At 42.2% G+C, this 129344-nt stretch overlaps 9 protein-coding genes across 13 annotated transcripts in view; 6 read left to right on the forward strand and 3 right to left on the reverse strand.

Moving 5' to 3' along the window:
• Window positions 1–11989: 11989 nt before the first annotated feature.
• On the forward strand, window positions 11990–21656 carry cfap77 (cilia and flagella associated protein 77). The gene is made up of 7 exons (XM_030791756.1): window positions 11990–12121; window positions 12503–12541; window positions 12759–12858; window positions 14289–14523; window positions 18005–18107; window positions 19134–19235; window positions 21534–21656. The coding sequence occupies exons 1-7, from the start codon at window positions 11990–11992 to the stop codon at window positions 21654–21656; spliced, it is 834 nt and encodes a 277-aa protein (XP_030647616.1).
• Window positions 21657–23629: 1973 nt separating this feature from the next.
• Window positions 23630–26620, forward strand: barhl1a (BarH-like homeobox 1a). The gene is made up of 3 exons (XM_030791910.1): window positions 23630–24041; window positions 25142–25358; window positions 26326–26620. The coding sequence occupies exons 1-3, from the start codon at window positions 23630–23632 to the stop codon at window positions 26618–26620; spliced, it is 924 nt and encodes a 307-aa protein (XP_030647770.1).
• Window positions 26621–29380: 2760 nt separating this feature from the next.
• On the reverse strand, window positions 29381–44142 carry ddx31 (DEAD (Asp-Glu-Ala-Asp) box polypeptide 31). Its single transcript, XM_030791757.1, has 20 exons — window positions 44035–44142; window positions 43566–43894; window positions 43371–43446; window positions 43139–43182; window positions 42966–43036; window positions 42729–42793; window positions 42481–42525; window positions 42201–42242; window positions 42006–42070; window positions 41627–41746; window positions 41340–41446; window positions 40479–40702; window positions 39915–40082; window positions 38331–38390; window positions 36707–36757; window positions 36082–36221; window positions 35818–35902; window positions 35392–35503; window positions 34763–34964; window positions 29381–29531 (listed from the first exon to the last, which is right to left on the reverse strand). Exons 1-20 carry the CDS (start codon window positions 44140–44142, stop codon window positions 29381–29383), a joined length of 2265 nt encoding a protein of 754 aa, XP_030647617.1.
• A 2956-nt stretch (window positions 44143–47098) lies between these two features.
• Window positions 47099–68556, reverse strand: ak8 (adenylate kinase 8). The gene is made up of 13 exons (XM_030791976.1): window positions 68473–68556; window positions 68174–68258; window positions 67681–67730; window positions 66916–67020; window positions 65960–66028; window positions 60543–60624; window positions 59843–59914; window positions 58973–59176; window positions 56077–56208; window positions 55512–55601; window positions 52014–52155; window positions 47546–47626; window positions 47099–47339 (listed from the first exon to the last, which is right to left on the reverse strand). The coding sequence occupies exons 1-13, from the start codon at window positions 68554–68556 to the stop codon at window positions 47099–47101; spliced, it is 1437 nt and encodes a 478-aa protein (XP_030647836.1).
• A 1454-nt stretch (window positions 68557–70010) lies between these two features.
• Window positions 70011–71640, forward strand: spaca9 (sperm acrosome associated 9). Its single transcript, XM_030791758.1, has 3 exons — window positions 70011–70154; window positions 70321–70523; window positions 71301–71640. Exons 1-3 carry the CDS (start codon window positions 70011–70013, stop codon window positions 71638–71640), a joined length of 687 nt encoding a protein of 228 aa, XP_030647618.1.
• A 1852-nt stretch (window positions 71641–73492) lies between these two features.
• Window positions 73493–86533, reverse strand: tsc1a (TSC complex subunit 1a). Of its 3 annotated transcripts, none has more exons than XM_030791540.1 (22): window positions 86302–86533; window positions 85560–85765; window positions 85169–85272; window positions 84552–84704; window positions 83940–84084; window positions 83204–83358; window positions 82894–82967; window positions 82587–82747; window positions 81235–81347; window positions 80755–80917; window positions 80211–80317; window positions 79936–80032; window positions 79544–79627; window positions 78696–79251; window positions 78447–78487; window positions 77679–77848; window positions 77265–77447; window positions 76941–77051; window positions 76397–76519; window positions 75809–75996; window positions 75299–75463; window positions 73493–75086 (listed from the first exon to the last, which is right to left on the reverse strand). In XM_030791540.1, exons 2-22 carry the CDS (start codon window positions 85666–85668, stop codon window positions 74549–74551), a joined length of 3540 nt encoding a protein of 1179 aa, XP_030647400.1. In that variant the 5' UTR covers window positions 85669–85765; window positions 86302–86533; the 3' UTR covers window positions 73493–74548. The 3 variants fall into 3 exon arrangements, with proteins under 3 accessions (XP_030647400.1, XP_030647399.1, XP_030647398.1); XM_030791539.1 differs by having other exon boundaries at window positions 73493–75077; window positions 78420–78487; XM_030791538.1 differs by having other exon boundaries at window positions 78420–78487.
• A 1593-nt stretch (window positions 86534–88126) lies between these two features.
• On the forward strand, window positions 88127–92786 carry LOC115827671 (bile salt-activated lipase-like). Its single transcript, XM_030791574.1, has 11 exons — window positions 88127–88189; window positions 88662–88809; window positions 89027–89146; window positions 89416–89613; window positions 89840–89970; window positions 90333–90440; window positions 90608–90722; window positions 91107–91293; window positions 91516–91719; window positions 91996–92193; window positions 92612–92786. Exons 1-11 carry the CDS (start codon window positions 88127–88129, stop codon window positions 92784–92786), a joined length of 1647 nt encoding a protein of 548 aa, XP_030647434.1.
• A 4686-nt stretch (window positions 92787–97472) lies between these two features.
• grin1b (glutamate receptor, ionotropic, N-methyl D-aspartate 1b) lies at window positions 97473–120155 on the forward strand. Of its 3 annotated transcripts, XM_030791458.1 has the most exons (21): window positions 97473–97721; window positions 99380–99514; window positions 100141–100317; window positions 102023–102085; window positions 102930–103027; window positions 103824–103945; window positions 104587–104761; window positions 105798–105942; window positions 106430–106516; window positions 106642–106777; window positions 107301–107428; window positions 107887–108051; window positions 108422–108540; window positions 108947–109059; window positions 109198–109346; window positions 110750–110907; window positions 111554–111715; window positions 112246–112355; window positions 112899–113044; window positions 116897–117007; window positions 120090–120155. In XM_030791458.1, the coding sequence occupies exons 1-21, from the start codon at window positions 97473–97475 to the stop codon at window positions 120153–120155; spliced, it is 2814 nt and encodes a 937-aa protein (XP_030647318.1). The 3 variants fall into 3 exon arrangements, with proteins under 3 accessions (XP_030647318.1, XP_030647319.1, XP_030647320.1); XM_030791459.1 differs by lacking the exon at window positions 116897–117007; XM_030791460.1 differs by lacking the exons at window positions 102023–102085; window positions 116897–117007.
• Window positions 120156–123750: 3595 nt separating this feature from the next.
• The window catches only part of LOC115827405 (ectonucleoside triphosphate diphosphohydrolase 2), a 13452-nt gene continuing 7858 nt past the window's right edge, over window positions 123751–129344 (forward strand). Inside the window, exons 1-2 of the mRNA XM_030791232.1 lie at window positions 123751–123836; window positions 124311–126123. Coding sequence (XP_030647092.1) covers window positions 126007–126123 — 117 coding nt within the window. The 5' untranslated portion in view covers window positions 123751–123836; window positions 124311–126006. The remainder of the gene's footprint in view (window positions 123837–124310; window positions 126124–129344) is intronic.

A 129344-nucleotide genomic window follows, 5' to 3' on the forward strand; every position in this document is an offset into this window, starting at 1 on the left:
ACTGCTTCTAAAACAATGGATGAACTCAACATATATTTTTCCCTAAAGGAAAAATTGCTGTCAGTGAATATGAGCCGGATTCGGAGCAGGTTCACAGCTGCACGCCCAAATATTTAAGTAAATCAATATCAAGTCAGTAGTCCTTTCCCAGTGAGTATCGTTAAAATGTCTCACTACACTGACAGTCCCAGGGGTGCATGTGGGTAAAAATCATCCCCTAAAATGGTAAAATACAAACTGTCAGTCGAAGAAGTGATTTCAGATTTCGACTCACGAGAATATGAAAGCATTATACTTTAGTACTTCAACTTAAATAATTCTAAAATGGACAACAGAGCGAACATGTTGGACTTACAACACAAACAACGGATAAATGACGAGGGTTATGATTTTATATGCATAACAGCAGGTCCTGACACACTTCTTTGGACTGTGGTTGAAAGACTGAATTAAACGTGAGCTCTGTAACTCAGCTGTCGCGCTGAAATGTGACGAATATTGAGTGATATGAATGTGACGAAGCTATTATTGCGAATCACCTAGTTTTGTTTAGCATCTCATCTCCAAGACAACGGTCAATAACAGCACAAGGAGAGGTTGGCAAGACGCTGTGCTTTGTAGAAAACTTCTATCCCAATTTATTTTCTGTAAAAACGTGACTGTTTAACACACTGAATTTGGAGGTCACAAGTGTCATAGCTAATTTTTGTGCCGGTTCTGTTATTTTTTTCTACTGAGTGAATTCGAGCTAGCTGCCCTTCAGGGAAGCCTCAGCAACTCCAGGTGGCTGCAGTAAAGACAAAGATCCGTTCCTTTATATGCGAAAGCAGGTAACTTTGGATACTAATACTAACACAGTTTCTATTATTTTAACCTCAGAAACGTTTGTTCCTTTATCATCACGTTCTCTTCTTATTCTACAGGTTGCTTTCGTCTTTGCAACAAGTCGGAAATGGAGAGGACTCGTGTTGGAGTGGTCAGAGAGTCCATGTTGGCTAATCCGCTTTTAATTAGGGTAAGGTTTCCTCACAATATGTTCTGTTTATTTTTAGTGACAAAACAGCAAGCCAGGACAAAAACTGTTTAAACCGCCGCCAGTTTTGTCACCAACATAACTGGCTTTGCGTATATGGTATGTTTCCTCAGGTAGACGCTTATCCATTAATGTTGCTCATAAGGGAAGATGCTGTAAAAATAATTAAGACACAAAATGATTTAAAAGTAATCGTTTCCTACTGTCAATTAAGTTAAAATAGACTGTTACTTAAATTGGGGCGTTAATATATAACTACCACCAGAGGGCAGCACCATCCTTTTTGTAGTCCCTCATGAAACTCAATACACAGTTTTTGAACAATGTTTGGTAGGGTAACCTGTATTATGAATTATGCTGTGTCTGGTTTTAAGTATATTGTAGCACTACAACAAAATTTGCCACTGCTCCAAACCATTCTACTGAAAACTTAAAGACGCGTCCACTCGCTGTGGTTATTGCTGTCAAACTAACATTATTCGATAAAACATTTTACATTTAACAGCAGTGTGTTGTAACAGGGTGATTCTTCAACTATGGTCATTTTTGTGTCCCTGGAAGGAATAAAAAAACAAGAAAAACATTTCTGCATTTTTATTTTTGTCACACTTACCTGACACCAAGAGGAACTTATAAAAAAATAAATAATAGCTCAGTCATTAATTTTATTATACAATAAGAGGCCTTTTATGTATGGTTTTTACTATATTGCCTTTCTCCCTAAACCGGACTTTGGACCTTCAGCCATGCTTTATTTTGATCTTAATATTTAAATAATGTTGAGTTCAAATGCAAATTAGACATTAATGCCTATTTTAATTAAATATATTGTGTGCTATAATATTTATTCACATTTTCTTGTATTTTTCATAAAAAAAAAAACCCTGCCCCTTGGGTTCACTGTCATTTCCACCACTCTGTACAAAATAGAATCCTGGGATCATTGTTTTAGGGTTTGTATACTTGGTAGCCATAGCAACAGCCACTCAACAGGGGAACGCATGGCTGGAGAAAAGAGTGACCTCCACAGGGGGTAATAAAAAAAGGAAAGATCAAGGTAAATATGAGTTAACTTGAGAGTATGTTTATTGGGTGTTATTTCCAAATAGCTCATATTTCAGATGAATGTAAAAACAGCTGGACCAATTTCCTTTAATGTTGTGTATTTTGTGCATATTTAATGCTAATTTTAAAACTGACATTAGCAGGCTAGCATATGAGATTTTAAAAGAAATGTCATTTCCACAACAGTCATTTCCACTGCTGTGTTCATTGTGATAGAAAAGACATCTTGCGGTGGACATGACATTGCCAACGCTTAAAAGCAATTTAGTTGGCTTATAGTACTGAAGATGTAGCATATAAAATTCATAATTTATATATCATATGGTAGGGAAGTACAAAAAAATTCCAATACTGTTGGTCAACAAGAGTTGGATAGACAACAAAGTTCGACATCATCTCTCTCTCTTTAAGATGGCACGCAAGACCCCAGCAGAGAGATCAAAATCATACAGAGAACAAATAAAATCAAATCCACTTCAATATCAGGAGTTCCTCAGAAAAGACAGAGAAAGATACCTGAAAAAAAAAAAAGCAACAAGGTGTTGTTAAGTCTGTGTCAGAAATGTCAAAAAGAGAGCAAAGAACAATTAGGAGACAGTGGCAAACTTCTCAACAAAACAGACGCAGGAAGAGGCATCATACGGGATGTCGACTCTGACAGCTACGCTTTGGTGAAAACCATGAGTCGTGTTGGCAAAAACAGGTTCCTCTGGCCAATGGGAGACGATGTCATCTGAGGTTCTATTGGCATGTTTAAGTTGGACTGTTAGGCTAAATGTTTTGCTCTGGTTCAGCGCATAGAGAGCAGTGGAGAAGCAGTTTTCTGACTTTGGATTTAATACAAATTTGTGCTTTATGTTTTGATTTTTTTTTTTTTTTTAAAGTAAAAGTTCCATTTCAAAATATGTGTAACTCAGTATCATTGTTCATTAATGCTGTCTGTCACAAATGTCATTTCCATCACATCCAGTCTTTTCCACCACACTGTGTCATCTCCATCACAACACAGGTAAAACATACAAAAATAACACATCCACACTGATAATATTGTGTAGTTTTGGTAATTGTGTAGTTATGGTTAAGATATTTGTACATAATAAGAAAACCTATGATTTGTGCAATGTAAAAATTGACTGAGAGGTTTCAGTGACCCAGTTTTAAGCTTTTTCCATGTTAAATGTTGTAAAAGCATTACCTTCAAAATCCTAAAATAATAATAATAATAATAATATTTATTTAGAGCCCAATATCACTATTTATAGTCTCAAAGGGCTTTACATGTCTATAACAAGGTCAAATCAAAATTATATCGAATTTATACATTTGGGCAGATAAGTGTGTGAAATACATTTGTAGCACAAGATATTTCGGTAGTTTTACTTAATAACACATTTTTTTGTGGTGTGATGGAAATGATGATTTTCTCTTAATGTTACGCTGAAACGCCAAAAAATATATATTATTTAACAAAAATCATCACAGACACTATCAGGACGTGTTTCTACACAGAATGGACAAATAAACCATAGCAATGCATTTTTACATATATTTATAAAAAAAAGTTTGGTTTTCTAAAATTTTCCAGACCAAAATGCACCATAGTTGAAGAATCACCCAACAGTTGTGTGTTGAGATGTTGCACGATACGGTTGTCTAGCCGGAGTCTTCTATCTGCGAAACTTTATTTAACAAATTTACAGGAAGTTGTTACAGCAAGGTGTGTTTGGATGCCACCGTGATCTCGGTGGCATTTTTGAGACCCGAATCTTCCACGGGTGCTCTGTTTTTGAGTTTTGTGTGGGAAAGCAGCAACTTAACACAGTGTCAAAGAAGTAGATGACTTTTAAATGAACCCTTCAGAATCAACTCCATTTCCACCTTACGGATTAATGAGAGTACTTCTATCTCTGTCGCTGTTCTCTTTGGAGTCCATCACGAAATAAACCTTTTCTTGATTGAGCGTTCGAGCGAAGTCAAGTTAGTGCGGTCCAACTTCACATTCGCAAGCCACCGTCTTAGTTTAGTTAGCATATAGATAAGTGAGAGTGCAAAGGCGTGTCATGACAACTTGGTTTAATGAACCAAAGTGAGAGGGATTAAAATACAAAACACAGGGATTGACAGAAAGAGGGAGAGGGAGAGAGAGAGGGAGAGAGAGAGAGAGAGAGAGAGGGAGAGAGAGAGAGAGAGAGAGAAAGAGAGAGCGAGAGAGAGAGAGAGGGAGAGAGAGAGAGAGAAAAAGAGAGAGAAAGAGAGCGAGAAAGAGAGAGAGAGAAAGAGAGTTCGCGCATTAGTTCGCGCATTAGCCCCAGACTTGTCAGGATTGCTACTTGATCGTCATGATTGCGGATCACACTTAGGCTCCTGCCTTTCATCCCTCTCTCCTCTCCTCTCCTCTCCTCTCCTCTCCTCTCCTCTCCTCTCCTCTCCTCTCCTCTCTCTCTTTCTCTCGCCGTTCCCCCAGTGGCTTGGCTCAGCTCCCTGGGCCCTCCACGCGTCTCCTGGCCTGTCCCAGGTTCTCCATCTTCATCTCATTCTGCTTCAATTCAGTTCCATCATCTCTTCCAGTGGAGCAGAAGGGAGCATGAAATGAGCCTGCTCACCTCTCTCTCTCTCTCTCTCTCTCTCTCTCTCTCTCTTTTTGTGTGTGTGTGTGTGTGTGCATTTGTTCTTCCTTTGTTACAGCTATTACTTAAATATTATGTTTTTTAGGCTGCCACCCCTCCCTTCACACTCAGTCATTCAATCTTTGTTCTGCCAACACTCACGTGAATCAAAGGGACATGTCAGAGCCCTCTCTCTCTCTCTCTCTCTCTCTCTCTCTCTCTCTCTCTCTCTCTCTCTCTCTCTCTCTCTCTGGGGTTATTTGCTATGCCCCCTTTGACTGAGGCAGAAAATGGGATTGCTGTATTTAAATAGCTATGATAATGAACTGTACTGTCTGTATATTCTTATAGTCCCATAAGGCCGAGGATTAGGGTGTTCCTTTATATTGTTAGCAGATTTGCTGCAGTCTGGAACAACGGCAGAGTCATCTGTGAGGATTTGGGCTTTTGTTAGGTTGGCGTTGCCTGATGTCCCTCTGTTTTGTTTTTGTTGTTTTTTTTTTTCTTTTCTTTTTCTCATGAAGTTTTTGAGTCTTTCTGGCTTGGATAATGGTTCAGCAAAGACTCGTCTGGATCCCGGGGCTGTGTTTGACCACAGCAGTTTAAGGCGCTCACATGTTTTTACAGAAACACTAAAATTTACACAACAAATTCTCCAAATCTGAGATTAACTCTAAAAGTGGCAGAGCAACTCTAACAATGTATGGATATAAAATAAAATAATCATAAACTACTCGAATAATAAGTAACTTTATGCAAATGAGTTATGTAAAGTGACCAGAGCCCATATGTAGTCTGTTAAAGCTCTGTACAATTCAAGGAAATTTACAGCAAAAAAAACCCAAAAACAAGACGTGGAAATTTGCTCTGCAGAGATTGGAAAAAAAAACCACACAGCCGCTCCTGTTCAGTCTAAAATAGATAAATGAATATGTAATGTGTAACCTCTTGCCTAACTAAGTGAACATTGTCGGAAAACATCTTATAAATTTCTCTGACTTTTTATCGGATGGTGTTGTTTTACGAGAACCAAACTGAGGCAGTGCCTCATATGCAGTGATACCTGTGATAATTAGTTTCATTAGACTCTGTGTCTGCTGCTACTTACATGTGTTTTATAATTAAATATTTAACTCTTGTCCAAGGTCCAGTTCTGCAGCGATGATTTTTGGTCTCCGGGTTGCCTCATTTTTAATCGTGTCCCAGATTTCACGTAGGACTCCTGGACATGAGATCCAGATGTGGGAGTTACATATATGAAGAGAAATAAATGGAGCATCTCTGCGTATGATCATAATTTTGTGGAATAATAACACGAGATAACCCGGAACGCTCAGTTATGACTCCTATACATTATGTCTGTTGGGTCTCCATGCGCAACCTGAGCGAGCACTTAATCATTGGTGGGTTTTTTTTTTTTTTTTTTCTTTCTTTCTCCGGATAGTAAGGAGTGATGTATGTGTGTCCCACTGGGGTGGAGGTCATATATCACAGTAAGACACACTGGTGCTAACGGCCCTCAGAGCATACACACACGTGTGTGTGTGTGTGTGTGTGTGTGTGTGTGTCTGTGTCTGTGTGTGTGTGTGTGTGTGCTTGTGTGTATGTGTGTGTGTCTGTGTCTGTGTCTGTGTGTGTGTGTGTGTGAGTGTGTGTGTGTGTCTGTGTGTGTGTGCGCGCGCGCATGTGTGTGTGCATGTGTGTCTGTGTGTGTGTGTGTGTCTGTGTGTGTGTGTGTGTGTGTCTGTGTGTGTGTGTGTGTGTGTGTCTGTGTGTGTGTGTGTGTGTGTGTGTGTGTGTGTGTGTGTGTCTGTGTGTGTGTGTGTGTGTGTGTGTGTGTGTGTGTGTGTGTGTGTGTGTGTGTGTGCGCGCGCGCATGTGTGTGTGTGTGTTTGTCAGTGGGCAGATTAGGGGCAGCATGTACCTTGTATAGAATTGCTAAAGGTAAGCACATATTGTGAGGCCTGTTTGTTTTGGCCACTGTATGTGTGTAATTCACTTTCCATAAGAATGGTAAGTGTTTAAGATGGCTTTTTATGTTTGTGTTCCACTGAACTTAATAGAACTAATTCAAACTGGACTTGGGAATTAATAAGGTGTTAATAGCAGGAGGTCTTTGGGAAAGAGATAGGATAATGGACTGATAATCTAACTCTTCTCTTCTCTTCTCTTCTCTTCTCTTCTCTTCTCTTCTCTTCTCTTCTTTTCTCTTCTCTTCTCTTCTCTTCTCTTCTATTCTCCTCTCTTCTCCTCTCTTCTCTCCTCTCCTCTCCTCTCCTCTCCTCTCCTCTCCTCTCCTCTCTTCTCTTCTCTCCTGTCCTGTCCTGTCCTGTCCTGTCCTGTCCTCTCTTCTCTTCTCTTCTCTTCTCTTCTCTTCTCTTCTCTTCTCTTCTGTCCCCTCCTCTCCTCTCCTCTCCTCTCCACCTCCCTGTTAATTCCCTTTTGATGAGGCTCAGCAAATAAATCCTATTTTCACGCCCTCATTCACTGGGCTTCAGTAAATGAGAGATCAGGGGGACAGATTCAGGGCTCTCTGTTGTTCTCTGTGCCCCCAGTGGACCATCCACACACCCCCTCCCCCCTCCGCTCCAACCACCCCCCCCCCCCCCGCTCCAACCACACACCCCCAGCCCCTGTCCCTTTATTTACGGAATCAAACTTTAGCTCCGGACGTGATCTGAGTCAATCTGAGCACGCAAGCCTGCGACGCTCTCTGAAAAACCAATACATTTTACACTTATGTAAACGTTTACAACTAACATACAGAACAGGAGGTTTCTATACAAGGGAAATGTTTGAACTGAAGATATGCTAGCATGCCAGAACGTTCCGTATTCACATTCTCACATAGCTGAGACTCTCTGTCTTATTTGTTGTCTGAGGCAAAGCCCAAAGCAGTGTTTCATTAAGGTCATCTGTGGTAGATATGAAAAAGATATATGTGTGTTGTAGTATGTATACATCTATACAGCACCTCAGAGATCCTGAGTACCACCATAACAAGCTTCTTTATCTTCTACGTGTTTGCCACGGCAACATGCCCCCCCCCCCCCCCCCCCCCCCACCACCGTTATTATTAATGAGCTCCAGCTGGGACACTCCAGGTACAAGCACAGAATGACGGCGTCCAATACATAATCATAAACTACTCGAATAATAAATAACTTTATGCAAATGAGTTATGTAAAGTGACCAGAGCCCATATGTAGTCTATTAAAGTAAAGGTGACATAAGGAACAGACACTGAAGATGTAATGCGTATCTTGCGATCGGATATCAGGACACGTTAATTAAAGTGCTATGAGAGCAGTGTAAGAGCTTTTTTTATTGCAGTCTGTCTGCCTATATCTTTAGTGTGCTGGGTTTACACAAACACACACACACACACACACACACGCAGACACATACAGGAAGAGAGAGAGAGAGAGAGAGAGAATCACTCTAAACAACAATATGCCAACAAATCAACCCAACTTCTTAAACGCCTCTATTTCCCATACAACCAATCAACAAATTATCCGTTTGATCGGAAGCTCAAAGATAATCGTGAGGTTGTTTATGTAAGAAAGGAGCGCAGAAATGCCCTTTCAGCTCGTCTGTGGTAAAGAGGAATCACTGAAGCTTACCCGGACACATGCTCCCAATTAGCCGTGCCTCTTTATGGAAATGCCTCATCAGTTATCCCCAGTGTCCCAGGATTACAATTCCATAAAGAGAGTTAGCATTGCAATGAACAGGCAAGTTGTGCAGAGAAAGCGAATTAGAGGCATGTTTAGGCGGGGGGTGGGGGTGTTGTTTTTGTTTTTTGTTTTTATTTTTCTTTTAACGATTTAAATTGGATGGACAGTGATGTAACTAAATTGTTAAATCCATAAAAGATAAACTGTGATGTAACTGGGATTATTTCTTGTGTAATTATTGTGTTTGTCTTCTCAGCACTTTGTCTTAATCCTTAATCTGCAAATAGGAGAATGTTTCATAGAGAGCTGGCCACAGCTGGTTGACTTTTTACCTTGTTCTTATTCTAGTGAAATTTGAAAAAAAAAAAAAAAGTGAACTTTTTTTTTCCCCACATACTCCATGAGTGTTGCTATGAAAGGGCCAGTGTTTGATGATATGCCTCGTTTGGCTGCAGATTTTCTGTAATGAGTTAACAGGTGGGTGGCGCGGTGGCGCAGTGGGTAGCGCTGTCGCCTCACAGCAAGAAGGTCTTGGGTTCGATTCCCTTTGTATGTTGTCCCAGTGTCTGTGTGGGTTTCCTCTGGGAGCTCCAGTTTCCTCCCACAGTCCAAAGACATGCAGGTTAGGTGAATTGGAGACATGAAATTGCCCCTAGGTATGAGTGTGTGTGTCTGCGATGGACTGGTGACCTGTCCAGCATCCTGACTAGGGTCCCCCCCTGACTAGGGTCCCCCCCCTAGTCAGGGTAAGTGGCTTAGATAATGAGTGAGTGAGTTAACAGGTTGAATCTGACCATTCTCTTTCTCTCTTTTTTTTGTATTTTAAATATTTTTGTAGGAAATATAACATAAACACACACAAAAAGAGAGAAAAATATGCTCTCTCTCTCTCTCTCTCTCTCTCTCTCTCACACACACACACACACTCTCTCTCTTACAGTCACAGATACTCACATTCACATTCATTCACACACAAATGTCATTTTCATTGAGAAGGGGAGATTAACTTTAAGCCTGAATGCCTGCTGTCCCCTCATCAGACACCAGATGGCGCTCAGCTGCGTGGCAATAGCCAGAGCAGTAATTAAGGGAGGCAGATTGGAGCACTCTGCTCCTCCTGATCTACAGCGACTCCTTTTCTCTCCCCCGTCTGACTATAGCGATGCATGGGGAGAGTGTAAGTCGGCAGAATGGAACGAGAAATCCTGGCTCAGGATTCACTCAGAGAAAGTGCATTAAGCCTCTTATCCAACTCTTGAAGGATTAAGAATGTTTGTACATGCTGGAGTTGCAATCTAGCACTCCAAATGCCTCTTATTTGGAAATGCAGATAATATAGCTTCTAATTGGCTGCTTGAGATGGTCTGCTAACTACCTCTGGATTATCTTATCTCTTGCTCACGTTTTATGTGTGACACGTTGGAAAATGAGTTTTGTATAGCACAACACGGGTCCGATCTCTCTGGCATCGAGCTGAGATATTTATTTTATTTCATTTGTTTGTTTTTTTTTGTTTAATGAAAGAAATAAAAGAAATTTTTGCATTGCAGGCAGATGGATCTCTGTTTAGCTCCAGACTGTGACAGAACCAGGCACTGTGACAGAATCTCAAATCTAACATTGTAAGATTACTCCTTAAGCATCTTATGAAGCGTGGTTCTGTTCCCACAATGACGTACTGTAGCCACCTGCTCTCCTGACACCCTGCAATCACCAGAGTCAAAGTTCTGTCATTTTTAAGGCAGGGAACTCTGCAATGGACGAGTAGGGTTTTTTAACCACCGATTAACTGACTAATTTGCAGTTCAAAGAAAGCAAAGTTGTGTGGACATTGGGAAATGTAGTCGCAGGCCTGTATGGAATATATACACGTCTGTCCTGAAGGTCAAACCGAAGGAATGATCTTTCAGCTGTAACAAATCAAAGCATGCTACAAAAACGTATGACAAAACGACACACAGAAGACCCTCTTGCAAGCCCTTCTGCCCTTTCAAGCTATCGCTAACCTTTTCTGTTTGAAGCAGTTTACGAGAATCACATCTCTCATGTACGAGAGAGAGAAGCTTTGATGGGTGTTGGGTGGGTGGTTGGGTGGTGGGGATGTCACTGCATTAGCGTGGTCTATGTGTGTGGGAGCGTTGGGGAGGAGAATGATGACACATATGTGTGTGTGTGGGGGGGGGGGGGTCGTTCAGTGATAGACTCCAAGAGGTCAGCGCTAAGCTAATCTGAGCAGCTCGGTCGAAATCCCAAAAGTACACATGACCAACGCAGGACAAAAGCGTGGCGAAATTAAAAGCCAGGCCCAGTGAATGGGGAGAGGACACACAGAGGGGGTTCCCGTCTATACGGGATAATTATTTCCCCCCTATTTAGAGTGTGTGAATGATACGCTCCCGTTGACCCTTCTTAGGCGACTCCAGAAACACCCTCATTCTTCCTCTATCTCTTCTGGGTTTTTTGTATGGGTCTGTGCCTGGTTAATCAAAACACAATAAAGAGACAGATCACCAGCAAATGAGAATATAAAAGAGAGATTTAAGATAAGATAATCCCACCCCACCTTATCTGGCCTTTCCCCCCCCCCCTCCCTGCTCCTCTCCTCTCCCTGCTGCTGTTTTTTTTCTCCACTCTTTTTTGATTGAGAGCGAAAAGAACAATGGTGTTTGGAGGGCTGAGATTAGCCATTTTTGCGCCAGCGGTCAAGACGCTTCTCCAAGCGTCTCTAAATGATGCCCAGAGTGACCAAAAAAAAAAAAGAAAAAAAAAAAAACAATCTAAAGATTAAAATTGCTAAGGGGATTAAACCACACAGTGGCACAGACCCCATAAGATTGTCTCTTTAAGAGAAGATTTGAGGTGTTTAGTGAAGATGTTAACCAGCGGTGCTGAATGGGTCGCGTTTTATTTGGCTCTGAGAGGAGCCCTATGAACATGTCTTCATATGTGGCCATGACAAAATCACTTTGTATCATGGTACTTTTCCATAGTGACCATAATTCAGTTGTGGGAAATCCACTTTTCATAGCATATTTAATCCGGGGTTTTTTTTGTTGTTGTTTGTTTTTTTTTGCCTTCACATAAATGGACAAGCTTTACGCCGTTTTCCTGACCATCAAAATGCGCTGGGAATGAAAAAATGTCAATGTCTAAAACCACACTTTCATTTTTTTTGATAGCAACTTGTGTGCGTATCCTCAAAGCTGACAGAAGAGAGACGTCGTCTCTGACAGGTGATCAACTCTTAGAGCCTCAGTTTCCCCTCCCCAAAAATTCTACTCGACAGCGTACGCGAGAGAGCCCCCCTGCCTCCCGTTGCTCACGGTGACTGCCGCACGAGCGAGGCGCCCTCGTGCTCCCTTTCGCCGTAAAGAGTAGGGCTGATCAAAGATCGGCGCCTGCACGTTCAGGTAACGTTCACCCCGGGTCTGTGGTTGGATGTCACCTTCGCTGTTGTTTTATTTTTCAATTTCCACGTTTTCCTGTGATGACTGGTTCTTCAAACAAAGCCAGGAGATGTTGAACTTTGAAACCGAGAGCGACTGGGGTATTACCATATGCTTGTTCGAGGGATTTTCCCCCTTGAGGTGCTCTTTGAGCAAACGATGGCAACGAGATTGAGCGCCCTCACACATACACGTAACGAACGTCGATACACCCTGCCCCTCGTCCTGTCAATCAAACACGACCCCGAAGACATAAATCAGCGCTCGCGTGAGCCACGCTACGCTGATCAGGTCTTACGATTGGCTCTCGATCGGAACTGATTAAAGGCCTTCTTCGTCAAGACAAATCACTTTTATCGAAAAGTTAAATGGAGATTATATTTACCATGTGGTAACGGTCGCTACCGTCATTTTCGTACTTCTTTTGCATATTTTATCATGATAATTACAGTCCTTTAAGGTTTTCTTTTGTTGTTGTTTTGCATAATTAGGCTGATATAAATAGACCGAATGAGTAAGACCCTTTTATGTGTTATAAAACTTGGTGATAGAGATGGTGGGGGTGGGGGGGTGAGGTCTCAAAGAAGCTGACAATCAGTCCTGTAATCACACTCCTGATGAGTAAAACCGTGACATCTCTATTCTCTTGTGTTTTTAAACTCTTCATCTTAGATGCGGCTGTACCGTTCACATCCCGTTGACATAATTGAAGTGGGCTCAGAGTATCTGCTGTTTGATTGACAGCTTTCAAAATTCCATGTAAATGGAAAAAGTTCAAGAGGCTTCTGCTAGGGGAAAAAAAAAAAAAAAAAAAAAAGCAGCCATATACGGAGGCCTGAGGGAAGAGCTTATATGAATATTAAATTATGTTATGTGTATGTAAAGACTACATGGGTCTCTCTCTGTCTCTGTTTCTGTTTCTGTACAGCCAGCGCTAGGGAAGACCAGGTCAAGAGGACTGTCCTGCCCTGGACCAGAATTCGTTTACGGAGCCGTCACGGCGGTCAGAGATGGAGGCGTTTCGGAGGGTAGATGCTTCATTTTCTAATGTAAAACTCTTTTTAAAGTGGTAAGGCAGACAGCAGACTGAAGGCCACAAGTCTGTCCATTAAGAGAGTCTAGACATCAGCCACCATTTACCCCAACATGCATTGCTCCCACTTCTCTGAGCACATCTTCAGAAGATAGTCAGAAAATCCTTCAGGGACCCACTGTGGTTCTTGGCCACTGCAAGATTTTCCATCTCCCATCATGTCACCAGATGATGTCACAATGCTATTGCCTGAGTAACCGTCGCCCCGGGCGACCGGGGCATGGTTGTCAGCTCTGTCTCAGATTGTAAACTGCAATTGGCTCCCAAGGCCTCTTTCTGTGACCTGGTTGTCTTCTGCTCCAATTATATGCTTCAAGACACCCCAACAGGCTCTACGGGTGTCAAGCTGTCCCCTCAGTGGTTCTGCGTGCCCCTGCCAACCACACCAGCCGTGCCTGCAGAGAGCACCTCCAGAGCTGTCTGTCAAGACGGGCTCTAACTGTTTTAAACACAGTTCTCTCAAGATAAAGTCTCAACTTTTGAGCTGTCACCACTTCCTCTACATACAGAGAGAGAGAGAGAGAGAAAGAGAGAGAGGGAGAGAGAGAGAGCGAGAGAGAGAGAGAGAGAGAGAGAGGGAGACAGGACACTTGAGATGATGGGGAAGAAAGCTAATGACAACACGCCCGTGTTTAAAGGGAACGAAAATGGGTTTGATTCCGGGTATTGTGACAAGAATAGTAAAAAGCCGTCCGCTGAAATCGCTGTAGTTCTCCAAGGAGATACACGCGGTTGAAAAAAAGGTGGAGAAATGCCTGCAGAATGGAAATGAACGTCGAGAATATCCTCACTGATCAAACACCCTCACGACTGAGTAACTTAAAGAACGCACGCTTACAAGTACCTTCTGTCCCTCAAAAAGGAATTGGACAAAGACTACACCCTTTTTTGGGAAAGTTAGTACAAGGTATAAAATCAAGTATTCTTAGATGCATAAATACTTACAGCTCTGTTAAAAAAATTCAACCTATACATTAGATTGCCCCACTGTTAAGTTTGTATGTGTGTGTGTGTGTGTGTGTGTATGTGTGTGAATGGATGTGCACATGTGTGTGTCTGTGTTTTCTTTCATTGTTTAGGCAACTGCCTGCTAGGAATTCGAGGACTCCAGTCAGGCTCCATATATATATATATATATATATATGTATATGTGTGTATATGTGTGTATCAAACATCTCAGTGTACTGATCTAGGACCAGCTACCCTTGCCCGCATAACTGTATCATTAGGATTATGAAAGCTGAAAATCCTAGACCAGCAATCACGCTCAGAGAAATTTGAGACGTACGACCAACTGTATTACATGAGTCCATGATTCTCTCTCTCTCTCTCTCTCTCTCTCTCTCTCTCTCTCTCTCCTGCCAGCCATCTCCAGTTGGCACACGCAGTCTCTGCCTGCCAGTCGACACGGTGCCCAACGCAGAGAGCTCGAGAGGGACTTTGTGGCTCTGAACCGTGAAAGCATGAAGTCAGGGCTGGTGACGGCCAAGGAGCTGCGACAGTACCGCGCCACGCACGATGTCCGTCGCCGTGCCAACGCCACACGCAGGCCCACCCCCGCCCGCATCCCACCCGACGCGACCTTCGGCGTCTCCACGCGGTGAGTGACCTTTCCTGGCCTGAGTGACTTCCTCTCCCTTCCCTGTCCTCCACCCCTGTCATTCTCACCAATACCACGACCACCAGGGGTGATAGCTGCAGTTGTACTTGCTGCAGTAGAATTAGCAGTAGTATAGTGGTATAGTGGCATAAGCCCAAACATATCACGGTAATGTGTAATTTGGGTCATGCTTGGCGAGGTTACTGTAAAACAAAAGAGAAATTGTCTGTCATATGCTTATTAGCATTATAATAAGTCATTAGTGCACACAGTCATTTGTCTCCACAGACTGCAGTCTCAGAGGCTTTACATGCCTCTCTCTCTCTCTCTCTCTCTCTCTCTCTCTGTCTGTCTGTCTCTCTCTCCCTCTCTCTCTCTTTTCTCTTTCTTTCTCTCTCTCTCTCTCTCTCTCTCTCTTATTCCCTCTCTCTGTCTTTCTCTCTCTCTCTCTCTCTCTCTCTCTCTCCCTCTTTCTCTCCCTCTCTCTCATTCCCTCTCTCTCTCTCTCTCTCTCTCGCTCTCTCTCTCTCTCTCTGTCTCAGGGGAGAAGATGTTTTAGTGTAGTAACCAGTGACAGGTCACTATTTACACATTTAAAAGAATTATACACGTTATTGAAATAGTTTCAGTCGCACGAGCCATAACTACCGTTTAGTCCTCGATGCTCCCTGAGGGTCAGTTCTCTGTCACACAGACAAAGGCAGGGAGCCCACACCACGCTAATCTTGAGGTGAGAATACCGTTAGTGCACAAACATGTCTGCTCTGAATAAATGTGGTTAAATAAGTGGTGTACATTTGCTTTTGATAAGGGCTTTTTTGATAAAGTCTCTCTCCCGGAGATTGTCGTGTTGGGTGTCGTTGGTTTAAGGAACGCTCGTGTGTCACTTCAGTTTTGGAAAACAGTTCGATCCATTAGCAGGGTGCACTGATAGCTTTAGTCAGCTTTTGTCTTCAAAAGAATCTTTAATGTGCAGAGCTACAGGAAAAAAACAGGGATCGTCTCTACAGAAAGCAGACGTACTCATTCACCAAACCTCTCTAAGTCTCTCTCGTGTTCTCTTTTTCTCTCTCTCTCTCTCTCTCTCCCTCTCTGTCCATCACTCTCTTACGTGTAAGTATCTTTCTGTATTGCTTTCTCCCTCAAGTGGCTTGACTTTCTCTCTCTCTCTCTCTCTCTCTCTCTCTCTCTCACTCTCTGTCTCTCTGTGTCTCTCTCCCTCCCTCTCTGTCCATCACTCCCTCATGTGTGAATATCTTTCTATATTGCTTTCTTCATCAAGTAGCTTGACTTTCTCTCTTTCTCTCTCTCTCTCTCTCTCTCTTTCTCTCTATCTCTCTATCTCTCTCTCTATCTATCTTTCACTCTCTCTCCAAATACAAGACATTCTTTTTTTGCACCACATCATGCACAGTGAGTGAAAGAAGACAAAGTCACTCAACACAGTACAGCACAAATCTTTTTATTCTCATTCAAACCTCAGTCCGAGACAAAAAAATGTCATTAAGAGGCTGCGTTAAGTTTAAGAGGCCAAAGATCAGAAATGCTTTGTAACCTCCAAACTGTCTGACTGACTACACGTGAAAAGAATTCCCTTCCTAGAGAATTATGTATAAAAATTTAGGAAAGTGGTTGTTTATATATGTTGCCAGAAAGTCCTCTATAATGGAGAATGTCACAGTGACTCAAAATGTGGGTATGTGAGTATAAAGTAAGTATAAAGAGAAAGAGGGGGAGAGAGAGAGTGAGAGAGAGAGAGAGAGAGAGAGAGAGAGAGAGTGAGAATTAAAGAGAGAGAGAAGGAGAGAGAGAGAGAAATGCTGGTCATGATTAAGAGTATTTCTGCATGTGTTGGGGTGTGATATGAGATCTTTGTTCTTTAAGATTATTACAGTGGAACACTAAGGCACTGTGTGTTCACTCTCATTCATTCCTTAATCCTTTTTTTCTCTCTTTTATTCTCTCCTTCCATGTGAGCATTGATGCTGTTGAAATGTCTCTGAATTATTTAGATAATATCACGCCTTTCTGTGCATTTGGTCTCTCTGAACTTCACAAGTCTCCCTCATTCTGCCCCTCCTTCTTTTTTCTCTTTCTCTCTCAGTCACTACCTCGTGCACACACACACACACACACACACACACACACACACACCTCATGTGTCAAGGAATGAATAAATCTTACATCTTGTGTGTGTATGTGTGTGTGTGTGTGTGTGTGTGTCTGTGTCTGTGTCTGTGTGTGTGCACAAGCTAATGGTCCTCTAGGATCTGTTTGGTCCTGCTTTCTATCAGTCAAATGTTGTCAGCCAATTCCAAGGTCAGCATTGATGAGGAGGTACCAGGACCTCATTATAAAACCATACTACCCCTTTCCCTAATGCCCAGAAACATGTTTAACACATAACCAAACAGCCATGCTCACAGTGCCAGCCCTTCCATTAGATATAGCAAAAAAGGTACATACACATATTTATGCATGCACACACACATGCACACACACGTCTTCAAGCAATATCAAAACAAACAGTCCAGGGTTTTTTTTAATTGTATTTTTGCCTGTGTGAATCGCTTTCTGAGATGTTTTATGACAAAAACTATAAGAACTTATGAGAACTATAAGAACTATAAGAATGTACAAGAGCTGTCGGCTGTATGGACAAATCATACACCATCCCTTAGGTCGAGGATTAGTGTTTCAAACTGTCATGTAAAAGTTTCACCCACTGAGTCCACTCTACCAGTTCTAGGGAGAAAAAAAAACAAACAAACCAAAAGACAGAATGCTACATGAAAGCAAAAGGGTATGAAACACGCCAACGTGCAAAATCGAAGGGTGTAAAAGTCAGGCCTGCGACGTACTGCAAATGCCTCTCTTATAGTCCTCTATTCATTTAGCATACACGCCGCTACTCACTCAGCAATCCTGTCCAAACTCATTAGCTCGCTATGCTAACAAACAGGGAGACATGTGGCGACTGCTAATGAGGCAATAAGGCGAACAGCGGGGAGTCCAGGCTTGGATCTGCTAAGCTAATGCAAATATTAATTGAGATGTTCCTCTGGTCCTTATTACCTACATATTGCACACGTTCTGAGGAGGTGAGCGGCTGTCTGAAAGCTGATGTTTAGGAACCGAGTTCAACGCGTAAGCTGCTAATGTTGAAAAAAGGCTGTCTGTCTATCTGTCTATCTGTCTGCCTATACCTGTCGATTAATCATAACCTCCAGTATCCTCTGTGATCGGTCAAAATGTGTTTCTCAACCACTGGCCAATGCTTTGTGGTAGTTTAGGACATGCAGGTGATGTTTACATATTTACAGTTCACTAATGATGTTTGAAAATTTGACACTATTTTAGGGATCCTGTCTTAGGCTTCATTTATATGGACGAAGAGTAAAAAGGAAAAATGTCCTGCCAATGTTTTTAGCTTTTGAATAGTCTTGTAAACTGAACTGGTTTTCTCTCGGGTTTCTCTCAGGCCTTCCACTCCCATCTCAGAGCTGATAGAACACAAATACGCCCAGCGCTGGCTGGAGGAACAACAGGCAAAAGACAGAGTGCTGATAGCACACCAGAAAAAGGTTATACACACACACACACACACTCACACACGCACACGCACACGCACACACACACACACGCTCCCACACACACACATGCACGCGCCCACGCATGTACGTACATACACACACACACACTCACATGCACACGCGCACGTGCACACAAACACACACCCATAGACACATACACTCATGTGCACATGGACATGAATTCATTTCCGGACATCTTGAATACAATTACTTGTTCGTTTCATTTGCAGTATATATCACTCTTCATTCACACTGTCTGGTATATGAAAATATGAAACTTTTTTAATTAGTGATAAGTGTTTACTGTGGCTACAGGTACAGTTATCATCCTCTATAACAGCTGGTGTTTATGACACAGTGTTTTAACTGTCATTTTCTCTCTCTGCTTTGAATGGTCACACATTGTGACAGCTCAGCGCTGCCTGTTTAAAATCTCCGTCTTTTGACAATCTGGTATCGAAAAAAAAAATTTATCCTTTGATCATTATTATTTATATATATTTACAGACAACTCATGTTAAGCTTGGAAGATATGATATATGTGGTCACTGGGTCATTATATGTACTGTTTGGGTGTTTTTTGGTGTGTAATTGTATGTGTGAGTGTGGTCACCGGGTCATTATATGTACTGTTTGGGTGTTTTTGTGTGTGATTGTATGTGTGAGTGTGGTCACTGGGTCATTATATGTACTGTTTGGGTGATTTTGTGTGTGATTGTATGTGTGAGTGTGGTCACTGGGTCATTATATGTACTGTTTGGGTGTTTTTTGGTGTGTGATTGTATGTGTGAGTGTGGTCACTGGGTCATTATATGTACTGTTTGGGTGTTTTGGTGTGTGATTGTACGTGTGAGTGTGGTCACTGGGTCATTATATGTACTGTTTGGGTGTTTTTTGGTGTGTGACTGTATGTGTGAGTGTGGTCACTGGGTCATTATATGTACTGTTTGGGTGTTTTTTGGTGTGTGATTGTATGTGTGAGTGTGTGCTGGTCTGAGTTCTATGCTTTCCTCACAGGCCCGTCTGGGACGCGTCCAGGACACGAGAACAACCCTCCTGCGCAAGACCCAACCTTTACCTGAGGCGCCGTCACTATGGAAACTTCCCCGCTTCCAACAGGTAAAGACTCCACCCCTGAAGCATGACCCCAAGGCATTACTCTGGTCTGAAACGCACACACGCACACACACACACACACACACGGACGACAATGCATCAATTGTCAGTAATTGTAGTTATTTAAGTCCATTTTGGGGGAGTGACTGAGTAATAACTTGTAGGTACGGAGGTTTTGACTTATGTGGATGATGTGCAGTTCAATCAGAGGTAGCTTGTGTTTTTGGGGTTTTTTTGGCATTTTTGTAGGCTGGTTTTCAGACAGCAAATCCCAGAGAATTCTCAGCTGACAGTTCCCACCACTTGCAATTATGGCAGGATCAGACTCCGTTAGACTCCTGTTGTCTGAACAGTCTCCCTGTCTCTGTCTTTTTCTGTCTTTCTGTCTTTCTGTCTCTCTCTCTCTTGCTCTGAACACAAACACACACACACACAAAAGTGTAGATATGGCTAAAGGCACCATACACACTCCCATCACTCACCCCCCCCCCCTCTCTTTCTCCTATACATCCTTCTGCATTTGTGGCCCATACCTGCACCTTTGTCTTTCCCTCTCGCCTTTTAAGTCTTTCCCCAACACACCCCCCCCTCCCCACATCCTCCCTTGATCCTCCAGACAACACCCACCCCCCCAAAAAAATCACCACCGCAATCCGTGGCAGTGCACCGTCCGCTGGCTGGTCCCTCTGTCCGCGCCTGTCAGCTTTAATGAGACCATGATGCTCTTCTCCTGCCTGCGCTCGCGCGCGTCCGCGCGCGCTCTCCCTTCTCTCTTGTCTGACAGCTGACGGCGAGCGGATAACCTTATAAAACATTTAGCGAGCGCTCATTATTTTCTGTCAAGTCGTACTTCTGTCAGCGCGGGCTCCGACACTCACGTCCCCAACTGCCGCCTTTCGTTTTTCCTCGTCGTTTGTTTGTTTGCGTTATCGTAACGCCGTTACTTCCCTTTCATCTCTCTTTCTTTTTTTTTTCTTTTGCTGGAAATGTATGTTTGTCCTCTTTTTTTAAGAAGGAAATGAAAGAAAGAAATGAAAGGGATGGAAATGTCAGATATGTTTGAAAGACGATAGGAATTCTCAAGAAAGTAAATAAATACCAAGGATCACAGCGGTAAAATGTGTAAAATAAAGCCATGACACCAAAGTGAAGTTTCAGCTTTGCCGCTGCCACTCCTATAACATCAACGGGAGAACGGAGACAGGACGTGACCATCTGAAGCTGCTTTTTACGCGTTACAAACGTAAGGTAGCGTTTACAGCCCGAGAGACATCAGAAAAGAAAGAACAAAGTAATCCAGTGGGCTTAAATTTTAGATGGATTTTAGTCGTGTTTTCACATTTAAATGTATAACACTGACGAACACTTTGGGGTCTGTTTCTTGTCAAAACATATTTTTCATATGACAGCCAAAGATAGTCAGGAGGAGCAAAGGAAAAAAAATCGGAGCGAGGTGCATTTGATGCCAGTGTGAAAACTCTGCCAAAACCCATCATGTGCTTTCACTGTAATTGTAACTTACTGAGATATTCATCCTGATCTTTTGCAAAGAGAAATACGTATGACTTATATATGAGTCCTAAACTTTTTTTTTTTTTTTTTTTTTTTAATTGCATGCTTCTTTGCCCAGTTTTGTAGCTTGTTACTGAAGCTTGCACAGTTGGCGTTGCACCCTAAACAATTAGGGTCAATCTGAATCCACGCATGGCCAGGACACACACGTACACACACACGCACACACACACACACACACACACACACACACAAAGGATTGTCTCCTCAGCTCATCACCACAACACGCTTCACATCTGGCTGCTTTGCCGAATCTCTCTCACCATCAGTTACGCCAAAGCCGCCCACCTTTCCCAAACCAAACACACAGCGTGGAAGACAGAATGGGTACAGTGTTCATATAGCCAGACGGTAAATGGGCCACTGTGAACAACAGTAACAGTGGGTTAAAATGAGGCCATTTCCAACGGTCAAAAGAGGAGAGAGAGAGAGAGAGAGAGAGAGATCGAGAGAGTGACATTAAACGCGACAGAGATCTCAGTTCAGATATGATTTTTTCCCATCTTTGACATTTAAATATGGGTTGTGTTCCCTAAAAAAAAAACACAGTCGCGTTGTTCTAAAAACAATGTAGGATCACTAGCAACATTCAACTCAAACCATCGCTATGCATCTGCTCTGCAGCCTCTCAGTACTTACTACTGATTAGTGATGCGAATGTAGACATACTCCGTCCACTCTTTAGTATCAGAATTTAATTCAACTCACTACATTTCACCTTCCCTGTAGGTGGGACCAGCGCTGGACACATTCCGTAATCCGGAGGCCCGGAAGAAGGCTATGAACGCACGCTACTCTGACTCCGTGGCCCGACAAGACGTTTCAAGCCCGGGTGTCAGAAATGCGGACTGACACTAACCTTAAACCTTGACATTCGGGTAATCCTCTGAACGTCGACAGTGATTCTCATCTGATCACCCTGGATTCTAGATTATCTTGCAGTTCCACGCTCGGGAGTGTGACAGTGAACGGAGAGAACATTCTGCTTCTCTGAAGGAAATCACTGGTACACTGGGAGTCAAAAGCTCTAGCTGGATTTCAGTGAAACTGAACGTTCTGTTGGTCGCTGTGCAATGTTCCATTCTTTCCTCTGTGATGTCACAGTTCGCTGTCCACTGTTCAGTGTGCTCTCCTTGTTTCACACATTTTTTCCCTCACCTCTTTATCAAAACACTGGATCTGAATGGTCAGCTAATCACTATAAGGCTTGTCAGTGAATTGTCAGGGTCCCCTGGTGGTGGAATGTACCAAATATATGTAACACAGTAGGTAGGAATTTGGAGACACTAAAATATTAGGTAAATTACATATATTTAAATGGTCTTACTGCTCACAGAAACTCTCTGAATGTATCTTTTGGACACTGTCTAATATGTATGTTTTACTGAAGAACATTAGTGGCAGAACACAGCTAATCATGCACGTTACAGTATCTGGATTCCATGTAGCTAAATTACTATTATTTTTTCTTAATGTTTATTGAGTTGACATCTGTATTGCACATTCCAAGTCGTCGTCCCCCCAAAAAAGGGCTCATGTCGGGAAGGGAAAGGAAAAGAGATTTAGGCCTACGTGCATTAGACTGAAATACAGCTCTTAAAACGATCTTACCCGCTTTACTGTGACGGTTTGTTTGTAATTCTCAGGCTTGTTGTAATGCTACTTGTATTTCGTTAACTTGGAATTTGAAAGGTCATTGCAAATCATAATAAAGTTTATGGTACGATTATCTATTTTTGCTTGTGTTTGCTTATTTTAATAATATTGACAAGCAAAACCTACATACCGGTAATCTATAAATAACAAATTGCCTGCTTCACGAACCAAATACAGTTTAAAATTTAGGGAGGAAAATGCCGCCGAAAATTTTGAGTGTGTGTTTTGTACAAAACCTGTCAAAAACAATGTGAAAACTGACCTGGAGTTGTTGGATGCTGATATCTCTCTGTGTTTGTATGTGGTTCTCGAGGAAAAGGGGGCGTGAATAATGGGGTTTTCTGCTCCTTCCACTGTGCTTGAGTCATCGCCCAAAAACTGTTTTCAGCCAATAGTGTTGTGACACTCTGAACGAACGCGCAACGGACACCTTTAAAAGCGTGGTCCTTCGTAGACATTGGTTGATATTTAAGGGCAGGTACTCGCAGCGGGTTTGTTGATGTACTTGTGTAGCGCGTGCCACCCTATTAAATTTTTCCGCCGGGTATCTCTTTCCAACCACTGTCCCAAGACAGTCTCGGAGCTTCATCTGTAAACTGAAGGGGGTCTTTCCAGGACTCTGTTAAATCGCCTCTGTATGGACAGGCCACGAGAGAAATCCGTATTCCGATTTATATTTCAATGATCGGCGTCTGAATTCCTATCCTTGGCGGCGTTGCTGGAAGTCAGGGTCAGTGTACCTGTCCTTGGTGCTGAAAATGTCTGTTGGGGTTCTCGGATCTCATTCAAGACCCATAGTTGGTCGAATTACAGCGGAGTTTGTTTAACAAACCGGGCATAACGTCAGACGGACGGTAGAGAGCTACTCAGTTATCTTTCAATTATCTGCGTTCCAGACAACTCGTGTACTTGTGGAAATCGTTGGCAGATTATTTTTTAGGTTTTCAGAGTCGTCACAAAAATGCAGCACAGTCAAAAACAACGAGACGTGGCCAGTTCGTGTTTTTATTAAGTGTTAGAGGAAGAAAATACGTGGATGAACACTTCCTTTTTTGTCCCAAAATATCTCTGGATTTTTTGTCTGGTGCTAGACGGTTAGGAAACGCAAGAAAGTTTAGACCAACAAAGAATCAAATGTTTATTGTTGGAGCCTCCTGCCATTGTTGACTATGGAGATGTCTACCAACGGGACAAGCTTTGGAATTGAATCTTTGCTGTCTCGCAGATCTGCTAGTCCAGCCGTTTCGAAAAGAGACAGTTTAATTGTAGAATGTGGGTCTCCTTCCGGGTCCAGCGCGCGGTCTGATTTGGACAGCGACTGTTCGTCTCCTCCTTCTCCGAGACGGGACTCTGTCGAGGATCCAGTGCAAAACCATGCTCGTAATTTAAGACTAGAATCCCCTCTGCAAATTTCGCAACCACGGACAGTCACGTCGTCCTTTCTGATCAGAGACATTTTGGCGGACTACAAACCTCTCGCTACCTGCGCGCCCTACACCAGCAACGGACAGTCAGGCCAGGATGCTGATGACTACTTGGATAAAATACACAGCAATTCCTCTTCGGATAGTGAATACAGAGGTAAGGCTTAACAGTGTGAATATTTTAAAATAATTGTAAAATGTGAAATATATACAACACATATTGTGCAAAATCATATGAAAGAAACTCTAAATGGTAATACGCAGGGTAGAATTATTGGTGATTTTCTGCTTAAGAATGTCGGTCATTAATTGAACAAATACGAATGTAATTTCAGGCGAAGTTTACTATTGATTTATTTTGAAATTTATTTATTTATTTTATGGTTCACAGGTTAGCTGGTTAATTAAAACGTTATAGGGAAAAATCGCCTGAAATTCGCATGCACAACTCAAAATTAACGGTGTATTAATGTCGTGACAATTACAATAATTACAGTAGGAACAAATAATGCAGTATTAATAGGGATTAGTTGAATATTTCATTGTTGTTGAGCAACTGAATGAATAGCTTACCGGCGGTAAGGAAACGCAAGAGGAAATGGCAAATATGGGTATGACAAATTAATATTTAGGCCTTTTCAATTCAAGGCCCCAGATTCTGGGGAAAAGGTCACGTTGCAATTCATATCAGCAATATGGCAAAGCATTTTAAGGAGGAGCAGGAAAAAGGTTTCAACAATGGAAAGTTGTGTGAGTTCCAATTTGTCGCCTCTGAGCGGTCTACTCCAAAACCTCATGCTATCTGCGGCTTTCAGGGGAGACTTTTTACGTAGATTTGCTTCAATTTGTCCATCTACCAAACAGATTTGCAACCGTGGGTTCTGGTCTGCTCTTCATTACGGACTTATGTACGCTTCTGTGAAGTTGTTTCAGTCTTGCTTGAGTGGTTTACATCCCTTGTGGCTCAATTAAGCGGATTATTGTTCCTTTGTTAGACTTCGATGAGTAATAACACCAAGCCGTCATTTTTTACTCATGGACCGTTTTTTAAACGTCAGATACAACCTACTGTTACTGAAACTTCAAGAATGAACATACGATAGAGAAGAATTTTGTTAAAATTAGTATGACGATAGAGAACAGGTTTAAAGAGAGATTCGGTCGTTATTTACGTAGGCCAGTAATGGATGGATTTGGGGCATTTAAGTTCTTGTTCTTTTACCCTTGTCTTTAAATGATCTGTCTTGGGGGTTTCAGTGAAAGACGAACACGACATCTCGAGCAGCAGGGACACTCCGACGTCTAGGCTGAAGAAGCCAAGAAAAGCGCGAACGGCGTTCACCGATCATCAACTGGCCCAGCTCGAGCGCAGCTTCGAACGTCAGAAGTACCTGAGCGTGCAGGACAGGATGGAGCTGGCGGCCTCCCTCAACCTCACAGATACCCAGGTCAAAACGTGGTATCAGAACCGAAGGTAAACTACAGGGCCCAGCGTCCTTTTTTTGGTCTTTTTTTCTTAATTGCGGGGCTTATAACAAATTACACTGTTACAGTGGAGCCAGTCAATGCGGTCGATATTGAAGATATTTAACTGTTATTTAATTGCATGTCAAAAATGGGCTTAAGACTATTAAGGTAAGATTCTCAGAGTGCAAGGGCGGGTGTGATGGTGTATTGCATCAAAAAGAAACTGCGATAAGGAGGGTGACAAAGATTTCATCTCTGTTTATTTATTTATTTGCTATTCATTATTGTTATTACTGTTATTCATTTTTATTGGTTTTCTTTCTTCTTAAAATAGTCTGAGATACTACCATAAAGCGTTAAAACGTTAAATCCACTTTGCGTCCAAAAGTGATGTGAAAAATTAGATCTGCCAGAAGCTCACAGTTTACTCGCAGTTCGTTAGAAGCGTGAGATGTACTCTAGGCCACATTGCGTTTACTATTTCCGAGGATTCCCCCCCCCCCCCCCCCCCCCCCCCCCCCCCGCGGTCGATTTATAACTGTAAAAGCTAAAACACCAAGGGGAAAAATAACATATTCTGTGTGAAAACACACAGTCAGTTTAAAGTACATGAACTCAACAGACACTGGAGTATGACAATAAACGACTCCATGGCGCATGAATAATTTAACCAACAAGCAGTAATTACACAATTGCCATAATTATTAATTATTCACATGAAAAATGTCTGTGTGCTGAGTGACGATTTGATGGACGACTGTGTGTCTGTGGTCCGGGTGGGATGACGAGACAAATAAGAACTTTCCTTATGGAAAAGTTTCATATCGTTATCTTCGAAGTTTCACCACCATTTAACGTGATCAAAGTTAAAATTCAAAAACACAGACTTGGTACATTTACATGATTTTTTTTAAAAACAAATCGAACTGAATGTAACGACTATATATAAGTAAAAATGTACTTTTTTGCCTAAGGACCAAGTGGAAGCGACAGACTGCAGTGGGGCTGGAGCTGCTTGCTGAGGCGGGAAACTATTCCGCGCTTCAGAGAATGTTTCCATCGCCCTATTTTTATCCTCAAAGCCTGGTGTCCAACTTGGACCCCGGAGCTGGCTTGTACTTGTACCGCGGACCCTCTGCTCCTCCACCACCTCTTCAACGACCCCTTGTGCCAAGACTTCTCCTGCACGGTCTACAGGGAGGTGGCGAGCCTCCGCCGCCTCTCCCATCGCTAGCAGGAGTGCTTCCCAGACCGACACCGCAGCGGTGAGCAGCCTCAGCGGGTTATGGTAACCAAACTGCTCAGGAAAAAGTGGGGATGCCCTTCGGTTGTGGTTAAAGGCGAAACGCTACGCGCAATACAAGACTCTCTGGGTTTACTGCGTGAAACATCACCGCAAGAAGAATGGTCATTATTTATTAAAGTTAATTATAATCTTTTGGACAGACTTATCTGCTACGTGTGACTGGTGAGAAGTTGCAAATTTCAGGATGAAGTGCTGCAGTGTGTTCTTTTTCAGTTTAGGGAGAAGCATGGTAAATAAAGGCCCTCAGAGATCGACATCAAAATAAAAACCGACAGGAAAGGCGAAAGAACTAACATTTTCATCTGTGGACAATAATAATAATGATGATGATGATGATGATAACAACAACAATAATAATAATCATAATAATAACTAATAACAACAACAACAACAACAACCTATTTTGAGAACATCCCACATCTACCGAGTCTGCTATTTCTGTATTATTATTATTGTTATTATTATTATTATTATCATTATTATTATTATTATGTTTTATCTGAAGTCAAATGGTCTGCTTTGTTTCTGATTTCAAGGCCCGTTTGCACAAAAGAACATGGGATAAGAATGTGGAATGTGAAGAATATACTCATAACTTTGTCTGTAAAACTGTTACGTGTTTCTGAGTAGTTTGTTTAAAAAAAGAGGTCTTTTTGTTGCACAACTTGACGCCAAAACCCTTTTCTAAATGCAGGTTGTAAATAAAGTGGAAGTAAACATACAAACATTTTATTTCTAATATCATTTTTAAGCTATGATTGACTTAACTGAATTGCTTGACTATGCTTCATTGATTGAAATGTAGATCGGACGGTCCAGTAGAATAAAAGTAGTTAAGGATTCCCTTAGGTCTCATTAAAACGACACAAAATAACGAAAATGGGAAACGATAAGATATATAAATGCATTTTTATCGAGATTTCATTCGAATGTAAAGCCTTGCTGATTTCTCGTGCACAGACCTCTCAAACTCAGATTTAAAAGGCGTATTTGAATTTGGGTTTTGCATTACTATTCTTAAAAGATTTTCGAATTGACTACGATATAGAATGTATTTATCATTTGTACGATATTGATATATTTTCGTTGAGATATCGGTTATCCTACTTAGCAAAAAGAATAAAAAAAAAAAAACAATAGGGCGGCCGAAGGTTCTTTTCGAAAAACCGTGTGATTTAGATGCATATCAAAGAAGCATACAATTTTACCGTCCAGATAAAATATTACGCCTCAATAACACGACTCAGGGAGACAAGCTATGGCAGTTCCCCACATGAATACCTTTGTTACCACAGGCTAATAGCTTTTTATTGTTTTAATTTGCGATACGGTTAAACAAATCGCTGCGCTGGGTTCGAGCGATATCAGAAAAAAAGCTTCAAATATTTTTTTTTTTTTTTTAAAACTTATTTTACACCAGGCGAACAAATGACACCATTTTTGCATCACCCTTTTAAGTTACATACCAAGTTAAGTGGGCAGTCTTTCAACAATAAAATATTAACAAATCGATCAAATATTAATTTCCCCCGGGAATGGTCGCCTGTTTATTCTGATAGTGTGACTGTGGAAACATAATATTCGTACGAAATTTCTTTAAGTGACGTTCACGAAGTCTTGGCCAAGAGACACCAGCTGGCGTCCGGGCGCCTCAAGACTGTTTCTTCAGACAGCTGGTCAGCGTCAACACTGGTCGCTCAGTTTTTAAGCTGACTGGAGGGGGGAAAGCCACCGTCCATTTATCGCTACCTGGGAAAGAAGAAATTTAAACCAACGAGGGTCTCGAAATGAGCCTTAACTACAGAACAAAAGACTTAAATGGTTTTCAATAACTTGATGCGGGACGTAGGCGACGTTAAGTTCGTCAGATTCGTCGCGTCACCTGCATAAATGCCCCGCCGCGCACATGTTTGTACTTGGGTCGCCTTTGCCCCTCTAGCCATGCCTTTCTTTGTGAATACCCAACATGTAAACAACACCACGACGATTTCAATGTAAAACCCACGTAGCGTGGAGAACACAACATTTTGGACGACTGACAGAGCCACGCCACAACAATTACGGCGCATGTGAGCAGACACAGAAGTTAAATGTTTGACTTCAAGCAACAAAATTTCTACCATCGTGGTATTTTATTAAACCTAAAGGCATTTGAATCACTTTCAAACATTTGATACATTAATGATTTTAAAATAATGTATCCTTATTATACGTGCACAAAATGCGTGTTTCACCTCTGGTTGTAACGGTGCTATCATGCTTTCACAACAATCTCCATGTTATAAAAAACAACAATAAAAAAACAAAACAAAACACGGAATTATATAGCATAAATGTTCATTAAGGAGAACAAAAAAATCCATGCAAGTCGTTTGAAAATAAATCATTTTATGTCCCGTGGCTATAAATATATGTTTCAATTACAATATGTTCAAAAACACAGTTCATTTGCATAAGTTGCTTTTCAAAAAAAGCAGAAATCAAAAGCGCACTGTTACACACGTACGCTCCGCAGCTGATGGAAGTCTGTTTTGTTTTGTTTTGTTTTAAGGACACATCTGGTCACAACAGTAACTCTGCCTGGCTTTGTGTCACGGCAAAAACTGTCCCCTCCAACCTCAGGACATGTGTATACTCATTACTGCGACTATCACGTTTGCTTGTGTTTAGAACTCTGAGTTCAGGTGCTTTTTCTCATTCAGACGATCACCAAACACAGGTCTCTACCCCTCCGTTCTCTCCTGATCCTCTGCGTTAGTTTGCCTGTTTTTCTTCTTCTTTTTCTTCGACTTGAGCCCTTGCCGAAGGCCGCTGGCGTATTCGGAAAGCATGAGGCTGGCCTCTCGCTGTTTGCTGCTTTGCTTCTTGGGTGGTCTGTAAATGAAAAAAGATAAAATCAATTTCACATCCTGTAACTTGCATCTCAGACAAAACTTTTCTACTGAAAACTTTTATACTTGGTGTACCCCCCCACCCCCCACCCCACCAAAAAAGAACTAGAAAGATCTATGTAGCTTGTTAGCATACAAAACAAAAATGTCATCATGACATCTCCAGTGCTGAACAGACTCATAAACCTAAACCTAGAATGCTAACACCAGGGCTAAAAGGGAGGAACCAGTGATGCTAACCTCAAACTGGACTCCAAGTCAGAAGAGAAGAGAAGAGAAGAGAAGAGAAGAGAAGAGAAGAGAAGAGAAGAGAAGAGAAGACCCCAGTGATAGCTGAAAGAGGTTCCCACCCTTGTCAATAACAGGCGTGTAGCTAGCGGCGGGGGCACATGTAAAAACCAGCCAGTGTTTATCTAATCAATAACTCCTGGAGCTTAGGGACCAGTCAGCATACACACACACACACACACACACAGGCCCCCAGGCACAAAGGAGGTGAGGGACCATAGTTATTGATCTGTGGTTTTTAGTATGCGCCCTAGAGAGCCCCCTATAGGAGAAACAATGCATGTGCAGGCATTCTGACAACATTCTCACCAGAGTTAATTTCATCACAATTTAAATGAAGTTAAATTAAATTAAATTAAATATCCGTCAACACATCTGTGGTACCCTTTACCTGAAATAAATTCACATTTCATCCAAACATGGATCAAAACTGAAAATACATACAATACAGCATAAAATGGTAACGCAAAACGGACAAAAATACTCGGTATAGTCTGAAACAGAGGAAAGCTTCATCAAAATTTACACTAGAGGCCTTTGTGGCCATGTGTGTGTGTGTGTTTGTTTATGTGGTTGGGTAATTATTTAGTGTAGGTGTGTTTGTCCGTGCATACGTGTGTGTGTGTGTGTGTGTGTGTGTGTGTGCTTGTGTGTGTGTGTGTGCGTGTGCGTGTTTTTGTTTGAAGTAATCAGCCCATTAGAGAGTTCTTGTCTGGACAGGGGCAGTGTGTGCCTCAGACAGTCGTAATGAAGTCTCAGATGACAAATGACAGCAAAGTCTGTACCTCACACACACCTCACACACACACACACACACACACACCATACAGAGCTGCAGACAGAGAGGTCAAATCACTGACTGACACACACTCCATCATGTCACATAAAAGACATAAAACACAAGCGTTACTGCTCTCTACCACAGCAGGCTTGAGCAAATAGAGATGTCACCTGTCAGAAATGACAGCTGCAGAGTGCGTAAGTGTATGTGTGTGTGAGTGTGTATGTGTGAGATGGCTGCACACCCATTGGGACCAGTCCATTGTTCTGCCCTGTAAGTCTCTGTCACAGGTCCTACAACAAGTCACCTGGCCAATTAACACACACACACACATACACAAACACACACACATGCACTCACACACACATGCACTCACACACACAAACAAACAGACACAGACACAAACACGCACGCACGCACTCACACACACACACACACACACACACACAAACAAACAGACACAGACACAGACACGCACGCACGCACGCACTCACACACACACACACACATACACACACACACACAAACAAACAGACACAAACACGCACGCATGCACAAACACACACATACACACACAGAGCAGAGCTGATGAGAGTGAATAGTATAAATATCCATGTGGGGGTGGAAAATGGTGTAAAGATTTTCCTGAGCTCTAATTGGAGCCAGGGAGTGGGGAAGAGCCATATTAAGTGGCCGCTAAGATTCATAAGATCTAAAACTTTCATCAGGGAAAATGCATGTTAGGTAAAAAAAAAATTCTAATTTTACAAAGAATGGATGTGATCATGGTTTCAGCGCAAATGTTGAGGAGATTTTCTGATGCCTAGGGAGCTTTTGAAGGGAGAGTCAGACAGAGAGAGAGAGAGAGAGAGAGAGAGAGAAACTAAGAAACTAAGAGAGAATGAGGGACAGTATAAGAATATGAGAGAGAGAGAATTCATTCATTCATTTGTGACAATCTAGAGTACTGGGGTCTAAGAGAACACATACAGTAGAGTCAGACACACACATTATAGTTAAACAGCTCACACTGCACAGCTCTAAAACAGCTCACATGGCACAGCCTCTAAAACAGCTCATATTGCACAGCTCTAAAACAGCTCACACGGCACAGCCTCTAAAACAGCTCATACCGCACACCTCTAAAACAGCTCATACCGCACAGCTCTAAAACAGCTCATACCGCACACCTCTAAAACAGCTCATACCGCACAGCTCTAAAACAGCTCATACCGCACAGCTCTAAAACAGCTCATATTGCACAGCTCTAAAACAGCTCATACCACACAGCTCTAAAACAGCTCATACCACGCAGCTCTAAAACAGCTCATACCACGCAGCTCTAAAACAGCTCATACCACGCAGCTCTAAAACAGCTCATACCACGCAGCTCTAAAACAGCTCATACCACACAGCTCTAAACAGCTCATATCATGCAGCTCTAAAACAGCTCACACTGCACAGCTCTAAAACAGCTCACACTGCACAGCTCTAAAACAGCTCACACTGCACACAGCTCTAAAACAGCTTATACCACACAGCTCTAAAACAGCTCACACTGCACAGCTCTAAAACAGCTCACACTGCACACAGCTCTAAAACAGCTCATACCGCACACAGCTCTAAAACAGCTCATACCACGCAGCTCTAAAACAGCTCATACCACGCAGCTCTAAAACAGCTCACACTGCACAGCTCTAAAACAGCTCACACTGCACACAGCTCTAAAACAGCTCATACCACGCAGCTCTAAAACAGCTCATACCACGCAGCTCTAAAACAGCTCACACTGCACAGCTCTAAAACGGCTCACACTGCACACAGCTCTAAAACAGCTCATACCGCACAGCTCTAAAACAGCTCATACCGCACTGCTCTAAAACAGCTCACACTGCACACAGCTCTAAAACAGCTCATACCACACAGCTCTAAAACAGCTCATACCACACAGCTCTAAAACAGCTCATACCGCACAGCCTCTAAAACAGCTCACACTGCACACAGCTCTAAAACAGCTCATACCACGCAGCTCTAAAACAGCTCATACCACGCAGCTCTAAAACAGCTCACACTGCACACAGCTCTAAAACAGCTCATACCACACAGCTCTAAAACAGCTCACACTGCACACAGCTCTAAAACAGCTCACACTGCACACAGCTCTAAAACAGCTCATACCACACAGCTCTAAAACAGCTCACACTGCACACAGCTCTAAAACAGCTCATACCACACAGCTCTAAAACAGCTCATACCACACAGCTCTAAAACAGCTCATACCACACAGCTCTAAAACAGCTCATACCGCACAGCTCTAAAACAGCTCACACTGCACACAGCTCTAAAACAGCTCACACCGCACAGCTCTAAAACAGCTCACACCGCACAGCTCTAAAACAGTGTGAGATTACACCTGACTCCATTTCATTACTGCATGTCGAAGACCCTGTATAGAGGCTTTCAAGACGGTTTTCACACAAAAGGTTGTGTACCAGGAAAAACTGGATGAAACAGAGAGTGAGAGAGAGAGAGAGAGAGAGAGAGAGAGAGCGGGTGGGGGGGGGGGGGGGTGGAACAAAGAGCTCAAAAGGACCTAGAAACCCAGAACATCAAGAAGAACTGAGAGAATAAAAATCTCTTGAAATACATCTAAATCCAGTGACAGGAATTCAAAAGGGCTACAAGAAAATGGTACTTTCAGTCTGACAAGTACACTGTAGGATTTCTGTGGCATGTTGCTTGAAGGCAATGTTTTGAACACGCTAAGACGCACATACACACACAAACAAACACATACGTGATTATGCATGCAGAGTTAGAAATCGTCACCATGGCGATGTTCTAATGTATGGTGTGCTACACTACATTCTTTTCAGCCAGTCTTTTTTCCAAACTGCTTTATTTACAAGAAGAAGGTACACAAATGCCAAATGACGTTTTTTTCCCTCTCTAGCTTCATACATATTCAATTTGAATACAGTTTTCATTCGTCAGCCTATTTGTACGTGTTTATCTTAGTCCTGCGAAGAGTCAGCAAACTCAATTTACAGTAGCCTGCATACCTGCCGGATCAAATTCTGGCCTCGCTTCACGAGTTGGCGGTCGCTAGGCTAACCATGCTAATTAGTGTACACAAACATGGTCCTCCTGCTGTGCTGATTATCCCCCCGCCTTCAGACACACACACACACACACACACACACACACACACACAGACACAGACACAGACACAGACACACACATGAGCGTGAGGGCCAGTCTGAACACGGTCAGAGGTAAACCTGAACAGGATTGCGGTTTAAAAGGTTGAGGTCTGTTCACTGACCACTAATGACCAGATCAAGCGTCCAACACCATCGCCTAGCAACCACGCGTGGTCTCCTCCACCACTCACGCTCTTCATGTCCACGGTTAATCGCTGCCCACCTGCGTATGCTAACTGACCTCCACTAACTCTTAAATCCCCATGCCTGGAGGAGTGTTAGGCATCACCCGCGTTTGGCAAACGGTAAGGTCGAACAGTTAGAGGGTGGGGGGTAAAAAGGCAGGAAACCCAGAAGACGATTGGACGGACACACAGCAGGCAGGGAATTCAAAGAGAAGGAAGGATTTTGGGAGTGGCACACACGCAGAGAGAAAAAAGAAGGATGAGGTGCCTGAGGAAAAGGGCAGGTGACAGTTTAGATGTTAAAGAAAGAGTAAGGGTGATATTTTTCACACTTATTTCACGCTGAGCAAATGAGGGGATGCTGTTCGGAACCCTCCAAAATCCGTAACCTGGCAACAGGCAAGTCAATCACCAACAGTCAAACTTACACACAACACACAGCTGAGGCAAAAAGATCTGACAGAACACACTTCACCTTCTCTAGTTTTCAAAGAGGGAAATCTGTAGCAAATCGAATCATCTCAATAACTTCAGAATTTTTTTTTTTTCCAAAGAGGAATGATCTTCAAACAAACAACTTAAGAAAACCGCCAACAAACTTTGGAAAACACACAGACTTCTAAACAAGCCCAATAAAACTCCAACGTCACACTAAGCCGGAACAAAAAGCTCAGAATCACTTTTTTTTTTCTAAGGCCAAACATGTCCTGCCAAACCCACACCAAAAAAAAAAATGTTCCGTCCAGGTTTTCCCCACCTCTTCTCCTTGTCCTTGGCCTTGTTCTTGTCTTTCTTGCCGGCCCTGGGGTTGGCGGTGGCGGTGGCGGAGGCCAGGCCCCCGGGGGCGTCCCTCAGGCCAAAACTCTTAGCCGTGTGCCCAAGGTGCAGCCCCCGGATGTGGAAGATGTGTTTCATACTGGAGGGGTAGGTGGTGTAGGCCCTAAGAAACGACTGCAGAGCTGAAGGGGGGGGAAAAAAAAAAGGGGGGAGAGAAAGAGAGAAAGAAAGAGAGGATAAGAAACGAAAGAGACAGAGGTGGGGACTGTCAGAATTTCTGCTTAAGATGGAAAATTATATGATTTTTCTTTCTTTTTTTTTTAAATTTATTTTCAATTGTTTTTGTTTCCAGAAGGTAAGCGATGGCAGTGGCGCAAAAAGGTTGGTTTGATAAAGTCGGACGCAAACTGACGGACGTCAAATTTTTGTCATTATTGTACTGCCCGTACGTTCAAAAAGACGAAACATGGGCGTATATCAAAAGATTTCAGAGGTCTATCATTACCTATAAAGAACAAGCCACTCTGAGAAACAACTTCTACACTACAACACACAGGCGGTGAATGTGTGTGTGTGAACGCCGCCTGTTCCGTTACACACTGGACACACCTTTCTTGGCACTCTGCACCGCCTCTTGGTTGGCATGAACGAAGTTTTCAAATTCTGTCTGGAGAACGGTGGCTCTCTCACGCACTTCCTGTTCGCTAGGACCTGAGGATTTCTACGAACACACACATACACATACATAAATACACAAATACACCCAAACACATATAAATACACAAACACATACAAAGCAAGCATGCACATGCTTGTAACTAGCAGTCCTCCAATGTCTTCCAATTAATAAACATCACAATAAAATTTACTTTTTACTGGCCAAAAAATGACTGTTTGACTGATATATGGCTATCCTCTTAAATATATATAATATATCTAATCAAAAACGTTAAATATTCATGATTCAGGCAAATGAGATGTAATTCTACAGCCAATCACATAGTCATATGCAAATGAGGCAGACAGGGGGTTTACCTTATTGTTCCATTTCCCTCGTCCCTTGAAACGTGGATCTTGCATCAGAGTGGCCAAAATGCTCTGCATTTTCATTTCTGCCAAACTACAATAGCCACAACAACAAACAGGCTAATTATTATGGAATTGTTTCACCTAAACAAATCAACTCAATAAATTAGCCAGCACTAAGAATTGAACATTTTTAGGACTATATTCGATAGCTCTGAAAACAACGGTTTAATATGATGTAGTGAGACAGCATTCAGATGTCAGTCAACGAACCTGATGTTGTGACTGGCTAGGACATCTATGTAGGAGGTCTCTGAGGGAGTGAGGAAGAGGAGGCTGCTGCCCGTGGTTCCGATACGGGCTGTTCGGCCGACTCGATGCACGTATTCCTCGGCTGATATTGGTGGATTATACTACAATAACATAAGAATGAACACAAAACTGGGTTTAATTAGAGCTCGCAACATTGACAATAACAACAACAACAATAATTATTATTATTGTTATTTCATTAGTACTATTATCATCACTATCATCAATTACTTGAAACTGTAGAGTAACTGCCTCACACACAAGTGAAAGCCAAAAGTGAAAAATGTTCACTGCTCCTTAAGACCTGTTGCGTTTTTATTTCTATGAAAAATTAAGCACTAAAAGATCCCAAAGGTCAATATCTTTTGATAACATAACAATAATTCAACTTGATTCTAACAGTACATGATATTCAAGCCCTTCACTCCACAAGTTCTGCTGGATTTTGTTTTTTTGACCAACCCACTACATACCTCTGATTGGCTGGGGAAAAGCACTCACCTATTTCATTGGTAGAGATGAGTTCTATTATAATCTATATAACTTTTTATGTGGATTCCATGACTTCATACATCAGAAATCTCACCTGTACTATCCATGTGACCTGAGGCAAGTCTAAACCACGAGCTGCAACATCCTTGAGAGAGAAAGAGACAGAGAGAGAGAGAGAGACAGAGAGAGAGAGATGGGAATTCAGAAACTTTACGAAACACCACGGCAACTTTACAAACTCAGCACTACAATAATCGGGACCATGCTGCCATTTGGAGGGAAATGCAGAACTCAAAAAGTGAATCTCAACTGGTTTAGGGGTTTAAGTGTTCCACTGGAAACTGGGTTCCAGGACTCAAACTGATTAGAGAGCGAAAGCGTCAGGGAAGCGTCAGACCGAGGGAAAAGACACTTCGCCTTCTAGAAAAAAAGTTTTGAAAATCCCCGGTTCTTCCGAGTCCTAGGCCGTCTAAATCTCTTTATTAATATTTGCTGGACGGCGGGGAAGTTAAGCTGGGGGTTTTAAGCGCCGTTTTGGAAGCGCCCCCGATGGACATCCCATCGTTCAGTGCCACGCCAGACTCCACCGAAGATAAACGCCAAGGCCGCGCGATGCCAGCCTGTCGACCATACTCAGTCCACTCATTTATTCTGAGAACGAGCGTTTGGGGGGGGGGGTTTGCTCGGAGGAGAGGAGAAACGGGGGATGGGCGGAGGGAAAAAAGAAGAACCTTTTTCCTCAAACTTTCCTCAAATGGCAAACGAGAGTAAAAAGGTGGATAAATTTAGAGGCAGAATTTTAAACGACCTCAGAACGAATAAAGGGTTTTTTTTTTTTTTGGAGTTGTGAAAATCTCTGTTAGTTATTGTAGACCGTGGAGAAAAAGATAGCCGAGAGCCTGGCTTTTTAAATCATTCTGTTTGAACAACACGAGCTACGCAGCCTGACCTAGAAAATCCTTTAACTCAAATGTACCATTTTTTAGCTTTTGAACTACCCGTGACACGGCGGACGCTGATTGGTTGATATTCGCTGTTCGGCAATCGCAGGTTGGGTCCTCCATTGTTCTCAAGCACAAACTGATCTGCTTAGCCTTTGGCGAAAGACGTGACTGCATCTGGCTCAAGAAGATTACGGAAGAGTGACAGGGCCCGAGTGCCAGGGAAGCGATGTGCTCACTGTGCAACCTTTTCCATGTCGTGAACGAGCGCAGGGCTGCAGTGAAGCCCTCGTCTGTCAGGCTTCATGGCCTGAGGGGCCAGGCACACAGATGCCAAGGCAACCAGAGGACTAAACCTGTCCCCTAGGACCTGCTGGCCTTTCTGCCCACAGCTGGGCCAGAGAGAGGGATTAAAAGAGAGAGAAAGACATAAAGAAAGAGAAAGACGCTACAAGAGAAAGAGAGAAAGAAGAATGAAGGAAAGAAAGACAGAAGGAAAGAGAGAAAGAAAGGGAGAAAAAAAGAAAGGAAGAAAGGAAAGACAGAGAGGAAGAAAGAAAGAAAGAGAGGAGGAAAGAGAGAAAGAAAGACAAAACAAGAGAGAAAAAGTAGAAAAAGAAAGAAAGAGAAAAAACAAATGAAGAAAGGAAAGACAGAGAAAGAAAAAGAGAGACAGACAAAGCCAGCGAGGAAAAAGAGAGAAAAAAGAGAGAAAGAAAGAAAGAAAGAAAGAAAGAAAGAAAGAAGACAAGCTTTTGTGATATTGTGAGGACATACCGTGCAGAGAAGAATTCCACTTTTGCACTGAGAGAATTCCTGAAACACTTCGGTTCTTTCCTGTGGACAACAGCGGAGTGTTAATAGCTGTGACACTGTCGGTTTTCTCCACCAAAAGGTGAACTTATTGTTGGGAGATTTTCAAAAGCAAAAGGGGAATTCATCTTAGGAAACGCACTTTGAAAATGAAGGAAACCAAATAAAAAAACTACAAAGTTTCAACAATCTGTTAAATATCACGGGGCATCTGGGCTGACTTTTCAAAAGTCTGATCCTATTAGTCAAAAATTGAATTGGCAACTCGAAACACCAAACGAAAACAGCTAAACAGGCACGGGGAAGAGGACCTAAAGAAAGGAGAGAGAAAAACAGATCACGGATGAGTGGACAGACTGAGATATGGATGTAGATTCTTTTCCCTTTCACTCCACGTCAAACGCAATCTGTTCGCTCTTCTCCAACAGATGTGTGTCTGCGGTAGCCCTCTGCAGCAGAGGACACAGGCAGGGGAGGGGCAGGGGAGGGGCTGGTCTGTGCCGTCCAATCACCAAACACATCCATAACAATACAGGCAAAGCCTGGGACTGGACTCAGGTCTCTTAGGGTCCTGGTGAGTGTCTGTGTGAGTAAGTGAAAGAGTGTGTGTCCGTTTATATACGTTAGCGTGTGTGTGTGTGTGTGTGTGTGTGTGTGTGTGTGAGAGTGTGTGTGTGTTTGTGTGAGAGTGTCTATGTATCTGTGAGTGAGAGTGCAGATGTGTGTGTGTGTGTGTGTGTGTTTGTGTGAGAGTGTCTATGTATCTGTGAGTGAGAGTGCAGATGTGTGTGTGTGTGTGTGTGTGTGTGTGTGTGTGTGTGTGTGTGTGTGTGTGTGTGTGTGTATGGCAGGGTAGGAGTGTGCGTGTGTGTGAGTGTGTGCATGAATGACAGCAGAGGTTTGTGTAAGTGTGCTAATACATATGTGTGCGAGTGTGTGTGTGTGTGTGTGCGTGTGTATGTATGCGTGTGTGTGTGTGAGCAGGAGCTTGTGCATGTGTGCAAATATATATGTGTGTGTGTGTGTGTGTGTGTGTGTGTGTGTGTGTGTGTGTGTGTGTGTGTGTGCGTGAGTGTATAGAGCATGTTGCGTGCCAGCCGTCAGCGTGTCAGGGCCCTAACATGCCATATGGGGAGACGGGTTCACGTCCATTACTCTTTGGGTGAGGGCACAAGTGGGCACTGGGTTAGCTCTGTGTCCCCTGGCACTGCCAAAGGGGCACCAGCTGGGCACAGAGAGGCAAGCTCTCACCAGTCAAACCTGTCCCAACCAGTCACATCAGCTACTGGTGTCACTGGGTATAATGATGTAGTGACATGCCAACACAGAAACAGAAACAGAAACAATGCGACAAAAAAAAGGGTTTTTGTTTGTTTTAAATTGTCTGTTTTTTCTCTGTTGATATACACTGTCTGTTCCATTGGCTTTGATAGCAGGGCTTAAAGATTCTAACTGCTAGTTATCTTACACCTGGAAACAGTTGGACAATATGATGAGTTTCTACTCCCAATGCATCATCTAGCTATTATTAGTTGAGAGACGTCTTACTTCTTGTTTCATGTTGCCATGGAGTTTGAGGAAGTTGAGTGACGGATGGTGCTGGGGCGGGGCTTGGTCGTCCTTCTTGTCCAATAGGACGGCGTTGAAGAGCGTGAACAGAAACTCCACAGCCTCACAGCTGGAGACGAACACGATGAGCTTCTGTCCCTTCTCAAACTGCCATCAGAAGAAAACAACCCAAAGAAAAAACAGTCGGAACAGAGGGATCCACAGAATAACAAGGAAAGCTGTCTTTAATAATTATCAGTTTAATCGTTCTTATCACAAGTGTTTTTCTTCCTCTTCTTATTTTTACCCCGCTCTCTTTTCTCTCCCCTGTTTGGAATCTCCATTTAACCGTAAAAGCCTTAATCTACTGCTCCAAACCACATTCACCGCAGTGCAGGTAAATGGGGCTACCACACACTGCTTGATGTTGTTCATGACGTCTCACAAACACAGCTCCGTTCTCACTCTACACCTGGTCTCACACAAACGCACACACACACACTCACACACACACACGCATGCTGTTCTTGCCTTACACCTGGTCACACACAGCCCTGTTCTCACCTTGCACCTGGCCAGGATGAAGGCGGACAGGCAGACCAGACGCAGTTTGCTGGGAACGACCACCACATGCTGGTGTAAACCCTCTGGCACGGCGTAGCTGGACGTCAGGCTCTGATTGGCTGTCTGAGGAGTAGATTCCACAGTCTCTTCTGGTTCCTCAGAGTTCTCTGAAACCTGGATACTCACTGGGTCCTTCATGCTAATGGCAGCCAATCGGGACAAACCTGTAATAGACGTGGAGTAATAACAGATGGAGTAATAACAGATATGACAGAAAGTTTATTGAGAGCGTGCCAACGACAAACCTAATGCTTGAAGGTATTTACTTAGCGTTACAGATATTTTGTCTTCATTCTAAGAATAATTATTTGGTGTCTGTTGCAATGGGGGTTTAAGATGTGAAATTAAGACAATAAATATATCATCAATTTCTGAGAACAGGTTAAAGGTCAACTACATCCAGAGAAAAAAAAATCACATTTCAATATTGCAAACTGTTGTCCCTCAATATTTGGATAGCTCTCTTCCATTTTGTACATATGACAATTTAATCAGCTCATTAAAGAAAACCAACAGAAAACTACATTAAAGGGAAAGCTACATTAAAGGCTCTCACAGACACAGAGATGGAGAGAGCTCTGAGGTGAATGTTAACTGTGTTCTCTGTGTTGTTCTGAGTTCTCTGTGCGGGTCTTACCCACTATGCGTGTATTAACTGTGTTCTCTGTGTGGGTCTTTCCCTCTGTGGGTGTGTTAATTGTGTTCTCTGTGTTGTTCTGAGTTCTCTGTGCGGGTCTTTCCCTCTGTGAGTGTGTTAATTGTGTTCTCTGTGTTGTTCTGAGTTCTCTGTGCAGGTCTTACCCTCTGTGAGTGTCGCAGAAAGCAACACATTCTGTCTGGCTGGCCCGTCATTGTTTAAAGCGTTTAATATCACAGTCAGGTCCTTCTCAAAACCCAGGTCCAGAATCCTGATAAGCCACAGAAAGAGAGAGAGAGAGAGAGAGAGAGAGCGAGAGAAAGAGATGGAAGGCATTTCAGAGGCTGTTTATATAATACAGAGAGATGGAGAGAGAGAGTAAGACAGAGGAGAAAAAGACAGAGAGAAAAAGTAAGACAGCAGCAGTAAAGTATGGGGTCCATGCACTGACCTGTCGGCCTCGTCCAGAATGAGCCAGCGCACGGCACTGAAGGCGATGCTCAGAGTGTTTTTAATATGGTCCACCAGACGCCCAGGGGTACTGATCAGAATATTAATGCCCTTCCTCAACCTGGAAAAAAAAAAAACCCCAAACAAACAAAAATTACACACTCATATGCACACAAACACACCCACACACGCACACACGCACACACACACACACACACACACAGACAAAAGGATTTCAACCATACTTATTTGATTTTTGTAACAGTTTACGAAACTTTATGTTTTCAGGAGCGAACAGCCCAGCGGAGTTTTACCACACATTGTGAGTTTTGGTGAGTTATGTTAATAGAGTTATTGCTCTGAAAGAGTGAAAGAGTCACCTGGCTTTCTCCGCTTTCCTCTTCTCCCCGCCCATCAGGACGCCCGGCACTATCCACGTAAAGGGCTGAGAGGAGAGAGGGAGGGAGAAACAGAGGGAGAGGGCAGCGTGAGGAATGGAGAGAACACGGAACAGAAAACCGGAGGAATAAAGATTTCATGGCACAGGGTAATTCAGCTTATGTAAATCCTTTTACCTTGAGAAGTTTCTGGAAGATCTGGAAACTCTGCTGAGCAAGCTGAAGGCGGGGGGAAGGGGGAGGGGGAGGTGGTTATGATGAATCAGCAGAAGTATAAAAAAAAATATACAAGCACAAGAAAGCTCACTCCAAATGAATTTTATCTCAATTACGTAAAGAGTTTCCGAGAAGAGACTGATTCAGATTAAATTTAGGAGAGTTTTGCATTGTTCTGTCTCTGGGGGAACTGAGTAAGGAAACAACGGAGTGATTAAAACTGAATGAGACGATAACATACTTCTCTAGTCGGCACAACAATAACTGCCAAAGGACCATCTGACCTCTGTAATCAAAATGAACAACAACAACAACGGAGAAACAAAGACATTAACAAACAAAACCCTTCAGTGAGCCAGTGTAACCTCACTCATAAATACATTACACTGTTTAAAAACCTGTTTCACCAAATGGCTTAGATTGTGAAATTACATTTCGAAAGGTACGCAAGGCTCCACAGGAAAACAATTAATCCATAGACAAAATCACCTTTATTTTGGGCTGCACTGCTTGTAAAGACTGTACCAGTGGAATCCCATAGGCCAGTGTTTTCCCTGAGTCATCCAGAACAGAGAGGAGCACACATCACACATTGTCTTCTTACTAGATTTCATATACAACACATAGGCTCTATATATCTTGTCCAGGAATTACCAATCATGGGCTAGAATTCATTAAAGAACAAACTGATTCTGAAAGCTAGTGTTCTGTCCAGTTCTGACTTACCAGACCCGGTCTGGGAGCGGACCACGGCATCTCGTCCAGACAGGAGAACGGGAATGGTCTTCTTCTGAACGCTGGAGACAAGAAACGGAACACGTGTGTGAGAAGAGAGGGAAGCCCGTAGGAGAATTATCGGAGAAACTTCCAGAACTATCCGACGACAATAAAACTCTTACCTGGTCATGCTGCTTATGTTCAAAACTTTGTTTAGAGTCGACACCTGTAAAAGCAAGGTAAAAAAACCCATCAACATTTCTGTTGATAAATGAGATATAACTTAGCCCCACTCTATGTAACTCAAACACAAAACATCTCAATTTACGAATAAGATAATATTTGATCAATGCTCGATAACATTTAACAAGGATTAAAATTAGGTTTTGTTCTTACACAGTGTCAGTCACTTACCAAGTGAGGATGTAGGTCCAACTCTTCAAAGGAGTTACCTGTGAAAACTTTCTCCTTCACTTTAGTCACTGCAGGGCTGGAATCAGTGCCAGAGGGTGGAGTGTAGAATCGTACAAAAGCAAACATAAACAAATCTTAGAAGTCCATCTTCATTATCCCTTTAATGTCCTGTTACCTAATGAATCAGTGATCTACCTTTGGACGTCTGGAATGTCGGGATTGTTTCTAAAGAGCGATGACGTTTTGATGAACGGTCGCTCCTGGCCTCGCTGTTCTTCTGTGTGTTTCTTTGAAAATGTTTTCGTCTTTGCTGACGATTTTGTGACAGGTTTTTCTGTTTCGTCCCCACTATCCCCAGACGGCTTGTGGCCACTCTTTAGGGGAGACGTCTGAGCTCTCTGGGATTTGGGGCTTTGCTCCGAAGACTGGTTATCTGGACCAGAATGGTTAAACTTCTTTTGCTTAGTTGGGGTGCCTTCCTGCGTTGCAAAGACAGCTTTCCGTTTAGCAGTGTCTTTCTTTTTCTAAAGTGACGACAAACGACAACAGCGAGTTACATTAACACACAAATAAAAGAACAATTTCCGACAACTAATACTTTTCAAAGACACGAGTGCGATTAGAAACGGACGGAGTGTCTGAACAAAAAGCAGAATGTACTTACTGCCCATTTCTCCCGTCCTGAGAGAGATTTGTGGGGTCTATTCAGGGAGTTGAACGTTGGTGTTATAGGATTTGTAGAGATGTTTAACATCAGCATGTCCTCGGCCATGGTGCCAACGTCCTGAAGTCTCCAACTGCCTTTAAAATTTGCATTGAACGTATGACTTGCAGTGCCAATACTACATTTCATTTCAAAGCTAATGACAAGTTTCGTACTAGCCAAATACCATCACGGATATGGCATATTATTTAACGTTACCGCTTTCAAATGAAAAAACAGTATGTCTTTAAAATGCCCAGAAGTAAATATATGAAACCATCCTTGGAAAAAAACATATTTATATGAACATCACCTTGGTGTCCGAGGACCTGACACTGATACAAGCACTTTACTGAAAACTCTACACACGTGTTTTTTTTTTCCAGCGCATTGCTAGAATCACATCCGGTTTCGTGAAGTCAAACGTACTTGTCAAAATAAAAGTTGTTTTTTTAATGAGAATTTGTAAAAGTCTCAATATTTCTGACACTACAATCAGAACGAAACTTAGGAAATAATTATCTACCCGCTTTGGGTACGATGTTAAGAATTCGGCGATGTCTGCGAACTCGGATATTCTATTACGTTTTGCGCTATTACCGCATAACAGACTATGATAACCAATACGTCATAACGTTATTCTGAACTGTCCGCTATTATCGCTTTTCTCTCTTTTCGTGGACACACTCTAGTGTCAGCACTAAGAGAAAACTAAGAACTGACACTAATTTGTTAAGAATCATGTGATGAAGTGTAGTGCTTTTTAAATACGGATATTTAAATACGGACATTTAAATAGCCTAAGGACACTGGAATAAACCTCACTGATTTTATAATGTATGAATACAGGCTATTTCTTGTATAAATTCTGGCTTGTAATTGTCTCACGCGTGGAAGCGTCCTGACAATTAAAAATTTTCTCAGAACAGAGGTCTTCGGGAGATCAAATCAGCTCCTCCCCTGAGTCCAGTTTCTAACGAGGTTCTGTATTGCTAATCAGGCACAGCACGCTCCGCTGACAGATGTGGGATTAATTTTGATTAAATGAATCAAAGTGCGTATTGTTAATGATCATCATTAACCCCGTGTTGCAGATGTAAGTTCAAGGGAGCTCCGTGTTGGCTCCGTGCTGACCATGCTACACACAATAACACAGTTCGGTAATATCATAACCAGAACACAATAATATCGGAGAAAGAATAAAATTGGTCAAGCGGTGGGGAGAGAAAAAAGGCATAGAAAACAGATGGTTTCTGGGCTTGCGGCCAACATACCCTGGAGCAAAGCAGTTGACCTCAAGGTTGTTCTAGGGGCACGTGACTGTGTACCGTCATAAAACTGAAAGTCCTGTTTGGATCACAATGCCAGCTAAACGAATAGGACTAAATGTTAATAGAGCGATTACAGATACTGTGTTAGGGACAAGAGTCTCTTCAGGCATAATTGTATTACACATGTCTCGCGGTATTATTGCTGTCCTGCAAAAACATTTGGATAAAGAGTACAGATGAAAAATGCATTCCCTGCCTTTCTGTTTCTTTCATTTTTCATATCGGCCGTGAGTCACGAGAAGGACCAATTTTCTCTTTAAAATGATCATTAAACATTGTAATAATCATTGCAGAGAGACATCAGCCGATTTAGTTTTGTTCATCCATTGTAGTAAAAACAATTAAAAAAGGAGTCACCCCGCTCACCCCCCATCCCAATCCCTGAAGCTGTCCTCTGAATGTTCTCTCAAAAACCAAAAATATCTCTCCATTAAGAAAGATAAATGTGCCCAACAGAAAAAAAAGCAAAAAAAACCCCCAAAAAACCTGACCTTTCAAGACCAAAGAGATCAAAAGGTTGTAGAAACAGAGAGAAGGAGCTATGGGAACACTTCGCTCATTTAAGGGTCTAACATTCCTACCCTCTGCTCGCTCTCAATGAATATACATACACTGCTTAAGTATTCAAAAGAGATTCACACACAGTGCAGACCTCATCTGCAGTGATTAAGTAAACGTCTGTCTGCCAGCTTTGGCCTTCTAAAAGGAGGGGGTTGGAGTGGGGGGGGATGTTTTTTTTTTTTCTTGTTTCAAACCAGGCTGCTAATATATTACTCCAACCAGTGCACTTAACTCGTTTTTTTTTCCCCAATGGGAAACGGCTAGTGACCTCAGAGTGTGTGCAAGAGGTTGTGTCTGAGTGTGTGTGTGTGTGCATGTGTGCCAGGGAGGGAGAGACGGAGAGAGAGAGAGAGAGAGAGAGAGAGGTTTTAATAATCAAAGCAGAGCTCGCTCTTAAGCAGAAGGGCACAGTGAGAGTACTTTAGCGTTGAACAAAAGAACGAGTCATGTCACATTTCACCGTTACATTCATTAAACACACGTATGATTAACATATGCCACATGTTCCTACGAGACTGAGAGCAGGTCTGGAGGTTGAGGGTGATTACAGATTAGGTGCACGACGATTAAGGGGTAACAATCTAAGGACACGTTCGTTCGCACCCTCTTTCTTTTAAATCATCCGATTCAGTTTGGTCGGGTTTTTGGACGTTTGTCCTGGCGACCTGAACCGTTTCTCAGCGCGTTTGTGAGGTTCCTGGTGTTTGCTGGTTCATTTGTGTGTCTGAAGGAGATGTGGGATCAGCGTGGGAAAGGTGACTTATCCGTGTGTATGGAGGACTTGCATTACCCTCATCAATAACCAGTGAGCCACACAGCATCGTCTATGAGTCTTTTCTAAACACCGAAACAATACACAATAAGTTCACATTTTGCATTCGTGTTGTAATCGTAATCATGAACCACACATCGTTGTTAATTATTCAAAGATAAAATGAAAAACGGTACAATAGGAGAACAACAACAACAACAACAACAAATAAAGAAACACTTTTTGCTTAAATGAACAAGCAACCGTCTTCAACGAGAATCAAGCGCGATACTTATTTGATTACACCCGTATGTCGATACATATTTTGTCCGGAGTGACGTCTGTATTATCTACAAGCATCATAAACTCCTCTCGTTTGTCTTCAGTTTGGCAGCTGTTTGGGGAGTCGTCCCACCAGGCGACTCTCCAGCGCCTCAAACACTGTGTGAGGATCCTGGTCGGCGTTGAGGTGGACGGCGTCTGGGTAAAAGGCCTGCAGGCCAGACACACGGCTTCCGTACTCCCTCAGCCTGCGTAGGACCGCAGTCTCTGAGTCCTTTGGGTCAGTCCGCAGCCTGGCCCGCACCTCTGGACTGGGGGCGGCTTTGTAGAGAGAGTGGTACCTACACGGCCCATAAAGAAAACGGCAAAGCGTGAGAAAGGAAGCTTGGAGGTTGAGCTTCTTGGAGTAAAATGTGTACGACAACTTTACGACTTAGCTACAAAAACCATGGAAGACCACAAAAGCCGGCGTGGTCGTAACGGTTGAGATTAGCAAGTATGTTGGGTCAGAGTAGAGACTATGATATTAAATAAAGATGTTCTTCACCTGTCTCCTGTAACTGGGTCGACTGATCTCAGCGTTAACCGTTCAATGGCCGTATCATCTGTCATCTCCAGGAAGAACACCCTGTGTGTGTGTGTGAGAGAGAGAGAGAGAGACATTTGGATTATGACTGAGACAGATTTCTCACTGAGGGAACCTTAAGTGGTTTATACCACTGACCAACTCATCCATGGAGTTAGGCTTCATGTTAATTATGCTGTGTGTTCAATAGGTCCTTCATATTATAATCACTAAATAATAGAGATCAGATGGTAACGGAGGAAAGTTTTAAGAGGTGTGAAAACGGTTCCTCCGAAAATAGTCCACATTTTATTCTCTTACATCTTGAAGTTACAGTCTCTCCAAGGTCTGACTAGACAGACGACGGAGGGTTCCTCATGAAGGGGACGGAAAGCCAAAACAAAAGGCGGGTGTCCATTTAGCATTCAGAGGCACAGACCGTCACACTCTCATATCAAAGCGATCAAAACTGAATAAATTATGAGAAAAATAATGGAAAAGGGAGAGACGTCTCCAGAGAGTGGGAGAAAGACCTTCACAAAGGAATGCTGGGAGTTCCACCCAGGGGTCTGTCCTAGCGCGCTATGTCCAGACACAAAAGTGTCGTTAATGGACCGGTCAGGTGGAAAGGTGACCAATCAGATCGGCTGGTCTGAACGTACCCCGTTACGAGTCCTCGGTCGCGTATAGGTCTCCTGAGGACGGCGACCTCTCTGCGGCAGTCGCTGTGTCATGCAATTTTTACACTGCGCTAAAGAAAGCTTCCAGAACCAGACTGGACCAAAACATCAGCCATGCTTGCCTCTGATGGCGGGGAAGCATTGGATCATAGAACAGTACAAAAAAAGAACGTTGAGTCAAGAGGTCTTTCCCTTTTGATATACAGTGATACTGGTAATAACAGCACAGAAATGTTAAAGGCGATTTTAATGGACAAAGCATACGACTTTCAGCCATATCAGCTCTCTCTCTCTTTCCCTTGCCCTGTCTGTCTGTCTGTCTATCTATCTATCTTTCTATCTTCTGTTTCTGCGTACATCTGTTCAATTATTTCAGGTAAAAGAGAAGGTTTCCTTAAATTTTTAATGAATATTTGTCTTTTTTAGAAAAAGAAATAATAAGTACTCGACACAGCTATTAGAATTAATATTTATGCTGCTTCATGAAATATTCATAAATACAGAGGAGAAAAAAAGCATGATGGGCAGAGACTGCAAAGGGGTGGGCAGCTTCTCTTTCTCTCTCTCTCTCTCTTTCTTTCCCTCTTTTCCTCTTTCTCTCTCTCTCTCTGTCTCTCCCTCTCTCTCTGGCTCTCTCTCTCTCTCACTCCGTTTCGCTCTGCCTCTTTTGTGAAGGGGCACAGGATGAAATGATTTACTTTAGATGTTACTTGCACGCTGGTTTGATATTCCAAACCAAACAGCTGACTAAAACCTAAGGTACTAACAAGCCCCTGCCAGTCTTGAGCAACTACAAATGATTGGAACAACATGCAAGATAAGGTTGATCTTATGTGTGTGTGAGCATGTGTGTGTGTGTGAATAAGACAGCGAGAGAGAGAGAGAGAAAGAGAGAGAGAGAGAGAGAGAGAGAGAGAGAAGCAGAGGGAGTGGATCGAGCGGTATTTGTACTGCAGGTTCATTAACAGGCAGAGAGATAACTTTTACCCTTTCGTTCCTATGTATCCCTCTCTGCACTAAAAATGATCCACTTCACTCCGTCCATCTGTCGTCTCTTCTCTACTGCCTCTCTCGCATCCGCTCTCTCTCTCATTCCTCCTCCTTCTATCTCTCTCTCTCTCACTCTTCTCTCTCTCTCTCATTCCTCCTCCTTCTATCTCTCTCTCTCTCTCATTCTTCTCTCTATCTCTCTCTCTCATTCCTCCTCCTTCTATCTCTCTCTCTCTTCCTCTCTCTATCTCTCTCTGTCTCACTGTCTCCCTCTCTATCTTTCTTCCTCCATTTCCATCTACCCAAATTAAGAAATTAATGAGGGGTAGATTCCTTACACGCGGCTTCGGCAATGTTTACCTCTGATTAAATTATAATGCCTGCCCATGTTGTATAATTTATAGGCCAATTAGAGGAAGTGTTGCTTGATTTGATGGCAGGAAGACACATAAAACACAGTTAAGTAATAGAGAGCATTAGACTGACCAACGACGTGGCAGGGGGAGAAGGTGTTGTTGGGAGGGGGGCGGGACCAGACTGACAGGGAAGGACAGGGGGCAGGCCAAGGGGAGGGGGGAGGGTCTAGGTGATTGGCTGAAACGTTCTTGGATTACGCGGTTAATTGCCCTGGTTTATCTGTCTGTCACGGATATCCATGCATATTTCAGGGCTCCCAAAGACTGATTGTTTCTGAGCATGTTGGGGCTGTAAGATGCTGATGACTGGCCAAACTGGACTGTAGTTAAAGTCTTGCAGAGAGGGGGGCACGGGTGTGAGTTAGTGAAGGGAGGGAAGTGAGTGTGTTGTGTACATGTATGTATATGTGGGTATAATCCACAAGCATGCGGCTAGAGAGGCTGCTATGCATAACCTCTTCGAATGAGTATCTGCTTATGAAGCTCTGTACTTCATGATATATTTTCATAAAGTTGTGAGAAAGTGTCACCAGTGCATTTACCTCCTTCCGAATGTTAAAACTCACTTGAGCGTTTTTTTTTTTGGGGGTGGGGTGGGGTGGGGGGGGCATCATGACCAACCATCCTGTGAAAGCTGATCAGACAGTTGCACCAAAGAGGAAACCGGAGGAAAGGCTTCTTCAATTATCTGATGGTCGGGAAGTTTATCTCGAAGGATTCTTTTCTTTCCTTTTCTTTCCCTTGTCCTGTTTTTTTATTCTCTCTCTCTCTCTCTCTCTCTCTTGGATCAGGTAGCTTCCTTTACATGACAAAAGAGTGCGCTATCTTCGACAGTGACTGTGACTGTGATCTGGCGGAGCCATAGCACCTGAGACCTCTGGGAGAGATTCTCAACCTCGTTTTTATTGCCTCACCCCTGACACGCAATAAAAAAAAAAAAAAAAGGTTTGCAAGAACGCACTCATCCGTTTCCAATCCGTCTCAGTTCTCATTGGGCGAGCAGGTTGCCAAGACGCTGTAACCTCAGCTGAATGTCTTAAACGTCTCGTTCGGTGGATGAAACGGGGGGGCGGCGAATCCGAACGGGGCAGTGTTACAGGAGACCCTCTCCACGGAAGCGGGTAAGAGGATCCTTGTCCGACCCCTCGGGTGTGTCAAGCCGACTCGGTCTCTTTATCTGCCCCCTCAGCCCGGCCCCCGGCCTGGCCCGGCCCCCGTCGTACCCTGGCTCCATGCTTCGAAGGCTCCGGCATATTCATCTATGCTAAAGCCCTAGGTAACCAGATAGCTGTTAATTAATAAAAGGGTAAAAGCAGCGGAGCCGGCGGACTCGTCTGTAACGTTACCTCTTCATTGTTTCACCTTCAGTCTCGACCAAATCAATTACGCTAATGCTATGCAAATGAGTCCCTCGCCGTTCACCGTTCGCAGCCATGCTAAAAGGGGTCTGCTAACGGATGAACCGAGGCGTCTTTCAGGGAAGCAAGAAAAAGAACTGGAAAACTGAGCCAGTTTCTAATTACATCTTCATCAGTGGTTGGTGATGTTTGATTGCGATGAGTGGGAGGAGCTATAGCAATGAGGTCATAATCATCATCGGAATGGTATGATGTCCAATGAGGAGTCTTGAGTGAAGATGAGCTTTCAGCAAAGCCATTGATAACGCCACCCAAACACGTCCTAAACAACCTTCAGGCTTAAAACAACTAAAATCAAGAAGAGAAGCACTGGCCTATAAAAACTAGCCAATAAAAGCCCTCATAACCACAGTGAGTGGTATTGTATGTATATGTGCTCCAAACACGTAAGATAACTCACACAAGAGCTCAAATCTTCAGTAGAATGGTTTTGGAATGTTATCTTGGTTAAGACTTGAGCAGTAAGGCAGCGAGTCAGGCTCCTGGTTCTGGCCCAGAGCCCAGTGTGTGCACTAAAGTGGGTCGAAGCCCATTTGCTGATGGGTCTCCGCTGGTTCAGACATTAACACACAAGAGATACCGTATTATCTAGGAGTGTCATCGGATATGCGGTTCGTGAAAATCTGAGGCAGAAATCCGAACCCAAGAGATCGCAGTATTTGGGATAATTGCCGAGTTGCACATCAAACTGAACAAGAGCTACACGGTTAAGAACAAGAAGGCTGCCCTCATTTCTCATCAAATCCTCTCTTTCCTGTAGTCTTCTCTTCACTGACACACTGATAGGATTTCAGCCTAGGATTTTGATTTGAGAAGCAGAGTAGTGCTGTTGGTGGAGATGTTTTTCAACTGCGTTTCAATACAGTGACTTGGAATAAAGCAGTCAATCGCGGTTTTAGATGTAGAGGATTTGAGATTAATGGAGGGCCGAATAGGGACGAACTACCTGCTTGGGATGAAGTTGGACTCGTGCAGTCTCTCCGCCTGCTCCGTGTCTCTGGGGTATCCGTGCAGTATCCAGCCGTGAGTGGTGCAGTCCAGCTGGCTCAGTCGCCCTGTCAGGATCTGCTGTACCATACTGTCCGGAACTACGAGTACCGGGTCAGAAACAGGGCGGGAAAAGAAAAAAAAAACACATTTCTTTACTGTTCTTTACTGTTCTTTTCATTTCTTACTGTCACCAGAAAGTCCCAGTGAGGTCTACAGACTATTTTTGCATGGAGGGCGCAGCCAAGAGTGGCCTGTAATTTATCAGCGGTGCAGATTTCCAATGTGTTTCTTTCTTCTTATTTTTTTTGGTTTGTTTGTTTCATTGAATCACGATTCTTGTATTGATAATGTTTCAAACTCTTAATGATTTGATAAAGACTGATAAGAAGAAGACATGTCAGTTACATCATGATATCTATGACTGTTGCCGGGGTTACGTGGTAAACCAGTCATGAGTCTCCTTTGCCTGACATTTAGTCTGCAGAGTGAACACAGTGAACAAATACATCTTCTGTTTGAAATGAGTTTTTCTTTGTCTCTCCCTGCATTGTACAAGTTTAAGCTCTAAAAGAAATGAGGTTTTCTTGACCTCTCTGATAAACAAACAAAGAATACCAAAACAAAAGCAAACAAAAAGCTTAAAATACTTAATTTCCTTCAATGGGAAAACATAATTGAGGACAGACACTGCCACCCTGATTCAAACAGACAGTGTTTCTGTAAGAAATGTCACTACAATCATGTATGCTATATATGTACAAGACAGCACACACTAAAACCATGGGATTTAAAAAGGAAACACACACACACACACACACACACACTGTGCAAAGCACCACTGATCTTAACATCAGCTGATATTATCAAAGACAGTTGGTTTGTGGATTTAGAAAAACATTAATCATTAGTGGACATATCATCATTTCAATTTATGTCTGTACAATGTGTCTTTTGAAGACAGTGTGTCAGTTGATTTCTGAGTACAAAAGCACTAAGTGACTCTCCGACAGGCAACACGGGTGAGTGATTTAAACCAACGCTGCTGCTGCTGCTGCTGCAAATCTTAGAGAGAGAAAGGAGCGGCTCGACACCACTGGAAGATTTTACCGGATGAAGGCGGCAAAAGGAAAAACTGAAGGCAATAAGAGAAAAGGAATAACAGAGGAGGACACAAACCAGTGCAGGACAGAGAAAAAAAGAAAAGAAAAAAAGAAAAGAAAAGAAAAGGAAAAAGTGCGGCCGTTCCCGTGGGAGCCCCCCCCCCCCCCCCCCCCCGACGCCGGTTGAAAAATTAAAGTTGACGATTTCAAACCGTCCAATTTCCACATCAAAGAATTAGCCGCTCGCTCGCTCGCGCTAGCTGAAGCAGCTTCAAAAAAGAAAAAAAAAAAAAAAAAAAAAAAGGAAAAAAAAAATGGCAGGCAGCCTGCAGAGGTCTTCTTCCCGCTTCTCCCTCTGCCTCTCCTTACTTTTCATAAGCCTGTTTTTCCCCCCTTTTCCTTAATAATCGTGGTCCCTAAATCCCTGAAGCACTGCACTGGTTACACTAGCCACCATCTCTCTCCGCTGTCTAATTATACCACAGTGAGTCCATTAATCAAGTGGTAAATAATTTAGCCCAGAATCCTCTGCCCGTACCACTCACTGTCAATACGAACAACTGAAGACACAGAGAGTCAGAGAAGGTGAGAGAGAGAGAGAGAGAGAGAGAGAGCACTTGCTAACATAACGTTTACATTGCAGTTTTTTTTCCATGCATACGCTTTTTCTGGGTGTTTTTTTTTTTTTTCTCCCTATCTAAAATACATAAACATAGATTCATAAAGGTAAGCAGCTGGGACAGTGTGAGCGAGACATGGTCAAGCCTGGGGTGTTTCTCAGGCTTGTGTGTGCGTGGCTAAAGACACGTCTGTGTGGAAATCATCCATTCTTCCCAGCTGATTGTTAGTCAGTGCATTATAGAAGAACCTGTTTCATAACATCTTGATTTTAATCTCTCATAACACACACCAAACCAAATCCTCGAGGGAAAGCGCCGTACTCCACTCATAAGAAGTTATTGCCTCGAGTACTCTGTAGCACAGCATGTGGTTATGTATGTGCTAGACAGAATTTTGTCTTAAACGACAAGTGGAATCAGGTTGCACACTATTTCTGAAAACACTTGGTGTTTGGAAATAATGGTCCAGTATCTAACCTCCACTGGCACATGGCAGTGTTTTTAGATCTGCACAGCTGTGTACTGGTTGGATCTGTTTTATCACACAAGTCAAAACACAAGTGATCACAAGTAGTCAGCAGTGCAATAGCACAGAAGGTACTGTGTCTGTGTGTGTGTGTGTGTGTGTGTGTGTGTGTATACCTGTATGAGTGAGTAAAGAGTATGTTGCTGTTTAGATCTAATGAGGGAGGTTTGCCCACACACATGCACACACAGACACACACACAGACACACACACACTTTCTTAGCCTGCCATCTCAGGGGGATGTTTATTAAATTAATAAAAACCTGCTCAAGGCGACTGTGCAGGCCGGTGCTAGGATAAGGCGTTTGATTGGCAGGCACGGGAAACTAAGGAGTCTCTGAGGGGCGTGGTCTGTTTGATTAAGCTAACTGGTCATGACTGAGAAGTAGGGTCCTAGGTCAATTATACACAGTCCTCTCAGTTTATTTGCCTTTACACCATATCCGTCTTTCTCACACGTTTTTCCACTCAGAGCTGTGTTCCTGACTGACTGTGGTGAACAGATGGTTAGGGTGGTGGGTTGGAGGTGGGGGGTGGAGGAGATGATGGGGGCTGAGGGGGGTGGATAAAGGAGTGTAGAATATGAAAAAAAAAAAAAAAAAAAAACAGAAGGTGGGAAGTGGTGGAATCTGGTTCATTAGATTGTTTTTAACAGATCCATGTTTTTAACAGATCCATGTCAGTGAAGGTCAAATGGAGAGGGAAAAAAATGTATGCTTTTTTTACATTCATTTTGTTATCACTGTTTTTGTTGTTGTTGAATTTGGGTAGTACAGAGAAGAGTGAGAAGTACTTCTCCCCTGTGTATGCGCGCACGTGTGTGCGTGTGTATGTGTGTGGGTGCGTGTGTGTGTGTGTATGTGCGTGCGTGTGTGTGTATAAATGTGCATGTGTGTGTGTGTGTGCATGTCTGTGTATGTGCGTGTATCTGAGTGTGTGCACGTGTGTGTGTGGGGGGCACGTGTGTGTATGTGCGTGCATGTATGTGTGTATAAATGTGCATGTGTGAGTGTGTGCGTGTTTCTGTGTGTGTGTGCGCGCCTGTGCGTGCGTGTGTATGTGTATGTGCGCGTATGTGTGTATGTGTTTTTGTGTTTTTGTGTGTTTGCGCGTGTGCGTGTGCGCATGTGTGTGTGTGTGCGTGTGTATGTGTGCGTGCATGTGTGTTTGTGTGTGTGTGTGTGTCTGAGTGGATATGTAGGGTCTACCTTGCTCTCCAGACTCCAGATAAGGTTTAATGAGTTGGCCCATACTGCTCTCATCTGCTGCCACAGCTTTCAGCAGCTTCCCACAGCAAACTGCCGAGAGAGAGAGAGAGAGAGAGAGAGAGAGAAAGAGAGAGAGAGAGAAAGAGAAAGAGGCTTTAAATTTTAAAGAAACAAAATACGCTACATGAATTGTAAGAGTGCAAAAGAAAACAGAATGAAAAGACAGACAGATCATTGAGCCTGCTGCTAGTACAAAGACACCAGAAGCCAACATGTAAGCCAGATAGAACTTAAGACCATAGAGGAGAGACAAAAAGAAATCTGGCACAAAAATAAACACTGGGAATGAAGCACTTATCACAAACAAAATTATGGTACAAATGATCCAGTAAATGAGGTTTAAAAAAAAAAAAAGAACCAACGAAGAAAAAGAAAAATTGCAAATAGCATTTATTCGCTAATTAAGTAATAAAATGAAAAAAATAATACAAATTATATCAGATTAGGCTACTGCAAGAGAGATGAAAAGCCACAGAATTGCTAAAAGAAAAAGATAATCTCTTACTATTTATTATTTTGTATTTCTGTGCGAGAAGTCTGGCTTGAAGACTCTTCCCCGATCCAGGGGGTCCGAAGAGAAGGATTCTGGGAGTGTGGGGGGCTGCAGAACGGTGTCTGGAGAGAACGAACCTCAGCGCTTTGGGGACCGTAAAAATAAACAAACAAACAAACAAACAAACAAATAAATAAATAAATAAATAAATAAATAAATAAAGTCAGTATCAAAACCCCAGCAAGTCTTGATGTATCTCGGTGATGAGCGAGGGTATTTAAACAATACTGTTATATAATGTGTCTTTATTCCCCCTGGCAGTGGCCTGTGCTCCGTGTGTTTACCATGGGGAAAGCGAATGTAATCTGTTTCCAGTCAATGATAAAGAGCGGCGTCAACTAATGAATGAGCCTAATAAATAATTACAGCGAATTCGCTTTAGCTTAACAGCGCATAATGTGTACATATCACGGGTTTAATACATGTATATCAATGATATAATTGGTCTACTTTTGTCAAAGATAGCGATAGATTATAACGCAAACGCACACAGATCAGCTCTGGTCCACTTAACAACCAAAACAAAATAAAACAAAACAAAAGTATACGTCACGGACGTCCGTTAATTACTGGTCCGTAATATTGCGTTATAACTGTAACGCGTCGATCTAAAAACAGAAGTGCAGAAAAAGGCGCAAGAGCGGAGCCTTATCCTATACCAGACGGATAATGTGTTGAACATTAAGAATCCACAATATAATGAGCAATAAGAGCACTGAAAAGGCCTTTTAAATGTTTAATTGCACTTAAGTGAGGGTAGCCCGTCCTTTTAAACACCATTCGCCTGCATGATAAACAGCTATCTCATCTAATTAGGATATTAAGAAGTGTGATCAATAAATCATAAGAGGCTGCCTTTCAAGTAGGCGCGAGCATTTGTTTGTAGAGCAACGCTCTCAGGGAAGCTAACATCTGTTTTCAACTGGGCCTCTCCACAACAATGCTGTTTGGTGTTAGGTACAATAGGCCTCGCGTTTACTGTGCAAATAATTAACATCGACCTAATTACAACTAACGACTTTCTGTCTCGGCGTTCCTCGCCGCTAATTGGTACGTAACAACGGTGATGAATGACTTTTATGTAAAGTACAATAAGGCGCTAAAGGCTTATGTTCGGGGAAAGCGAAATCAAACTGTATTCCAAATTAGCAATAATCAATATTTAAGGTGACAGCTTTATAACACTTTACATTGCAATTCTGGCTCATAAAACATTCACCACGGGCTTTATTTCCTACACCTTTTAAATTCCCTCCGTTTAACTCAATCAAGCAAATCAGATGTGATTAAATATAAATCGAGCCATAATAACGACACAAATTCTAAAGCTCGCATTCCGAATAGCAAAGCTATAAAGGAGAAAGCGCATAGTTGAAAGCTCTCCTGACAGTCTGAAGGGAACGCTATGCCTAATTTCCATGCTCAGTGAGATTACACACTGCGCTGGCATAACAGTGATTAGACAGGATGCCTTTTTTTTCACTGCTGCGGAAGGCGACTACAGTATATCAATATACGTCGGGCCGCTGTGCTTCTGGTGCGGATGAAGTCGCACACATTAGAGACTTTTCCGTCACGTATTTCTGTAATACTGTTTTAATATTAAAACGACCTTATCGGCATCCGCTTTAAAAATCACTGAAACAAAGTATGGGCTTGCATATGTGTTCTCTTCTGTTCCTCTGTTTCCAGCTGAGATGAGACAGAAGCGTTTAGTTCACAGACAAATTAACAAAATATACAATATGTGCCCAGATATTCAAGGCTCTGGAAGCTACAAAAAAGCATTTCACGTAGCCAAAAGCTCTCTAGCCTCATACACAAAAAAGATCGATAAAAAAAGTGACAACATTATTTTGTCAATTTGAGCAGTGCACTGTTGCGACAGCTTGTATTCAGATGGCTTTGACGGCGTCACTGATGAGCGCTCGCCCTTCCTTAAGACGCGAGAGGGGACAGTTTTCACCTCCAGCGCTGCCTAAGGCAAACTCCCGCTGAACCATCAGCAACACTGACGGGAGAGAGCAATCACTGCCTCTTATGGACATGTGTTATTTTGGTCTTCCAACCACTAGGGGCAGCGCTCTTCACTTCACTTCACCACGTGCAAACCCGTAAATGTGTATTGATCTTTTGTCAGTGCACTATATGTCATCTTAGGAGAAGTTTGTGTCGTGGGGACCAAGTCAGACCCAGTTGTGATTACAGGTGCTAACAATGGTTAGACTGACCAAACTTCTCAAGAATCACTCAATAATATGTATGTGCGTATATATGTATGTACGTATGTATGTATGTATGTGTGTGTGTGTTTATATATATATATATATATATATATATATATATGTTTTAAAGTTTTGAAAACATAATATGCTAAATGTAGACATATGCCACAGGTTAACACAGAGTTCATTAAGCTGAAATAGATTTAACTGACACAGATTTAACATTGTGTCTGTGTTTTTCATACTTGTATGATGCCAGCGGGTTGTTGGTCTGGTATCCAGTGCTCTAGTCAGTGCAAAATCCTGTATCTGCTTCGTAAGTAATCGTGCTTTTATTTATGTACTGCTTCTAACGCTTTCACACTTTAACAAACTGCAAAATCAGTCTATTTTAAAGGATCTACTCAGATGATTTACGGACTGCATAACTAAAAAATGCTACATTCAGCAAGACCAGTGCTACCCATATAAATGATAACAATAATCATTATAATACTGATGATGAAAATAACAACAACAACAACAATAACAACAATAATAACAATAATGAGGTTATTCCTCAGATGCCTTGAAAGAGAATATTTCCGAGCATGTTACTTGTCTACACTGTAAATGGCTCTGACCTTGAGCGAAAACATCTACGTGCGGCTGGTCGGCATCGATGACCTTGACACAGTTCTGGTAGGTCCGTTCCAAAGCGTGTGACTCCCTGTGGTACTCCACCAACGACCTGGCGACAAGCTCTTCCGTCGGGGGAGGCACGGGGCCCTCTAGACGCCTTGTTACCTCAATGTTCTCAGGCCTTATGAAAGTAACATGGTACACGTCTGCAGACACAGGAAAAGCAATGCTGAGTAAGGGTGAAAACAGGACCTGCTCTTAACCTTTGATCAGATAACTCTGTCTGCAGGAGGGTCACACACCTTTCATTCTCTGTATTATATATATGTTTTAAAATACTTATACAGCAATGCTGCTGGTTCTAGTTCTGGAGTCTAACAATGAGAGAATGAAGTCACCAGTTATAGCATTAAAATCTACCTCGAAGGAAAGTGCTTTCCTTGTACAAAACTAAAACTTGGCCCCTTAAGCATCACTGAGAGTTAAGCTTTTTTTATTTTTTTTTCAGTTTTATACACAGGAGTGTAATGGTACCTGGTTGTGTAAGCAGTCTATGTAGAATAGTATAATAATAAGAGCCCTATAAGCTATTGATTTGGAAAGTGCGTGTCCTTACAAAAGGGCGGAAAACAGACTATTAAAAAAAAGCGCATTCAAACGACTGTAGCTGTATCCACACAGTAGCGTCTCTGCTGGGACTGATGGTCTCCATTCATTATCACTGGGCTTTGCTATACCCAGAGGACCAGGCTGAAAAGCAGAGTTAAGATTCTGCTCACAGGCTTTGTGATTGTTAGGGTCTGTGGTTAATGAGATGCAGTCTAACAAGTTTTTTTTTTGCGCGCGCGCGGTGTCGGCAAATGGTACGGTACCTCCAGTGACGGGGTCTATCTTCTTTCCAAGGCTCCTTTCCATCAGGACAGCGTCCGGGGCTTCCAGCATCACTAGTGGGGATCAAACCCTGACTTATGATGTTGTTAAGCCAAAGTGCCACTGTAGCCATTGTTTGGCCCATGATGTATTTGTCATAGCACACGCCGCACGATAAAGGTGTCGTTGGGACCATTTTCATATCACGCAATCTAGTGTGTTAAGTCAATCTGTTTTGACATGTCCTATTGCAGTGGTCATGTGCTTTGGTCATAGAGGTCATAATTTAGACATTTTGTTTCTCTGTCAGAAAGATCACCAGATGTTTGAATATAAGAATAATTTCCCGTATCTCTCAGTGTTCCTGATTAATCCCTGTATAGGGAAATCTGGTATTCTAGTACTGGAATAAAGACCTGGATGAATCTGACACTTCGGGTGATAGCATGGTGGTCTGCTTTTTCTTCTTTTTTTAACTTCACAATATAAATAAGAGGTGTACTACACTTTATCAAATGTCAGACTTAGACACATTGAGTATGAGAACATGGAATAAAGACCTCCCCATCAAACCTGCATTCAAAATGCTCTGTGGCGGAGTTTAAAACAGAACTTGACAAAACTGCGTAACGGTACTTTATGTGAGTCTGGACTACTGGTTTATACAGATATTAAACAGTACGAGCCCAAGCAGGTACTTACCCACATGCTCTGGAGCAATTCCAGCCTCCTGGAGACTCAGAGCCTCCTCCCGCGAGATCGGGATACCCTCCAGAATCCAACCCTGTCAGTGCAGTGCATTATAACCGTGTAAAGGCATTGCAGTGATACGCAAGACCTCTACATGAGTTGTTCAGGATAAACAAACACCCTGAGTTCCTCTTTGGCTATGAGGCCCGCAGACAAACAAAACGGCATTAATCACACAGTGCGGTCCTTGGCGTCTACTTGTTAGACAAACGTTTCTTAAACGGGTTTCGGAGTGAGCCCATCCTTATGGTCAGTTAAACTTCTTAAAAGCAATAACGGAAATACTAGAAATACTTTTGATAATACCAAACAGTCTTCTTAAAAGTCTTCTTTTTAAATAAATAAATAAATAAACAGTAGGTTAGACCGACTAATGGCCTTTCCATGTATAATTCATCTAAAATATACCACTATATGAGGCCACAGGAGATGTAAAAGTATCAATGCATAAAGTTTTACGTTAACTGAGAAAAAAAAGACGGCGTATGGAGTCTCTCGCCGTGAGGCAAACGGATAGTTAAATCAATAAAACCTTGAAAATGAGCCAAATTCTCCAGTTTCACCACTAGGCTCTTACTTAACCATAAAAAGAGAGAGAGAAAAAAGGAAAAAAAGAGCAAACACTGTGCATATCATTCATTAGCTACAAATACATAAAAGCCTCCCTGCCTCTCTAATAGTCTTCAAAATCCCAAAGCTTCCCGCTCAATGGTGCGAGAAAATAAGGACAAGCCACGGAAACAGTCTCCCTCAAGTGCTTGTTAAGGGGGAAGCGGGCTGGGGGGGGGGGGGGGGGGGGGGGGGGGGGGCAACTTATTACCGCTGTGAATAACTAAATTAAATAAATAAAAGGAACAAACATTTACAGTTCTAAGCATTATCAGTGGGGCGACGCGGGTTAGGCGTGTTCTGACAATCTTAGCTTCTAGTCAAAAAAACGAACCTGCCATTTGGTCTTCATGTGGATATCTGTGCGTGCAGCGATAATTAACAGTTAAGACTGGGTGGTTCGCGGAGTTTGGTTAAGCATTAAAATTAGTATCATGGGGTTGAAATCTGGTAAGGAAATTAAAAACAAATAAAGAGGCTGAACACAAGCACACACCCAGTGTCTATATCCGACAGCTAACCTTTCCTTAACCCCGCTTGATCTTGGTGTGCGAATCTCCCCTCAAGATCACTTTTCCCCTTTAAGCTACTGATTACCTCCACTGTTGGGGGCTCGTGTGCTCGGAATATCCTGTGACCTGTCAGTACCACTCCACACTGGAATCACAGGCACTCCTTACATTCAGGAAAGTTTAATAACCGTATTAAAAATGAGCGGGATCTCCGGTTATGACAGAGCCATACGCTGCGACCATACAATCAAAAGATCGCGACAAACTGTAGTTGAGGAGGCAAACGTAAACCACAGAAGGAGAGCCAGGTCTTTGATAAAGACAATGCTTTTTACACCCTCTACGCCATACAGTCATCCTACTGGAAGACTGTGTTACTACAGGATATCGTTCTACCCTTAATACTACTCCTTTTAATCTAATATTTAATTGGATTAAATATTGATTAGCTAAACCAGGCATGTTGATGTAAAACAGAAGCAAACATGTGTATAAGCTCCAGCTGTCAGTGTAGTCGGCCTGCCTACGTTCGAACAGCTATTCTAACCTCACATTTGAGGGGGACTTTAAAAAAAACAAAAAAAAAAACAGACCTGGAGGCAAACAGTTTCAAAAGATGGCAAGGTGCTCAAAACAGTCTCTGTCTGAATGGGATACCGTTAAAGCTCAACCTTCAAAGTCTTCAGTCTCTGTACTACGCCCACCGCCACCCCCCCCAAAAAAAGTTTTCTCCAAAAACCATCTGCAAGAGAGTTTGAACAATCTTATAAAAAATCATTGCAATCCTCATAAGGCAGGAACACTGGACTGTATGAATATTTCATCAGCATCGGACCAGGAACAAAAACATGTTGTTAAAGTCCATATCTATTCATCCTATTGCCAGTCCAAACTCTGCACGTAGTTTCAGGGAAGCGGATTACATATGGAGAGGGTAAAGCAGACTTGAGTTTGCTGCTACTGATACCATGGAGACCCTGGTTTTGATGCATGATGGGAATTCCAGGCGGCCAGGTGCCAGGTCTGATTGAAATTGTAATGAGCTGGTCTCAGAACATCCTCCACTTCCATCTATACACACACACATACACACACGCACATGCACACGCACACACACACGCACACACACACACAAACACACACGTGTGTGCGTGCACACATACACACACACATACATACACAAAAATGCACACACACAGACACACACGCGCACACACACACACACACACACACACACACACACAACTACTCTGTTCCCCTCAAGCTTCCTCTCTCTCTCTCTCTCTCTCTCTCTGTCCTGTTTCATCCCACATCAAAAGCAGCATGGCTTTGGACTCAGACAGAACCCTGGGACTACAACATCTGCAGTGGGGTATGGAATCACAGGAGGGACACGCGTGAAGCAGATGTCACCTGCAACCCAACAGCAGGCAGGGGAGGCAAAGAGGGGGGGGTTGGGGGGTCCACTGTATGGACAAGACCCTGACAGTCTGGGCCCTGCTCTCAAACACAAAAGGCTCAACCCCCCCCCCCAAAACACACACCACACACAAGCAAGGCCTCTCCGTAACACCCCCATCTTTTGACTGGACAATTAGGCAATTAGTCACCCTAATGCTTATCGGCTAATCATTGTCTGACTGGTTTTTTTTTTTTCGTATGAAAAGACATGTCTTCTACTGAGTGCTTTAGTGGAGTAACACACATTGAGTGTGTGTATGCTTTGGTAGATCTCAAGGCTGTGAAGAAAGATAGTACACAACGGTCTTCTTGTGACCGTATCCTGTTTAATGACAGGTAACCTTATACAAATGAGCAAATTAGTGACAGACATCTAAAAACACAATTGAACACAGGGAAAAAGCAGGAGACAAGTGTCTGATGACTGTTTAATCTATCAAAACTACACATCTAATTTTGAACTTGCCAAAATTCATTCTACATTTATTCAGATAGACAGATTGATATTGCTACTAGCAGTAATGTAGCTTGATTGAGTCGGTATTATCACACATTTTTAATTAATAGATGCAATTATTTTAATTCTCAGAAACAAAAACGAGTTGTTAATGAAGTAAGGGAAAATATTCTTCAGTGTAACTTTTTTTTTGTGAGATTTAATATCAAAAATATCAAAATATCAAATATCAAACCAAAACACAAATATCAAACCAAAACACAAATTTGTGATAATGAGATTAAAACCACAAAACCATATCCAATTAATTATAAAAGAAAAAAAAAAAAAAACTTAAAGAGCTTCAAATGCCATTGAAAAAAAAAAAAGTTTCCGAGGGCTAATATCAAAACTTTTATATATTTACCCCTTCTCCTAAAAATAGAATTAAAACAACGCAAACACATAAACTGCACAGTCTTATTTGGATATCTCATTAGGGGATATGTGAGTGCCTGAAATTCGCACTGCACAATCTTTTTCTTTTTTTTTTCTCTTCTCTCTGCTCATTATCGTGGGGGGAGTTCATCTTTTTGTTTTTTTTTTCTTTCAAGACAGCAAGGGTATTCATTAAGTTGATGTTTCAGTTAATTCTCTGTTCATCACCTGTGCTTTTTAACATTTCATCTTTTTTTTTTTTTTTACCATTCTATGATTTCCCACTAGATTACAAATCTGAAGTTTTACAAGCAGCCAAGCTCACAAGAGACAGAGAGAGAGAGAGAGAGATGTGAAGTATGACAGCAGTTTGAGAAATGTTTGACAGGTGGAGATGAACCAGGTGACCTAGATTAGGAATGATTAACATTCAAGCTTAATTTAAAAAAAAAAAGAAAGAAAATCCGGGGGGATAAAAATGAGACCAAGAACATGCAGACATAGATACGGGCCGTGCAGCAATTAGGCAGAGCAACTGTAGCTCTTACCGCCACCTGTCAATCATTTTTTGCTATGTCTATTAATGTGGGGGGGGGGGAGGTGGAGGGGAGGGGGTGTTTGCAGATACGACAGAGATGTTGTCTGTGACAGAAACAAAAGAAAGTGCCACCAGAAAAACAAGTGACAAGCCGTGTCACTTTTCCGTAGCTACAGAGAAATAGCCTTTCGTCCTAGACCGGCCCGTGCAGATTTCTGAGAGATGATAATGAAATGATGAGAAGATCTCTACCCACAGACAGTTTGCCCGAAGCAATAAACAGCCATTACCAGATTAAAAGCGCGCTAATCACAAACCGCCGAGATTAAAGGGAACGAGTTAAAGGATGCCAAACGCAAAAGTTTACTCAGGTATTCAGGCTAAAGTAAAGTCATTTTCCAGAGTTTTAGAAAAGAGTAATCAGAGAGAGAGAGAGAGAGAGAGAGAGAGAGAGAGAGAAAGAAAAAGTTCTGATCTCTTTGTTTTCTCCACGTCGTCGAGACAACCTGACACATCAGAGGAGGAGCAGATTAAACGAGTGGGCGATGGGAGTTTTGATAGCAGACGTTCCGGTGGCGTGATGCGATACTGGAGATTTAGTTGACTCCGTAACCCCACTGTCTCCGCGACAGCACACTAAAGATCACCCGTAAAGGTGGAGGCGTTCCCGTTACTTCTTAACTCACTAATTCACTATTTCCTTAAAGACTTACTCTGTTTGACTACGCCAGGCCCGTAGTCCTCCGAGACAAACAAACGAATAGATATTCCCCCAGGGGTATGCAGTAACCACATGGGTAATTGTTTTATTAAGGACTGTTTGAGCAAACAGACGGAAAAATAAGTGGACGTGAACATCTTTCAGGCTGCTATTTAACTTCATGGCTTGGCTGCTAGTACGAGTTTATTTCTAAATATAATTCTATGCTTCATGCATTCCTGACTGTGTAGACACGTTAACAATGAGTTACTCCACGAAAGAGAGGAGTTCCTGAATTTTGGTAGTGCAACATTATCATCTACAAACAGAATAGTAGACATCAATGATAATTAGACGCATTTTCATCTGTCTATCATAGACTCAAAAAAGTGACACTTTTTTTTCTCACATTTCTTAACACTTTTGATTCGCTCGTCAGTATGAACTAATTTTCATGCAAATAAAGGCAGGCTGAAGTGAAGCGTCACAAACTGAACACCAACGCAGCAGCAGTCACAGAATGCTCTTCTGTGATAGGCTGGTCAGTGACGTGTGCTTGTCTCACTAAATCTGCATTGGACACAAGCCAACCATGCGTGACAGACCACATGCTGAGAACTGTGCAGGAGACCAGGGGTTTTGATGTATGGCAATCAAGCAAATATGAATTCTCACCCTTCTCACGCAGTCCACTTTTGACAGCCGTTGCTGAATCATCTTGACCCAAAGCTCTCGTGGGACCTGCTAACACAACAATGACATAACTGTCAACAACAACAATATAAACAACAACAACAACAACAATAAAATCAACAACGATCAGGGTAACAATGAAACCACAGGATAGTTCAGTGGTAACTGGAGCTGGGAATATGAATTCAAATTTGTGTCATTGAAAATGTAAATATTCAGAGGCAATAGTCGGTCACTAATTAACCACAGACCTTGTTACCTCTCATCTATTTTCATTAGGATTATGATCAAATTAATTAAAATCTCTGTTTTCTTTTTTTTTAAGGTCAAGTCTATTTTTGAAAATTCAAGACATTGGACAATCAAAGGAGGATGATTAGAATAATTAAGCCAGAGGGACCCATGGTTGTGAGGGTTTTTTTTTTTTTTTTTGTCTTAGCAACCCTTTTAATTTCCACAGTGGATTTTCAGTGAACTTTGCTCATTTTCTGGTGGACTAGTTTTCACTGTATTTACATGAACACACTTCAAACTAAATTATCGGTTCCTCTGCACAGTAGAACAGGGCAATGCAGTGCTTGAACTGTAGATAGGAGATGTTTATCCATTTGAATTTCTTCATATCGATTTCACTTTAAGTCAGATACTGCAGCCAAAATATTCCAAGTAATTATTCATTCATATATCTTTTCATTTTTCATCACTAAACATTTTTATATCAAGGATGAAATGGGCATAAAAGCGTCAGTGCTTACTTTCTCTGTGTTTGTGTGTATTTATCTGTATGTCTGTGGGTGGGTGTGTTTGCGTGTCTACATATGCAAAAGCGAGAGAATGTGTGTTTGATGTGTGCATGAGTGTGTGCATGCATTCTTGTATGTATGTGTGTATCTGCGTGTGTGTGTGTGTGTATGTGCGTGCTTATATTTAAACCTGACCTGACTTTGCTCTGTGTACTCTTCAATAGCCAGGTCAGCGCTATCCATAAGGATACTGCTGGCAGTGAGGTGGACAGCTTGCGTGCTTTCACACAACATTTTAGCCTGTGACAAAAAGAGCCAAAACAAAACAAAACAAACAAAAAAACAGATGCATTTCGAGTGGATAAAAACCCATATAAAACCACTGTCCATGTCAGTGAAGTTAGGTGAGGTTTAGACTGAGAACACGGCTCTTTAGTAAATTCATATCACGTTGGAGACAGGTCATGTACAGCGTGGATTACACACTTTCTTTCTTTAAACGACACATATTTTGGACAACACATGTGGCAGATCGCGTCACCAGTCGTCATCCTCACGCGGCATCTGATTTTGAATCGGAACTAATTATACACCTATAAACAGTAATAATGCGTTTGGCTAAATAAACAGAGAGAGCATTGAACCACAGCTAGTGTAAGTGAACTTCACCCTGACAAACATAGTAATGACAAAATAACTCTAATTAAGATACTTGGTACTTACAAGAGGAAGTTAATATTTTTACGCTTACTTCTATATCGTAATTATACCATGCCATTTTAACCCTCAGTCACACCATTAATACTAGTCTATAACGACACTAAGACAATGAGGCAATGTCTAATTTAAGTCACAAATTGTTACTAAATACAAAATTTAAAATGGAAAAACAGCAAACGTTTTGGCTTATTCTGTGTTTGCATGAAAGCAAAACAAAAGCAAAAAAAGCACTTTACTCACAATAGTTGTTTTTCCTGATGCCGGCGGACCAAGTAACATAACTCTGGGAACTGCGAAATGAAATAAACGTATTAGCCCCAAACTATTTTATCAAGCAGGCTTTAGTATAAAAAACTTCATTTTTACAAACATATTCCAGTAACCTTAAACATTTGTGTTTTTCTTTACGTCTATTTATTTATTTAATTTTTAATATGAATAGTTTTGATGACAACTGCGCCTAGAATTCTGTGACGGGGGGAAGACAGCGTAGCCTACTGTCCGTTCAGTGAACCAGGAGACGCTTCAGTGAGTTTGCGTTTGTTTAGTCATGAATAGATTGCCACCTAGTGGCATGCCCTCATTTATTTAATAAAAGAAACCAAATGAACCGAAACAAGCGAGCGATAAATGAATGAAAAACGTGTTTTACATTACAAATAATTTCTCTATTTTTAATCAGAAAGCAGTAAAATCGGACAGCTGTTAGAAAATACTACAACTGAACTCTTACCCTCTGTATTGTCTCTTTTCAGTAGCCCAATCAGATACCGGATAGGATCCTCTGGCTTATCCACTAGCAGGTTTCTTATTAAATACTGAAAGTCACAAATAACAGATATATCTTTGACAGAACATTGACATTCTATCTTCAATCTTGGACGACATAATAGCGTGACGACTGATAGAGCATATAGCATCACAGTTTATCATTATTAGGTACGGGTGCTCACATACTTTGACAGTTAGTTCACAGATTGACTAATGGATATCATAGGACATGTTGAAATATAATTTGATTTCTCGGACTACCTGGAGCAAGTCGAATATTTCATGTTTCTCCGCATAAATAGCCATTTCAGGAGGAATCCTTAAAGGTTTGACAGTTTCATCCATTTTAGCGGTTATCAGCTGTGAACAGCGTCACTGTGGGACAGAGGGAGATGGGGTAAAATAGTACTGCGTCTGTCTTTGAGCACATGCATATAGCTACAGCAAAGGCTGTAAAATGATAGTTTATATCATTTAACAATTTAATAACAATGTAATACGTTACATTAAAACTTTAACTGTACAACCTTAACTACTGTAATTGTAACAATTTAATAAGTTACATTACATCTGACATCGTTAGCATGTTGCTACAGGCGTTTTTAATGTAGTAAAAGCAAACTAGTCGGTTAAAACGGCATAATATTGCTTTTCTGTGAACACAGTTTAAGACATGTATTTCGGTTTTACTGTACGTTCAAGTCGCCTTAGGATACCCTCACCTTTTCTGTAACGCTGTCATTAACGTAACCGGATAACTAACTGCGTCCTGTTTACTGTTGGTTGCCAATAGATACCAGCATAATCTGTTGTAGATATAGAGAACCTGTTATTTTTCTTGGTTGTAAAATAAAGCTTGTTGTAAATAAAATTTGAAAATTTTAGACAGTATATAGAAAATTGTTCTATCGGTTGATTTTTTAAAATATATTTTGGGGGAGTGCAGAAAGTTCGACCTCTACCACGTGACATAATTTGTCCACCATGTTGCCAGGCAACATCGCAACAAAGGTGGGCGTCAGAAATATCCGTGTAATTTATGTAGGCCCAATTTTTTCTGTTTAGACAAGTCCTTTTTTGCAGTTTATGGACAGGTAATCGCAGAGATTCTGTGGAGGTTAGTCGGAAAGGTAAGACATAGTTATACCATTGCTTATCACATAGGTAATATCTGGTTTCGATTTAACAGTCCTAACAAGGAGTGATAATGGCCCATGTATTCTAAAACGTCTCCTCGTCTGTTTTGAGGCTCTTTTTAGTTGTTTGGATGTACCGGACTACTATAAAACTGGTTTATCATAAAATCCCCACTGGATTCCCTGTAGAATCTGTTACATTGACCCATAAAATTATTTGTGAGGGATATCTAAAATTGTTGTAATTGTTTCTTGTTTGGGCTATTGTACTACATGAAGAGTAGATTATTAGCTGGAAAAAACACAAGCCCCCCCCCACCCCTCCACAGACAGACAGACAGACAGACAGATAGATAGATACATACATACATACATACAAACATACATACATACATACATACACACACAGATGGACAGATAGATACATACATACATGCATACATACATACACACACAGATGGACAGATAGATAGATACATACATACATACATACACACACAGATGGACAGATAGATAGATAGATACATACATACATGCATACATACATACACACACAGATGGACAGATAGATACATACATGCATACATACATACACACACAGATGGACAGATAGATAGAGGAAATCTTCATCTGTTGATGAACAGGGAGTTAAATGAGTTCACGATGTCTGAGGTGAGAGCGAAGCTGCTAGAGATTGAGCACAAGCAGAGACGTTTCAGACAACAGCAGTTTATCTTCATCACTGCACTGGAGCGGTCACGTGAACACGCCCGAGAAAGAACAGAACCCGTCTCAACTGTGGCTCAGGTGGGACCATTAAACATCACTTAAGGAAACCATTTTGGCTTAGCCTACTTCTCACTGGTGGTACCTAATCAGTCCTTCCAGAAATGCCTGAAGGAGCTACATAATGATAAATTGGTCGTGTATAGTTCAAAGGAAAAACTAACCAGACTTTGCGTATTTCCGGCAGGTTCACAAATACATGAGCCATCACTGCAGCAACGCAACAGACAGACGCATTTTCTCCCTTTTCCTGGAAATCGTCACAGATCTCAGAAACACCCTGAAGCTTTTGGAGTCTTCAGGGTCCAACCAAAGCTCCCCGAACGAAGATCTGGAGGCTTGCAGGAGGCTCTTGAGCCCTGGCTATGACATCAGAAGATTAAGAGCACAGTTCAGTGGTGTTTTGCTTTACGTTTACAGCTCAGGGTCCAATGAAAATGACTCACAAAGGAATGACTCTTCATGTAGGCCATTTATGCCAATGTGAAGCAGCTCCTGTACAGATGGCCCAGTGCTGGATGTTGTTTACATTCCTGTACATTCCAGATATGGGTACATTCCTGCACCAGTGCAACTGATGCATTTCTCTTATTAATCACCACATGTTGTACCTGCTAGAGAGCCGCACTGAATGCAGGCTTTTGCTCAAGTTCCACCCAGACAGTCAGTCTTTAAGGGTCTGAGAAGGGTGTGTTAGATTACAAGTAGAATAAAATCCCACGGCAGGTGTATGGCCATGCAGGAGGAGAACGACCCAGACAGGCCCTTCACATTAGCTTGGTAATGCTCGGCTACAATGAAAATGTGCTATAAGCGTGTTCCCTGGACTGAAGCTGTGATATGTGTTTATTATGGTATGGCATGGTATTTTATGTTCAGTAGTTACAATGTCTTTTTTGTTTTGGAAACAAATGACTACTACATGTTAGTAATGGGTGCATCTGATTGGTCAGTCTTGGCTGTATGCCTCCCACTCAGGGGCAAAGCAAAGTTTAGACTTGACCTGAAGGCCCCTCTATAAGAGGAAGTTTCATCTTGCCTGAGATGGGTCATGAAACAGCCGAGCATATTACAACCTCAGCAAATCGTAAGCCCAGAAACAGAAGAATGCTCAAGGTCAGACTGTTGGGAGTTTCACTTCTGCATTAATTGAATTGTTGTCCACAGTTACCCACACGACGAGGTGAACCGGCTAAGCTGTGTGGAGGCCAGGCATTACTATGGGGGCGTGGTTAGCCTCATTCCGACGGCTCTTGATTCGCTCAAACTGGCCGGCGCCTCCAGCTACAGCAGGGGCAGTGCCAACAGAGCTCTCACCCCTGCTGCCGTGGCAACTGAAACCCCTCCCCCACAGCTGGTGACCAGGGGCAAAGGAAGCATGTCAGCAGACCAGGCTAAGCAACCCGCTCACAAGGTCAACCAATCAAGGAACATTCTGTCGACCCGTATAGGAGTCTGGAGAGCAACTAAACCAGCGTGGAGACCGCCAGGCCGGACTAGGATATGAGCACTTAAAATGAATTATGGATAAATTCAAATACACTGAAAGAAGCTGGACTGTTCTCACGTTTTGTTAAAACTAATGAATGACATGTTAATTAGCTTCATAATCAGGGATAATTAATTGACAGTGGAAATATATATGTAACATTTGATTATGTCTGCAAGCATGGAGAAACCAAACTGAGAGACAGGTGCAAAACATAGATCTTTTTATTATTATTATTACTGTTCCTACTGACAGTGCGTCATTTCTCAACATGAGTTAATAGAACACATAGCTGTTCATTTTTCATTTTCCAAAACCAGACTATAATACTCTCCAACTTTAACACGCTGCAGTGGCATCTCTCACTGACTGCAGGCATTTCAGTAACTGACTGGCTCATCCATCAGCTAGACAGGAGAACTGCCTGAGTCCCTTCCTTCACAGTTACAATGTGTTTAAAATACACACAGACACACACACACAATATGCGTGTGTGTGTGTGTGTGTATATATATAGGAGACTGATCTTGGCATCAGATATGATCCTGATGTGAATCCATCCTGATTTCAGCTGAAATTTACACATCACTCAGCAACAGATTCCTCTGCGACTATTAAGGCAAATGTTTGTGTTTGTGTGTGTGCGTGTCTATTTTAATAATATCAGAGAGGGTTTGTATTTAAGCTCTAAATACAAACAACTATCAAGCCAGTGGTTGCTTCTACTGAAACAAAATAAACAGCTTCATACATACAGATACCATAAAGTTTATTTTAAAACAAAAATGAGTATGCATTCTGCCCATTCGCTCGAGGGGGATGTGTTCCCATCATTGCCGATGCTGGAGTTGGTATCACGATGGTTTCGCTTTCTCCAACTTTTCTTACAAAGGTAAAAAAAAAAAAAAATGAAATTGGACCACTGGTGGGTGCTTGGGTTTTCTTCGGGCAAGGACACTCACGCCAGACAGCAAAGCAGCGCAGATCTAAATGGAAGAGTGTTCCTTTCCCGCTCAGTGATGTGGAAAAAGGAATGAGATGCTTTTACTTTACTCTGTAGCAGCCTGTAGTACCATCTCTCTCTCTCTCTCATCTGTCCTTCGGGGATATGCACTGAGAGTGGCGGGGGGTAGGGGTGACCTACAAGAACAACACTGCTTCATCACTAACAGGACTTGTCCCGAAAAGCGACTTGCGTCTCGTGAGCTTGCGCTGTGAGAGTTCAATTACCGCTGCCGCGTCATGCATTTTAGCATATAATTTCATTACCAGCAAAAGACACAGACACAGCCCACAAACGCAAGGTCACCTCGCTTCTTGCTCTCGTAGGTGAAAGCGAAAAACAAAACGAAAGGCTTAGACGTAAAACCAAACGAAGACCTTTTGAGATTTTGTCAAGCTGTAGAGGAGCCACTAGCCGTGAACCTGCAGATGAAACTTTTCAGTTGCAAAGCCCGATAGCTTTTGTATTTTAAGATTTTGGGTGAGAATGTTGAGCAGTAACTTGGCCTGTGACCAGAAAAAGACAAGCGCCTTGAAACTAAATTGCTGGTCTTTAACACGAAGTTAAAACACAAGCTCAAAGCTAGCGTGAAGTATTGTGTGAATAAATCACATGCTGTTAGCACGGGTCAAAAAAGACCAAGTAAGTAAAATAAACACTTTATTTATAATTCTATTGTTCACTTATTTCCTTGATGGCTCAGCACACAAATCATAGTTATGGTAGATTAACACACGCGTGTCTAGTGTTTAGAAACAAGACAGATAACTTGACACCTGGGGGGGGGGGGGTATTCCAGAAAGCAGTTTTAGTGAAAACTCAGAGTTAGTTAACTCAGATTAAGTAGTAAACCTCCTAATAGAAGAGACCTATGGCATCATCCTCCTAGCAAAACAAAGTCATAGAGCTCTTCTATTATGAGGTTTACGACTTGCTCTGAGTTTTTCCACCAAACCCACTTTCTGGAATACTCCCCTGATATTAAAAATCCAAAACAGCTTTTTTTTGATTTCATACATCTCGCCCCTCCATTTCATACTGTGCAGGAGACTGACTAGTATTCTAGTAATATACAGTAATCTACTGAAAACAGGAAAAGAAAGCGAGAACAGAGGAATACAAGAAAGGAGGTCAGAAAGAACCAAAATCAAAGGGGGCGGGGCAGGAGACAAGCAAAATGGGAACAAAAAGAGAAAAAAAAAAAGAAAAAGAAAATAAAAATAGCTACATTATTGCTCAGCTTCTGTGCGGTGCATTAAGGGTCACTGCAGCAGTTCCTGACAATGCCTCTGTTTTCTTTACTCGAATGTGAGTCACAGCAGCCAAGGGGCTAGTACTCGTTGTAATGACTCAAAACCTGCCTGTCTGGTTAAAAAACGGCGACGGCATTAAGGCAGTTCATCAACAGGTCATAGTGTCACTGTGAATTCAAAAGACATGTTTTTGTTTACCTTAACATTTTAACTCATTTCAGGTGGGGTGTTTTTTTTTTGTTTTGTTTTTTTGTAGTGTTTTTGTGTATTTTTTTTTTCTCTTATTACAGCTTTAAAACGAGCTAAAAGTTTTGTCGTCCACTCTCCGATGAGAAGAGCAGCAAGCCATGTAATAATACTGAGTTCCCCAAAAAAAAAACCTTCCTCCCTCAAATTATTATAGCAAGCAAATCTTTCAGCAGCAGTTTCTCCACCTTTCTCTCTCTCTTTTTTTTTTTTTCCTCGTTCAACCTGTCTCACGAAGTCTAATCCTCTTTCTCTCTCTCTCTCATACACACAAGACATACATGCATACAAAGTCGTTCTCTTTGTCTACTCATTCCGTCTCATTCCGTCTCACTACGTCTCATTCGATTTCTCAGTTCTGTCTCGTTTTGTCGAACTACATCTCTGCTTCCTCCTTCTCCTGTCCCGTCTCACGCCTTCCACCTTATTCCCCCTTTCCCTGATTGTAGTCCATAATCTTCAGGTCCTGCCTCCTGCTCTGGACGTTGAAGGCTCTCGCCCTGTGTCCCTCAGGATGGCCGTGAGAAGGCGACGTCGGGGCCGGGGGCGCGGCGGCCACGTCTCCGCGCCTGGGCGGCTGGGCGTTCTCCGGGAGCCTCCCCAGGCTCCGGTCGGCCTGGAGACCCAGCGAGAGGCTCTCCAGCGGGGGCATCCCCCCGTCCTCTTCCTGCTGGCTCTCGCTCTTGTTCCGGAAGAGCTGTCTGGCCCGCATCCCCAGAAGGCTGCGCTCGGTGGGGTAGGAGCTGACGCCCAGGGGGGAGTCGCAGGGGAGGGGCGTAGGCGTACGTCCCCCCCGCAGGCCCGGGTCCTCCTCCAGACTGCCGTTGAGGGGGGAGGTTGTAGGGGACTGGGGAGCTTCTGGGGAGACGCTGCCGTTGACACACATGTAAGTGTTTTCCTCAGCTTTGTGCTGATCGCCCGGCTGAGCCGAAGACCCTGAGCTTGTGCTGTTCCTGTTTGACCTGGAAAATACAATAATAGTGATAATGATCGTTTAGTCAGGATGAATATTTGTCGAGGCTTTCTGTGGGAAAAAAGACATGCAAATTCACTGATATTTTGACTTTGCTAGGGCAAAATTCATGCTCTTCTTGTGGAACTGTACCAGACGGTCAACATGACTCAGGCAAATGTGTTAAACTATACTGTTGTAAAAGGTGGGAAATTGGCTTACCTGAGACTGGTAGGATTGCATTGCTCAGTGGTGCCCCTTGCTGGTGAAGTGTTACTAAGGTTGTGGATCTCCAACTGGCTGTAGAGTTGGAGCAGCTCAGCCTGAAGTGCTTGAGTGATATGCTTTTGGGCCAAGTACCTGTTCTCAGACGCCTGCAGCTGCCCTCTGGAGGGAGGAAACACAGAATTATGACCATATTTGTACAAGCAACGCACACAGAATTCTAGAACACTGTGAGCAGTCTAATAAAACAGACTGACAGAGAGGGGTGTGGTCTGGGGAGAGGGAAGTCTTTAAAAGGGAACAGAAAAATCTAAAGGTTTTGCAAATATGGTATTATTTTGGATTTGGTTTCGGTATGTCAGTTCTGTCTAAGAACGCTATCAGCGAATCAGAAATTAGACACGTTCACTGGCTCATCTCTCAGAGTAAAGCAGACCAGTAGTCTAGTCTGACACTGACACCTGGGTTCTATGGTGTCATATAGGAAAGCCTGAACTGAAACCGTACTTGGCCTGGTTTTTGACGCTTTCCAGAAGCTTCTTCTGCTCAAGAATGAGCTGGTCCTTTTTGGAGAGCTGGGCCTCCAGGTCGGTGATGCGCTGCTGGGCCGTGTCCAGATGCTGGTTCTGCTGGACCGAGCTCTGTCGCAGTCTTTCCATCTCCTTCTGGGTGGAGGTCTGGAGCATCTTCAGCTCCTAACGCAGGGCGCAGAGGAGGACATGGGTGTTAGTCAGTGGTGTGTCAGTCTAAACCCCACAGGGCTCCAAACATCTCATACTCCAAAAAACCCATATGTCAGTTTTAGCTCCTTTAACGGGCAGTCACTGAATAACAGTGTGAGGGAGAGATGGTACGTAAATTCATTTTCTATTCAATACACCACAGAATGCTTTCGTAAAACTGTGACCTGACAATTACACCAGTGAAGGTAAATGCTATAAATATACACAAACATGCTGTTTATTCATTAAAAAAAAAAAAATCAAAAGAGCTATATTATTTAAGACTGTTAAAATAGGTACAAATGCTCTTGTTGATAAGCAGTGAACGGCTGAGGCACTGCCTGGGCCCTCTGTGGGGAGCAGGGCTTCTAACCTTGTTCGCCTCAGGTCCCAAACGCTGGATCTCCTGCACACACAGTTTATTGGCTTCGCCCAAAAGCAGAAGCTGCCTGTTCAGGAACACCATTTGCTGCTCCATGTTCTCGCTGTTGTTGAGCTAGAGTCAAGACAGGAGAACGAAAAATGTATATAATTACAGGCTACAACTGTTTGCTCCTTGTAACCAGTCGGTCTCAATCAGAGGTACACGGATCTTAAATCTAAGGTAAAGATTCCTGTTGATTTCTGTCGTCAGAGACCGATCTCTACTCATGAAACAGGTGCGTATGTTCTTCAGTCAGAGATGTGTAGTGGCTGGTAGACCAAAACAAACAAACAAACAAGATTCAACAGGATTTCTGGAATTGACGGCCTGAGCTGTGATAAAAACGACCAATTCAGACCCTGAAGTAAACCAATCAAATCAACCGCCTCAAAAAGAATCTGTTGTTCTTGGCTAATTTTCTCTCACGTCCTGTAAAAACACCAGATTTTTAATGGATGCGCCTCACGCAAAAAGTTCTGGACATCAGTCTAACCTTGAGTGACAGCTGACTGAGCAGATGTCCCGTGTTACAAACTTTGTTATTGGCCGTCTGTAGCTCCGCCTCCATTTCTCCCACTCTCTTCTGAGTCTCTAGCAGATCACTCTGAAAAGAACAAGCAGGTCCATTCGTGATTGGACAGAAACAGAAACAGAAACAAATACACACACACACACACACACACACCAAAAACAACGGAAGGAAACGTTCACGACTGAGGTCAGATGATCTCTCCAGAAAACACAGCGGCACTGTCAGTGACGTTGTCTCCTTCCCCGAGTCCACAACCCCAACCCTCCTCGTCCAGCGCCTCCTCACCTTCAGCTCCTGAGTCTTGTTGCAGAAGTCGTCTCGCTCCTGCTGCAGCTGCTGGATCTGCTCCTGTAACCTTTTCACCGACGCCTCCCTGTCCTCCTGCAAGTACTGGCAGCGTCGCTGCTCCTCCTGGAGGCTGACCCTCAGCGCCTGCATCTCCACGTCCAGCAGCCTGAGCTGGGCCTTCTGTGTTACAGAGGAAGAGGACGAGGAAAATGACGAGGAAAATGACGATTCACTGGTCAGTGACCTTTAAACTGTAGTAAAGCCAGACTATGCATCCATTACTCTAGTTCTGTTGCTGTTATTCACAAAAACACAGCTAGATTCTGATCACAGAGGAACGTTCAGAAAAACCACCGAACACAGAAACCAGAAGGGCAGCAACGTTGCTGATAAAAAAACGTCGTCCGTTACCATGGAGTTGTTCTGTTCCTCCAGCGCGGTGGCGTTGATGACGCGGCGTAGCAGCCGGCGGTTGCGTATGGCGTGCTGCTCTCTCTTGTAACGTTCGTACAGTAACTGGTTATGGAGCAGCAGCAGCTGGCTGCGCAGCACGGGCAGGTCGTCCTCCTGCGCAGACAGGCCTGCGGAAAACCCAGGGGCAGAAAGGACACAGAGCGTTATAAAATGGCTCTGAAGCTTCATTGACGGGTCGTGCGGTAAATAAAAAGGCTCATGTGGTGTAATAAGATGCCAGGGACCATTATGAGGGGAAATGAGACTTTATAAGCTGTCATGAGGTATTATAAGATATTATACAAGATTATACGCAGTAACAATACGAGGGAAGTGGCACTGTATGATTCCACACTGACATGCAGTACACAAAGAAACCTCGTGTGCTAAATGAATATGCAATCTGAGATCTGAGACAAACACTGGGTGGAAAAAAATGCAGATTAATTGTACGGAAATGGCTACAACATGAGATGTTTGTTACAAAACTCAAACGAAACGCAATTATTCTTTTACGGAGGCAGTTAAATGAGAAATGATGGACAGAGTGAGGAATTAGACCAGAACAGAAAAGAAAGAAAGAAAGAAACAAACAAACAAAAAAACCAGAGGAGACTGAAATGTGAGGAGGAAGGAACAGACAGATTGTTCCAGTCTGAGAGTCTGGAGTCCCTTGACACATATCAGATTAGCAAATACCTTTTCTATTACTGCTATGCTGTTTACCTCTAGAGACTGAGTCTGTCGAAGAACTTTGTGATGGTGATCTGAGTGGAAATACAAAAAAAAAAACCAAAACTGTGAGCTCTCACTTTCTCTATAAGTCCATTATCATTAACACTGAAAAGATTTGCAGCAGGTTAATGAGGACAATTTGTCCTTTTATTTACTGACTGATTTATTTTTTTGCAGAGATTAGACCTTTGTTGTTTCGGAACACGTTAAAATGTCCGAGTCCTTCCACGCTCGCCTTACCGTTTCAAAACTCTAGCGTGACTATCGTGACCTTGCTGAATTAGCTCATCCAGCACGTCCAGGGGGGACGTGGACGAGAGACTGCGACTTTCGAGGTCTTTGCTCAGTTCGGGGTCTCCACGGGCCTGCTGGTAAACTTCGGTGGTTTTCCTCTCCACGAACAGAGATGCCGCCCTGGGTAGAGCCAAGTCAAACAGGGGTTCGTAGCTGAGGGAGATGGCTCTCGTCAGGTCCCGCGGGACCGGGTCGCGCCTGTTCGGGTTGGGCGTCCCATCTTCGAGAACGTAAGGACTTCCAGAGTTAAGGGAACCCTCGATAGGGGTAAAACATGGCCAGATGGACCAGGGGGGCTGCTGGTTGCTGCTCTGGGACACACTGTTGGGTTTGGCGGGTGTGGAGAGTAAATTGTGGTTCGAGTCTGAGGGGATAAGAGCCGGCTCCTCCCGGGGTCCGGTCGGCGTGTCAGCGGCGTTGGAGAAGAGCGAGTCAAGGCTTGGCATCGCCATGGCAGCGGGCCTGCTCTCGGTGAGTTTCAACAGCTCCTCTGTGATGGATTCTGTTAAAGAAAAAAAGCATTTGTGCAGGGAAGGTTTTGTGAAATTGCCAAACTGGTTTGGTGGCATGTGACATTTAAAAAAATAATGATGTAAGGATGTAAATGCCACAGAACAAACTCTTTCAGTATTGTTTAGGGTCACTGACCTTAGTGTCAACACACACACACGCACACACACGCACACGCACACACACGCACACGCACACACACGCACACGCATACACACGCACACACACGCACACGCACACACACGCACACGCACACACACACGCACACACACACACACGCTCACCGTCTTCTCTCTCTTTCTCGTTCTTTTTCACGTAGTCAGATAACTCTGTCAACGTCATGGACTTAACACCATCGCCTGAACCGCCTGAAAGATTAAAAAGAGGCAAAAGCTAGATTCCAAAATAAATAAACAAACAAGTAAACAACCAAACAAGTAAACAACTATTGTTTTTACTTTTTTTTTTTTTTTTTTAAACCGTCTGCATACCTCAAAGACTTTCAATGGCTTACTCACAGGTCACAGCTCATTAAGCCATGATTACATAAATAACAAAGCAGACCAGAAGACCCCCGAAAAAAAACCCCACAATCAAGATCACCAAATAAGCATAACCTATGGAACATGCTAAGAGTTTGTCATTTCTCAGAAGAGCTGGTGAAGGACCGTCTAACCTTTGCTGCTGACATTTGTGGAGGTACCATTTCCTTGCTCCCTGATTGGTTCTTGTTTCGCTTGCGCTGTCTTCTCGTGTTCCTGGAATGTACCTTCCTAGAAGGTTTTAATTGTTACACAAAAGCAAGTTAATAAGAGCACGACAAAACAACCTGCTGGCAAAGATCAGGACGCTCCACCCAGGCAAATACCATGAGGGCGGAGCCTGAATCCACGTACAGTTTCTCTGCGTATGAGCATAAGAGCCATATGGCTGTTAAGAGGAAACCCAGACCTTGTTGGTGCTGTTCGGCTGGGCTCCACGTTCGTACTCCTCTGAAAGGGAGGGCAGAGGGGAGGACCCAGAGGGAGTTGAGACAGATGGAGTCCATTTCCCATCCACTGTGGTGAGAGAATTTAAAAAAAAAAACAAAGAAGAAAAAATAAACAAATGCAACAAACCCATACAAAATCTTTTCAAGTTCTTTAAGACGCCGCGTATACAAAATGAAAGAACTCGACTAATGAAATCAGATGTGTTTAGCTCTCCCTCCAGAGAAAAAAAAACACACACAACAAGGTGCTTCTGGCTCCATCCCAAAAACTCTAAAACAGTGTCCTCTCTCTCCTTCGTGAGCACTGCCCTAATTACAGACTGAGACCTGCATGGGCGAAAACAAAATGGCAGCAGCTCCCTCAAGGTTGATTATGCCCATCCGTTCGTACAAATAATGTGAAAAATTAAGGTAATCCTAGGAAAAAAAACAAACAAAAAAAAAAAACGCATCGAGGTAAGGTCGGGGAAGATCTACAAAATGATCACACTGGGACTCACTGACCTGGCGTGCTGTGGGCACGACCTGAGGGGTGTGAGGCACTCTGGGATAGCTCCGAAACGGTGGTGGGGGACATTCCTCTAGAACTAGGGGGGGTGTTCATTCCGCAAGCAGAGGAAGGGCTCCAAAGCACGTCCTTGATCCCTGAGGAGTTGACCTCTTGATTCTAGAACCGGAATGCCAAAAAAAAAAAAGAAAAAAAAAAAAACAGAACCAAAAAGGGCAGACAGAGTCAGACTGATACCATAAACGCTCCCTCCCTTTAGCATCTCAAGGACAACTTTGCTAATGAAACTTCTGCTTGTTCGCTGAACTTTTTTCGTTTTGTTTTAACTTCCTGTTTATTAACAGGAAGTATATCTCAGTTCAGCTATGTAGGAAAACAGAATTACATGCAACCATAAATCACCGACCACAGTTTTAAGTAGAAATAAATGGGACATTTTTTCAAGATTTATCGATACGCATACTGATATCCGTCACCTGATGGCTTGAGGCCGGTGGAGTGGGGCATGACGGCTGGGTGACGGTCAGATGTGGCAGAGATAACGAGAGACACTGACGAACGTTCGATATGGAGGTGACTGATGGAGCTCCTGTGAAATGGAGGATAGATAATTAGATCGGGAAAAAAAAAAGAACCAAAAAAAGAAATGCATAAAATTACCATCTTATCAAGGGCAGCCCAATGGCAAGCGTCTCTCATTCACTGCACATTTCATTTCAGGTCACTGAAAACTAATGAGTGGCTATTCCATTATACCTTGCTTTTGTTTACTCGTCATTTGTTTTCATTTGTTTATGACTGATTTACTGTATTTTCTTTTAATTAAGCCAGGACAGATTTGAGGGGGGAGAGAGAGAGAGAGAGAGAGAGAACTCAAGGTCATGTTGAGTGCCCGAAAAGACCAAACAGCACCGGAAGATGTGATGCATTAAGCAGGGACCATTAAAATCTTTAAAAGAAGAAAAAAAAAACCCCAGACATAAACACAGACCTCTGTAAATGCTGCTTCATGCTGAATCATCCACAACGACTTTAATAAAAGCCCATAAGCCCTTGTGGTATAAAAATGCAAAACTCATCTGGCTTGTTTGGAAGATAAAAAGAAACTGACTTTTGAAATCAGCTACCCGTTTTTAGGTCACGTTCGTAACTTTGACTGTGAACTGCAGCGCATTCACACATGAGGGGGAAGTTCTGTTCTGTCCGACACTGACCAGTAAGTTCTATGATAAGCAGGAGTAGAGGCCGTTAGCACTGAGCTCTGATGGCTCCAGTGGTTGCTCTGTGGTGGATGAAAAACAGGAACAGTGCTCTATTTTTTGCCCTTTCTGCATAACGGCCCTGAGTTATGATACTGGAACTGCACAGAAATGTGCATAAAGCAAGACCGTGCTAAGTTTAATGGAACCAGACGATCTGGTACATCAGTATACGACAAGTTTCGTTTTAGCTAACATGTAGCGTTACCGCTCTAGCAGTCTAGCTAGACCTATTAACACAGCATTGCTTAGCAACAACAAATTCCAGTGATGATGTTATACTTCTTCAAAAGATATTCTGTGCAACGCAAAGAGGCTGTGATAATACTTTACCAATGTTTTATTTAGACGCAACAGATATGCACAAATCAAATATCTATATACTCGTCAATAAAACTCAAGATAGTCTGTGTTTTCAGAAAATGGCTCATAAAATGCCCCCCCCCCCCCGCAAAATAAAAAAGCGAACGCATGCATACAGGCTTAACACCCACATTCAAAACTAACCTTAATCAGTTGCCATTTCAAGACAAAAGAACAAACTGGGCAAACTGGAATGAGCTTTTTACCAGAGCCGCCGACGTCCGTGCACAGGCTGGTCTGATCCACAGGACGACCCGGCACGTGATCCGGTATGGTCGCATAACCCTCTTCACAAGACGCCTCTTTTGGGTCCAGCGAAACTTTGGCACATTCTATCACAATGTCATGTGGCTCGAATCTCTTCCACCTGATGAGAGAGGTAAAAGCACGGGGGGAGTTTTAGAAAGAACTCCCACACGGTAGAACAGAGGGAAGAGTTAACACGCGACAGTGCAGACCCAGTTACTGTTAGAAAAAGACCCAGCTGCCCTGAGAAAAGAACAGATGGCGTACCGAATGGGATCCAGCTCGTAGTCTTTGGTTCCGGTGACCAGTTCCGGGTGTATCCGTACGTGTTCCAGCATCGGCTACAAAACCAACGCACAAAACAAATCAGCACGTGAAAAAAAAGGGAGCACTTTATTTTATTTTTTGAAGACGCTCCAGTTTCTGCATGTAAAAAATGGGTCAAAGAATTTAAAAAAAAAAACTGACCATCTCTGCCCGAGGGACGTTTCGATGAATGTAAAAAAAAACAAAAAAAACCCCCACAGCATTACAGGTGGTTTAGAGTTGACAAATATAAGCAGGACTAGGGACTTACCTTAACCACCTCCTCAAAGGTGTCCACGTTCTCCTTCATGCTGTAGTGGGCACGCAGGTAAGAGACAAAGTTGCAGGGGTACATGCCATACAGTCGATGGAAGAGGGAGTAGACGCTGGCGTGCAGATGGACCAGGTACTCTTTCTGAGCTTGGCCTGTGGAGGACACATAAGCAGAGGCAGCGACGATTATGAAGTCGTTCACTCGTTTCTGTTTCACTGGACACATTTCCTCCTTGTTCAGTCTGTAGTGATTTTACCTTGTACTGCAATTTGCTGACCACAAATGTGGCATTATCACAGGCCCTAATTCAATAGGACCGCTACTGGGATTCAGCCCGATAACTGTTTGCAGATGTATTTGCTTTGCTCTGCAGTTCTCGTCCCCAAAACACAGGATGATTTATATCTTCCCTCTTAAGCAAAAACAAACCCCAATACCAACGACTTCGAGTGCTAGGACTATTCGTGAAGTAAACTCCACTCTGAATGAAACATCTCCATTCCCAAAGCATTTCTTAAGGAGAATTTCTCAGTTTGCTTGACAGTTTGAGCCAGAAAAATCAAAACGGCCCAACAGAGGAACGACGCCTAAACATTTTTATTAGACAGCACTGATCCTTATCTTAAGCTACGTAGCTGACTGACATACCCTGTCCAATGGGGAAAAAACATTCAACTGAAGCCAAATCCTGTCTTTACATCCAATGTTTTGAGATATGATTCTGGAGGATTACCTGGGTTTCTCTGGTTCCACGCTGCCAGTCGTCCAAAGATGTCGAAAACCTCGAAGAGGAGCTGCTTGCCGGTCTGAGGGATCATTGGAAGCAGGGTGATCAACACCAGCACCCCAGTGATGAGAACGACCATATCAGAGTCAGTCTGAGAGGGAAATGTGAAAAGTCCTCAAGGTCCATCAATAAGACATGACTGTACATGATTCATGATTTTACGACAGAAAAACACATCAGCGCTGGATATATCCAGGGGCACTAAACTTTTTTTTTTTTCTTACACATCTAAAAAAAAACCCCTTGTCACCACATAACATATGACTCTGGCGTCACTGTGACTCAAGTTCAACACAGGGGGTCAAGGCATATTCCGGGGGGGGGGGGGGGGGGGGGGGGGGTTGGGGGGGGGGGAACAAACCAAAACAAAAAAAAAAAACCTCTCACATGCGTCAAATCAAGTTTATTGCTTCTGTAATATCACAGATGTCTCCAGAGTTTTTAAGTAACCTCAGTGCGCTGCAAGCTACGTGGGCGGGCTTGCTAAGAACCCTCTTTGCCAAAAAAAAAAAAAAAAAGCCACGCTTGACCTGTCTTTTGCACTCAGCAGCAGAGTACCTTGAGGCATTTGAGAAGTGAGGCCAGCAGGGGAAACCGAGCGATCTTGTGGATCCACGACGGCTGCTTGCGGACAACGTGGCCGAGGAGGGTGATGGCTGGGAGTCGGCATCCCTGCTTTGCCATGCACTCGTTCATCTTATCTAAGAGGTGCTTTATGGGGAGGGGCGGGAGAAACATTACAATGTCTTTCATAACATCATGATTAAATGCTGGATTAGTATTACCAAACTGAACAAAAAGAGGAAACTGCAAAGCATTAGTATTTACAATTTTTTTTTAAAGACCTTTTTTTTAAGACCTTTTTTAAGGTCTTGATTGTAATAGGGTGTTGCTGATATCCTTAAGACTTTCGGGGTGTTTTGGTGCTGTTTTGAGATTTTTTTGAGTTGTTCTGAAGTTAAGGTTTCACTGTAAATTCCACTGAATTCATACACAGACCTATAAAGGGTTTATATTACACAAATACTAAGTCTGGCATAGGCTGAGTGAGTGGTTTTGCATGAGAATTAAAATAAACAAACACAAACAACGATAAAAAGCTGAAACTGATTCAGACCAGTGTAATGTGAGCCGCTCGTTCTTATCTAATGAGGACAGCAGCTTTTTCCCCTCACCTTATCATGAGGTTCCCGGACAGAGGAAAGGATATCCACCGCCTGAGGTGAGTTGGTGTCCAGGTAGTAGTCCACCAAACCGTTAAGCAACAAAGATCCCTTATCTACAATACAATACAGAGAAGGCATAAAAATCACGACTCTTCAGGGAAAAAAAAAAAAAACCCCTCAAAACCAGCACAACTCAGTAAGCAAACACTTCATCTACAAACCACGACACCAGCTGCAAAGAAGAATCTTCCCGAATTTAACTCACACTAATAAAGTTAATAATCTAATAATGATTTTCACAGAGAAAATGGCATTGCTGTATGCAATGAGTAGCGTCAATAAAAAGGAAAAATGGGATATTATTATTACACAAGGTTTATGAGGAGACGTAATGCAACACCTGAGCTGAGGAGCTCCTGCAGTTGAACTTTGACCTGCTGCACTTCTTGCAAATCAGTGGACTCCAGCAAGGGAAGGAGCTCCAGTGGATTCGGCTGCTCTTTAGCCATGATGATGACCCGAGCGTTTGACCCGTGTCTTTGTCACCGCAAATGTCGTAGACTTCTTGTGTCAACATGGGGTGCAAATGCAAGGTGTCAACAGCAGCTAGAGAAGCGTGAAAGGACAAAACAAACAGACAAACAAACAAAGGACACATGACATGGCACAAGGAAAATATCTCGAGGGAAAAACGTTACCGTATTATCTAATGTACTAATAATATTCAACACCATGTCGTAACTATACATACGAGTGTCATAAACGATTAGGCAATATTTTGATAGATTTGAATCCAGTCTTTGCTGTCCACGTACAGATTGCACGAGACAGTTCTCAATTATTAATGTGTTTTCCAGCGTACAGCTACCGAACAGCATAAATAACCGTCACAACATTTAACTGCCTTCGCAACTACTCACGATACATTACACAGGCCTGGTCAGTATATTTTTATTGGAGTAATAAACACTTTCCCAAGGCTGGCTACTGACAACCAACATTCAAATCACGGTGACGGTTCGGTTGCATTTACAGCGATGACATCCTCAGAACTTATTAGGGCACGAATACAAGCGTGATTTGTCTGCAAATGAGCCCAAAGAAAACTTATTCTAGTGAGTTAAAACACTTTAATTCGTTACCTTTTAGAGAGTGTGGACTTCACACGTTGTCGCCATCTTGAACACTTCACGACCTTTTACACTAAGGCTAGCTCTGAAGCTGTTTGCGCAGCTAATGTAATAGTCCACGGCGCCTTCGAACTAATTCCAAGACTGGCAAAATCCAGCAAAACAGTAAAAGTGTTGTTTTTCAGCATGAACAGTCGTTCAATGCAATCCTACAACACTGTCACAAGACCTCGGCGATTGTGACAAAAAGGTGTGGGACACACCACTTACATTAGTGTTAGCTAAGCATATAGCAGGTTCAACATGACAGGAGGCGACTGCGCATGCGCCTTATTAAAAATCCTTATGGCGTCATCATGTTTATTCATCACGTTACTTGCAAGGGAATACAAACACTCTCCAACTAAACGGGCTTATTAATTTTGATATATTTTGTCATGGGTAGATATCTCACCTCTACAGCTGATATTATGGTTGGTAAAGTAGTGGTTTTCGTACATACTGACAATCCTTTTTGATCATCTGTTCTATTTTGCAACAATGAATTTTTTTTTAGCTATAATTTAGTATTGCAAGCGCAGCCTCAGCTTTTACTATCAAAGCCTATTTCCGTCATAACTGTTAACGTTTTGATGAATATTGTGTGTGTTAACACTGCGCCTCTCAACTACTTGTAGTCTGTGAGAGATAACGTAGTGAGGATGCAAAGAGATAATAAATAACAGATGTTTATCTTCATATTTTCTTAACGCCATTTGCAACTAACGTCGTCTAATCATCTCTAAGGTTTGTTTATAAGCACATCTTTAATTAAAAATAAATAAATAGATAAATAAATAAAAAACAACGTGAGCTATTAACTAGCACCCTGTGCTTGAGAAATACACAGCTGTTTTCAGTTTTTGTTGTTCAAACAGATAAATAGTTACTGCTGATGATGTAACGAAAAGTTAAACAGGTGGGTTTGTCACAGCTCTAGAAAAGATTACACAAATATACGGAGAAGTGCACAAAAAACTTTTAGCAGCAAGTGGTCCTAACTCGTGATCAATTGTAACCTATTCTTATGCTTTTCCAACTTTTCTGCGAATAGGATACGCCTCCTTTTGACGAGTGTTGAATTTTCCATCGTAAAAATGTCATTAAAATGAAAGGAAAGGTGATGAGATATTTTTTGTCACTCATCAACATCTTCATTATTACAACTGTCTGTGAGAAACCACTGTTTTCATACTTTACTTACACACTTACCTCTCATCTGTTACAGTGTAAAGTGTTTATAAAATCCAAAACCACACCTTTAGAATTGATTTAACAGTGCCAGGGTTGACATTCTATTTGTATATAATGACTGTCACTGGTTCCTGATTTCATAACTATTTAAACACAAAATGTGCCTTATTTCCCTATATACAACATCTATATCTAACAAAATATTTCTGTAAGTCATTGGGATATTTGCTAATATTTGCTAGTTAGAAGCACAATAATGGTCAGTTCAAGGACCAAAAAAAAAAAAAAAATAGTTATAACACTGGACAAGTTATGAGGTTCCACCCACTGTACTTCTATGGATACACAATCTACTGTACCTCTATGTATGTACAACCATTTGTTTACAAAGTTTGCAGATGGAGAGATTGCTTCAAACTAAATCACCTTTGGTGAGCTGTTATTGGATATACTTCACACTTATCTGTTTGGAACAAGATATAACATTGAAGGTCATATATATATTTTTTTTTACTTCAAACACCATGGGCCAGGACACAGGCATATATATATACAGCGTGAGAGGACGGAGGAGAGTCATAGCCGTAGCTGACGCTGGACAGATATGTCTTTGATTGGGGGGATTCTGCTGGCTGCCTTGTGCCTGGGCACTGCCTCTGCTGCATCGGTCAGTTTTGTCACTGTGTGTTGGCGAATGACTTTTTAAAGAGCCATGATTACGATAGCAATGAAAAATAATACAAGACAGGTCTTCGAATGCTCTGGAAAGTGCTAGAATGGGTAACATCCAATTCTTCATCTAAAGGACTGCAATACAACATGAAAGAACTTACAATATAGTTGTTTTATATATATATATGTGTGTGTGTGTGTGTGTGTGTGTGTATATATATATATATATATATATACACACATATATATAAATGGCTCTTTTATGATAAACCTCTTGATAATATGAATTTGTCTTTTTTTAAGAATATTGATAAGGCTAATGATGAGAACTCAAATTTTTTTTTTTTTTTTTTTGATAAGCTTAAGAACTGGCAAATCGTCCTGATGAATTTATGTCTGAAGATTTGTGTTTAACCGTATGACATGTGGGATAAATGATACCATCGGACATGTCTCTCTTCCCACAGCTTGGGGCAGTGCATACAGAGGGCGGAATGGTAGAGGGAAAAAACGTTAGGATGGGTTTCCTACGTTCGGTGGACGTGTTCAAAGGCATTCCTTTTGCCGCCGTACCAGGAAGGTTTGAGAAACCGCAACCACATCCAGGATGGGAAGGTGAGATCTAAATTCACACAGGTTTCCCTTTCGTACATACCGGGTCAGTGTTCAAATCACACTCACTCTCCTTCAACTCTGATTACAAGGGAAAACTCGTTACTTATTCAGAAAGAGATCAGTAGATAGAGAGAGAGAGAGAGAGAGAGAGAGAGAGAGAGAGATACTGTGCTATTTTTTTTTCAAACTTAAACTAAATGAATTGTTGCATTTGCAGGTGTGTTAAAAGCCAAAAAGTATAAGGAGAGGTGTCTACAGGTGACTCTGCTACAGACCGGCACACATGGCAGTGAGGACTGCCTGTATCTCAACATCTTTGTTCCCCAAGGTCGCCAAGGTAGACTTTACCTCAGACCGTTCAAGATCACTAATCAAAACAACAAAAATTCAAAGGCCCAGCGGCATCAAAACAGATGAAACAACCATTTAAAAAGCCTGGCGCTACGGCGTTATATTTCAGATGTATATTCCATGTCTAATCATTTCAAAGTGGTGATCTACTTCAACCAGAATTGTTCAAGCCAATGTTTTGATCAAGTGGACAATACCCCAACAAGCTGTCTGGATCCTGAACTGGGTCTTGTCTCCCCTCTGGTTTCTGCTCAGTGTCCACTGACCTGCCGGTTATGGTGTACATCTATGGGGGTGCATTTCTCCTTGGGGCATCCAACGACCTCAGTTTCATGGGGAACAGCGTGTATGACGGGAGAGAGATGGCCGACAGGGGCAAGGTCATTGTGGTGACTATCAGCTACCGTGTGGGTACGCTTGGCTTTCTCAGCACCGGAGATGCAAGTTTGCCAGGTAAAACTCAACTGAACCCTCTGCATAAAATTCTGTTATTACACTGTGGGGTTACATGATATTTCAAATACATTGTTTTTTTCTTTTAACTAGACAAATGACTTGCTGAGAAATTTATGTATAAAGAATTGGTGTCTTACTCGGCCCTTTGAAAATTAAATTACATGTCATTTTAGAGATAATCATTTGACTGTATTGTTCATGGGTTGTTTTTGTCCTCTTTAAGGGAACTATGGACTTTGGGACCAGCATGCTGCCATTGCCTGGGTGCACAGAAACATCAAAGCTTTCGGAGGGAATCCAGACAACATCACCCTCTTTGGACAGTCTGCTGGTTCTGCCTCTGTGAATTACCAGGTATCTCTGTACTGAAAGAAACGTAGGGTAGAATTCACATCAGTCTGACTTTCATGGTCTATCGTAATTCTATTCATATCAAATGTTAAATATCCTATTTTTCCTCAAAATCTTATACAGGCAAAATTCTTCTGGTTGCAAAACAGGTCATTCATAACAATTTGTTTGGTACACACACACACACACACACACACACACACAAACACAGACACATACATGTATCATACATGTATATGTACATGTATGTGTGTGTGTATTTCAGATTCTACCCAAGAGAATGAAGCTCATTTTGACACATCTGTTGCCTTGCCCTCACACTGGCTATAATTTTGTCTTTTTTTCTTTTTTTTTTACAACACCAGATGCTGTCTCCTTACAACAAGGGCTTATTCCGACGTGCTATCTCTCAGTGTGGGGTGGCCTTCAGTCCATGGGCTATGCAGAGAGACCCAAAAGCTCTCACTAAGAAGGTTAGTCCGTTTCTCTGACAAATGTTTCCCAAAGCACAGTTACCGAATCAGCAATGTAAGCATGCTCTTAATGGTACATCGATATCAGCAATGACTCTAATTTAATCTAAATCCAAATGTGAATGCACACTCTCTCTAAAATCCTGTTTGTGTGGGGGTGTGTGCAGATTGCAGAGAAAGTGGGCTGCCCCACTGACGAACAAATGGTTACATGTCTGAAGATGACCGACCCCGTTACCCTGACAACTGCGGGCAAAGTAGCCCTCTCAGACATGGGCAACGGTTTGTACAGGCGTGGACGATTCTAGGATTCTACAGATTCTAGATATTCTACAAACCATCGTATCGATGTCCTCATTTTATCTTTTATTACTATAATCAAAGATAATAAGGAGACCTCGATGAAAATGTTGGCATTATTGGCAAATGTTGGGATGGAAGAGGCTTAAATAGTTTATACACAACATTTTATATATATATATATGTATATATATATATATATATATATGTATATGTGTGTGTGTGTGTGTGTGTGTGTGTGCATAATGTAAGTATTTAAAACACAATTTACACAATGAAATTGTGAATTTCTGCAAACAGAGATGACAAGCTAGCCCTACCTTATATGTAAATGTGTAATATTGTTTTCGTCTCTGGTCTACCCAGGCCCTGTGCTGCACATGCTGGAATTTGCTCCAGTAGTAGATGGTGACTTGATTCCAGATCACCCCAGCAAACTCTTCCACCATGCGGCCGAAATCGACTACCTCGCCGGCACAAACAGCATGGACGGCCATCTATTTGCCGGCATGGACATCCCATCCATTAATGAGAAACGCAAGCCTACTGACCCGTACGTCGGAAATCCCCTTTTGTGTTTACCGAAACGCGTGGAATAGTGAATAAATGAATAGTCGGGCGCAAACAGAGCATGCACGCACGATACAGAACTGGAACGGAGATGGAAACGGAAATGCAAATGCAAATGCAAATGCAAAAGCAAGCTTCAAGCAAGTAACTGTAAGTCCAATCTAAGGATCCTGATGAGACTTGCTAATTTGCTTTTCTGTTACAGGGAGGAGGTTAGAAACCTGTTGGCAGGACTGACCCTGGAGAAAGGAGAAGCAGCAGCCAACTTATCTTACAGCATCTACTCTTGGGACTGGGGGCCAAATCCAGATCAGGAGATGATTAAAAAAACAGTGGTGGACATTGAAACAGACTACCTCTTCTTTGTGCCCACACAGATAGCCCTACATTCACATGCAAAGAATTCAAAGTAAATAAAAGCAGACTTTGCACGCACACACACACTCACTCACTCACACACACGCATATCACGTTTGACCAAAATATTTTGGGATATTTAATTTAGCATTACAAATTACCATCAGTGTTGGCCAAAGTCAAAATTCAGTTAAGAGACAGTTTATACTCCACATTTAATGCTTGTGTCGTAATTAATATGTGAAATGATATTTAGTTTCACCGTTTCAGATGTCATATTACGTGAGGTACTTAAACTGTCTATGACTCTTCTTACGTATATCCACAGAGGGGCAAAAACATATTCCTATGTTTTCAACATGCCAACCCGAATCGTTTTCTATCCAAGCTGGATGGAGGCCGACCACGCCGATGACGTCCAGTATGTGTTCGGAAAACCTTTCCAGACACCGCTGGCCTATTTCCCACGGCATCGCGACGTGTCCGGACACATGATCGCCTACTGGACCAACTTTGCCAGAACTGGGTAAGAAAATACAAAGAAGCATCTATAAGGTAATCCGCACACAATGACATAAATGGGCCTATACTAGATGGTAATTATTATGTTTATACGTGCCACTAAGGCGAAAATTCAAATAATCCAGCAACCTCCATTAGGCTATCAAAAAACCGTCGGTAAAAAAAAACATTAAAAAAAACATTAGGTAGTTAGGCCTAACATATTTAGCAACATGACGACAACCCGTGTCATTTTTCAGTAAGATGATTAACGAAAGTGATTTGAATAGGTGCCATGTATGTTATATACTTGTCTATCTATCTATCTATCTATCTATCTATCTATCTATCTATCTATCTATTTATCGTTTTAAAATTAATTTATTAATTTAACCAAACTGTTTTCCTCATCACTCACACTTTACCCTTGTCCTTTACGACAGAAATCCAAACGAAGGAGAGAGCGAGGTGCCTACTCAATGGCCGGCTTTCACTGAGACAGGAAATCCATCCCTGATGATTAACAACAAAATCAACAGCGACTCCGTCAAACGCAACCTCAGAGCTCGTTACGTTAGCTACTGGTCGACCATTTATGCTGGTCTTCCCACTATATAGGTGTAAACCCAACCGACTTCTTTATCCTTGAGCATGTATTCACTGTTTACAGCTACTTCTATAGACAAGTGCATGTTTGTTCTCAAACTTCAATAACTGTCGGGTGGTTTGGGGTTTTTTTATTCGTTCAACGTGAAATATGGAAATGTCAGTATCTGAAAATTATCTCAGAATATTATAAGGATGTTAGTCTCTTTCATAGACTAAAAGTGATGTCTGTTGAATGAATGAAGGCAGCCAGTCACCTGTGTCTGTTTATTTGAACTACAGACTTTTTCCAAATAACGAGTGGTCGATCACGTCACCATGATGATTTGTACATATTCCTTCATCTATCCGAAGCTGCTGACTTGCTTGTAGCATCTACAATGGGTCCACGAGGGGGAGTTGTTGTACTTTAATTACAACTTCATTGTAATCCCTGCTCTTAACATACAAGCCTCAGGCCCAGATTCAGTTTAACACCCGGTCTGCAGTTGTCGTAGGCTTAGACTACATCAGAATATGTTCAAGGTATTGTTTATATATATATATATATATATATATATATATATATATATATATATGTAGTTTCCATCATGTTGGGATCTTCATGTGCAAGTAAACATTTTCATCTACAAAAAATTGTTTTTTTTGTGAATTTGAACGCACCTTCAGTTGCTATTCTGAAACTACTGGCAATATTTTGTGATTCTTATAACCTGAAAAGAAACGTCTGGGACAGAGCCTCATTCAGCTCGTAGTAAATTTTAAAAAGTGTGAGTCATAGCTATTCCACTCTGCACTTTAACCATTAACTCAGTAATTATCCTCAGTCTTTTTCTTAGTCTTCATTCTTTTCACTAATTATTTGCCTATTAGAGCAGTGATCATTTTTGTGATAAATGTTCCTTGTCTGTAACTTTAATAGACCATTTTAATAGCGTCGAATGACTTTTTAATGTCACGGAATTCTTCATTTACATTAATAATCAGTTGCTACAAAAAGCTGTTTATTGTGCTGGGTTACTAACTTGTTTTATTTAAAAGAGTCAACGCTGAGTATGGTTTTAAATTTTGAATGCTCGTGAAATGTGCTTGCCGAGCCCCGGTGGAGACTGAAGTTTAGCAGTCGAAGTCTGCATAGCGTAAAATTAGGCGAAAATGAGTTCGTGTCACGGGTGATAAAAAGAACGTTCCAACCAGTATGTGTCTTCCTCGCAGTAACTGTAACACGGAACTGCACAGCGGCAAACGCTTGTCTTTGGGATACCCCTTCATCTTGAGGGGGGAAAAGTTCCTCATTAAGTACACTTTAGAATGGTTAAACAGGCATTCGAAATTAAAATTTTGGTCTGGCTGAGGCAGTCTCAATTATGCATGGAAGGAACATATGCTGTAAAAAGAGTTAATCAAGCGTGCTTTCAACAAGGAATGGCTTGACAGTTTGCACTTAATTGAACCCATTTACAGTTTACCTTCGATCGAAGTCCTTAATCTTACTCGGTTCTAAATCCCATCCTCAAAAAGTGTCTATCCCGTATGTATCTCAGCTCCGGCTACGTCATAATCTACACAAAAGGATATGAGAACTATTATCGGATCAAATCTAGTTCGAAAGCTGTACGATAAAATCTGTAGCCCTCAATACAGTAGACCGTTGCTTGAATATTTTACATGTTGCTCCTCTCACGCGTAGGCTACAACCAATGCAGCTCATAGGCCCACTACTTCGTGCGTCGAGATAGCATGATAGAAGCTGACACTTTGAGAGCCGAGACCCAGTTTGAAAATGACTCTGCTAGTATCATTTATTGAGAGCCTCGAGCATTTTCGTGGCCAGAATGGTTTAGCTGCCATCTCCTTTTAACCCGTCTGAGCGCTCGTGGGTCTCGTACCCTCTCTCTGTCCCACTGAGAGTTGCGTTTTTTTGCTGTCTAATGATTCCAATTCCATCAAAAGAGCTCCCAAATCGTTTTGTTCAACGATTAGACAGGGGGAGTCAATAATAGGATAATGGGGTGGAAATAAAAAGCTGAGCGACTTGTTCTGAAGAGGGTACGACCTGAACGTGCCTTGGGCCTTGTTTAGTCGTTTCCGCTGTTCTCATGATATGATATTTGCTTGGAGCCATGCGGTGCGTTCCTTTGCGTAAGCTATTTCTATATATGTGTACGCTCTACCTGCTGACATGCATGATTGTACGCGTGTATTCGAATGGGCGTGGCACAATCATACATGTCCTGTTGTGTTGTTTAACCACAGGCCCGTTTACAAATGACCTCCGTTTAAATTCCATAACCTTTTGCTGATCGGTAGAGATTGCGCACTCAGGGAAGCAGCGGGATTGTACCGATACACATCTACTCACCCATTCCTGATGGATTATACCTACAGACGGCGCGAAGGGCCACGAGCGTCTCTTGGGCTAGAGTGAACATTGTCTACAGCTCCTAGTAAAGCTGTAATAATGTACTGTAATTACCCGGCAAACCTGCTCCAGTCCGTTACAGTAAACTCAACTCTAGTCACATTCTGTTGCTCGTATTAGCAGTGAGTAGCTGGTTATCATTAAATTACTGTAACATTTACAAAATGTTTTACATCGTAGTTGTAATGTCGGTGCGCTTTACATCTACATACATTTAAAATGTAGCTTTAAATTGGTACTTTCAAGATACCTTGTGTTTATTGAACTGATACGGTCCTCGCTGCAGTTTCACACATCAAAATTCCATTCGTACAAGCATTATTATCGGCTGTTTTCTCTGTTTTCGCTCGCTCTGGTCCTAAGTGTTTTGTTAATAGACATCCAAAGATGCAATACATTCTTTAGTGGTTCACTGTAAACAAATGTAACACTACAAAACCTCGTGGAATGCATAGTATTCCACGACAGACTGTTGTAAAATAATAGAATAGCAGTTTATTGTAAAAAAAAAAAAAAGAAACTGCTGTACATCAACAGGAATTTACAGTATGCAGTTTTCAGTGGAACCCCGGTGCATTCAGCACTGTGCGCACGTCTTATGTGGTCCACACGTGCCGGCGACCGTGAGACCCTAAAAAGATGGTCTATTTAAATTCCGTCCATGTCTGACATCAGTTGCAGATTTTTCATGTTGGCCTTGGGTTATGTATGATCTCCATTCTTCGGTAATGATGTAATCTAAATGCAACTTCCACACGAGCCATTTTTCTTGCCGTTAAACATCTCCACTGGCTATTTTTCAGCACCCTTTTGTCATCACTCCATTTGCAATTGTGATTGCGCAATTATCTTTTAAGATATATGTGTATATACAGCGAGAGTAAGCATATGCTGTGTGCCATTTCACCAGCATCTTGGAATCAGAGACGCTTTTCCTCCCGTAATTGTAAGTTGAGGTCTAGAAAAAAAAAGAAGACTTGCACCTCGAGCCAGAGATGCTTGTTTCCTTGGTAACCAGGGTCTCTCTGAATTTCTCTCTTGCCTTGCGCGCTGGTGTTGTCGAGCGTTCTCCGTCTGTAACGCCTGGTAATAAAACTGTGCTCAGATCCTTGCTATTGATTAGTCTCCAGAGACAGACTCCTCTCCTCTGTTTTACCACAATGCAAAATAAACAGTATGCTTTATTAATTATTCTGTTACTAAGCAGTGATGAAGGGAAATAAAGACTGCAACTGATTTAAGATTCGGTCTGTCAGATGAAATAGAATGCTTTAAGATGACGGATGGCAGGCTGCTATAGCCTGAAAGACGAAGCTGTGCACACCGTGTCACACCAATGCGAGCTCTCGATAAATAATAGAGAAATAACTGTGAATGTGGACGAAATAGAAGTGAAACCGTGAATAAAACGATTTGTGACGACGCAGCCGTTACCAGATAAACACTGGGTGGGTTGTGTTCGGAAAATGACGCAGAAATTATTCAAACCACTTGATGAGCGGAACTAAGAGATGCACTGACAGCCTCGCGTACAAATAACGTGTTTTAAAGCATATAATGCACCTTTCTCTACGGTGTGTCAGGTATAACTCCTCATATTTCGATGCTTAATGCGATGCAGTCAATCACTAAAATTAGTCTGCGCAACGCTAAATTTTTCATCGCATTAGTGCAAATATTTTCAGGACTATCCGACCATGAACGTTCAGTGATATCAAGCGTAATCTGAGAGTGAACGCGCATCACTGCGCGGGCACACTCTTCAGCACCAAGGACAGCGGCTCACGCTGAGCATTAGGTCAGTGGACCTGCGACTGAAAAGAACCTCAGATGGAACAATGAGATGCGCGGGAGACCTGAGGTTTTGAGTTCAGAAATACAAACCAGCACAAGACCGCGATTTCCCCTTCTTTGTTTTCTTTTTTTTCTGTTTGCTAAAATGACAGTAAGCTACTGGAGAAGATAAATCAGCATGACGGATATCAACAGGAGAGAAATAGCAACACGCACAAACGAATTAAACTGTAACTGTGATTTTGTTTAAAAGAAATGTATTTCGCTTAAGGTCAGTGACAAGCAGAAGGAAACATGTGCATTCCTCCGCAGAGCAGATTACTTTAATTGCATTCCGGTGGTATTGCTTTCCGCACAAGGTTGAGGGGACGCGGTCTTGTGGGAGATCGGTTAATCGTGGCTATTTAATCAACGGTCATCGCAACACTTAATCAACAGGATACTCGGTCTGAGTTCGGTTTATTTTACTGTAAAGACAGAAAATGCGTCTCTTTCTACTCGCATTTTTCATCTCTTGCTCTTGTGCGAGGGGTGGTTGTGAGCCGAAGATTGTAAATATCGGGGCAGTTCTGAGCCAAAAGAGATATGAACAAGTGTTCAAGGACGCGGTCACTCAGGCAAACACCATATATGGGAAAGAGAAGTTCAAGATGAACGCGATCTCAGTAACCCACAAGCCCAACGCAATTCAGATGGCACTATCCGTTTGTGAAGATCTCATCTCAAATCAGGTAAATGTTACTAGGCTATATAAGGAACTCACACAATCTCCGATGTCCAATGTCCATCTAACATTCATAATGCCAGTGTAATGGTTCAAACACAAAGGAGATGTTTAATTGGATTCATTATGGTAATACAGAAATATTAAGCAAGTTATACACAGACTTCGCAGAGTACACCTTAATGTAGGGAAAAGGTCATTATTCTTCAGAGAGAAAACAACCAAACCAGTTTCTACCTGTAGGATCCGAGATTGAGCAGAGCTACCCCAGCGCTGCTTTGTTTGACTTAATATTCTTGCTTCATAGTCTACTGTTACAGAGCTTAAAACGTTAAATAATTTACGTGCAGTCATTTGTTGCTTTGATCTAGGTGAATTTATTCAGCTCCACTTAATGTAGCCAGAAAAAGTGTCTCTTATATATGGCGATATACCTATTGTATCTCGAATAATATTCACGGACCATTGCGATTAAATATAGTAAAGGTACGTATATTATCTCACTGGAAATATCGAGAACTTTGTTTTGCTATGTTTTATAGTTCGATCATTGCTTTGTGTTCAATGTGCGTGTATTTTCGAAACTACGTCGTGAATTTCCTCCAACGTAAATCTCTAGCTCTGAGATAGTAAAAGGGAAAGAGTCGTGAGTCATTCAGCAAATGACAGGAATCAACAAACCAGAAAATTGTCCTAATCTGTCAGCCCCCGAAATAATTTGAGTAATGCATTCTATTGAATCAAGCTGGAAGTAATGAATTACTTAATGTAACCTTATGCAAAATGAGTGGCATAGCCTACTTCATTTTTGCATGAGGGGAAAAACGCCTGAAGAAATTCTCAAAAAGGACGAAAAAAATCTCTTTGCTAACACGGTCAGTGCGGGCTTTTACTGAATTAAGTCTACTAAAGCTTCATTAGTAAGGCAGGACTGTGTGTTGCCATGCTGAGTAAAGCTCCCTTACACACTAATGGAATCACCAGGACAATGATTGGAGACTGGGACAGCGAAGCGGCTTGACACTCTTGATTGAATACCCTCGATGAGCAGTGGAGTTAGTCAGTGAAGCCTGTGACATATAATGATAGTGTCTGTCTCGCGGCCTAAAACATTCATGTCAATATTAACGGCTCCCGTGTCAACGTGCCGTGGCACAAGCAAGTAACCACCACCTCTCTTTTAAACGTGAAACGAGGCCAACATGGCGTCAGCGCCACAGATAACAGCTGCTTTGTTCTGATTGAGGGATGGGCGGCCAAAACATTTGCACAGCGATGTAGATAGAGAAGATTACAGACTCGTATCAACAGGGATTATGGCACAAGTGGTTTCTCTCTCTCTCTCTCTCTCTCTCTCTCTCACACACACACACACACACACACATACACGCACACACACACACACACAAACGCACATGGGGAGAAAAGGATGAACGTTGTTTAGAGCTGTGCACTTTAAATGGAAACGTCCCCCAGCATCACTGAGCAAAGCAACCGAATAAGTCATGATGACAGAAAACGTGACAATAACCAAGCATTTTTCCCATAAGGCAACAGTATAATCCCTCTATGATCCTTATTATTCTACAAGAACAAAAAGTAGAGGAAACGTTAAATAAATAGTCGAACCTAAAGTACACTTTCCTTATGTCGCCTCTGCTTTAGGTCTATGCCATCCTGGTGAGCCATCCGCCCCAGTCAAATGACCACCTGACCCCTACGCCCGTGTCCTACACCGCCGGCTTCTACCGGATCCCTGTGGTGGGGCTCACCACCCGCATGTCTATTTATTCAGACAAGGTGAGTAAGCGATAGTCTGTACCCAGCCAGCATAAGAAACGTCCTCCAAATACCACTCAAGTTCACGGTGGACTGTAATTGAGATTCTGCCTGCGTTGTCTGGTCTCTCCTTCCCGTTACAGTTGCGGTCTGTCCACATCATTTGTCAATGATGTTAACTTTTTTAAAACATGCTCACTGAGGGATTTGGGTGTGAGACTTCTTTTTCAAACCGCTGTGGTAAAGGATTGATAACGCACATACTCTTTTATTTTCCTTGATGGCAGGGATCCGGAGGCTTTTACCCCGTGTCGGTTTCATATCCATCAAAAGGCATGCTCTTACGTAATGTTATGGCGAAATGTAGTTGTATAATCACACGTAGTCTACTATGAGGAAGTATGTATGATGTTTTGATCTATGATTATGTGTTCTCATTGTGAAAATGCTCCAAAACTGTGAGGCTAATAGTTTTACGACCACCACGTTTGCCTTCTGGCTGTGTTGACACAGCAAAAATAGGTGTCAGATCCGTTGCTAGATTAATTACATTTTGAGTGATTAATTTTTAATAGACTCAGACTTCAGGGCTTTGTGTTGCCTCCTGAGAATCACCAACACCTCTGCGTTCGGTTCCCCTCCCGCAGAGTATCCATCTCTCATTCCTGCGAACGGTGCCTCCATACTCCCACCAAGCCCAGGTGTGGTTCGACATGATGCGTGAATTCAGCTGGAATCATATTATCCTCATCGTTAGCGACGACCACGAGGGCAGGGCGGCACAGAAGAGGCTCGAGACGCTTCTTGAAGAGCGGGAAACCAAGGTGAGAAACGTGGCCTGCCAGGTCATGTGCTCTCGCGCGCTGTGTTTGTGTGAGAAGCGCGCGTGCGCCTGCGTGCGTATGTGTGCGAATGTGAGCGTCTGCGTGTACCTGTTAAAATCAGTACCTCAAAGGTCCTCTATGTACGTTAACTGTTTTTTCGTTTCTGTTCTGTAAACACATTTCTTTCCATTTGTAACATTGGCTAACATTATTTATGCCAGTGGCATCAACAGCGTCTTAAGTGGTTTACTTGCAAAACTTTGTACTTTCTACTCATCTCACCTTGCTTTTTGCCATAGTCAAATTTCTTACGTGTCAGTCCACAAAAGGAGCAAAATGAGAGACTTTAACCTGGGGCTATGCAAAATATCAATAGCAGAATAAGATTTCCGAACCAATAGCGGGCAGTCTATTTCGCAGGAGATTTCAGTTGCACCGCCGGTCTTAGTTACTAACGCGTGCTGACATCTTGCATAAACCCCGCCATGGGAGCGTTAGGAATTCTGTAAAGATTTATCAGCATTTTCGTGGATGAGGTGCTCCTGTGGGAAAGTAAATGATACGTTTAATGTCGTTTTGTCTTTAGCTGTGCTCTGTAATGTTCATGTAAGTGGAAAAATTCTTCTGTTTGTCTTTTTTTTATGGCTAAGAACTGCTCTGAGGCTCTAAGAAGGAAATAAGGCGTATAAGCTATTATGGATAACGGATACATTTCAGCAGCACTGCTACCGCTACGCATAATTTTCAAACAGTCCAAATGTCATTGTGGTGACATTGTGGTAGCTTTGTTGGAACTGAGTCCTTAGCTGCGAGGCAGACTGATTTTACGTGCATATTCTCGTGCTGCTATAAAAAGCCATACTGAGTAGCTCTAGCTTGCTGGCCGAGGGAGCATCACTTCAGTGTCTGGCTATTACAAGATATTACCAAGCTGTCCCCAAAGCTGTTCCATTAGTCTAATCATTTTGTTTCTGGGAATGTCATGTGATGATTGATGAAGAATGTATTGACCACATTCTATCTGCACTGCGTATTGATAATGACACCAAAGGGCATAGTTATTAATGCTATTACAGTATCTTTTATAAGTAATTATTTTCCAGCTGGGTTATTATGGTCCAGGGATAAAACTTTTGTCTCTGGGCCTTATCGCTGTGTCATGCTTGGCACTGGAATACTGGAGACAGACCATTTTGTCATGGTTGACAGAAATAAAGAGAGGCTTGGATCATCAGCGCGAGATCGAGATTTAGAGATGTTCCCGTGACGACTAGATGGTTGTCTAGACGGGTTATTAGGGACAGTTACATTTCTCTAAGCACGCAAATGTCAAGGCTAGGAGACATTACTATTCATTATTAACCGTCTTAAAACATCAAGCATCCTGAAGCTATGTACTGCCATGCATTTTTAAAGGACTGTAGTTGAAATAAGGCAAAAAATAGGAAACTTCCCACACTCAGTGAAACCATGAGCAAAGTGTGAGAAAAAGAACCGCTGGTAGCGGAAATGGTGTGAAGAGGCTTCTCCTGACATATGTATTCCTGCGGTGTCCCTTTGATGTTTTTGCAAGCCCCAGAGTTAGGGATTCCAATTTGAAGCAGAAAAGTGGAGATTTGTTGGAATGCTTTACTGCACACCATTTATAACTGTTTATAATATTCTTCTGTGTCTGCATATTTTCTCTGTGCACATTATTCATCAGAGTAAAAACAGGAACTATGAAAACCTCGACCAACTGTCCTATGACAACAAGCGAGGACCCAAGGTATATTTGCATGGTCAATGCACGCCGCCCCCCCACAATGAATCTGAACGTAGCAGCTAGAAACCAATCCAATCAGTCAACAACCGATTCCAGAGATATCCTTATCCTGGTAGCACGTCTATTTTATGTTTTGAATTTTTTTTTTTTAATTATTATTATTTCAATCGGGAATGGATTTTGTGTTATATATATAAAAAAAAAAATCAACCAGAGAAACACCGCCCCCCCTTTCTCCCACTTTTTTATTTTGATTTTTGTGTAAAGGAATGCATGCGTTGAAGCCAGCAAGATTGCAAGTCTATTCTTTTGACCAAAAAAAAAAAAAAAAAGCGTGGATACCTGGTTATGTGGGACCAGCACACTCCAGATGTTACCTCCCACCTTTCTGCAACATTTATTACTTTTTTCTTTTTTCTTTTTTTGTTTTTCTTTTGGGAAAGAAGCCACCACCACCACTTCCCTCCTGCTCCCTCCTTCCTTCACCCGTTCTTTTTTATTTTTCCGGCTGCATCAAACTTCTTCTCCCTTTTCCTCTAACATGCACGCTCTTCCTCGGAGTCTTGATTCCCTTCAGTTTGCATGCGAAAAAAAACAAAAAAAAAAAAAAACGCAAAAACTTTTTTGCTCCTCCAAGCTTATTATTATTATTTTTTCTTCTTCAGTTAAGCAGATTATCTCGGAAACATTTTTTTCCTCCATTTTTACAACCCCTAAAAAAAAAAAAAAAAAAAGAGAGCGAGAGAGAGAGATTGAGCGAGAGAGAGGCGAAAAAGAGCTGGAGAGAGTATGGTTCAGGGTTGGGGATGTATAGGCTACTTGACTAATGTCATGGCCCTAATTCTAGGCAGAGAAGGTACTGCTGTTCAGTCAAGACTCAAACCTGACGGCACTGCTCCAGGAGGCCAAGGAACTGGAGGCGCGCGTCATCATCCTCTCTGCCAGGTAGGCTCCGTTCTCTTTTCTCATTGGCCGACTGAGCGGGTTGTCCGGTTGAGAGAGTAATCCGATTGGTCACAGTCTGATGTATGCATGGGAGGAAAAGCCGTTGTTGGCGTAAACCGGTGTGAATTTCTATCAGCCCTCAAGCATTTGTAATCACCCAGTGTTGGTGGTTAATACCAGTTAATACCTGTTAAATGCCAAGGCAACAAACGCTGCCAAGAGACAAATCATCATGGTGACTTCTGCTGTGGGATGATTTGACTTTCACACAATCAACAAGCCATCACTGGTATATTCCCTTTTGTCAAACCATATCAGTCTGGAATGCAGAAAGCTCGACTTCACATTTCAGGGATAAAATTTATGTGGGAGGCACTTAGGAAACACACATCTGGGCCTTTTCCTGGAGGCATTCTATGTCTGCAGGTTTTTGAGGTAACCTTTTCTTTCAGCTTTTCATCTAAGTTTGAAAAACCAAGTGGGAATATCCCCTCCAAAAAAACCAACAAATTCTATCAATCTCTCAGCTATTTGTGGGGAAAGAACACAAACTGAAGGACATGTGGATCTCTTCATTTAGCGAAGTGACCACAGCTGAGGTCAAATTTTAAGTGAGTTTCAGTCAACGAATGTAAATAACCAACCGTTTCTCATGAATAATTTTCCATTCTAAAGCGTTTCAATCTATTCCATAAACTGAAAATGAACTAAATGCCAAAAAAAAAGAAAAAAAAATTGGGGGGAGAGAAAGAGAGAAAAGTCAACTCGTTGACGTCGCTTTTCGTCCGATCCACAGCGAAGATGAGGCCGCGGCTATTTACAAAGCCGCGAGGCAGCTCAACATGACTGGCTCCGGCTACGTTTGGCTGGTTGGGGAGAGGGAGATGACTGGTAAAGCTCTGAGTGAAGCTCCAGATGGTATGTACTTCTCCCTCTACCGCCATGCCTCTCTCACAGACCGTACAACAGATTGGACATGTTGGCCTATAACTGCTTTATATGATTAAATATCGCTACACATCGACTAATCAGTGTTTGTGGTGTACTGACTGTTTAAACGTTTAAACATGAAAATGTTTAAAGGTTTAAAACAAGTGATATCTCATTGTATTGTGCTACTTGTCTAACGTTTGATTTGTTTCATTTTTTGTAGTCTGTGTTTTTTTTCTTTCAGTAGACAGCAAATGATGCAATAGAGATTGTGGTAATCCATATTGGTTTGAATTGCTCGTACATTTTACTGGTTTGGCTGAGTCATGACTTTATTTGTAAGTGGTGCTTTGCTACGTCCTCATTGACGTGTTACTCAGACACTATGGTAAGCTACAAACGCATTTTCTTTCTGTCCTGGCTTCTTACACATACCCATGTTAACCTCCACGTCAATGTTCTCACCTATAGCTCTAGCTCTCGTTACCTAGCAACTCTTGTTCTTGTCTTTAGGGCTCTTTGTCATAGAGCGTAATTACAGTTTGTGCACGTTTTTGACGGCTCTTGTGGATTGGAAAAGACGGTCGATAGGCAATATCCAATACCTTGTAATATTGTCAACCGGACAGGCTTGCTGGGCCTTCAACTAATCAATGGCAAGAATGAGACGGCTCACATCTACGACGCAGTGGCAGTCGTGGCGCAGTCGATCCAAGAACTCTTCGAGAAGGAGAACATCACGGAGCCGCCGCGAGGTTGCGTCGGCAACACGAACATCTGGAAGACCGGTCCGCTTTTTAAACGGTGAGGCTAGACGTGAAAGCTGGCGCCCAGACGCTCAACCGTCCGCCGCCCATACGTTACCATATATTTACTGCTGCTGCTGGCAAAGAGGAGCGTGTGATTTTATTCCTTTATTTATTTAATTTTTACACAGCAAAAATATTGAAAGAACACACAACGTGCACCCTTGATAATTTGCTCTGTGGGAAATATGCTTTTTGGCAAGGTTCACCTCACAATGGTTTATTTTACCATAATGAAATTAACCGAACCTCATGCTCAGAGAGCTCATAAATTAAATGCTTGAAACGTAGTTGTAGCTTGTTCGTTTTAAGGATACGGCAACGGAGCCGTTTCACCTCAGGCACAGGCTGACGATATTCAAAGATCCGAGGGTAATCTTATGAAAAGAGTTATCTTCCATCGGTTCCTGAACAAAACGACATGATACGTGCATATTAAAGCCTGCCTGGGGACATGATGACATTTCTTTTCACTTGTATTTTATTTTATTTTTTTTGCATTTCCACTCTTTGGTGAGTTCCGCTTCACTAACACATCTCCGGCCTACGGTATTTTCCTTGATCCTGACATCCTAAGAATAGGCAATCCATTATGTCTGCCTGTCAGTGTCAATGGCCCAATTCCAGAGCTCTAAAATGGCGTCACCTCAAAATCTCTGCTGCTTTATGAGCGCTGAGCTAAATATGGACTGGAGGATGGAAGTTAGACGTACAAACTGAGACTGCTAATACCTGCCCAGTCTTCATAAATTGTTAGCTCAAACAAAAGACACGGTTCAAAAGAAAGGAAGTGTTTGATGTATTTTGTAGCGAGACAATTGTCTCCTCTCAGTTTAATTATTTCTTACTTGTCCATTATGCTCCAGAATGTTGTAAAATTCACATTTTGATCAGTCAGACTGACATTGGCTGTGTTAGCTTTTTTTGTTGTTTTGTTTTTTTATGAAACAGCGGGCACTGCAGTGGAGCATTTGAATATAACAGGATTCTATAACATCTCTCTCTATTGCCCCCCTCCTCCATTGGTGGACTAGCGTGCTGATGTCATCCAAGTATCCAGATGGCCTGACAGGCCGCGTGGAGTTTAACGATGATGGAGACAGGAGGTTCGCCCACTACAGTATCCTCAACTATCAGAAGACCCGTCTGGTTCAAGTGGGCGTCTACAACGGCTCGCAAGTATGAAATCTGCTCCATCTCCCTCGGAATTCATTGTTCATTTAAGAATTTCACAGTCACCTTTCCACTTTAGACACAAGGCTGCTTTTTTTTCTTGGTTGTTTTTTTTTATCTGTGTCATTTAAGAGGAGAATCAGCTCTGATTACTCACTGTGTTTCACAACGTACTTGACACTGGCAATCAAAGCTTGACAAACTCCCGCGGTGCTGAAGAAACACCATAAGTATCTTGACCTAGACAGCTAATTTACATCTTTAAACACTTTGGCAGCCAAGGGAAAAGGGAACAGAGAAAGATATTACTATTCCCCCCCCCCCCCCCCCAGCATCTAAAAATTGTGTTAGATATTTCACACTGCTCCAAATGTTTTCAGCCAGATTCTTGAAATATTGTTTACTGCTGAATCTGACAGTTGTCTGGAGATTAGGAGACCTTGTTTTCCCAGACAAAGGTCAAACCGCTTTTTTTTCTGGATTGCTTTTAAAGGTTGTGATGAACACTCAGAGGAAGATCATCTGGCCTGGAGGAGAGACAGAGAAACCAAGAGGTTATCAGATGTCTACCAGACTCAAGGTTCATAAATCAAATCATTCTGTTGCTGTCATCCATTTTCCAAACACTGTTTTGTTTGTTTGTCTTTTTTTCCTGAACGTGGTAAAAACAAGCCGGTCTTGGTCGTGTCTTTGTGTCTGTGCTAGATTGTCACCATTCATCAAGAGCCCTTTGTGTATGTGAAACCAACTTTACGAGATGGAACCTGCAAAGAAGAGTACACGGTGAATGGAGTCTTGATCAAAAAAGTGATCTGCACAGGCCCAAATGAAACCATTCCAGGTAAATAAATAAATAAATAAATAGTCAGAATCCTCAAAAAGCAGGACGCAAGTGCAGATGTAATTAAAGAAAAGTTGAACGTCTTCCAGTGGGGGTAGATTCCACAACAAACAAACACAAAGTAAAGCATAAACACGGAACAGGGTATGGCAGTAACTAATATACAGTGGGCACGCTCAGAAATCACAACGAAGGTGAAGACTTCGCAGAGAAAGACTGGAGGCAAGGGGTATAAGTACAAGGAGAAGTCAGGGAGAAGCAGGTGACAGCAGGCGAGAGAGATAATGAGCAGATAGGCCAGTGATTAGTAGACCGGCGACGCCGATCTCTGAATGGTGGAATTGGAGGGGGGAGAGGTCGAAGTCATCACATGAATAAATCAATAAATAAATAAATAAATATGGAGCTTGTAATTGCTCTGAGTTTGAGGTGAACATTCATAGTCTGATTGGGCTATATGCACAATTTAACTGATGTCTGGTTGGCCATTGCGGATGGTTGAAATTGCTGCCCCACCCAACAGGACGTCCCATAGTGCCCCAGTGTTGCTATGGATTCTGCATCGACCTCTTAATCAAGCTGGCTATGACAATGAACTTCACCTACGAGGTGCACCTAGTCGCTGATGGGAAATTTGGCACTCAAGAGCGCGTGAGTAATATGATTACTTTATTGATTTTTTTTTTGTACAATACCTTCTCAGAAGGCATTTGTCTTCCTCAAGGTTAAACTAGAGTCCAGCGCCGTCTCAGAATTCATCCTGTGGCTCTGTGGTGTTTGGAACTTTATCAAGCCATATTTCAGTAGCAGTGTAGTTTCGACTCCTGTGCCGAGGTGCAGCGCTGAAAACACATCAGCGAGAAAAACAGCTATCAACAACAGCACTTCATTACGCGCTGCCTTGACGCTGACCTTAGCAACAAAGCAAGATAAGACTTGTGCCAATCGCGTAGAATGTCCCATGGATAAACCCATAGCGATTTGACATCAATCACCAACAAACTTTGGAATGTTGAGACACTCGGTTGCCATAGGGATCTCATAGCTGTCACTTTTCAGAAAGCAATGGTGACCTTCTGTTTTGTTTTGCTTTGTTTTTCTTCTACCAGGTGAATAATAGCAACAAGAAGGAATGGAACGGCATGATGGGGGAGCTCCTGGGTGGTTTGGCTGACATGATCGTGGCTCCACTCACCATCAACAATGAACGAGCCCAGTACATAGAGTTCTCCAAACCGTTCAAGTACCAAGGCCTCACTATACTCGTCAAAAAGGTAAAGCGGATTAAGACGTACATTTCAGATTTCCTCAGCAGAAAAGCTGACACTTATACGATCGTACTCTAGACTCTCAAGGTGTTCTTCTAAAGTCTTGGGGTCTTGCTCAGGTAAATAACGCAGTCAGAAATTCAACACGCCAACTGTTTGAAGTTGAAAGGCGTAGCTCAAACGCAGCTTCCATCGACACCAATCCGCTCGGCCGTGGAATTACATAACGTAAAATAGCTTTACATATATTAATACGCCAGCGAATTTTGCCAAACGTTTGAATATTTCTGTTCTGCTCCATATGGAAGTCCATGTGTTTGTGTGGGTGGGGTGTCGTCGCGGAAGGCGTCTGAACACATGTGTTGTGTTATTGTAGGAAATACCACGCAGTACGCTGGACTCGTTCATGCAGCCATTTCAGAGCACCCTGTGGCTTCTGGTGGGTCTATCGGTCCATGTTGTGGCGGTGATGCTCTACCTATTAGACCGGTTCAGGTAAAAAAAAAACAAACAAAAAAAAAACCCCAAACGCATACACGCAAACACACGCACACATACATAGCCCACCATCGTTTGTGCCTTGAACTGAAGCCTTACCGCGAAGCACACGCGTGTGTATGTCCAGACCTAAAGTTTTTACTTCCCTCGGTTCATTTAATTTGGTGTTCAAGAGAGCAAACGCGGAGGAGAAAAGGGGTGACCAGGGGTAGCTGTGTAGCAGAGGCGAATAGCAGGGAGAAAGTCACAAGAGGACACTCTGGTCCTTTGACACTCTTAGCACATCCATCACTCTTTCATTTTGTGGGGTGAACGAGGTGAAGCTCTCAGCTGCGGTGTCTCTGGTTAATATAATCTTCTCTCTCGGTTTCATTTATTTATTTATTTAAATTTTTTTTTGCAGCCCATTTGGAAGGTTCAAAGTGAATAGTGAAGAAGAAGAAGAGGATGCCCTCACCCTATCCTCCGCCATGTGGTTCTCCTGGGGAGTACTACTGAACTCTGGAATTGGCGAAGGTGAGCCAAAAACCACCTCCACATCTCGTCTCTGACGAAAACGCCTCTTCTATGTTACACACTGATTTGGTTTGATAACCTTCTCTCTCTCTCTCTCTCTCTCTCTCTCTCTCTCTCTTGGTCTCCACGCATTTGCAGGAGCCCCAAGGAGTTTTTCGGCGAGGATATTAGGTATGGTGTGGGCAGGTTTTGCTATGATCATAGTCGCATCTTACACTGCCAATTTGGCAGCCTTCCTCGTGCTGGATCGGCCTGAGGAGCGCATCACCGGTATCAACGACCCTAGGGTGCGTTCGCTGATGTCGGTCAGCTACACGCAAACCATCACAGTCATCATACAAGCCCTTTACTTCTTACACCCACCAACTGTGCATTTTTTTTTTAACATGAATAAGGAAAAGAATACAAAGAGTAGGCCTATACCGAAAGTTTTACCGGGAGTGAAAAAGTACACTGAACATTTAAGAGAATGATCTTTTTTGTTTTGTTTTGTTTTTTTGAGTAAGCTGTGTTTGCTTAGAAAGAGTACAATGTTTGTTGAGCAAAAGGCAATGAGCCATATCAGCTTTGGAGCAACCGCGGTGTATAATTAAGAGAAAGTCTTAAACAGTCTGGAGCAGGTGACAGCAGCACACAACATACAATTCAAAGTTTTAAACACTGCTCTCTCTTATATGTAACTATACTGACAGACACTGCAGTGGAAAAGTTGAGATCTGAGCCCTGTTGTCAGTTTGTCTTGAGTCATCAGTGATGTGTCTTTTTACCTCAGTGAAGTTATGGAGTTTTGTCATCCAGTAAAACCTTTAATCACTGCATCCTGAAAATCTCATGTTACAGAGTGAAAGGGTGTAATTAAGCATGTCGCATGCAGACAATAACATTCTATCCCGAGGTATTTTTAGCTTCTGCTTTACAAGAGAGAAAAGAAAACCTCTTTCCAGTAACATAGGATTAGCATAATTTACAGTAGCTTAATGCTGAGCTACAGGGAGCATCATACCAGGAACCAAACTGTTGTTGGTTTGAATCCCGTTTGGGGATTTGGGACTTAGTGCTGGAGAGTTACTGGCTCTAATATCTCTGCCTTTCCTCAGACTGTAGCCTATCTGTCCTTGAACAAAGCGTTTAAACCCACACTGCTGCAGGGCTACTGGAGCCCCCATTTTCACCCAATGCAGCTGCCTTAAAAATGTGCATGTTTGCTTAATGGCCTCGCGATGGTCCAATGAAGGGAAAAATTAAAAAAAAAAAAGAAAAAAAAAAAGATCAACCCAACATATGAATATACTTTTAGATGTAGCATTGTGAACAGGGTTTAGTTAGTCAGTTAGTTATTTGGTAAATATCAGTATGTACTAAAACAGGCCTCTTAAGAACATTGGGTGTGTTTTTAGCAATAGTAAGCTTTCAGATTTTGCTGCAGAAGTTTATCTGAGGTCTGCAATTAATGAACTCATTTATCAGAATGTTCTTATAACGGCTCATTAATCTCACTTTGACTTTAAATTCACTTTTTATGTTTTCAACTAAGACTAAGGCTAGCTTCATGCTTGCATTACTCATGGTTTGTCTAAGACTCGTGACAAAAGAGGTTGTCTAACGACCAACATTTTAGCACTCAGTTTTGATGAGTCTATTTGATGCAGTTCACTAAAATTTCTGTTTCGTGTGCCTGCCGGTCTCCTAGCTGCGAAACCCATCAGATAAGTTTATCTACGCCACGGTGAAGCAGAGTTCTGTGGATATCTACTTCCGGCGCCAAGTTGAGCTAAGCACCATGTACCGCCACATGGAAAAACACAACTACGAGAGCGCCGCTGAGGCCATCCAGGCCGTTCGCGACAAGTGAGTGTTGCCCCCGGTGACGGCAGTTAGCCTCGCGGTGGAGTTGTCATTTAGAGTGCTAGCGTCGAAAATCACTTTCCCTCTTCACTGAACCTGTCAGAAACTCTCAAAAATGATGAGTTAGTCATACTCAAAAAAAGGAGTAAAAATGATCTTCCTAAGGGGAAATAACCAAAATGTTTTAACAGCAACAAGAAAAACTTAAGTAGAAATCCTCAGACATATTCTCTAAAACTTTCTGTGGTCTCCAAACAGTGTTTAATTCTCCCATATGATAAGGTATTCACTGCCTTTTTTTTCCCCCAAACACTAAATGTTTGGGAACCCGATCAACGACCGAGGCATCATTCTCCGGAACATTCGCTCTGTGAGGATGTAGCTGAATGAAACTAAACCCCATGGCTAGCTCTATTCAGTAAAACTCATTGATGTTGAATATAAATCAGGGCAGGGAATAAGACTTCAAAGAGAGGCTTTCCTCAGCCATTGTGTTTTACACGCTTCATACAGGAGACAGAGTACTGGCAAAACGCCCACAGGGTCTAAAGCACATCTCTCTCTCTCTCTCTCTCTCTCTCTCTCTCTCTCTCCCCCTCTGTTTCTCTTTCGTGCTCTCTCTGCATTGCTAATGTCATTTTCCTCACAGCAAACTCCACGCTTTCATCTGGGACTCGGCCGTGTTGGAGTTTGAGGCCTCGCAGAAGTGCGACCTGGTGACGACGGGCGAGCTTTTCTTCCGCTCGGGTTTTGGCATCGGCATGCGTAAGGACAGCCCCTGGAAACAGAACGTGTCTTTGGCCATTCTCAGGTGGGCCTCAGACGAAGCATTCGCATGGTTTATTTAGTTGGGTTTTTTTGTTTTGTTTTGTTTTGTTTTTTTCCACTTTCTCTCCTCTTCAAAGCTCTCTTCTTCTGTACTGCTCTAATCCCCTGAAACTCTTCAGTGACTGCTTGTCAGCACTCCTTTTTACTCCTGTGTTTCTCATCATTCTGCTTTTCCCCTTCCTTTCTTTTAGTATGATAGATATTGTCGTTGTCCATCAGTGCATTTCACTTGTTTATTTTCACACACAGATATACATTAGATCATGGTTCAGCTGGGGAGTATAAATATTACCACTAATAAGCTATTAATTACCACTAATAAGCTATTAAGTTAGTGATAAATAACAACAAGTAATCACCTTCAGTATAGTTGTAATGTTCAAATATGAATTAAGTATGAAATTCTTGGTAAAAACTTGCTAGTTGCAGGTCTCTATGAAAACATTTCTGTCAGGGGTTTGCTTTAAGACGTTAGACTGACCTCTGGCGTTCTCGTTTCCCATGACACACCAGCTCCCATGAGAATGGCTTTATGGAAGACTTGGACAAGACCTGGGTGCGTTACCAGGAGTGTGACTCCAGAAGCAACGCCCCAGCTACTCTGACCTTTGAGAATATGGCAGGTATGATCCACCCCTAATAGAAATTCAGACATAACGTCGCGGCGAGGTACAGTCAGCTAAGTAAGATAAATGGCTCTTACGTGGCAGTGATAGGGCAGTTCGTTTTGCGGCAGTGAGGCGGATAGTAATGCCTTGGGAAGTGATTTGGATGACTGGTGTTGTTAAATTATTCACCTTAAGTAAAACAGATCATAGGAAATCGCAATTTTCGCGCGTCCATAAAAATCACTGTTGGTTTAATGCTTCTTTTTTGTCCTCGTTGATGGGGGTAGAGGAGAATATTAAACGACCGTCTGTTGCCCTACGTTTTCCATGAAGGTCAGGGCTCACTGAACGCAAGATGAATTTCAGCCAGAGCTGAAATAATATTAAAACTGGGGGGAAAGAGGGCTAATAATTGCTATGTTAGCTTGTTAGTACATAGGCTCCACCCACTCTCTCTCCGGCTGTGGCCCAAATTATCCTGACAGTGTCTTTATGTGCTTAAGGGGCGGTCTGACTAAGAGAGTTGTCATAACACCCCCCCCCTCCCCTCCCCCACAGGAGTGTTTATGTTGGTAGCAGGCGGCATCGTCGCAGGAATCTTCCTCATCTTCATCGAGATCGCGTACAAACGACACAAGGACGCTCGCAGGAAGCAGATGCAGCTGGCTTTTGCCGCCGTCAACGTCTGGAGGAAGAACCTGCAGGTATGGTCGCCCACTGTGTCCGGGCTTTAATAAGATTGGGGTTTTTCTCTCTTCCTTTCTTCCTTTCTTTCTTTCTTTCTTTCTTTCTTTCTTTCTTTTCTAGGCCAAGAGCAATCCAAGCATTGCTAAATCTGATCTCTAGTAGGTTTGTGCCACTGAACTAAGAATGACTAAGCAATAGATTTTCCACCGTCACTGGTCAATAATAAGTCAAAGGTGAAGACCCTACAGGTCAGCAGAGGTCTTTAACAGGCTGCTACCTGATGTTTCAGTCAAAGACAGAATTGTAAATCCTTTATTAATGAACGTCAATCTGTTGACCTTTGCAAAATGAGGTAAACCAAAGGGCAGAGGGTTACTGAACCTCTCCATTTTCTTTGTGTCCTACAATGTCTAACAGTGGAAGCCATACTTGTCCTTTACTTCAGAGTCAAAAAGCAGATGCTAAGAGTCCACGTTTAGTGAGTTTTAACACAGAGATGTTTGTAATACTTTTTTTTTTTTTTTTTGTAAACCTAAATCAATGTTTTATTTTAATGCTGCTTTGAATATGATGTCAGTCAACTGTATAGACACAAATCAAAAAAATATAGACCTCATCCACAATGCAATACTGAAGGGAAAAAAAAAGAAAAGTTGAGATGCAGCTTACGTGGCTGTTATATTAGCACATTTTCATGATCGAAACGATAGTTTTTTTTTTTATCCAATCATGAAAGTGTGGAACAGGCTGCTCAGCAAATCCATACCGAGGATTGATTTTTTTTTTTTTCTTTCAAATCCCCCACGTCTTCCATTGTCAGTCTGATGGCATCAGGATGCCTGATGGTCATCCTGCCCTCAGCAAACAGAGTGTAATGCTACCACACACACACACACACACACACACACATAGACACACACTCTCATACACACAGCAGGAAACTCTGGTGCTATCTCAGTGTCATGCTGATGCATGCTGGGAAGTGCTCTTTCTCAAAGCTCTGTCGCAGATGAAAAGCTCAGCAGGGTTGCCGAGGAGATCAGAGTCTTCCGTGGCCGCGTGTGTGGCGGTCACTGGCTCTCTGGTACTGCCTACTGTCTTCCTTCACACATACACCGGGTCAGGGCCTTAATGTCAGCGAGTCAGGGGGAGGTACCATGGGATGAACCAATGACAGGCAAGACTGCCTGTCGTGTCTCCTTGGATTTACCATTTCAGCCCAGTTCCGTTTGTGCTCTAAGTTAGCCATCCATATAAAGATAAGCTAGATGCTGGACTTTTAATAATTGGGCAGTTTCACCATCTTATGTAACTTATTTCATAACATGCTTACCCAAGACTTCCCGATAAAACCAAATGATTTTTTTCCTGAATTTTCCCAGGAATAAATGAACAAACAAAGAAGCGAATGAACAAATAAATGAATGAATGAATGTGTAGAAGGAAAATGACCTCTAAAACACTAACCTGATACCGAGCTTCAAGTCAAGCACTTTAAAATGTGAAACGCAAGCGGTGGATTCTGATACACAGCCTTTCTTTGTTAAGTTTTGTTCCGGTACTCTCTGTAAATCTACATTCATGTACGTGCTATGACACAGTAAGAACATTCTGTATCAGGGATGCTAATGCATATTATGCAGGAGGTGTAGCCGAGGGACATTGCTTATAGAGAGCATCTTAAATTTATGCTGACCAACAACATATGTGTTTTATACAATCTTCCAAATGTCAGAGGGGTTAAGTGTGCGTATCCAGCTCACGGGCATGCGGGCCCACTCGTGTCAAAGAGCACAGCGTGATACACACCACCCACCCACACCACCCACGGTGGAGTATGCTGGAAGGGCACTTATAGTTACGTTTTTTTCAGAAAACAGAACTGTTTGACCTGGAGAAGAGGGACTGAATTTCTAAAACGATCCGATTATGCATTAGCTGTAACAGAGAGTGTGAACACAAAGCCACCAACAACATGAAATGTCCGCTATGTCTCTTTTAAACGGATGAACATAGCGTACGTCTGAAGAATTGATGTGAGTGTATGTGTTGAAAATGCCCGAGTACGTGAACGACACCTCAAACCCAAAGTCTTGCATTTCAGGCCGTGACGGTTAAAGAGATGATTCTCCCAGTTTGCAGATTAACTCGATTGCTGTTTTATCAGCCAGCATATCGTCGAGGAGGGGGGGGGGGGCTGCTATATTTAGCCTAACGTGTTTGATGCTTCACGGTCCTGCCGGCGAAAGCGCTATCTGTGAAATTCTCTCGAAATGCACTCGAAAGCTTGCTTTTTTTTTTTTTTTTAATAGTAGGAGCGCGGAGCGAGTTCATTTGAAAGCTGAGCGAACTGTCTCTTTAACCCCGTACCGGTGCATATGCCATGTGTACCCAGCTAGTGCCAGATTTCACCCAGATGCTTCCGTCCGCCTGACTGCTTTCTTTTCCAACGCATGACGGGTCCAATCTGTGCCGGCCACATTTGCACTTCAAAGAGTTGAGGGTCGGGCGCAGATCGAGACCCAGGTGCACTCTGGGAGGATTCTGGCTTCAGAGTTGCATTGTCTTGAGAGGCTGAGGAGAAGAACCAGGAGGACTCAAAACGACCACCTTTTCCTCTGCACAAGAATTATCCCACCCATTTGGTGCAAACTCCCATAACTCGGTTGAAAAACGTTCTTGTCACTGTCAAGACTTACAGTTTTACTTTAATATGGTGTAGCCCAATGTTATCAGTGGAAAAAAAGACATTCAAAGTGATCTATGAATTAAAAGAAACTGAGAGTATGTGTGCACATATATTTATACTGTACTCAGTAAATGTGTAAATCTCAGTTTCTAAAGTTGGGTTTGAATTGTTTTTAGAAGAGGGAGCTGTGGTTCTGAATGACCCATTGTCGTAAAAGGGATTAAAGGGGTTAAATGGGTCCTGGAGCCAGAAGGTTCTCGTCCAGTTTATTAAAAAAAAAAAAATGAACTCATGAGACGATTCCGGCCAAGGTCAACAACTCAAGGTCAACAACTCAAGGTCAACAACTGTCATATCATTCATTTTACATTTCCCCCTTTTTTGGTTTCATGTACTGCATGTTCTCTGGTTGAATCCACCCCCCTCCCATTCCTCCCTTTTCTACAAAATGTTCTGCCCTCCCCCCCCCCTTATTTACCCCCCTTTACCACCTCCTTTACTCTTGAGTGTCATTATACCATGACACTGGTATAATGCAAAGGGACCGTGTTGCTTTAATTACTAATTAGTTCTTCATTCTTTGTTTACATGAAACGGTGACACTTCTCTCCCAAAAATCAAAGCCGTTTTTTTTTTCTTCTTTCTTTCTTTCTTACTTACTTACTTTCCTTCTTTTCAAAGCGTCTTGATCGTTTTTTGCATTTCGCTCATTTCCTTTGCTGATGCTTTTTCGCTTTTCATTTTTTTTTGAAGTACAAGATACTGTGGATGGTTGTCATGGTAACAGTCCTTTTCCCCTGTAGAGTTGCAGAGGGTATTAGACTAGAGTTCTGTAATACAAAGTTTTCCTCTGTCTAAAGGAATCCTAAGAATTTAACTTTAATATTAACTCTAATGTCCTTTAAATATGACAGCTGATAGTGAAAACTAGATACATTTTTTTGTTTCTGTTTTTTTTCTTTGAGAGAAAGAGAACTGACAAGAACATCTCATGAATTATGAAAAAAGTCTTCGCAAAGCCAGTAGCACTCATATGAAGATAAATTATGAGTGCAAGAATAGACATAGATCTAGTAATAAGGGTGGGTGTTGGGTAGTTAGAGACTTTAAAAAACAAGCAACAATCTCCTTCGTAAGAACGTAAATAATTGTTCTACATTACACTGTATATTTATTTTAGGATAGGAAAAGTGGTAGAGCAGAACCCGACCCAAAAAAGAAAGCCTCTTTTAGGTCCATCAGTACCTCCCTGGCCTCCAACATCAAGAGACGTAGGTCGTCCAAAGACACGGTAAGGAGATGAAGTAACGACACCCTCCCTGTTATTCTTTCTCTCTCTCTCTCTCTCTCTCTCTCTCTCTCTCTCTCTCTCCCTATCCACCTATCACTCTCTCTTCCGTCAGTCTTCCCTGTTTTTCCTCTTTCTTCGCTCTCTTTCCTGTCATTTCATCTCTCTTCGCAAAAAAAAAAAAAACGCCTCCATTTCCAGAATCTTCTTCACCCTCACACATGGAGTTGCCGTCACGGCCACATGTTTGTCAGTCAGCCATTGGTTCCCCATCCCCAGACATTTTGTTGGGAAAGGAATTAGACGATGGCAGGTGTAGGAAAGCTGTTGGGCCAAGGGTGGAGAGTAGAAGGGAAATTTGGGGATTTGAGCGTTGAATCCCGACAGGAGGAGGTGAGGTAGTCAGTCTCCCGTTAACCAGCCCGCACTGGTCTTTCTCCCGCGGCTAACCTGGTTGTGTTTTTAATTTGTTCCCGATTTTTTTGTGCCGTTGCTGTTTTTGTACTGATGTATTTATTTGTTGTCTCACTTCACCGCTCTGTCTTGTTGTTATTGTTGTTGTTGTTGTAACAAAGTGAATTTCCGTGTGGTTTTTTTTTTTTTTTACCCTTACTTTTTATTTTCTTTAATTTCGCCCATTTTTTTCTGTGGTTCATGCACCGTCTTGGTGACATTCAATTAAAACCCTCGGAAATTTAACCTTGACTTTTCCTCCTAGCAGACTCTCCCTCACTCTTTCTCTCTCTTTTGTTCTCCACTTCTCCCTTTCGCTCAAGGTCCTTTGGGTTGTTTTTAATCGCCAATTCATTTCTTTGCAGTATTACCAGCGGTAGGACATTTTTGGCAATCGATACCAGGAAACGTTCTACAAGTGTTTGTGTTTCTTTTTAGGTTCTTGTCGGCGAGATGGTATCGAACGCTTTGAGCTGGACATTCCTCCCAAATCCTGTAATCCTTTAAATGAGTTTGAACTTGTTCCGTGGTGCACCTGCCAACAACTGCATACAGCAACCCCCAAAAGTACACTTTGTACTTCCAGATTAAAAAGTCGTGATCAGTGATTTGTCTCAAAGCCTTGGTCAGCTCTTAGGGTTCGATACTGACCCCATTAGGAGCATTTTCAATCCAGGGGACATTGTTCTTGACTACTGATGCGCTAAACATTTGTGATGAAGCTGTTTGTTTTAGGTGGTGCTTGTCAAAGTGTTTGATGAAGGAAAAGTTTGATGATGTCAGCAGTTACCTGAGCTTAGACAATCAAACGTCCTGAGGCCCTGCTGCGTTTGTGAAGTTTTTCATAATTGTTCGGCCAACTTTAACTCAGCTATACAATGATTTTCAACAAATACTTACATCAAAATAACCGACTTACACAGTATGGTCTCAGGATTTAGGTTAGATGTTTTGTTTTGGTTTTTTTCTCTCATTCCTTTGCAGTCTGGATCCTCCAGAAACATTCCAAACCATTTTTTTTAAACGTGCTTTAACAAAGTCTAAAACTTTGTTAATTTTCTGTTGCAACACATTCAGTTTCATGAATGAGATTGAATTGGGGCTGGGTGTTGGGGATTCGAAGAACTTGTTTGACACATTCCAGAATATTCCTGAAGTGTCTCCAACTGGCTTTAAAAGAGATGTTTATCTAGCCCACTTTTCTGAAGGTTTTTGGTTCACACTGATACCCACCAACTGAGTGATCACCAAGGAAATGTTTTCTGCAATCTGTCTCAAGTATTTTCAGCTAGGTTTTTTCTTTCTTTTTTTTTTTTTTTTTTGAGGATATATAGTAAGGTAGGGCCTAGTTACTCAGGTTCAGAGAGAAGATGTCATATTTAGCTGGAATGAAAAAGAAGAAGCCAAACAAACCCCAAAATCAAACCTGTCGTTCTTATACTGATATGTCCCCATCTCAATCGTAATCATCATTTTGATTTGATATCAGTGTTTATTTATAAATGGATTTTAATGGAGTTTTTTAATGTCGGTGTCCACACCACATGTCACACTGCTTCTTTCCTCTCTTACCAGCATGACTCCTTGGTTTGTCGTAGAGTAGAATCTTTTATCTGTTTCTCATCGCTGTGTGTTCACCTGTCTGAAGACAGGAGGCGCTGTTTGACTACGATTCGGAATGCGAACCCAAACGTTGTTCTTATTTATGATGTCACTGACTTCGCGGAACAGGTTTATGACCGCTGCGATGTTGCAAGTCATAAACACATTGTCCTGTTCTTTTCATATGGGAGACTCAAATAACTCATTGTTAACAAAAGAAGATAATAAACAGATAACTTCCTTAAAAAAAAGAGGGTTTCTAGCACAAATCAGATTGCCTTTCTGACTTTAGATTTTAGCATTCAGTGCTACTGAATCACACTTATTCTCATGTTTCACCGTGAAAGTTACAACTGGAACCTTCCTTGTGAGTAGAGTAAACTATTGGCATGCAGTGGAGTACTGACTCAGGACTGAATCTGGTCAGTCAGACATTTTCAGACCATAACATATAGAATTAGTAAATATAAGAGAAATTCAACCTAGAAACGACATTCTCTAACTAGCTACTGTGAAGCCTGAAGCCGCTATCTGGAAATAGATCAGTGACTTTGATCAGTCTGCTAATTAGACTGAACAGTCCGAGAAGGATTGCTTTCTTTCTTTCTTTCTTTCTTTCTTTCTTTCTTTCTTTCTTTCTTTCTTTCTTTCTTTCTTTCTATCCTTCCTTCCTTCCTTCCTTCTTTCTTTCTGTTTCTTTCTTTCTTTCTTTCTTTCTTTCTTTCTTTCTTTCTTTCTTTCTTTCTTTCTTTCCTTCCTTCCTTCTTTCTTTCTGTTTCTTTCTTTCTTTCTTTCTTTCTAAAGCTAAAGGCCATTCCGAATCACAGGCAAACACTGCTTTTACTGGGTGAAGAACACACGTTGGTCATAACAGCACAGGGAGAAGAATCAATATTATACAGAATATGAGAATATGTTTATGTAAGATCTCACAGAAGAAATCATTGCTCCTGTTCTTTCTTCTCTTTCTCTCTCTCTTTCTTTCTTTTTTTCTTTCTTTCTGTCTGTTTGTCTTTGTGTTCGTTTCCAGCCGTATCCTACAGACATAACAGGCCAGCTGAATCTGTCAGACCCCTCCGTAAGCACGGTGGTGTGAATGAGAGACTGAGCGAATGAGAGAGAGAGAGAGAGACTTTATGGGGTGGATGAATTCATGGAGCGAGGATGATGGTGAAAGGGAGGGGGTGTATTTCTGACGCTTGAGACCGTCTTTGCCAACCCAACGCGATCCAAACCAATGGCATTCTTCGTCGGGAACGATTCTCACAAGGAGCTTCAGCCTACGTCAGCGCACCTGGACACAATACTCACACGAACGCACTGTGCCAAACCTCGCAAGAGCAGAAACTGCCGCGCTGCACTGACACATACCCGTAGAACCCCCCCCCCCCCCCCCCCCCCCCCCCCTCCCCCCCGCCCCCCCAGTTTACCCCCACACCATCCCACCCCTGCCCCAACACCACCACCTCTCCGCCCACCCTTTCTCAAACTTCTTCTGCACAGATAGAATTTCTGTGATTATTTTTTTTTTAAAGCTTTCTGCGGCTACCTGTGTATTTAAACATGCCTCACGTAGGGCTTGTACCTTTTTCAAAGTGTTAGCGAAAGCTTATCATTATAACTTACTACGTTAATGATTGATAATTAAGGAAAATAGTTTATCGAACTTAAGATTTAGACGAGTAGATTTCTTTACACCTTATCACACAATTTGTATCACACATAAGCTTCATTATATGCTAATCATTTTGTGGTCATCTATGTATTTCTACCTCGACTTATTTTGAGATCACCATAGTTATATGTAGCGTGTTCAGAACACAGAATTTTTAGTAACATTGATGACGTGTTCGGCCTGTGACCAAGTTTTCTTTTTTGTTACCGCTATGGTTTCATTTGTAAGACCACGTCAAAGAAATTGTAGAATTAGAAGAGAAATCAACCTCTGAAAATGATGGTACAGATGCGAAATGTGATGTTTGTTCACTGTTGCACATTTGCTGTGTTTTGTAAATTTCAATTCACTGCCTTTTCCAAGATTCACTCTACTAATGTGATCCTGGTCATAATAGACAATACTGTGGGTTATCTTTTATTTCTCTTTCAAAATATTTTCATAAAATATTTTTTTTTTTCATTTATTATCATGTGGACCCGAGCGTATAACAGTGAGATTTCTTGAAATCAAGATAAACAATGTAGCAGTTTATCCCTCGGCTAAAACTGAAGCGCTGTGACTCAGCTAAAAGGAAGAATTGTGAAAAGAGAGAAGAAAGTGCAGATACTTTGGGCAAACTGAAAGCATTGTGACGCAGTCGTATAATTACACAATATTTTGAGCCAGTGTGCAGTTGAATTTCAACACATTTTCCACAGTTTGAAATACGGTGTAATTATTTCTGTGCCACTCAAGAAACGGACGAGAAGCCGAGAGCTGCAAGTCATTGTTTTTTTTTTTGTTGTTGTTTTTGCTGCGAAAACATTGTCAGTGCGTCTCTTTTCTTCTCTTTTCTTTTCTTTCCCGTCGTCAAGAACATATAAGATATATTCTAAGAGAGAACATATTAACAATGCTATATTACGTAATATGATTGTGATGGAGCGTTCTTGTTTTATATCAACATTGCCCTTAATTATCCCTCTCCGTAAGCTTTGGTTTCAGTTGTGCTGGTGAAGTCTTATATCTGTGACAACTGTGTAACTAGCAAAAGCGCCAAAGTGAATTTTTTCTTCCTGTGACTGTTTGAGAGAGTCCAGACAAATAATTGTAAATTGAGACATATTTAAAAACAACAACAAGAACAACCACAACAGTGACAACGCTGAATAGCACTTCTGTCTTGAGCGGTTCTGAGAGCTTTTGCTTGGTGTTGTGAGAAATTAAACATGTGCAATTTGACCCTGTCGGATGTACCTATGACATATGATGCTATTTTATCATGAAGAGATTAGTTGATGAAATAAGTAGGATTATAGTTTTAAAAAGTGGTCCTATACTATATATTGAGAAAGGTTTTTTTTTTCTTCTATATTTGGATATTTGCTAGAAATGAATTCAGTAAGTTTATCCACGTACACATGATGATAATAATGTAATCTAATTTATGGGTTTATAGCAAAAAAAAGGGGGGGAGGGGGTGTTGGTGGAAAGTGTTATGAATTTAGTTTGATGTTCTGTCGCTTCATAGCACATAGTACACGGGTAGCCTGCACAGGATATTAAGTTCTGTATTCGAAGTCATGTGACTCAGTAACGTTGAAAATAAGGTTTTATGTTTTTTACTGGTTTACTATGCATACATTGAAAGTTTAAAGCTGGAAAATGGCTTATCCGAGAGGTGGGGAGGCACTGAGAGGCGGCGCGGTTGAAGGTTTCTCGGAGGAACACAACGTAAGCTCAATTAAAAGAGCAGACTTTGGACCAAGAGAGCAATGTAGCAAGTCAAGGGGAAGTCACTGTATAAACACATGCTTTAAGGTTCAACTTAAGATTGAGGTACTTTTGAGTTTTGCTCTCTTTGTGTTTATGTTTTCGACCACCAGACGTGCTTTTTTTTTTAAAGTCATTCCTATTCAGTTTGTGAAATTTTGTCTTTAAGATCAGATTTGAATGAAAACCACAACAACTACTTGCGTATGTTAAAGAACATGTAAACCAGTGCACACCTATGTGCCAATAAAAGATGTTAAAAAACCAAAACAAAAAACAGTGTTCTTGTTGGACTGTATGTTTGATTGACACTGTCGGGGTGCAGAACAGATCATCTTTCTCCATTGGCCCCTGCCACGGATAATTACGCCTCTGTGTATACACAAATCAATTTCAGATTTAATTCATGCTGCTATACCTCAGGGGTTACTGGAAAATGCTGAGCAAAGACAAAAACAAACAAACAAAATAAAAGTCTGTGTATTCAAAAACAAACAAACAAACAAACATATGAAGCCAGAGAAAAGACTGCAGAGGAGAAGTGAGCTGGGCAGCCTGTGCTCCATTATGAATGAGTCTCCCGCTCCAGAGTGTGAACTCTAACACATAGGCTTCAGCGAATCACACACACACACACTCGGTGTGATTGGTCTATAGTATCTGCCAGAACAGACTGCCGAAATAGTTTTTGTGGGGGGGGGGGCGAGTCCTGAAGAATGTTAAGTAAATGTAAGCATCAGTAGGCTTTGTTTCCATCATTAATCAAAATGAACTAACTAAAACTATATGTTAACACACTTTCTCAGCAATGTCTGGTCTAGTGTGCTGCTTTACATATCCTAACAGAAATGAGTCATAATTATAGAACTGCATTCCCGTTTGCAATTATATGCTTCATGCACATAATTAATATGCGTGAGCTATAAAAACGCAACATACTCATTTTGTCTACAGTATAGAGACACTGAATCAATATCCACACACGGTGACCAGAAAAACACAATCTGATCCCAGGGAAACCCGAAGAGAAATGTTTACACGCAGTTTAAATGTGTGTGCTTTCAGGCGCAATAAGAACATAGATGGAAAAAATGCTTTCAGGCAGTATAGGGTTAGCTAACTCACACGTCCAGCAGAACAGCCAGTAACAACCTGTTCTGTCTGCGGCCGGGCAGGGTCTGTTTGTTTTGGCCTTTCGGGCAGAAATAATCCAAACAACGCTGGGCGCTGATCTGTCGGGTGAACAAACCTTGCAGTCTGTGCTCAACCAACCCCCTAGAACTCTTCCTTATCTTTATAAGCAGAGAGATCAACCCGTCGACACCACCTGTGGACACAGCTGGCATGGTATGTTTCTGTCGTTTTAGTTTATTTCTATTGTTTGATTTTGTCTCTGTGAATGAGTTGCGTTGGCCAAAGATGTCCGATGTTACAGACATGTCACTAGTCTATGGTTTCACTGTCTAAATGAACTCCAAGGTGTTATATGACTGTTATCCTGGTAACGCTGTTACCCAGGTAGGCTCAGTCATTTCAGACAGCACTCCGTCAAGCCCACAGAAAAAAATAAAATAAAATCAAAATTAAAAATCAAAAGGAAAAATTCTACAAAAAGCATGCGGACTAAAAAAAGAAGTCTGATTCAGTCTGGGTGAGAGTGGAACATGATTTCACTCCTAACTTGCTAGCATGCCTATATTAAACAACTGTCAGTCAATGTGAATGTCGTTGCATTGCACGAGATTAACACACTGAAAGTATGATATTTTTGGCCTAAAAATATGAATTATGAGCGGACATCTGTTCAATCATTCCCTGTAGGTCATCTGGGCTGCGTTTTCTGGGTTGTGGTCAATTTAAGGGATTTAAAAGAGAAGAATTATTCGGGAGGCTAGGGTTCACTGGAAGGTTTCCAAGACGACGATCATGAGTCCATCTCAGCTCACAGAGATCCCGTTGAAAAAAACGCTATGGACATTCAAGCTCCTCGCCCGAACGAAAAGGCCGGAGGGAATTCAGATCGACAAACGGCGCCTTCTGCTGGTCGCCCTGACGCTCGTGGCGGTGACTGTGATGGTGCTGCTCCTCTTGTGGAATTATCAGTGTCTCTTCGTCACGCGGATCTGTCAAGGCCAGGACGACCGTTCTGAAAATCCTTTGTTTGATGAAGTGGAACATAGGAAAGCACAAAACGGACAGGCCTGAGGCGAAAAGACATTCGCCAGCTGGTCAGGGAGAGAGAGAGAGAGAGAGAGAGAGAGAGAGAATATTGCTATTAACGTTGAGAGATTCTTGTGTTCCTAATTTCGACATGCACTGTTCTGTTTTTCCCCCATCACAAGATCCTTAAAAACCCTGTTAAAAAAGTTAGGCCGACTAAAACAACTAAACCACGGGAAAACAGCGTCTTCGCACGAGTGGTTGTACCAGTGTATTTGAACGTCCAAAACAAAGATGGGTCGGGGTGCAATTTACTGTTAGGGCTGTGCGCTCGTGTCTTGTGTTTAAGGGTGCGCCTCACTTTATAATAGCATTAAAAGCTCTGTGGTTAACAACAGTGGACTGATTTCACGCCCTTGTTGATAAGGTTGAAAACTATGAGCAACTGTAGGCTATAGACTCACCCGTCATCTCACAGGCCTTATCAGACAGAACTTTTTAATATCGTTTAATATCGAACAGTTCAGGGGCGGGGTTAAAGTCCATTCATAACCCAAATTAATTCAAGATTAGGTTCAGAACATGAGACCTGCAGAAAACTGTCAAACGGATAAGGCAGCGCATGTTCTGTGAATACTGGCAAATGGCTTTGTCTTTCTGGAAACTACACCAAAAGAAGTTCTGTCGGAACAAGACAAATATTCTATTGAATTTACTTGTGTTCGAAAAAACCGCAAAGAGCACGATTGTCCAAGCCGGCTGTATCTTCTCTTCTAGGGGAAGAAAAAAGAGTTTACGGCTTCCTGTCTGTTTATTTAGGTGCATATGTTTCTTTCTTTCTTTCTTTCTTTCTTTCTTGCTTTCATCTGTTGTTTTAATGTTGTTTGGGTAGCCAACCTATTGTGAAGAAACCCAACAATACTGGTTATTCGCTAGCCTGACACAGTAAGGGGCGTTTAAAGGATTATACTACAAAAAAGAGAGAACTACAAATACAAACTCTTTGATGATTCGTGGCATTGTACGATGTACAACGTTTTTGGTGGAAGGCTGTTAAATGTATAATGTCTTACGTAATTGTTGTATTTGTCACGAACAAAATTACAAAACTGTGGTGAAGGTCCTCTGTGGGGTTTTTTTTTAACAGTATAAAGCAGCCGCTGAGATGAAGTTTGAACAGCGGGCGCAAAAACGTCTGGGTGTTCCTATAGCCTATGTGGCGAAGCGCGCATGCAAATGAAAAGGGCCAAGCCCACTTTATGGCATCGCTCTCTCGTCGTTTTATCATGTTGACAGTATATGTGGGCGAACAGCCGCATGCCGGTACTGACTCCTCTACAACTACACACCACGTGTCATGGATAATCTCAAATGCCACATAGTTGCCCCTGTGTCTTTACTGCTTCTTGGGATAGTGGGTATTATCCTGCTCGCTGTACACACTGAAGATGTGAAGGACGCTCCGCAGTATATGGTAATAAAACTTTACTCCTTTAAGCAAGGTTTACTCAGACCTGTGAGGCAAAGTTATTCGTAACCTAATACAAATTGCATGTTCATGCTAATCGGTAGCCAAAATTGGGGTATATATTTAAATATGCAAATGACTTTCATTCGTATAAAAGTTCGGTGCGACGTCGCGGTAATCTGACGCGTTAGCAGACTGTGGGAAATCTCAATGGCGCGTCTCAGCAGGTTGGGAATTCCCTAAGGAGTGCGCGAAGACTGGTCTAGGAAGACAGGGCAGTCTTTACGAACAGTATGTGCGCTTTTTGCTGTAACTTCAGTGATATTTTAAAACCCGTCCCACCGGTCACAGCTGTCACCGAAATTTCGTGTTTAGTTTGTTAAAGACTTTTTGATGTGCTTGTCACAGTAAGGGAAAGTATGAATAAAATTCCAGGCTGTCTGGATTTCAGATAAACATTTTAGTGTGGGTGGTGTGAATAGTCACATGATCCGTGCCATTTATTTCCTGCTCGCACCTTAGACAGAAGATTCCTTCGTCAGAACTCTCGATATACCTGCACACACATATGAAGTAAACTGAATATGTTATAATACCGATACAACCACCATATTTGGTACATATAATCTATAAAGGGTGTATTATTGATATATTAGTAAGACTGTACTGCACAGGCGCATGAGTGTAAATATCTCAGCAGTCACTATTGTGACTGGTGGGATAACAGAGGGTAATTGACTGCTGACTGTTGATCATCCTGTTGGTGTGTGTGTGTGTGTGTGTGTGTGGGTGTGTGTGGGGGGGGGGGGCAGGTGCTGTGGGCAGACAGGGGTTGTAGGTGTGCAGGTGTCCTGTGTCTTTAGGTCCAGTGGGTACCGGTATGTAGGTGCCTTGTATACTGAACTTGGTTAAACATTTGGCCATTTCTTTCCTACAAACCAGGCAGCCTAGATCTGACATTCAGACTCCGGGGTTCAAATGGTGGGGCTTTTGAACCTTTGCACGTAGTTGAGGAAGTAAATGATATGTATTGATTCTGGATCTAATCTTTCTTTCTTTGTACGGCCTCAACAACCATTTTTGTATATCTCCTAGTGTGTCCTAGACTATGTTCAAATAAAAGGTCTCAGAAGGCATTTTTCTACTCTACTAGTTATGGGTAGCAGTTTCACAAGAGGAGCTTTGCTTTTTTTCTTCTTCCTCTTTTTTGGAGGGGGGGGGGGGTGGGGGGCAGTGATCAAGGGGAGGATTGGGACCAAACTTTCAAATATAAGTTACCGTAGTAAATAACCACCCAACACATTAACTGCAAATCACTTAACACAATTCTGTGTTTACAAAGTCTGATCATTGCTTTAAAATAATGAATTTCACACACCCCCTCTTTTTTTCTTAAAATTCATCTCAGACAGGTGTTGCATAAACAATAACCAACAAACAGAAACTGAGAACTAAATATGTAAATGAATAGATTGGCTCATCTCTCTTTTTTTTCTCTTTTTTTTCTGTCTTTCTTCTGTCTGCAGAAGTGCTTCTGCAGCTAGCTGGGTTTTTTTTTTGTTTGTTTGTTTGTTTTTTTTCACACGTCCGTCACTCAGGAAGGAAGAAAAAAAACTCTCCTGAGAACCCACAGGGCCGAGATGACTTAGAACGACTCTCACTGTATTGCAAGACAATGCATCGCTTTAGGAACTGCACACAAATGACAAAACTATTCAAGAAGCAAAAACAAGCTTGCCTTGAACCCCAGTGGAACCTTTTCACACTCAAACCGTGTGCAGTGCTGAAGAGATCATTTTTGACTCCAACCCCCAAAAAAAAAGTCTCTTTCAAGCATCTACAAGTGACTGGGCATGTATTCTTTCTGAAGGATATTAACGCTTTACTGTAATTTAATGTAATAAAAAAAAAAAGGAAAGGTTAGCTGAACTGATATTATATAATCCATTAATGCGAGCGGTGAAAGCACCTTTACACGACTACAGACCTGCTCCTATTTTTACGGCGTCTGAGTCAGTGATAAAAGCGTTCCTGCTGTGTTAAGTGCCAATATCTTTCTCTCAGCTGTGACGGGCAAATGAGAGGGAAATGAAATTAAGGGCATGTAGACGCTAGCTAGAGTGCCAGATCTTCAGTCAAATTCAATTAAGCGGAACACTCCACTAACCAAATGCAAACCGCCGCGTCTCCCCTTTGTTTTAACCTCTTCGCTCGGAAGGAGGAAACGCTAGGGCGTAATTCAAATCGTTCTTTTCCCCTTATGTGAGGGAGTTAACAGAGAGACAACCTGGATACTGAACAGTCGAACGCATATCATGCATTATACACTTTGAACGTTTTATAAACGCAACAAAAAAAAAAAAAAACATCAAGCATGCATGCTATGTCTGGGAGTCACTAATTGGTTGCGTTGATCACGGAGAGATTGGGAGCGGGTTAAACCTCCTCAAATTTTAGCTGATCCTCCTCAGGCGTTTGATCAGAACGAAGAGCGGCTCGCCGTGAACAGTTAGTCAGCAAGACAAAACAAGCAGTGTCTCACAGTTTCAAGTTTTATTATCATTTTTTTCAAAGTATTATTATTATTCTGATTATTATTTGACATCACCAGTGACATAACAGACTTGCACATCAGGTTTGAACACAAACTGTCCCAGTAGTACATGACGAGAAGGATTACATGTTCAGCTGTCTGATGATTGCAGTTTCTGCGTGTGTTAGTACATGTCAGGCTTTGACATTTAGCTCTCTCACAGACGCTTGGAAGTGGTTAGAGCATACGTCAGTCAGAGGCTAGGAAACGAGACCCCGAGAGTCTCAGGGTTTTGTTGGTGGTTTCAGCACCCAAAACCATCTCTACATTTATAGTAAAATCCTCCAAAGTCCACCGTCTGAGCTGTGTGAGCAAGAGAAATGTCACCCCGTGGCATTTTTGTATACACAACGCGCGCGGAATCGGGTTTACTTTGTGTGACTGAACACGCGCTTGATGGACAGATCGACAAAGAGTCTCTCAGACAATCAGTCAGAGGGACAGAACAACGGCCCACAGCGGCTCGAAAATGCCGTCGCATCAGTTCAAAAACCACAGAGATAGCAGCCTGAGACGTACACACAGGCCATGAAACAGGGAGGAGCGGACTTATAAAGAGGAGCTCAGGAGTGAAGATCAGATGTAACATTTCCCTGCTTCTGCACATACAAATGTTGCGGGTAGAGTCTTCATG

This window comes from Chanos chanos, chromosome 14 (assembly GCF_902362185.1).
Source record: "Chanos chanos chromosome 14, fChaCha1.1, whole genome shotgun sequence".
Taxonomy (NCBI): domain Eukaryota; kingdom Metazoa; phylum Chordata; class Actinopteri; order Gonorynchiformes; family Chanidae; genus Chanos; species Chanos chanos.

Bases quoted from the DNA above. Each gene is read 5' to 3' on its own strand.
- tsc1a (XM_030791538.1), bottom strand. From the start codon at position 85,668: ATGGCTAAAGAGCAGCCGAATCCACTGGAGCTCCTTCCCTTGCTGGAG. The intron at 77,448-77,678 runs GTAACGGACGAC...TCTGTAACACAG, and splicing joins AGGAACAGAACAACTCCATG to AAGGCCCAGCTCAGGCTGCT. The intron at 75,087-75,298 runs GTAAGCCAATTT...TGTATTTTCCAG, and splicing joins TGCAATCCTACCAGTCTCAG to GTCAAACAGGAACAGCACAA.
- LOC115827671 (XM_030791574.1), top strand. From the start codon at position 88,127: ATGTCTTTGATTGGGGGGATTCTGCTGGCTGCCTTGTGCCTGGGCACT. The intron at 89,614-89,839 runs GTAAAACTCAAC...GTCCTCTTTAAG, and splicing joins CGGAGATGCAAGTTTGCCAG to GGAACTATGGACTTTGGGAC. The intron at 91,294-91,515 runs GTACGTCGGAAA...TTTCTGTTACAG, and splicing joins AAACGCAAGCCTACTGACCC to GGAGGAGGTTAGAAACCTGT.
- spaca9 (XM_030791758.1), top strand. From the start codon at position 70,011: ATGTCTGAGGTGAGAGCGAAGCTGCTAGAGATTGAGCACAAGCAGAGA. The intron at 70,155-70,320 runs GTGGGACCATTA...TATTTCCGGCAG, and splicing joins CCGTCTCAACTGTGGCTCAG to GTTCACAAATACATGAGCCA. The intron at 70,524-71,300 runs GTTCAGTGGTGT...TGTTGTCCACAG, and splicing joins ATCAGAAGATTAAGAGCACA to TTACCCACACGACGAGGTGA.
- ak8 (XM_030791976.1), bottom strand. From the start codon at position 68,556: ATGGATGAAACTGTCAAACCTTTAAGGATTCCTCCTGAAATGGCTATT. The intron at 66,029-66,915 runs GTCAGGTTTAAA...TTGTTGTGTTAG, and splicing joins AGTACACAGAGCAAAGTCAG to CAGGTCCCACGAGAGCTTTG. The intron at 59,915-60,542 runs GTAAGTACCTGC...GATCCCCACTAG, and splicing joins AATTGCTCCAGAGCATGTGG to TGATGCTGGAAGCCCCGGAC.
- barhl1a (XM_030791910.1), top strand. From the start codon at position 23,630: ATGGAGATGTCTACCAACGGGACAAGCTTTGGAATTGAATCTTTGCTG. The intron at 24,042-25,141 runs GTAAGGCTTAAC...TGGGGGTTTCAG, and splicing joins TTCGGATAGTGAATACAGAG to TGAAAGACGAACACGACATC. The intron at 25,359-26,325 runs GTAAACTACAGG...TTTTTGCCTAAG, and splicing joins ACGTGGTATCAGAACCGAAG to GACCAAGTGGAAGCGACAGA.
- ddx31 (XM_030791757.1), bottom strand. From the start codon at position 44,142: ATGGCCGAGGACATGCTGATGTTAAACATCTCTACAAATCCTATAACA. The intron at 43,447-43,565 runs GTAGATCACTGA...CACTGATTCCAG, and splicing joins GACATTCCAGACGTCCAAAG to CCCTGCAGTGACTAAAGTGA. The intron at 40,083-40,478 runs GTGAGAACAGGG...TTCTGATGGCAG, and splicing joins TCATCCTGGCCAGGTGCAAG to TTTGAGAAGGGACAGAAGCT.
- cfap77 (XM_030791756.1), top strand. From the start codon at position 11,990: ATGGCAACGAGATTGAGCGCCCTCACACATACACGTAACGAACGTCGA. The intron at 12,122-12,502 runs GTCTTACGATTG...TCTTCATCTTAG, and splicing joins AGCCACGCTACGCTGATCAG to ATGCGGCTGTACCGTTCACA. The intron at 14,524-18,004 runs GTGAGTGACCTT...GGTTTCTCTCAG, and splicing joins ACCTTCGGCGTCTCCACGCG to GCCTTCCACTCCCATCTCAG.
- grin1b (XM_030791458.1), top strand. From the start codon at position 97,473: ATGCGTCTCTTTCTACTCGCATTTTTCATCTCTTGCTCTTGTGCGAGG. The intron at 102,086-102,929 runs GTATATTTGCAT...CCCTAATTCTAG, and splicing joins ACAACAAGCGAGGACCCAAG to GCAGAGAAGGTACTGCTGTT. The intron at 104,762-105,797 runs GTGAGGCTAGAC...TTGGTGGACTAG, and splicing joins ACCGGTCCGCTTTTTAAACG to CGTGCTGATGTCATCCAAGT.